This window comes from Fistularia commersonii, chromosome 23 (assembly GCF_037954325.1).
Source record: "Fistularia commersonii isolate RoL2024-O1a breed Wild chromosome 23, RoL_Fcom_v1.0, whole genome shotgun sequence".
NCBI lineage: Eukaryota > Metazoa > Chordata > Actinopteri > Syngnathiformes > Fistulariidae > Fistularia > Fistularia commersonii.
In genome coordinates, this window is record NC_141306.1 from 2,770,151 (window position 1) to 2,914,329 (window position 144,179).

Here is a 144,179-nt window from a genome sequence, read left to right on the forward strand (position 1 = left end):
TAGATCTACTTCTGCAAGTATTTAGGCAACTCATGTTTTTTGACGTCGAACACCTGCTATTTCAGTTACGACCAAGCCGTCAGATTGAAAATTTCCATCCAGTCCATGTCAACGGCGTTCATTTTGGCAGAACTATTCTCACGTCAAGAACTCGTCCAAACCACCAAATTACGTCACACAGGCTTTAAGCGCTTCCCCTAAAGACACAGATTACATTGGTTCAAGGGCTCGCCGAACCCTCTTGCTGACAGAAATGCATCATCCGAGGAGTGGACAATGTAAAGTTTGGCTATCTATTGTAAAAGGGAAATATCAATTCCAAAATTAGTTTTAAAAAGTTTGACCGGAATAAATGATTTGTGTTCCTAGAAGCAAAGAGAAATGGATGTAGGTATATATTTGAGGACTGTAATTTGAAACTCTAACATTAAAGAATGTTCATGTCATTATATGTATCGTCTAGAGGGTTGGATTTTTGTCTTTTTCGCTCTCGTATTGTTTGTAGCACAAATACCGTGAAAGATTTATCATGCTGTCCTCATATTTCTCAACAGTTCCTGCATAACTGAAAATTGTTTGGAAACAGAATTTCTGTGGAAACGTGTCTCTGACTTAGTGGGTGTTTGAGTTACACTGATGGGTGGACAGTTGACTTTCAAAAGGAAACAGTGCAAAAAAAAAATGTTTACCCCACAGCGTATCAGCAGTGTATGCCTAAGACCCGATCCAAGCAAGAGTCGAAGTCGTCTGCAGAGGCCGCGGTTCGTTTCTTGGCCGGCGTGACGGAGACGATCTTGCTGTTTTGCTTTGAAAAAAAAAAAAACAACAAAAGGATGAAACTCATTTAAGATCACCAACTCTTCACATCCACAGTCAAACATTAGTGTAGCAGTTTTTTTGTGTATTTAATGTAGCGAAGAAACCATCTTAACGCAAAATAACACAAACATGGGAAGACTTCCATTGACAAACACATGTAGATCTGTGTGAACCAACAAAATAAATTGCATATAAAAATGCTTTTCCGTTGAGGACTGTACTTTAGTACAATTGATGTAATTTATTTTTATTCTGCCATCTGTGCTCCAAGTATTGTATGACTTGAATAGAGTCAAAAACATGAAATGTCCTCAAGAAAAACGTATTTCTGCAATGACGGTATCCAAAGTGGTTTAATGTATTGATTTTGTTAAAAAGAAAAAAAAAAAATCTGTTGCCTTAGACTTGGAGTCTTGGACTTGACATGAAACAGTTTTGACTTTAACAAAGTCAAAAACTATATGTAGATGCGTCGAGGTTCACTGTCAACACTCATCTATTCACAAACATCTTTATTTTTAACAAACACAATCATCAGAGAGCAGAGACAGAGAGGAACAACAAGACAGCGAATAGACCAATAGAGCTTGCTCTATGCGCGAGCGTGTGTGTGCGTGTGTGTGTATGTGTGTGTGTGTGTGTGTGTGTGTGTGTGTGTGTGTGTGTGTGTGTGTGTGTGTGTGTTTTGAGGTGTGGGTGGAGGGGGTATTAGTCACCAGAAATGGCACAGAGCCTTTCTCTCTGTCAGTAAGTGGGTCACTCCATCTGGAGCAGAATATGGAAAAAACAGCAACACATTTTTCAGGCAGTTTAAAAAATATATTTTATTTTGTAAGTCTGAAGTTAGTACAAAGAAAAAACAAACTTGCCAAAGGTCTGCTAGAAACCTCTGTTTATTCCCGTGTCATTTTTAGATGCCATCGTAGACTTTGTACTTTTTTTTGATATTACTCTAAATCACTTTCTCAACTCTGATGTTCCTAAAAAGCTGATTCCGATGTTTTCTAATCAGAAAATGAGATAATCTATTCCGTGCATCCATCCATCCATTGTCTACCACTTATTTTACTCAGGGTCATAGGGGATGCTGGAGTCTATCCCAGCCGCCATCGGGCAAAAGCCGCGGTCCACCCTGGACTGGTTGCCAGTCAATCGCAGGGCGGGAGATTTATTGTCCTGCTATTTAATGCTGAAAGTATTTTTTTTTTTGAACATTTATTAGAACAGGTTCCTTAACAGAGTCATACACATTCTTACAAAACCTCATAACAAGATACACATTATACAATATTCTTTATAGGTCACTTATTTCCTCAATAGCAAGCGAAAAATAAAATAAAACTAAAAAAACAAAACAAAAAAAAAAAACACAAAAAAACATCTAACTCAGTCAAATAGAGATAATATCTTCAACTCTCCAAATATTTTTTAACGGGTGCCCATTTGTCAAGATATAGGTCTGTCTGAAATGCTTAAAGTATTTAAATAGAAATTGTTAGTTCACTCAGTCCTGTTCATATGAGAATTCGAAAAAAACTCAAGGGTTAATTTTGCTGTTTTGCTGTTAATTTTATGCTGTCATTGTAACACATTTTATTATCTACGTGTTTAATATCGGGCCGTCAAAGTCACAATGCGATCGCGTTATAGGATGCAATCTAATTAAAAGCTAATCTCATTAAAAGTTTGTTTTAATCTCATGCTTTTCTAAACACCCCTCACTTGACTCCATGGACACTGGTGGGATGTTTTCACATGATGATGGTGGATTCATAATCAACAGTGCAATTTTTTTTTTTTTTTTTTTTTTTCCCCACTGATTGCTTCCACTTTAAAAGATTCCCATAAGTCTACTTGACAAATCAAGGGAAAATGGCTCTTTTCATCAAACTAAATTTCACCGTCAGAGAACCAAGAGTCTCGGCCACCACCTTCGCACCAAACAAGGACAGCAGCTCGAGTTAATAAGTAATGTTGGAGATGTAACATTAAGACTGGGCAGCCGCCGAAAAACCTCCATGTCTTTTTAAAAATCCCCATTATATTGTAAAAATCTTTGGAAGTGTTTTTTTGCTCCCTGAGCCGGACAATGTGGCGGTTTGTACTCGGACGCTAAATCGTACTTTTTTTTTTTTTTTTCGCTTCATAAACCAATGAGAAGGCATCATGCAGCAAATACTGTATCCAGCTCTCATTGACACAAAGTCTCTCGGTTATCATCAGTGACTGGAAGAAAACCAAATGGTGAAAAGTGTTGATTTCTCACATTGCATCTCAAATTAGCTTTAAAAAAAGTAAACAGCATTACAATAAGTAAGCAATACGAGTGTAAATTGTATGTGTTTATTCAGTGGACACATGCATGGCTGGCTATATGAGACACATACAGAAAATAGATGATACTGCATTGTGATTCTTTCTAAATAAGGAACGCTACAATATAGAGTAATACTTTGTACATCCATGTGTCAGCTGATGTTTAGGAAAAAGAGATTCAGAGTTACATTTCTGGTTTGTTTTTGATTCCTAGAACCTGGACGTATGGGATTTATGGTTGATGCTACATAACAGGGTTGTCTGATTCATGAAATATGGTGCTTAAAAGTGCTACAGTAGGTGTGTTCTGTCAGGATGAGATAGCGAGGTGTATCTTCCTCTAAAAGCAGTCGGAGGTTTTCAGAAGCAACCTATGTGTTTGACTGATGACTGCCTGACACAGCTATCATTCAGGGATTTTCATAAACACTGTGATTCACGTTGGGTGACTCACTTTGCTTCTGTCCTCAACAACAACTCAGTCCTTTCACCTGTTAAATTAAAAAGCGCTCTCACAACGATCATTCAGATGCACGAGTTAATATATATAGAAATACTGTTGTAATTGGATTCATTTTCAGATGTCACTTAGATATAAAAATATTTATCAAAATCTGTTAATGGGTTCGAACCGTTCCCTATTCTCCCAATAGTCGTGGAGCTCTTTCCTGCAGCTGGAACGCCATGAAGATGAGGAGTTAAAACAACTGTGAGCTACGAAGTATGATCAGAATTTTGTAGTTAACATTCTTTTTTTTTTTGTGGAGAGACAGCCCATTCCTTGGGAAATATCACCCAATGTGTGATGCATTTATATTATATTGTTTTTTATTATTAGCGTTTGGCTAACGTCACGTCACAGGCGTTATTTGGGAATGTCAGTGGTGATCAGACAAGTACGCGGCGCAATTATTCTTAGCAAAACGTGTTTCTTGTCACTACCTGGATATTTGGAATGCAGATTTTTTTGCACTTCATTTTTATAGCAACACCTTTTGTTGCAAATTATGATTGGTAATGGTTAAAGCTACCTCTCATTTTAATGAATGCTAATTGTCAGAGGTAATATGTGCAGAAATAGTAGCTTTAAAAGAATTTAAATCCTCAATCAGAGCTTAACATCAGCTTTTCTGTGTGCGTCAAAAGTAATAGCATTTTCTCAGTGTGACCTTAAAATGACAATTCAGCAGAGGTACATGTTTGTTGTCGTGTATCATCTTAAAATACTCCATTAATTTAAAGTCTGAATATTGTCTGTGAAAGATGTCAAGCTGATGTGCAGGCCTGGGTTTCTGTCTCTATTGTGAAAATGAAACTAGAAAGCTTCCTAATCGGGCTCCTTCTTTGGGACGTTAAGAGGAACTGGATGACCTACTTTGTGATTACAATAATCGCTAAATGTCTCAACATAAAAAAAAAAACATGAATTCAAATCATGACAGTGGATTTAAATTTCGAAACACTCAGGATAGAATCCCGTCTAAGGAAGGCAATCAGTGGCTGTAACTTGCTGTCACGCCTTCCTCCCCACTGCACCACAGTGTTTTGACTATTTTAATTTAAAGGTTATTAGACCTATTTTACCCATGATTAAGACACAAATCAAGAAGGAATCAAGAGCGTTTACCTTACAGTTACCAGTTCTTTTATTTCTCTTAAAATAATCCTCACTATCTCTTGCCCAAGTCTGTAGCCCTGTATCTATTTTAGTTTTCTACGTCAATTAACTAATCTGTGCTAATTGCATTTCTGATCAAACTGTAACCTGTTGGCAGCCAACAGTTGACATAAATTTGCATAAATCTTTGCATCCAAATCAGCGAGAAATTAAGTTAAAAATCGTCAGCAAGAAACCCCAAGTTCCTGAATAAATTGCCCCAAAATCAACATATAAACATAAAAAGTAATATTAAATATATTATCATGAAACTACCTATAAATTGACTTAATTTAACTAAAAAAATCCAGCAATGATAACGAAATTTGAGATGAATTTTGATGGGGCCGTGCAACATGGCGTTCGGGCCGGAAAAATAAAAGCACCAGATAATAACCACTTCAACTGCGTGTTTTCATCACTAGTATATTTACACAAACATTTACACAGCATAACAGTGTGAAGCAAATAAAAACACGTTCGTAAACCAAAAGATATTTGTGATAAATAGAGACACGTGCCTAACAACTTGTATTCACACACACACACACACACACACACACGCGCGCACACACACACAAGCATACACCAGTTCAGTGTTAATTGCCATTTTTTTTTGTATACATTTATACAAAAATAGAATCATTAGAGGCATTAAAAAGCCCCTTCAAGTTCAAAAAAATAAATACTCGCTGGATGTTCATCAGCATTATTTTCCAAAGTCTCCCACTGACAGAAAACACAAAAACTGCAAAATTGACCACGTTTTCATTTTTTCCTGGTTCTCAAGTATAAATGAGTTTACTGTACGTTTAGCTTTTAGCATAATGCGGCTCACAACGGACAAGAGGCGTAACCGTTTCTGCTGCGACACATGAAGTGTTTCATGTTAAACACATGTTTCGACTGCGCGGCACATTTGTCCACATTCCACACTCGAGCGCAGCCGAACGGGACGACTTTTGTATTTTCCATGGACAATAAAAGCTCTCAATGGCAGAAATGAAAAAAAGGTCAAGTACATTAGCGATTCAACGTGCGTGATTGAAAAAGATTTTGTGGCGAAGTCATAGCTTATAAAATCTAAAACCTTTCTTTTCAATTGCAAAAGTTGACTTTCCGAGCGGAAAAACTTTTCACAAGCAAAACAAAACAAAAAAAAAAAAAAAACAATACATATGCAAAACATTTGCTTACAAATTGAAACGCGCACATATTTAGACATTTTATTCTGAAATTCCAAAGTTTGATTTTGAAATTCACCTTTTCCATTTCAATATGCCAAAAAAAAAAAATAAAAGTACTGTATCTGTTGGGCTGTACCTTAACCATATGGCTATGGCTGTTGCCCCAGTGATAAAAGTTATATAACCTGCAGCAAATAGTAATTAAATTCATAAAATATTGTTTTGTTTTTACTAAAATCCAGATATGATCTCTTGTTATTGTCAACGTTTATAGTAAATTATTACACCGTGGTCCCGCGACAAGTGCGCCGATATATGTTACGGCACGGCAGGAAGCTAGCCAAAACACAGAGAAGTGCAGATATTCAGCAGAGAACCTAGCAGAGGTCTCTCCTCCTTCTTAGGTCAGGATAAACAAGATCACATTCATAACAGAAGCCGCGCTGGCCGACACGCCGTTAAAAAACAGGTGTCACAGCATCAGGATACTGCGACCGCACAGCCGAACGTGGCGTGTCGTTGACGAGAATGCGGTGGCCGGACGGTTAAGTCGGTGCTGAACTCTGCAGAAATAGAAAATCTTACAAAGCATTATATAGTTACTCACAGATAATCGACAGTTTTTGTAACGTCTGCCTCATTTTTTTTGGTGCGAAGCGGCTTGAACACAACGTGTGATATAGTTTTTGACATTTGTATGCGATTTGTAATCATGACTATGCCGTAAGCTGTTGATTGCAAAATGCAGGGTTGGCAAAAAGCAATACGGTTTATTATGTAACAGCAGTGGAGTAATGGAGTAATCCAAACAACCTTTAAATTGTTAATGTGAAAACTCAATTATACCTGCCGAATTTTAACTTAACTTGCCCTGTAAAGTTAATTTTGAGCTGAAAACCACAGTACTATCGTACTAAACTACTGCAGTCCTGCATTAGTTGTATTAGTAAAGCTAATTCACAAATTAAAATGTTATTGAGATTAAAATTCAGTGCTAATTAAGACCCTTGTGTTCTGTAATAACTGGTATAAACATAATCATTTATTTTTTATTATTCTATTGTTAGAGCGATGTTACCAAATACAAATTTACATAGTAAGATATGATTACATTTTGGTTGCATTCATGTATGAAAATATAAATCCATGAAGTGACTTAAAGTTTCGTCTTCCTTTTTTTTAAGCAAACAGCTGCACTGAGATGTAATGGACTGAATTTGACCAAATCTAATCACCTAAATTCACACATGCAACTCAAGTTACAAAAAAAATGTGCAGTTATCAAACAATAACACACACTGGTCCGCTCAAACTATGAGCTGCATGTGGACCCTGAACAGATGGATTAGCAATCAACCTGTATTTTCACTCAAAGGTTATTTCCAATATCTACGGAGACCTTTTTTTTCCTCTGCATGCAGAGTTTTCGTTATTTTGTTGTCGCAACAGACACACAATCGTGCACCATTTATCCAAAGTGTGCAGCTCGCAGTTAGAAACAGGATCTTTTACATGTAGATCTCAGATTCAGCCTCCAAAGCTCTTTCCACAAAGGCTCATTGATCATTTATTCAAACTGTAAAATACATCTTGGTCAGCGGCTAAATTCGTGTGTGTGTGTGTGTGTGTGTGTGTGTGTGTGTGTGTGTGTGTGTCCTCTTCCCCTTCCAAGGTCATTTTTATATCACAATCAACAATTCTCAATTCTGCCAGGAAAAAAAAAAATCAATGTATAACAAAAATACTCACTGATTCTGAATGATATGATTGATTGCAAATTATTTACAGATATCAGAAAGGTTTTGTCGCCTTCCTCTGAGTATTTTTAACATTGCCGTGGCAGAAAGAAATCCTTTTGACTGACTTGCAAACAGAAAACATAGGTATTTTGTTCTTTTATAGTGCATTAAAAGTTTTGCAATAACAAAGTCAACTGCATTTCTATCATTATTATTACAAGAAGAAATGCTTCCACTTTTTTTTTTTTTTTTTTTATCCGAACAAAGATTTTTCAAGGGAATAAATGGGTTTAGAAATGCTTCAAGTCCACAATAATCTTTTTTATCGTTCTCTTTTACATTATTGCAGCCGCAGAGCTTGAACAAATTAGCCTGCTGATGAGCGGCAAATAAAATCTGAACCAGCATCAGTATTGTATTTAGTCCAAAGGTTTAAAAAAGTGAGATAAGAAGTGATTTTGCAAAGCAAGGACAGACATAATAAAGTTGCACACATTGGTTTCTAAACTGGATGCAGATGTCCTTGTTAGCAGATGTTCGGCCCCGACAGTCTGCGTTTCTGCAAAGATACAAATGGGAGACGTTTCCGTCGGCCTCCTCGCACTCGTTCAAAATCTATCTTGAAAGATTTCTGTAACTCCCAGCAGCAGAGAAGGAATTAAACACTGAGACGCGTTCGAAAAATCAACTTCGACCGTCGGCCGAGCGTTTCTCGACCGGAGCGAACCTGGATGCCGGTGTGAAAAGATCGCGGTAATCAGATTACACCGCTCAAATCGGAGAATGACCTCAAATAACTTCTGCAAAATGATTACATTGTCATCCAAGTGTTGGGAGATTTCTCTCAACTCCGGTCTGATGTATAAAAGTCCCCATGAAATGCGACAGTGACATTTTAAAACATGGTTTTTTTATCAATATAACTGAAAAAAAAAAAATGTTCCACTTTTTTTTTTTTTTTTTTTTCCCCCCCCAAATAAGTTAATCTGTGTGCCATCACTGTCAGTTTTAGGTCACAGTGACATCCGGGGTTTCCCACCCCTCCTGTCCTCGTCCTGCCCCCTCTGCTCGGACGACCCACGGCGATGAGCCGATACTGTCCGATAATCATCGTCCGGTTCGACGGAGGCGTTACTGACACTATTTCTCTGCTCACAGCAAGCAGGAGTTAAATCCCCCAAAACCGTAAAAGTATGCTGTGGTTCTTCGGCGAGCTCGTCTCCTCAGCAGCTGGACTCTTCGCTGCTCGGGCCGCCGACTCCTGCCGACTTGGCGCCCGAACCGACGGATATCTGGCATCCGTTGGTGACGTGGCTCATGACTTTCTGTTTGAGCTGCGCGACCTGCTCTCGTAGCATGGCGGCGGTGGAGGCCAGGTCCAGGTTCTGACTCTTCAGGACTTTCACCTTCTCCTCCAGACGGGAAATTCTCTCCAGCTTCCGCTTACGGCATTTGGACGCCGCGATGCGATTGCGAAGCTTCTTGCGCTCGGCTTTAATTCGCTCCTGCGTCTCGAGGTCGATCGGGGAGAGCGACGGCGGGGATGTGGGGTCTCCCTGGGGATGAGGCACCTCAGGGACGGTCTGAGGAGCATCCAAACCTCTGGGGTGGGACTGAGGGGCTCCGGCGTGGCCTGAGCTACCGCCGTATCCCATCTGACCCCCGGGGTATCCCATCTGGCCCGGGTTGTAGTTGCTGAGGTTGGTGTAGATGGGCATATCGCCGGTGGACATCAGGTTCCTCTGGTAGGATGCCTGCAGGGAGACATTGGAGGACGGGGACGGGGACATGGCGCCTCCTACCAGCTGGTTCTGCTTATGGAGGTCCGCGAGAGCTTTCACAAAACCGTCGGCGAATCCTTCTTGCTCATTGGTAGCCTGGCTGCGATACATGAAGGGGTTGTTGGCATTTGGCACAGGACTGGTGGTGACCAGCCCCTGGTTAGACTGGATGATCAGGTGTTCCAAATCCGGCGACGCCAGCTTCAGTAAGTTCATATCACCGGAAGGCTGCGCTGAGGATGCGGAAGTCATGAGAGAGCCGTTCCCGGCGAGTCCGAGGTTGTTGTGGTTCGTACCCCTCCCTCCCGCCGTGCCGCCGCCGCCGCCGGGGAAATGATGGCTACCCGCCATCGACATCGCCTTCTTACTCATCAGCATCTTGTTCCCCGCGTATCGCTCATATTCGGCAAACTGGTTGAAATGGGGGACGGCGGAGGAGTCGTCGTGGTAGAAAGGAGTGTCCATCCTGGCTGTCATTGATGAGGAGGCGTCCCAGAGGAAATCTTCATAATCAGATTAGCCTGAATATCAGCGGGGATTGAACGGTTCCACTGACGTCGGCGGCCGGAGGATGAAAGCGGAAGGACGAGTAGAAGAAGAGTCCTTGCAGGAAAGAAACACAAATCAGAGTGAAGAACAGAAAGGTTAGATTTGAGGAAACCGGTGCGACAGAAACACAGGTCGATGGAAAAGCAGTTCAAACCCGGCATCGATTTCCACTTTTCATCCCATAAATGTGCAAGTTTTCACCATCGTGTTTAAACTTTTGAGCACATCTGTGACTTTTTCCCACATATGTATTTGTTTAATCTCGGAAAATCACGAGATTCAGAGGCTGAAAAGGAAGGGGGTGCTTGAGGCGGACCGCAAGCGGCCATACCTCCTCCATATGTCGAGCCAAAGGAAAACACGCCGTCACCAAAATCCGAGCGACGGATTTCAAAAGGCGCGCGCTATCGGAGTTTGTGCGACGGTCCGTCCAGGAGACGGTTTGGCCGGTTGGAAAGTTGCATCTGCAGGAGCGTCTCTCTCCGCCGCTGCTGCGAAAGCCAGCCGGTTGCTCTGCGAGTGTTCGATTTAAACTTTTTGATTTTTGTTGCGACGCGAGCTATTTCGCTAGTTTGCATGTTGAAAGTAGCGTCCCTCTCTTCGACATAACAAACGACGAACGATGAATACATTTTTTATTTTTAATATCACGTCTCGTGTTTAAGGAAATTTCCCCCTCAACATATATGTGTCGCTTTCAAAATCAAACAAATCGAATGTAATAAGTAAATCAGGTGCCGCAGAAGGGCTGGACAATCCCCGGAGCTTTTTAATGTGCCGAGCGTCAGACTCCGAAACAGGACGCATGGATGAGAAAAGAGCGCCATGCCAGAGCTCCTGTCGGGAAATGACCATCCAAATTTAGGATTTTCCACAAAAAAAAATCACACAATGCTCAGCCAGGCCTCCCATCACCACATATTTATGTCTTCTGTCAGCTGCCCAGGTTGGAACCAAACTCTCCGCATTAATAAATTAATGTCGTAGAGGATTTTCAGAAAGCGGTCTGAATTACTACACAGAATCCTAATAAAGCAATACGATAGCGAAGCTATTAGTCCTAAAATGGGGTAATGGTGGTAAATTTCTCTTGAAAAAGTTGACGGAAACGTTCCTATAAGGTGGCACAGCGGTTTACGCTTCCGCCTCGCAGCAAGAAGGTCCCCGGTCTTATTCCGACCGTAGGACTTTCTGTTTGGCGTGATCTCAGTGATCTCAGTGATCTCAGTGATCTCCGGTTTCCTCCTCCGGTCCAAAAACATGCCTGGGGTTCATCGGACACCCCGAACCGCCTCGACAAGTGAACGAGATTGAACTGGTTGCGTGTTTCCATGTGTGGCTCTGTGATGGTCTGGCGACCTGTCCGAGGGAAAAGCTTCAGCTCCACCGCTTCCCTGACTGCTATGTTCCTATTACTCCTTCAAAGAATGTAGTTTTCTGAGGCCGGTCAAAACTTCACGACTGTTTGCCATCATTGCCTCACATGGAAACGCCGCCAAACAGCTGTAAGGTGCCTCGGGTTAAACATTCAGATTAATGCTTACTCTCCCAGCTGACCTTTGACCTGGTCACTGAGCTTGATATGTGTGACGTATATCAACACTCAGGCATGTCGACACAGCAAGGAGAGTGAAATGAAATGCCGAAAAACTGACCAAACTATCCAACTAACTTTTCTTTCTAAAATTGTTTAACATTGTGATGAGTTTCTACACAATAAGTGTAACTGCATGAATCAGTCATACGTGTTGAGGCATCCATTGATGTAACAGAACTCCAAGAGTTAGTGTCGGATCTGAGGGGGTCCGAAAACACTGATTTTTGTATCAAAAATATAGTTATTAGCGATGCATTGATGTATTTGGGTCGAGAAAACATTATTTGGTTGAAAGAACGAGTCACTGTCTGCAGCTATACATTGCAAAACTAAATGAATGTATAAATGAATAGACCTTCTGATTTGTAATTAAAAATGATCACATATGTATTTGTTTTAAACTACATACTAGTCACATTACTAACTAATTATCATTTATTTATTTAACCAGGTTGTCATTTTCAATGACGACCTGTGAGATCAACAAATGCAAGGCGTTCTGTGCTTAACTCATTGTTTCAGCTCATAAAAGTTTACTCTCAAAGCATCAGTTGCCATGGTGTTTTGTCCTGCGTTGTGATTTTGACAAACGTGGGTTGAACTTCCCTTAACTCACCATTCCAGTATCTGTGCTTTGTGACGCCGTACGCTGTAAGAGGGAACTTGTATTTTGGTTTCCCGGCACAGCAAACACATGATGCTGAAACGTCATTTTTTTTCCACTATTCTCTCAGATTTTCATTCTTAAAATAGCGTTTATGACCTTCTCGTTACAAAAGGCTTACCGCACTTTCCAGACTATTGAACGCATCTAAATATAAGCCGCACCGGCTAAAAATAACTATATAATTATATGTTTACATATATAGGCTGCAGGTGTCCACATCGTAACATGAGATATTTACACAGAAGCATTTTTTTTTTACTTTTAATTCAATATAACATCCACAAATATGTACTGGAAAATGCTTTTTTCCAAACAGTTCCGGCTGATGGAAAAAGATGGATAATAAATAACACGAGGAAAAGTCTATCCATTTTCCATCCTCGCTTTGTCCTATTCCAGCCAATCACCATCTTGGTCTTCCTCATGGGAGCAATAAAACCGTTAAAATCGTCTTCTTCGGTGTTTCACGGTCATTTCATTGGTCAGATGTGACGAGGCTAAATGTTTTGGCGGCGCTAAGCTAGTTAGCCCAAAAAAAATCCATAAATTAGCCGCAGCGTTGTTTAAGCCCAAGTGTTCAAGCCTGTGAAAAAAAGTAGCGGCTTCTAGTCCGGAAAAAACAATCTAATTCTAGTTAGTGTTGACTACCAGCCCATCCATCCACCAATCTATTGCTGATCACTTAACCGAGTTCAGGTTGTAGTGGTAAATATTGCTGTCGACCAAAGAGACCAGTTGGACCAGAGTATTCTTGTTAACCCTTACATTATGTTAAGGATCAATTTGACCCATTTCACCCACTGGGTCAAATTGACCCTTAACATAATATGAGGGTTAAGAGGCGTCAAACCATCCTGAGCCCATTTGACAAAAGAAGGACCATCCAAGTATCTCACCTTCTCTAAAACCAAACCCGTGAGATTTTAAAATTAAACAGACCAATTGATCCACAGCAATTTATTATGGGTACAGCATCAACAAGCGATTTAAGGAAAAAACAGGCGTTTTCGCTTAGAGTTCTTCCATTAATTGCACATAAAATGATCACAGTAAAATGGCTCAAACCCCACAAACCTACCCTGGACCAGCGGCGTCAGAGACTTAAGGATGGAAACTGCATGGAACGCATAACAGCAAACTTACGACTTCAGACAAACCTATATATTGACAAATGGGCACCCATTAAAAAATATTTGGAGAGTTGAAGATATTATCTCTATTTGACTGAGTTAGATGTTTTTTTGTGTTTTTTTTTTTTTTTTTGAATTTTATTTTTCGCTTGCTATTGGGGAAATAAGTAACCTATAAAGAATATTGTATAATGTGTATCTTGTTATGAGGTTTAGTAAGAATGTGTATGACTCTGTTAAGGAACCTGTTCTAATAAATGTTCAAAAAAAATAAAAATAAAACCAAACCCGGCCACCCTGTGGTAGAAACTCATTTTAGCCACATGCATCCCTTCGCTCATTCCTTCAGCAAGGAAACCCATCGCTCGTGAGAATTAGTGGAGCCTTTTCCTCCGGCTTCGTTCTGTCTTCACCATAAAAATATCCTTGCGGTACCTGCAACGCTGCTGCCGCTGATGATAAACCGACCCGTCAGTCAAGCTCACACTTCGTCCAAATTACTTGAGAACAAGACGGTTCCTTGAGCTCCTTCACTTGCGGGTTCGGGATTTCTGTCGGGGAACCGCGACCCCTGACTGGAAGGCGCCGTGTGTTTTCCCTATCGCTTCACACTCTGCCGCCCCGAGGCCTGCTGGAGAAAACGCTGTGACAAGGCTAACGGGACCGTGACGTCGGCAAACTTAACGTTAATTGAAGGTCATCACCGTTAGATCGGACCTTTTTCAAAAACGGGGAACCACGGCAGGGCCTGTTTAAATGAGCGCTTTTATATATTGTTAATATTGTTAATACCTGCAATGTGATTCAGAATGAAATATACGTGTAACCCCAATGGGGTTTTTTGGTTGGGGTTTTTTTCTATATATATATATTTTTTTTTTGTGTGTGTGTCTGTGTTTTGTCTTTGTCATGTGATGGATTTCATCACACTGCTGTCACACAACTGGAACACACACATTTCTTCATACTTTGTTATTGATTTGGCAGCCATGCTCCCGGATTATCAGCCAAACAGATGGTATCCCCGTTTCCTGGACCGAATCGGTCTTTCTGTTTTTTTTTTTTTTTTTTTTGCATCTCGCCGAAGCATGTTTCCCGTTTATAATAACGGCCCATTTTCTCGAGGTAATCCACAGAGGGTATTTATTAGTCAGCAGATTTACGTGAGCAACGCTGGTTTTCACACTCGTCCTCCCCCAGGTTACTACTTTCAGTCTTGACCCGTCCGTTCACTTTTTACTTTAAGATCCTAGCAGAAGCAGTCAGATGCTCAGCCTCCTTCCTCTCTTCCTCGGAGCTGGACGGTTACAGCAGGAAGTGAGCGAGAAATGTCTGATTTTTAAAGTAACAAAGTCCGACAGCTCATCGTCTTTTTTTTTTTTTTTTGTAAGAATCATCGGCGTCCAAACAGGAACGAACGTCTCACGTAGTCCACCGGTCCTTTCCAACACATCTTTACCACTGACAACGTGGAAAGTAGGGTTGCAGCTATTTATCGTTTTTTTTTTTAAATCGAGTAATCTACCGACTGTTCTGATGATTAATAGTGGAATCTGATTTAAAAAAAAAAAAGGGACAGTCCGCAGATGCTTCCTGTTGAGATGTTGCGACACGGAGGAGATGCTGTTGTGGAATGCTAATTCCATTTTACAATAAACACACTGTACTGTGTTTTTTTTTTTTTTTTTGTTCTCAGCTCCGCTTGTAACGGTCTTGACTTTTTATTCGTCTTGTCGTTTCCGTCGGGGTGAATCTTGCCTTTCCTCGCCGCTGCTTTTGTCTCTGTCGGCCGTCCTTCCAGTCTACGGTTATGTTCATAGCGTATGCTAACTTTAGTCGTGCAACAAAAATAACACTAAACCCTGTGAAATAGTAACACTGTATTTAATAATTCCTCGAGGCAGATGATTTGCCTTAATCAAATTATTGCAGGAATCGTTTAAATCCCAATGGAGGGCTTGTAATATTACTTTACTGGTATCTAAGAGCGTTATCTGGCGTTGAATACTAGTTTGGGGTGTTTCCAAATTTTAAACAAGTTGAGTAACTCTTGTGTTCCAGACCTGCTCTACGTGTTAAGTGTCATTAGATTCGGCGCCATATAAATCTATTCTGACTTTTCCAAGTGGACAGCTCCAGCTGCAAATAAAAGATCGTAGATGTCATATGTACGTTCCCGCATCTACCGAAAATTGGAGCACTTCCAAAATATTCTGCTCCTCCCAGCAATGACAAAAGCATCATTCATTCAGTCATAGTGTGTATCCGCATGGTAGCAGGGTTTAACCCGGTTACCAGTCCGGATCACCGGCCTACGTAATAAGGGGCGTACAACATTCTGTCATTCACACCGCCGGAAAAATCAGTCATTTCACCTGCTGCTTGTTTTTTTTTTTTTTTTTTTTTTTTTTTTTGTATATCGCACTCAAGCACCATGGAGACACGTGAAGTTCACATTTTGGTGTGAAGTCGCTTTAAGATATTAATACATACTTTGCAGATTCTACCGAAGAACAGGAGGCATTTGTTGATTGCTCTTATTTAAAACCTTGAAAGTTGAATTTAAGTCCTCTCTAAGCACCACAGAGGCATTTTTACCCTAAGTTTTTTGCTTTTCTACCGCGTCTGAAACACTGATTTAAGAACAACACCACCTTGCAGCACAAGAGAAGCGCTTGCACGTTTCACTGCCCACCTCTTACTGTCAGTGCACTCTAGTGGTCAAACTATGACAGACACTTCGAAACGACCCAACAATCCCTTGGTATTTCCTGTCACACAACTGTAAATAAAACACTTTTCTCTCCAGGACAGTTTCCTCGGTAGCCCATCTCGAGGTTTGCGAGTCCGAGGCGTTCAAAGTACCCGCAGGGGGGGTTTGTGTGAATCCCTTGCAAAAAAAAAAAAACAAAAAAAATTAAAAAAAAAACAAAAAACACACGTACCGGTGGGACAGCGGGTATGATAAGAGGATAAGAGAAATGTAAAGACAACATCTTTGCATTTCCATCCTCCGATCGCATTTATTTACTTTAAACGGCTCTTGGCGGGGATGCGCGGAGTAAACAAAGCAGAAGCCAATTATCACTTAAAAAATTATTTTTTTCCACACTACATTTCACTTCAAATGAAACATCATCATCCGAAAGCTTTAAATTTGTTTTCTGGTTTGTTTGTTTAAAAAAAAAAAAATTAGTATAGTATTACTCGTCGTGAACTCTACCGGGGTGCGACGGTCGGTTCCCCCCCGGACCTCCATCCAGCCTACCGGCACCTTAAAGTTCCCTGCGCGGCCGCGAACTCTCCCCCGGTCCGGGGAGGAGGAGGAGGAGGAGGAGGGTGGGCTGGAAGGGAGGACGGGGGGACGGGGGGTCGAACCGGACCGCGGGACGGCCGTGCGTCCCCTCCGGAGCCGCGGTGACGGTCGGTACTCACCGGGAGGACGGCGGAGCTGCTGCCGGAGCATCCGTGCGTCGGGAGAGTGAGTCAGACAGTCAGCCTGCGCGTACACGCACACATGCACTCTCTCTCTCTCTCTCTCTCTTTCTCTTTCTCTTTTTCTCTCTCTCTCTAATTATAAATGACTCAGTCTGACGTCCAGTTTAACCACGTTTATCCACATACAATAACTTTCCATAATGACGTTTAATCTGTTTTAATCACACTGGTTCAGCTGGTGAGATACTTGCAATAATGGAGTTTTCCTTTGTCCTCCTGTTACATTTAAAAAAAAAAAATTAAAAAAATATGTTTGCGTAATATAATGACACTTTTTGCCTCACTGGCTGTTTAGTGTTGTATTGTAATATATATGTTGTCGTATGCGACTCCGGAGGAATGGGACTGAGAATTTTTTTATCAGAATGATTATCTTAGTTTACGTCATCTTATGCATCAGTTGTTTAGTCATTCTTTTTTTTTTTAACATTTTTTTTACATTTTTTTTATCTATGCCGCTTATTCTGCCCTCCAAGCCGTGATGGGTGCTGGACGATAACAGTGTTTGTGTCGACCAACATGTCAATGCAACACATTTCTCCTTTTTCACGACATGCAGATCGACTAATATCGGTATATCAGATTATATTCTGGATTAAAGCGCCATAGAATATTTCTACTAGTCCCGGCGGCGTTCATTTATTCAACATGACATTTTTCAAACAGCGTGTAATTTGTGATAATAGGTTTACTAATGTGACATTTTAAACTGTGTGATATTGCTTGTTTTATATGTGTGTGTGCTAATTGTGGCAGTTTACATTATATTATCATATAAAGTGTATAATATGTACCGAACGCGCGTTTATGTGTGTTATGTAATGATGCTTATTTAGTATGTTTGTCTTTCTGGTTTGCAGCTAATTAAGTCATATATTAATGCTTTTATCGACATTTATAGGCGCAAGCTTAATGTACCACGCAGTTTAAGATAAGATAAATAACGATAGAGACCAACAACACCATGTTTAGATACATTTAACTTTATTCACGAAATGAAGTGTTATTTTTGTATTATTTCTCTCTTTCTGGGCAGCTCAGCCTGCTTTGTTAAAGGTCACTCGATAATTTTGAAAAAGAAATCAAACTATTTATGGAAACAACAAGGAGTTGCGTGTGTGCGTGCATGTGTGTGTGTTTGTGTGTGCATGTGTATAATGATAGATTAGTGTTTATTCTGGCAGAAAAAAAAGTAATAACAGTTCTTAGTGAAGGTGGAGCAGCTACCCTACCACTACACACACACACACACACACACACACACACACACACACATGAACATAGATGTTATTTACAATATTTTGGAGCTGAACTGAATCATACAACGACATACCTGGACATTTCACAGTGTTCAGAGTGTGTTTTAAATTTTTTTTTTTTTTTTATTGTTATTTAAGTCCACTATGCTTTGATGATTAGACCTGAAGATAAAACTCCCCATCCTCTTCTGCTTTCTCTCTCATGGCTTCCTCACTCTGCTGCGAGTTATCTTATCTCTGCAGGGTTTTTAGCTGGACGGTCTCTGCACACTGGTCACGTTGTTGAGTTTCAAGTCCTCAGACGCAGAGGGGCTGATATCCTCCAAACCGTGGTTTGGCTCCAGTCACTGGATTTCATTTAAAAGGCACTAATCACTGCAGTGACGTTTTTTTTCTAGCCTGAGAGTGTTTAAGGCTCTTTGCAGATGTTACATTCTTCCAGCTGTAGGACCTTTCTCGAGTTCCTTGTCAGTCTATTTATATTTAGTTGAAGGTGTCTCCCAAATACTGCAGTACATGAGCACATTGTCACATTATTTATTACTTAGGAGTCATTTATACACTTAATTTCAGTACTCGCTGTTAAAAAGCAGCTCGATAATCATCTACATTTAACAGTTAATGCACTTGGTCTGAGGGATAATCCTCGCGTTATTGCAAAAAATACTCCGAACAATATTGTGACGAGTAGTCATCGTAATTTAGCACGAGTTATCTTTGTTTAACCAAAAGTGCATGTATTCATTGTATTTCTCCCGAGGTTATTCCTACCTCACAACGTGAGAAGTCAGTATTCAAGTTAAAACACTGACCGTCTTTGAAATGTCGCGATATCGGCTATCAGCTTCTGCAATTGCATATTTACCTCTTGTGTTTACGGGCGCTGCGAGACACTCAGAAGAAGCACAAGTCATTCACTTTTTTCGATGGTAAAAAAAATAGGCGAGACACTCAGTTTATTTCCTGAGATTTTAGCAAATAAGCCAAACAAGCAGGTATTGGGGTTCAGAGGAAGCAAGAGGAAAAGAAATGTAGAAATGAATTGCTCAAATCCCAGCAGAGTGGAAGAGGCAGTTCCAGTGTAAAATACCACAGGCACACTGTCACGCCGTCTTCTATTTTTTCATCCGCAGCCAAACAGTCTTTGCCATTCGGTTATTTGGCTGTCGTCGCGGAGATTCCGTCGAAAGTAACGGAAATCTTTCCCAACATCTGAGAGTTATCATCCGCCATGACATCATCTGAACAAACAAGCCTGACGTACCGTGTCAGCGGGAGACCGAGGCTTTCCAAGAGTGAGGAAATACTCGATCTCGGCCCACCTGTAAAAAATTCAATGTGTACGTTCTCCGATTACAAAACACGACTAAAATATCACCCCATAGAAACAATCGTGAAACACCATCGACTGAAATTAGCCCAGTTTCTTCTTCTGTTTCACCCGCTCAACCATTTACCGAGAAGATTCAGCATCCGTTTGCAGTTCCGTTAGAGGCGGTCAAGGTTTTTTTTTTTCTCTGCAAACGTGGGAAAAACTGCCCTTAATTTCAAATGCAAGCGTGTCCTTTAAGTAGTCTATTCTCCGACCGAAGGTATGATTTATAAACCACGCATCGAGCCTGTTCGCTCCCTCCCTTGCCCAAATATCAAGACTGAGGCTTTTACTGTAATTACCGTCGTAACACCGCTCTCGAGGACGTCACTTACCGGGACTTTGAAAAAACCGTTTCCATCTTTAGCTTTCACAAAATACATAAAGTCGACCAACCCGTCATTAGCAGTTAGGTTGTTCTACAAGCTGAAAAATAAGAGGACACTTGCAGATTGGTCCAGTTGTTATAGTTATCATGACAATGCGAGGTTATTTCCTGTCGCTCCCTTGTCTGGTTGTGTCTTGGAACATGTTTTTCATCCACTTAGCTGATCCGTATGAGCTCATCTGTTGTCTTCTCCCCCCCCCCCCCTTAAAAAACTGAAGTCATCTTCAAGGGACCAAAATCGGATCCATAAAATCTTGTCGAGAAAAAGATTCCCGATGACCCCGGGGGCAACTGAGGGAATTTTGTGGACCTGAACCACCACCCACATACATACAACCGAAATACCGTCCCGCTATCTGGTAAGGACTTGCGCTCCTGCTATGATGTTGAAATTCCAGCGTGAAACTCACAGAGAAGATTCAGTGTCTGGCTGGTCTCAGCTTACTTTGACTTAAGCCCTTGGACACTCCAAAGGGCACTGGTTAGCAACAAATATCTTCCATTTCACATGGGCGGAGGCAAGTCTTTCCAGGTTCCTCCCGGGAGACTGTCTGGGAGATGTTGGATGTCCAGATGGCGCGTCCTATCCTAATACAATTTTATCAAATCCATTCCAATTCTATTTTTCAGGTATTTATCTCTAGCTTTGTCCCTACACCCTGCAAAGTCAGGGTGTGTTCTTGATGAATGTTTGTCGTCTTATTTTTCGCTCGCGTGTCCTTGTTTGTCATCACCGATATCAGGGGTCGGCAACCCGTAACACCCAAAGAGCCGTTTGGACTCGGTTTCCTCGGAAAAGAAAACACCGGGAGCCGCAATTACTTTTTGACGTCTAAAATAAAGGTACCGCTGTATATATTGCTTTTTATTACCTTTACACTTTGTATAAACAAGTGTGTAGTGTGTTGCTTCTGAAATTCACAAAGTATCACGGAGAAAATTACATTTTATTTATGTAATGAACTCATTTTGGGCTTTCAGAGCGTGTAGCGGAGCCTTGACCTGAATTTTAAAAATAAATCGGGAAAAAAATTACCGTGTCAGTAAACAACAAAAAATAAATATTTGCAAAATATCTTCATAAATATTTATTTTACCTGGTTTATGGGACTTCTGCGCGCAGCATCTGCAAATCGTGACTTTACCGGCTGGCGGGTGTGACGTTATTTTGAGCAGCGAAAAAATAATAAATATAATTTTATTTGATATTTCAAGATCACAATAATCTTCCAAATTAGAACTAGAAGTTAAAAAAAGGAATTAACACTAATAAAATACACTTCAATTAAATATTTGTAATTTATTTTCCCAAGCCGCTCGGAGCCGACCTCTGACCTATATCGTACCGGCGTCCTTTCCTATAAATCCCTCTCTCAGGTATTCTTTGTGTATCCGACATTTATTTTCCCCCCGTATGATTTGCTTCATCTTCGTCTCGTCGAGGGTAAATAATTGAGATGGAAAATGTGAGGTTCTAATTCTTTTGAGTCCAAACTATGTTGACTCATCACAGTTGGGTGCGTGTTGTAGTTAAATTTGCTAAGGAGTAGCATAAACATGGACATGTGACTTCCTGTGTTGGCCTCAAGTTCTCAACTTTTTGTCTTTCCATCTTTCACCATAATCTGGGTTGTATTCTGAGGATTGTATTTATAAGATAGCAAGAGTTCAGGTGACAAATGTTTGGAAAACAGGGCGATTGAAATCAATGTAAGTCCAACATTTCATCAGAAATAATGAACATTTAATTCTTAATGCCGGTTCAGAGAACTTCCATTGCATTTTTTTTGAGTGAAAAATGAAATAATGAAATGAACTTTTTAGTAAAGTCATGGTTTGGTGGTTTATTGGTTATGCAGTACAGGAAATGGTTCACTTTAATTAGGGCGTCAGAAAACCAGAAACCCACTCATTTGGTTTAGTTCAAGGGTTCAGGATTAGCTCTTCAAGACAAAGTATATATTTGGGGAAGAGTTCCGAGAAAACGTGCGTATGAATGAATATAAGTAATTGATGGGTCGAAAATAATAACATCCGCCTCCTGTGTTTGTTTTAATGATGTTTGTCTGGGAAGCCATTGTTTGGCAAAGGCTCCTCGACCTTCTCGGGGCCCAAAATCAGGCCGTTTCTTACCAGCGGTGAATTGAGGTGTTTGGAAAACATCTGTCAATATTTGCCAAACATTATTTCCAGCTCGTTGCTGTATCTTTTTGATTATTTAGGTATGCTCTCATTTTTAAAATTTTTCAAAAGGATTGAGATTTTAGAAAAATGTTGTGAAGTAATTATGGTGAGGTTCTCTTCTTTTGGTTTTTAAGAACACAGTTTGCTACCTTTTAGCTCAGCGTATCTCCTGCAGAGAGAAAGAGACGGCGCTCAAGACGAGGGAAAAGTTTATTTTTAAAACTTAAGTGGAAACGTGAGCCCTAACACTAACCTCTTACTTTTCCTTTTTTAATTTATTTGCACGTGTTTGTTTGTGTGTGTTTCTGTCAGCGCGCCTTGTGTTTACACCTGCTTCCTGTTGTATGATCCTCTCAAAGACAAATTGACAGGCATCATATTCCCATGTATGTTTTGTGCAATTTAATATCTTTCACACTAATAACATTGCGCGGTTCTGTGTTTCATTTATGCTTTATAAAAAGAAAAAAGTGACAGAGACTAACAATGGTCCAGTACTTAAAATCTGTATTATAAACATTCAGGTATGGAGTTCAGTTGTAAACCTTTGAATTAGAAAAGGCACTGGCTCCCCTTAGTGGCCGTCGCTAACAGCTAACAGCTAACAGCTAACAGTGAACAGGAACATTTATGCTACTTATATTACAAGCTGCCCTTTGCAGTGCCTCATGCAGGCATCAGCCAGAAAAAAACAAAGTAAATCCCATTGGAAATGTCCAGAAAATGTTCATGTCATGAAATATTTCACAGTGACTTTTATGCATTTCGGACTTTGATGGACCTGATTTACTAATATGCAAAGTAATATGCTACGTTGATCCATGAAAAGAGAATATTGGCTAGTTTTTTTCTTTTACTTCCATGTGGATATTTAGAAATCAGAATTACTCTGAACTGACAGCTATTCGCAATTTCCATCTTGCGTCAAAATTATAGGAAAAAGGCTCAATTATGCAAAAAATCGGAGGCCGAGATATAGAAAATATGACATTTTTACCCCCCTCCCTCCCCAGAGGAATCTGTTGAAGGTTTTTATATCATTCCAGCAATTATTAATAGATTCAGCAAGTGCAATGAGTATTTTTTCAGCAACAGATAAATGTAATTTAGCTTTACATGCCATTTCAAGATGTGCCTTTACATGTCCCAGAGTTTTTGTTCATTTCTACATCGATTCTTTGTGCGCATATGCAAGAGAAAAATCCAGTAAGTTAGTGATCTGTCGGAACAAATCACATCAGGCTGGATTTGTGTGAATGCCCTTTTTCTGAATGAGGCCACAAACTTAACATTTTTTAAGTTTATCTTAGCAATTAAGCTAACCTGAGATAGCCTCTGCACCTACTCTGGTGGTACATTTATTTGGACCGCTTTCTCAACATCAACTTAAAATGCAGCAACTGAGAAATCCCAAATTGAATTTGAGACTTGGTTTGGGCTCCTTTTGGCAGCAGAGAAAGTGACCCATGTTTCCTTTCTGCCTCCGTCTGCAATTCCAGATGATCAGATGAGCCTTGCACCTGTTATGAAAACCTTCGTCGGCTCATTTGGCCAATAGTGCGGCGAATATCGAAGAGCTTTGTTGGAATTACGGTTTAGTGTTAGAGTGATGTGAGCTGGACTCGCTGCTGAGCCATTTAATGATACGAAATTTATCTCGTAGGCCAGATGAGTTCGACGCAACACGATTATCGTTAAACCGTTGTTAAAATTTAGGCTTTGAGCGAGTTAGCTTGCCCATTTATCCAGGGATTATGTTGCACGCGCAGCAACTATTCCGAAGCATTTGGTAACACAATGTAGTTTGGATCGCAATATAAAGAGACCTTTGAACTTTCTTCTGCCTGCTTTAAAAGATTATGTAACGCACCTGAACTTTCCTCTGTACATTTTCCCTCCTGAAAGTCCTGAATCTCTGAGTTTGACTGCTCATCCCCAGTTATGAGTAAGTTGTATGTAGGATTATTCCATATGCAGTTTTCATCTTTGTACGATGGACAGTAATTGGTATAGGTGTGTGAGGCAAAGGTGTGTGTTGGGATTTGTACTGGAAAAACCAAAGGAATTTTCTCCGGAAGGATCTTGCCATTCTTCGGAGCTACTGAGATGTGACACTGCCCTGGAACGTCCTTGCCGTCCCCCTCCATGGAACTCGACTGCATAGTAAAAAGCTCTCGTTTTCTTTCTTCCTGGAAAACACACAAAATGAACTCGTGTTTGTAGCGTGCGAGGGGTTCCACCACAAATACGAAGTCGACGAGGCGACGGTTCGGAACCGAGCGCTTCAGACGCTCCTTTGTTCCCACGGCCATCAAACTATTTATATTTTCATTTAGTTCTGGTTGTGTATTTTTCACCCTTCCTGTTCCTTTATGTTGTCCATTATCATCCCCGATGTTTTTGTTGCTATCTTCTGTCTCTCTAATTATATTTATATTCATATTTATTTTACTTTTTTATGTTTTGATCCTATAACTGTTACGCTGCTGTGACAAAGGAATTCCCCCTATGGGGATCGATAAAGTTTATCTTATCGATTCTTACCATAATATTTATATCATCAGGTTAAAAAAAAACAACAAAAACAAAACAAAAAAAAAAAAAACAGGATTAACAAGAATTATTCATTATGAAGTTATTAGTGAAGTCTGCCTTATTGTCAAACAACAAAAACAGTAAGTTTAGTTTTAGATAATAATACAACTATATTAGATGCTTAACAAAATACCCCATATCTTGGGATGAGACAACAGAACTACCGTAATTTCCGGACAATAAGCCGCGACTTTTTTCACGTGAACAACGATGCGGCTAATATATGGACTTTTTTGGGTCGGGGGCGCCAACGAGCTTCACGCCGCTAAAACGTTTTGTCACATCGGACCGATGAAATGACCGGGAAATTCTGAGTCTGTTCAACTTCGACACCGAAGAAGACGACTTTGCCGGTTTTAGCGCGCGGGAGGAAGCCGAGATAGCGATCGGCTAGTTCGGGGGTCGGCAACCCGGAACACCCAAAGAGCCATTTGGACCCGGTTTCCTCGGAAAAGAAAACACCGGGAGCCGCAATTACTTTTTGATGTCTAAAACAAAGGTACCGCTGTATAAATTGCTTTTTATTACCTTCACACTTTGCATAAACAAGTGTGTCGTGTGTTGCTTCTGAAATTCACAAAGTATTACGGAGAAAATTTCATTTTATTTATGTAATGAACTCATTTTGGGCTTTCAGAGCATGTAGCGGAGCCTTGACCTGAATTTTAAAAATAAATCGGGAAAAAAATCACTGTGTCAGTAAACAATAAAAAATAAATATTTGCAAAATATCTTCATAGATATTTATTTTACCTGGTTTATGGGACTTCTGCCCCTGAACTTCTGCGCACGGCATCTGCAAATCGGGACTTTACCGGCCGCCGGGTATACTGGCGGTTATTTAGAGCGGCGAAAAAATAATAAATATAATTTCATCTAATATTCCAAGATCACAATAATCTTCCAACTTAGAACTAAAAGTAAAAAAAAAGGAAATAACACAAATGAAATAAACTTCCGTTAAATATTTATAATTTATTTTCCCAAGCCGCTCGGAGCCGCAGTGTAACGATGAAAAAGCCGCGGGTTGCCGACCCCTGATCTAACCGGCGCGGCTTATATTGAGGTGCGCTCAATAGTCCGATAAAAACGGTACTTAGTGAGTTTAGACGCCCAGCCTCTGGTCAAGAGCTCTTTAAACCGTTCAACCATTCATTGTGACTTGCAAACTGAAACGTGTGTGTTCCTTACCAGTGGGGGCGGCCACTTGCCGAGGATGACGGGTATTGGGATGGTCGGATAAACCTTCTCTTTGATACTGTTAAATACGGGAATACGTGAGTAGCAGGGAAACAGAGCTATGGCCGTGACAGCACGCTATTTATCTTTATAAAGAAAGCGGAAACTCCACTTACCATATCCAGTTTTTGACGAGAAGCAAAAAAATGACCGGAATGAGTCCGAGAGTCAGAGCAAAGAAAATGATGATGACGTTGACGAGGAACCCGGATGCTGATTCAGAACAAACAAAGCAGAATAGGGACGCGTCAGTTAATCGATCAAATTGATTTTTAAAAGATTTTTGAAAGGGAAAAGAAGCCGTACAGTCGTCTTTCATGGAGATCGTCATAAGCGTGTCTCCGCACTCTCCCACCGCCGTCCGTGCCGTCAACGTGAAGTCGTAGGTTCCCGCCGCAATCCCGCCGAGCTCCAGCTTGGTTTCGGTCGGGTCATCTGGACCGAGAATTTGATATTAGCGTGAAAAAAAAACCAAACAAAACAGTTTGAGGAAACAGAATGATCAAAGAGCTTCTCAACACGCTACTTCAAAATCATGGGATTAATGATAGATTTGGTTTGGGTGGTTGAGCTTATCTTGTTATCCGCCTGTTGCAGATCAGCGAAGTCAATAATATAGAAGTTAGTGCTCCTTATTCTCTACACCTGGTTGCTCGTGATGTTTGTTTTTTTGTTTTTCTTTTGACATTTGGAAGGGAAACCGTTTTGATGACACATAAGTAGTCAATTCGGGTGATGTGGAAAAAGCTGGGTTTTTCAGGAAGGGATGTGGATGAAAATGGTCGTCAAGAAGTAGGCACTTTAAAGAAATGATGTTTTCCGAAATATGTATTTTTAGTACGATTTTGGAAAACGTTGCCAAGCCGATTTTGACGTTCACCCGAAAGCTGAAGCAGAATCTGTAGGAATTCTGCAATAAGGCAACCCTGACACTAAAAACAGTCCTTTTAAATAATCTAGGCGAGTTCTTTTTTAACACGACAAGCCTCCATTTGTGTGTGGATAGAAGCAGGAGTTTGAGTTATCGCTCGTGTAGCTCCAGAAAATACCGAGGAGGAAAGAAAATACTGATGAAACATAAAGCCTTCTGTTTAAATTAGGGAGAAGGGTTTGTCATGATGGCACTGAATAAGCTGACTTTTCCATTATACATTGGCTTCATTCTTTATTCATGCGGTAGCCGGGGCTGTAAAACATCTGATACGCTTGATGATTAACCGATGAATAGCAATGAACTTAATAATAGCGTCAGGACAACGCAAACTGTATGGCATGGATACAAAGTCCCTTCGTGGTGTTCTGATATTTTTTTTTTTTTTTTTTTTTTTTGAGGTATCCAAACATTTGAGGTTTTGTTTTTTTTTTTTTTTTTTTGCCACTTTTCTTATTTTCACCATGAAAAGATCCTCAAAAGCGGCAGTCTTGCGCAGCCTTATGCAAAAAAATAAACCTACTAATACCTCCAGGCACGGGAAATGTCTGTTTGAATTAAAGCTCGTGCCGTGCATGGAGGCAGTTATTGCATCGTAGAATGCAAAAAGTAGACAAGATGCAACAGCTTTCATTTTTGCAGTGATGGTAAGCGATTTTTTTTAAAGAGTTTTCTGTTAAAAGCACGACAGAACAAGCGTTAAAATTTCACGATTGAAAATTTACCTTAGCATCTGTCGCTGCTTGTATACAATCTCGAGAATTTGAAACTGGAGTCTGAAAACTTTGGAGAGGGTCAGCCCCATTTTTCAAAGGTCTCAATTTTCTGATTCAAAGCTGCTCAAGTTCTATGGGGGCTACAAACAAGGTTTTCTAAATAAAAACATTTGTATGCATGTGCCTGATTTGGTTCTAAACAAAAATGTTGGGGTTCAGAATCACAATATAGAGCTTTTAACCCTCATATTATGTTAAGGGTTAATTTGACCCATTGGGTCAATGGGTGAAATGGGTCAAATTGACCCTTAACATAATATGAGGGTTAAACAACAAGGAGCAGACGTTTCCCAGCACTTCATCCTTTAGCTGATTTTTTATGTTCTGATTGAATGCACAAGAAAAGCTCCAAATGGTCAGAATTAGTATCTATCTTTAAAACATTTTTTTACAGAATCAAGAGTGTTCCTTTACCTGTCTGTGCAGTGATATTGAGTGCCAAACAAGTCAGCTTATAGCCTTGTATGAAAGCAGTCTGGCGACTTGGATCGATAGCCTCCCAAGTGACCAGGACTTTAGATTTGCTCTGATCCAATATGTTCGGGCGAAAAAGGTTCTCGTCCATTCCTGTAAAGCATGAAATCGTTAAAGACGTGGACACTGACACTGATAGATTTTGTCGTGAAAGAAAGTGACGGGATTGAATCTTACGCTTTTCTTTGACGTAGCCTTGCCTTCTGTCTATGAGTAACGGAGTTCCACCCGTGCAGGCATAAACCAATAAGCAGTATCTTGTTCCGGCAACATGTTTATTTTCTGCGATACGATACAATACAATACAGTTGAAGCCATGTTGTATGGGAAATTTCTCTGCTCATCCAGTTGCACTGGCTACCGGTAGCTGCCAGGATCAAGCACAAGGCCCTGACCCTGGCATTCAAAACCACCTCAGGAACAGGTCCAGCATATCTGACCGAAATGATAAGACCTTATGTTCCCGGCAGAGAGCTGCGTTCCTCTAATACAAACCTACTAGCAGTACCTTTTGCTCACTCTAAGCGATCTCAGGCAAAACTGTTCTCAGTTCTACTACCTCAGTGGTGGAACAAACTTCCGGAAGCAACAAGACTAGCATCATCTCTCTCAACCTTCAAAAAACAGGTAAAAAAGGTTTCTCTTTCAGGACTTTTTACTGCGCTGATGCCCCAGATCAGGTCGGCAGCAAGTTAGGCTATGCAGTGTGTGTGTGTGTGTGCACGTTTGTGTGTCTCTGTCCAAAAAAAAAATTAAAAAAAAACCCTCACTAACCCAAGCTTACTGTTCTGTATATTTCCTGTGCATCGTGTATTTGCAAGTGTATTTGCAGTCCCTATGTCCTCTATTGTAAGTCGCTTTGGATAAAAGCGTCTGCCAAATGTAATGTAATGTAAATTTCATATTACACATGTACAATAATACTCACTTGGTGATATAATGGCGGTAGTTTGACCGTTAGGCACTTTCAGCCAGTCAATTCCATTGTTCCTGTAAGGGGAATACCATTCTACGATGTAGCCACAGTCGGCTGCAGGATTGGCCGTCCAGGACAGGTTAAAAACATTTTTACTGCCCTTTATCCGGCTTGCATTTAAGCAGCAGTTCTCTGTAACAAACAAAGACTTGTCAGGAATGGAATGTGATGCTAAAATATAACCGCAGAACGGTTTGTAATTTGTCGATTGCCTGAGTTAGCAATCGTTTTTAGTGAATTTAGAAATGATTCACATGCGTGAATGCAGAATGTGTTGAAGCAAATGTGTAGTTCTTGTTTCCCTTCAGTCGTTGGTAGTTTATTTTGCTCCTAAACTCTCGAAAGAATGTTTTTTTAAGTCACAGAATCGTTAATTCCTCTTGAACTTCTACAGCACATCTTTTGTGACAAATATTCATTTGTATTTCGATATTCGTAAAAACAGTTTCTTTTTTCTTCATTGAAGATTTTCCCATTTATTCCTTTACTGTGAGTTGCGTGTCGTTTGTCTGCCGTGACATTTTGAATGTGCAAGAAGATATTCATACATGCTTGAAGTATTTTATGGAAATTAAAAAATAGGTAAGCATGCTAAATTGGGGGATCAAAATGTCTTTATTTAAAAAAAAAAAAGCGAATTTATCTGGCATACATGAGGTTTTTCCATCATTATTATACATTTGAAAGCAAAGTTCTCTTTTTGAGAGATTCCTTAACAATAAACAGAATTTCAAAACTTACCAGTGACGTTGTGCCCGAAGCAGTGACCTTAAGGAGAGCAAAGAGAAGGGTGCTGAAGTTCAGATGACGGGGCAAACAAATCACCAATAACTTTTTTTTCTCTTTTCTGCAAAACTGCAAAAAGAAAGACGACAGGGTGCAAGGATCTTCTAGCCAAATGCAGGGGCGTTTCCGCGTTCACATACCTTTTTCGGTGATAGGAATATTGATAAATGCGGGAGAGGAGCTTCCGTTTAGATTCCTTGCCGTCACACTGACGTTGTACTTTTTCTTGGGGTCCAGTTCGATCGTAAAATTTAAGTCTGAGTGTCGCACTAACTTTTGCTGTGGCTCCAGCGTCCCCACTTCTGCCCACATCACGCTATAACCAATGATGTATCCATTGGTTTGGTTGGACAATAATGGCTGAAGAAAAAACAAGCAAACAAACAAACTGGTTTTTCATTACCAAGCACTCTCATAAGTGGTATTTCCCAACCTTTTTGAGCCGCGGCACATATTTCATAATAGTAAAATCGCAAAGCACACCACCAAACAAAAAGGATATTCGTTGAAATAGTATAAAAATCTAGTCTCATTTACTCATTTATTTACTTACCTTTTTTATTTTCTTCTGACCACTACACTAAACTTTTTGACTTGAGGGCAACAAGGAGTGCAGTGTAGCTGTTATGAAAAGAACTGTGCAATATTTCATTTCATAACAGCTACACTATAATTTTTCCTTTTATCATACTATTGTGCACTCCTTACCTCACTTGTTACTAAGACACTTTTATTTCTAATTTTGCCTTTTTCTTTTTATTATTTATTACGGTTATATTTTCTGTAACTCTGGCACAACAATTTCCTTCGGGATTAATAAAGTTGTTCTTATCTTATCTTATCTTATCTTATCTTATCTTATCTTATCTTAACAATGACGTCTAAAATTTGACAGAAGGGGCCGGGCCAGGAACAAAGTATGAATACGCAAGGCTCATTGGACAAATAGTTTTCCAAATCTTATTAAATTAACAATTAATTTAACCCTTGTGTTGTCTTGCGGGTCAAAAGTGACCCACTACCGTGTTTAGCTGTAGAAAAAACACTTATTTTTTTCCAACTTGAAATTTTATGATTTTTCCTAACGAGACCTTATAATTAGAAAAAGTGATACTTCTTTTTTGTTTATGTTTCCATGTGGGCTGTTCACCACTAGGGTACAAAGATTGTCTTATAGGTCATTTTTGACCCGTCGGACAAGGGGAGTAAACACAATGTCAAGATCGCACGAGGGTTAATTATATTTTGTTTAAATTAATGAAAAACACGCCGATCTCCTCTTTCAGGTCCCGCACGCGTTGAAACATTTTGCCCCAAACTTAACTTGGTAAAGTAAGTCCTGATGATCCGCATCAGTTTCCTCCAGGAACGGGATAAACTGACAATACTGGAGTCCCGTTGCGCGGATAAAGTTCAAAAGTTTTACGACTGGATTCGAGACATGGTTAAGCTACAATCCAGACTTTCACGGATGATGCAATGAAGGAAAATAACATCATGCTCAGGGTTTTCCACTTTTACTGTCTCCTGGATTCTTTTCAGCAGCCCAACGTTTTTTCCTGTTAGATTTGGTAATCCATCCGTGGTGATATTGGCAAGTTTACTCCAAGTTAGTTTACGTTCCTTGTGGTATAAATCCTCCCCCTGCATGGGTTCCTTCAGGGATTCCATGCTCAAAAACTCTTCTGTTATTTTAAATCTGTCATTGATCCATCGGATCTTCGTTGCTTTCATCAAGCGCGAGCGAATATGTATAGTCACAGTCCTACGTGACGAACCGATCTTTTCAAATTTGCCTCGGCTTTCCGGACACAGAACACCCGCTGTCTCCAACATGCAATCTTTAAAAAAAAAAAAGGCTTGCTAGCTTTTGCTAATTTGAATGCCAGCAAAAAAACTCACCTTGTTAGTTGACTCTCAATTCATAGTTTGTCGGTGAAAAAAATTCTGTTTTTTCCAACTGCTTACTATCGTAATTCGTAGCAAAGTGACGGCTGATATTGTACTCCTTAAAAACTGCAACAGTTTCTTGGCATATCAAACATACAGCCTTTGTTCGGTGTCCAAATATTTCCGTGTCCATTCCGTATTAAAAAGTCGGCACTCACTATCCACTTTTCTTTTTTTTGACGCACTCATATTTACAGAAGATCTCTTTTGGAAGAGCTCAACCGAGAAGAAGATGGCACCAAAAGGGGAAATGTGGCCATTAAGAATAAGAAGAATAACAACAACTTTATTTATCCCGAAGGAAATTGTCGTGCCAGAGTTTCAAGTAAAACATAACAATAATAAATAATAGTAGGAAATTGTATAAACAGTGAAAAAAAGGGGGGGAGACTAAGAAATACAAATAAAACTATAAAGTGTCAACGTCAAGGCTATAAAGTGTTTTAAGGTCTTAAGTACAGTTACAGGGGAAAAGTAAATGAACGAGGTTTGCCGATATCGGTAATATAAATTTTGTATTTGAATAAAACTGGGATATGTTTGGCGGGCCGGTTTAAAATAACCAACGAGCCGGCTGTGGCCCGCGAGCCGCAGTTTGCCCTTTTGTTTGCTCGGGCCTTCGTCTGGCTCGGAATTTCCTCCAAGACCCAGGTCACATTAAATACTTCTTTTCAATTATTTAGCCAGCGCTATTAAGCAGCATGTACTATCAAATCTGGCATGATAGCGCCCTCTCGTGGAAGAGCGTGTGATTGTTCTGCCTGTCACGACACACCGCTTGCTAAGAGATCCAACCGGGTGACGTCGGATAATCTTCCACAACACACCTGCTGCCTTCTGACAGCACACACACACACACACATGTGCTGCTGCTGCTGCTGCTGCTGCTGCTGCTGCACAGTGATTGGGAAACACTGGTTTAAATAATGCTCTGAAAATAGAGTTAACACTGTTGTCACAGCTGGAAAGATATTTTTGATAGTCCAAGAGTCCAAGATTGCTGATCCCAGACAGACTAGTCATAGATAAGATCCATAAGTAGGGGATTCTGAGGTTAGTTGTTTATTCCCACATTTTTATTCAACCTGCTGCAAAGTCTGCCAAGATATCTGAGTCAGTACTTGTTCAGAGGGAGGAACATGAAGAGGGAATCCCTGTTTTCTAGAAACCAAGGCTCCGCAACGGCTATTTCAACAGTAGAATTTAGGTTGGCAAACTGAAGGAGGCCGGGTTGGAGGTAGTGTCGCACCACTGGGTGGTCGCTCTCCATTACCGAACAGACAACAACCTCTGAGTATCTCACATAATTTCCTTTAAACTGTTCCAAAGTAAACCTTTTCAAGGTGCCCCTCTTGAAAACCCTGATGTTATGCGTCAGGCTGCTGTTGGCTAATGTAGCTAAGTGGTGTCTGGTTGGTCGCTTGCTTGTTGTTTGGTGTACAGTGATCCCTCGCTATAACGCCGTTTACTTTTCACGGTTTCGCTACTTCACGGATTTGCATGGTGCATTGTGTTCTGCATTCTGATTGGCTAAAAAAGTCACTCCGCTTCTTCTCTACCTGTTCGTCAATAACGTTGCCGTTTAATATGTACACGTACGTAAAACAGCTTGCCAAATTTACATTACATGCAAATTCTTTTGCAATTTTGAGTTTCTCTAAAACCCATCATGTTGAAACGCTCTTGACCGACAAAAGGGCCCAAAAGGCAGCGGAAGATGCTATCTATCGCAGATAAAGTTAAACTTCTGGACATGCTAAGGGAAGGTAAAAGCTATGCGGCTGTAGGTCGGCATTACGGAATTAATGAATCTTCCGTTCGTTCCATAAAGAAGGAAGACAAAAACATAAGGACGACAGCAGCGATGTATAATAGAGTATTTAATTGTATAATAATTGTAAAAAAAAAAAAATAAAGGTTTCTACTTCACGGATTTTGCCTTTCACGGGCTCTTTTGGAACGTAACTCCCGTGAAAAACAAGGGTTTACTGTAGATCATTTACGGCCTGGATTGGGCTTCTAGATGTGTTTTACCAAAGATCTTGACACAAGGGACAATAATACCTCGTCTCAATGTTGAGCTCGCAACACAAAGGAGTGGTTGGTATCACTAATGCAAATTGGCAGCTGCGCGTACCACCCGAGTCCCTTTTTATGTTGTGGAAAGAATGTAAATAATGTTGTACCGACTGCGAAGCGGCCCAAATCCGCTTTTCTTATCTGAAGGTTTGCTCTGTCAGGAAAAGGATGCTTATCCAGGTGGGCCTGAGGTTTTATAGTGGAGGACATTGTGATTCATGGTCAGCACCCTAGAGGGAATAGTGTTGTTTTTGCAGGTATACAGTAAACCCTTGTTTTTCGCGGGGGTTACGTTCCAAAAAGAACCCGTGATAGGCGAAATCCGTGAAGTAGAAACCTTTATTTTTTTTTTTTCTACAATTATTTTACAATTAAATACTCTATTATACATTGCTGCTGTCGTCCTTATGTTTTTGTCTTCCTTCTTTATGGAACGAACGGAAGATTCATTAATTCCGTAATGCCGACCTACAGCCGCATAGCTTTTACCTTCCCTTAGCATGTCCAGAAGTTTAACTTTATCTGCGATAGATAGCATCTTCCGCTGTCGCAGGTGCTTTTGTTGCTCCAGAGCGTTTTGTCAACATTATGGGTTTTAGAGAAACTGGAAATTACAAGAGAATTTGCACGTACGTCATGTAAATTTGGCAAGCTGCTTCACGTATTAAATTGCAACATTATTGACGCACAGGTAGAGAAGAAGCGGAAATGACTTTTTAGCCAATCAGAATGCAGAACACAATGCACGATGCAAATCCGGGAAGAAGCGAAACCGTGAAAAGTAAACCGCGTTATAGCGAGGGATCACCGTACACGTGGAAGTCATTCATTTAAGGGATTCGGCCTCAGGAGGGGGCTAACTGCCCAGTATCTTTCTGAGCCGCTCCAAAGCCTGGATAAATGCAGGGGGTCGTTTCAGGGGATTAATCCGGCGTAAAGCTCGTGTCTGCACCCGATATGCAGACGGAACCCACGTGGGTTCGATTCGTGGGTGGAAGAAGGTGAGGAGGAAGGCGCGTTCAGAAGCAGAAAGAGAAGAGGAAAGGCAAGAGTCTAAGACTGAGAGGAGGGGCTTTTAAATAACGGGATGATGGGCGGAGAAATAGGGTTATCTTGAAGGTGGAGTTTGTAGAGTTAGGAGAAAAAAAGTAAGGGGTAATGTGTGATAAAATAGCCAAAAATGAAAGGAACAGTGTGCAAGACAGTGGCGACACCAACGATGCTATGGGGTTTAGTGATAGCAATAAAAGTCAACAACAAAACTCTGTAACAAAACCTAAGAGTCATATTTGCTAGCAAGTCTTCAGCCCTGATGTCAAGAGGCAGGCTGACCGCTACAATTGTCTTTTTTTTGTAATCTTAGGAAAGCACAAAAGGCTAGAACCATGAGAAAGGAATACATGTCCAGGTATATGGATAAAGATGGATGAAATGGTGCGACACCACCGATTATCTAATGTTTGAGGTGCAGCACCGGCACCTTGATGTCTTCTGTCCCCTGAACAAGAAGCCCGTGGAAAGTGGCCAGGAGTGTCCACACAGTGGAACACATTAAAATAAAATTTGAATCAAATGATTGGGTTGAATAATGTGATTTGTATTGTATTTTAATTTAATTCGGCGTATGTTTCCCCTCTTCATTTAAAAGCCCTTAAATACCACTTATTAAGCTACTGTACTACAAGAAGGTACTTGTTTACTTTGCTCTGGTTACTTACTTTCCAAAGGATCATGTATCCGTCATTCTGCCTCTGAATCCAAACATCCAGAACATCTGGCACTGTAGGGAAATTATATAATAAAAGTATATATATACCATAATTTCTGGACTATTGAGCGCGCCTCAATATAAGCCGCACCGGCTAGCCGATCGCTATCTCGGTCTTCCTCCTGCGCGCTAAAACCGTCAAAGTCGTCTTCTTCGGTGTCGGAGTTGAACGGACTCAGAATTTCCCGGTCATTTCATCGGTCCGATCTGACGAGGATAAATGTTTTAGCGGCGTGAAGCTCGTTAGCGTCCCCGAAAAAACTCCATATATTAGCCGTATCGTTGTTTACGTGAAAAAAGTCGCGGCTTATCGTCCGGAAATCACGGTATATAGACATATGTATGTATGTGTATATATGTGCAGGTGTATGTATATGTGTGTGTGTGTATATACATATATATATATATATATATATATATATACTGCTCAAAAAAATAAAGGGAACACTTGAACAACACAATGTAACTCCAAGTCAATCACACTTGTGTGAAATCATAGTGTCCACTCAGGAAGCAACACAGATTCATTTGGACTTGTTTTAAGGACATTACATCAAAGTTGGATCAGCCTGGAGTTTGTTTTTACACTTTAATTTTGAGTGTGATTCCTAATCCAGACCTCCACGGGTTGATACAATTGATTTCCATTGATCATTTTGGTGTGATTTTGTTGTCAGCACATTCAACTGTGTAAAGAGCAAAGTATTTCATGAGAATATCTCATTCATTTAGATCTAGGATGTGTTTTTTAAGTGTTCCCTTTATTTTTTTGAGCAGTGTATATATGCGTGTATGTGTATATATGTGCAGGAGTATGTATACGTGTGTGTATGTATATATATATATATTTAGGGTTATTTATTTGTTTTGTATTACTCACCATCCCCCTTTGTGTGGAACTCAAAACCGCTCCATTCACTCCATTTCCAGAAATGCTTTGCCGTTCCACACCGAAGCTTCCCTGTGTACGTCGTGTCCGGGATCAGCTCAGTCAGGACTGCATCCCTCAGGTGAATTCCAGACCTTTCAGTCTTGAGACACGACACAGGTAGGAACATTTTAAGAATGATTGCGGGGAAAGAAAAAGCAATTTTCCTTCAAGATGTTATTAATACTTCACCCCATATCAACTCACGATGGTATATCTGTGGCCGTCACTTATATTTAGCTGGCATGTTATATTGAGATATTTGTACTTCCGCGCTGTCCACTTCCATTTTAGGCTGGCATTTCTGGCATTTACTATGGGAGCATGCGGCTCCCCCGGTGGATACATACGGACTGGAGAAAAAAAAAAAAGGATCAACAATCGACCGAATTTGGTCGAACCGAGAAAGTCAGATACGCTTTTTAAGGCAGCTTTTTTCAAAACGCAGCACCTGTTTTAGCTAGGTCTACCCTTTGGCTGAGCTCAACTTGGCCCAATTGATTTACTGCTCTCAAAGTCCAGTTGTTTTCTCCGACAGTCTCTTCAGTCTTTTTAATGCAAGGTTCTTTTGGGCGGCAGGAGCTAAAACACAGAAATGACAAGATCACAGATCCGAGCGGCCGAAATGAGGGGATCCTGCATCGCACAATGGATGGATGTGATTCACACCCTCCATTTTGTGTCGGGGTTTTAATGTCCCATGAAATTGTCGGTCGTTAAATCAGCTTTTTCTGACTTTTTTAATCGCTTTCATACTCCAATCTACGGCAAAATCGAGTCATGTAGCATCTTTTTTTTTTTTAACCTCGGTTCAGAACTAAAGAAGCCTCTCAGATCAGGGCTGAAACATCTTCAAGTGAAGAAATTCAAGTCCAGTTGCCACGATTTTTGACAATATTACCCTGAAAAGATTTTTTTTACTTGTTATTCAGGAAGTAACTTGTGCGATCGGAATATGACTGGTCTCCGGGTTTCTCTTTCCACACGCATTCAACCGATTCCAAATCCTGGGTTTCACACCGTAGATCGCTAATATCAGGTGGATCTGAATCAAACAGGAGGGAATAAATTAGCACGCATGTATTTAAGAACACGACACATTTTCAACAGACCGATAAGTCATACTCACGGCTGATCACGGCGCAAGACCCATATTCAGAAGTCTCAGGCTTTTTCTCCGATTCACATACTATAGAAATACACGAGGACGTATACTCTGGTTTTTTTAGCTTGACGGTGAAGGCATGTATCCTATCGGTAACTTTCGTTATATTCCCGTTAACGTTCGGGATGGTATCCACATACATGTCCTTAAAAGAGTCATCCTCTGGGATGATGCAGTAAAAGGTGGCGGTGCTGCCATCCTCGAACATTCTGCTCAATGGACGCACCTGCGGGTTCTTTGAGTTTAAGGGCACTGCAAAAGATCAACGCAAGGACGACATTTAGCGTGGCTGTAGCGCTTATTTTATGTGAAATAACCGGAAAAATGCATTGATAATGACTGCAGATTCATTTGTAGTTCAAGAATTGTGCCGTGAATTCAGTTTCAACTTACATGTATAACATTCCTCCTTTGGGTTTATCCGGTTTTGGTGCGGCGTCTCCAGTTTGGTTGAAAGCATCGTACAATTCAGCGGTACGGCCAAGGTCACGTTCCAGACAGTAATTGATTGGATTCGATCGGGTTCGACGACAATATCATCCTGAAAAGATGACGGCGGACAAATTGGTCGAGAATCTGGATGAATTTTTGTGTTATCGGATGTTACGGTCGGCGGAAGTCGGCCCCTCACTTGATGAACTTCTTTACCATCAGCGAACAGTACTAGCTTGTAGGTCAAATGGTCTTGACCCCGAGAACAGGAGGAGTTGTCTCGCCATGTTAACAAGACACTTGATTTTTGGTCAGGTGACGTGAGCACGACATCCAGAGGCCCGCAAGGATAAATATCTGGAAAGTAAAAAAAAAAGGACCACATTATAATTAAATGGCGCTTCTTTATCCTGAGTGATGGAAGCGCTAGAAGCTCCAAACAGGATTCGTGCGTTAAAGCAACAAGAGGTTTAAAATTCATTAATACTCGCTCTTTCTGCATCGCTTTGGATGTCAAACACAACCCTGGCTGCAGTTTGACAGATATTATGATTATTATAGACTGTAAAAATCATTTAAACACACGCCGGCTACTTTATTACGTTCAAGTGCTCTTCTGTTCCTTTACACGATAAAAACAGTTAACAGCCAAATAATTTGAACGACCAGAAATTCTCACGCAACAGCGTCCCAAGGGCTTTGCTGAGAATGTTCCCAAAAACCAGGAAATAAGGGGTAATTACACTAACCGGTGGGTTTAAACCCTTAATTGACATTAAATGGTTGTGGTTTAAAGTTTACCGTCAGTGATTGCTTTGCGGGACTGTCTTGGAAAATTAGAATATTGTGATAAAGTTCTTTATCTTCTGTAATGCAATTACAAAAACAAAAATTGTCATACATTCTGGATTCATTAAAAATCAACTGAAATATTGCAAGTCTTTTGTTATTTTAATATTGCTGATTATGGCTTACCTCTAAAGAAAACTCAGAAATCCAATCTCAAAATAGTAAAATATCATGAAAAAGTTTTTTTTTTTGTTTTTTTTAAATTGCATTGCATAAGATAAAGAACTTTATCACAATATTCTAATTTTCTGAGACAGACATTACTGTACATTATGTCATAATCAAAAGAAAGAAGTCGAGTCTTTGACCCAACTAATATTAAAATAGTGGCGAGGAGGATCGGAGTTTCATTCATACGGTTTTCTTCGCGAAACTATTAATGCACCGATCGGACGTTCGATGTTTTAAAGACATTATGCCAGGTAAATCTCGGTCTCCTGTGTGCTGAAGCAGGAATGAGCGCGGAGTCGGTCAATAATTTTCACATGCGGTTCCTCTTAAATCCATGGGAGATACATCTGTCAGCATTTTAGCAAAAACCACAAACCAGAGCAATGTCTTCTCCATTTGCTTCAATTGCAATTATCTTCTCTCAGGTACAGATGCCTCTATTTTAAATTTTGTAACAATTTTTGTTTGGGCAGGATTAAGCTCTAACTTAAATCTCAAATTAAGTAAATTCTATATTTGTATGCACCGAACAGATTGGAGGCAATTCACTCACCGCTCTTTTTTCTGTGTCCGTTCCCGACGCAGAATAAAGATGCAATCAGCAGCCAAATGATCATTGTGCAAAAGCAGTCTGGAAGCACAATCTGTGCTTTTGAGTTTTAAAAAGAATTTGGCAACTTCCAATTTGCTAGAAGTCACTACTGAGCGCACAGAATGCTCCGAGAAAGACTTCCTGAAAATCTTTAACGGCCGGCGCTCTCGGTGTTTATATATAGTTGGAAGGGGTGCGGCAAAATCCAGTAAACTGGAGAGATTCTGAGGAAACAGAGCGGCCGTATTATTATTGTAGTAACTGTCTGAGAAGTGAGTCATTGGGAGATAAGCTTTCAGTTTTAAGACCGAAAATACCCAGTTGGATCTTTCCTCTGCAAAATATAAATGTGAAATAATCGCCTTATTTGAACTTTTAAAAATCCGATTTAAGATTCTGGAATGCGATGTTTTTAAACGTCCGTCCTTACACAGCTATTTTTTTTTTCCTCAACCACAGGTTGTCAAACGTCTGTCACAATCCGTCGTTTTTAAGTTTCGATTCCAATTCTTTGACGCGTATCCACTAAAATTCACATTGAGCCACTGGTACAGGCACTTCATTGTTAGTTGTCGCAGGGGTTTTCACAGCTCAAGAAAACTGGAGAAAAAAAAAAAAAAAGAAGTGTTTGGACAAAAAAAAAAAAAGCTTTTATTTTGACAGGAAATATTGAACATATAAATATCACAGTTTTATTAAAGTAAACTTCCCTGCTAGGCTCTCATTCCTCCAATTTCTGCAGCCAATATTTATATTTCAGTTGCTGGGAATCTGCAATGAGAAGTAAATCAAGACTTAAAGGTACCTTTTAGTGCAAATCAGGACTTGCACTCACTTTCACCTTCACCTAGTTTCCAGCCTGATTTTTATCAGATGTTTTTTTTTTTAAGGGATTGAAACATGCCAATGCTCTGAATAATGAATAAAAACTCATTCAAAAATAGTTCTTTTTTTTTTTTTTTTTTTAAATAACTTGAGTTAATGTCTTGACTTTATTCATAACTTCAAAAAAATACCTGATGTCTACGAATCACTTTTAATTCGATGTCTGAAAATCATCTGTGGATACCAATGTTTTTGAGTACCAAAACCAACAGCTGGGACACACCTGACACACCTGACCGAAATAATATAAACACATGCAGTCACATCTCACTGGAAAAGAAAAAAAAAAAAGACTGATTCATTCACTGCGGTTTCTCCTTCTCATGACGTCCATCCCTGGAATGCAGATTCAACTCGCTCCAGGTAAAGTGCTGCTTTGTTTTCAAGTTGGGACTTTTTTTTTTTTTTTGTCCAGAAAATGCAGTCCTGTGCACGAACCTCATAGCACCCTTGTTACATCATTATTCAGAAACGGCCTATTTGTTAGGACTTCTGTACAAAATGGATCCATATCCGACAATCCCATTTCCATTTGAGTCCTTTCTCATCTTGCAATTGATGGATGGTTACATGATGCAGTTCTCCTGATAATCTTGTTTAGATGTAAAATTGGTAATACAAATAAATGCTATAAGATTCGTGCACATTTTGAATCGATAAAAGCGTCACGATAGCCCTCAGTTCACTTTTCACTGAAAAGGGGGTGAAAAATATTCGGGTTCAGGGTCCGGGAGCATGAAATAATTGCATAGACGCCTCTTAATAATGAGAAATCTGCCTTTTTCTCTGTTTCAGAGCAAAAAAAAAAGTAAGGTGTTTACAAATTCTGATTGATTCTTTTATGGGAAATGATATTATCTGAAAAGCAACCTGATTTTTAAAAAAAACAAAACTATTTTAATTATATTACGTCGAGAATCAACCGCTAGTCAAGTGGCGGATCAGAGTTGATCTAAAAAGGCACAAAATATTCCATAGCAGGCATCTGGGAGGATTAAACTTTAAGATCCAAACAACAACAGGTCAAGACCAGCTGTTTGGATTGTCACTGAAACCTTGTATATTGTATATTACAGACTGGCACAAATGTGCCAATATCAGGTTTCATATCCTGAGTAGCCGTCATTTTCAAAAGATCATTTAAGTGCATGCGTGAAAGCCTTGAGTGCAGCTTTATAAATGTTTTTCTTCTCTCCGGGCGATGCGGACAGGCTGCACCGATGCCGCATTGCTTGCCATCTTACTCAGATTATATTAGTAAAACCGCAGTGGGAAAAAGCAGATGCTTTTTTTTTTTTTTTTTCCAATCAAAAACAGCTGTTAATGCCTGTTTTTAATTATTTTACTGACTAAACTCATACCCGGATGTTTGACACCCGTGATTCAGGCCCTCTGGAGAAGTAACGTGCTGAATACTTTGGCTCATTGATTGAAATGGAGGAACAGACGTCTGCGATTGAAGTCATCGGTGATCCAAAATAAGATTTCAGATTTTGAATTGCGTCACAGTATCGCTCATTCATACCGAAGTAAAAAGTCGCAGGAGTCGGCTACCGATTTTAGCCAGACGGATTTTCAAACGAATCCATGTGTGCATCATTTCACATATAAAGTAAACGTTCTCAGAATGAGGCGCTCAAATCGGTAAGCTTTCGCTGAAAGATCATTTGAGCCCGCGGTCGAATCACAGTTTTGCGGTTGGAATCCGTTCCAGCAGCGTCTTCATGTCCAGCAAAGCTCGCTCCGCCGCCTCGGCCAGACCGGCGGCGTCCGTTTCATCGCAGGCGTTGAAAGCCGACACGGCGAAGTTGATGTGGTCATCCATGGGGTTGTAACACACTCCGTAGCCATCGGGGACGACCGGACCGAAACACATGACGCAGTCGGTCTTAGACGGCACCTGCGATGAAAAAAGACAAAGTCCCGATACTGAAGCGGACATTAAGACATGTTTTAATGGTCCAAATGTAAAGCGGCCCAAGTTAGAAGACGATACACGACCCCTTTATAAATATATTTCTGCAAAACACTGTGCGAATGACTATATTTATTTACACTATCGCTTTTATTTGTAGATTACACAATAAGTGGTGCTGATTCTTTTGTTTTTAGCGACAGGTTGGTGACAGGTTGATAAAATCACGACTGTTCTATCTGCTTCCGAGCCAGGGGACTCTACCTCCTTCCTTTGAAAAAAACAATACCAAAAAAGAAAAAAAACGTCACGGAAAAAGGCAGCTGCCTTCCCGTCAGGCAATTTAGACATTTTGGATCGGAATTTAACTTTTATTTTCAAGGCTTTTTGTGCCATGAGAAACCTCTCATGAGGTTCTTCAAGCACATCAGTCTCGGGGCGGGGGGTGTTTTTTCAGGCTGCTGTTCAGTCTTGGTTATTTAAACTCACACACTGTCCACTCGGGAGTCACACGATGACTTATAACCATTATATTTATCAACGTTATGCACGATAACTTTAATGTAATTGCCGGTCAGTTTGTCCAGCTGCTCGTCTAAAACATCAGAATTGTGTGTGCGTTTTTCCACTCCTGATCACTTTAATATTGCTGGATTGACAAGATACCAGACGGGGTGATATTTTTTACCACGACTCTTGACCCCCTGTGATTGCAGGGGTAAATAAAATTGAAATAACTTTCAAAATACGAAACCATGATATTATCAGTCTTATTCAAAAGGGGGGAAAAGTTCAATACTCAGATAAGTGCTTTGCACCGTCACAGGCTGTTGTGCAAGCTTTACTTCACTGTAGTTACAGATCATTATGCTGGGTTGCAAATGAGATTATGGATAAGAATAACTTTATTTATCCTGAAGGAAATTGTTGTGCCAGAGTTTCACGTAAAACATAACAATAAATAATAGTAGGAAATGGTATAAACAGTATAAAAAAGGGGGGAGAATAAGAAATAAATAAAACTATAAAGTGTCAAAGTAACAAGTCAAGGCTATAAAGTGTCTTAAGGTCTTGAGCAAAGAGATTTTGAGATTCCCTGCGGCTGAAGGAGAGGAATTAAAAAGTGAACGAATGATGAACGTATACTTTCTTCCATTGAAAAGCAATGATTGTTATTCAATCCAGAGAACTTGACGACTGAAACCAATTTGTTGGCTGATATTTCACACTCTAGCAGTTGTGATTCGGGTCATACCTGGCTTGTAGACAGCTGGTAGTGTAAAGCTTTCCTGTAGGACGCATCCTTGAAGAGGTCAGGTATCGACAGTTTATTGTCAGCCGCCTGCATCTTCAGACCCAGGAGGTGCCGATCAATAGCCTGACCTTGGATCGCCTGATCGCATTAAAAAACACCCGTCCGTTAAGTCGCCGGTTTTCTTTTCGTCGTACTCGACGCGAGACCCGAGTCGGTGTGTTGACGTTTGAATACTCGCCATGTTTGTGTAGGACCTGTGCGCCGCCACGGCTTTCCTCATTAGTTCCAGCTTCTCTGTGTTCTGGGGAAAACAGCAAAACAACTGTAACCATAAAACTAAATAAGGTTTAGGTATATTTCAAAGTCGACACGAATATGTAGACAATAATTCACGTCAGAGGAAACAGGGCAAATCCATGACACTGGAACAGCGGTTCCTAGCCTGGGTTCGATCGATGGCCGTCGGCGGCTGCAGGGATATTGGGGCGCTCAGTCGTCAACGTGTGACTGTACATCGTGATTTCTTACGTAATATTTCAATCCCTTCATACGAATTAGGATCGAAAAAAAGAAAGTGGTCGGGCGAATACGTACGATATGGATTCACATGTAATATGCGATGGGCGCCGGCGTCCTAACTGCACGATTCGCGATGCCAACCAAGTTGAGCAATTGTAGTCTGGCACCGGTAAAACTCAGGAAACAGCTATCTACCCCTTCCTCTTCCTTAGTATTTTTTTTGTCTTTGAGTGAAAATTTGCTGATTTTGCTCTTTGAGCACAGTAACGTTGATGCACGGTTCATTTTGTGCACCAGTTAAACATATACCGATGTCTTGAATTTGGACAAAATCGTATTTTATTTTTCCAATAATAAAGAAGGGTTCAGTGAACCTCCACTAGAATGTCTCTCCGGCTTCACCTTTGTGTTGGCGTCGTTGAAGGCCTTGACGAAAGCGGCAGAGGCTGTCGAGGCCGATCGGATCGTGTCCGTGCGTCCGAGGCGGAACATTCGGAGGGAGGCGCTCTCGTAAGTGGCACAGCACTTCTGGTACATCCTGAACCGGAGACAAATCCACAGAGCTCAAGTTTCATTCGGCATCATCCGAAAAATTTTTTTTTAAAAAATGCGATGATGCAGTGATTCCGAAAATCCCCTGCTGTCTCATGTCACGTCTTGTGTTTTTCAACTACCGGCATCAAATTGTCATGACGGTAAAAGGGAATACATATTTTAGTATGACAGGGCTGACAGATGAGGTTAGACAGGAATCCCATGTGATCTGTAGTGAGAGCAGACAACAGGTAGAGGAACATCTAGAGAGGTGGAGGTATGCTCTGGAAAGGAGAGGAATGAAAGTTAGTCGCAGCAAGACAGAATATATGTGTGTGAATGAGAGGAACTCAGGTGGAACGGTGAGGCTACAGGGAGTGGAGATCAAGAAGCTGGAGGATTTCAGGTACTTGGAGTCAACCGTCCAGAGCAACGGAGTGTGGAAAAGAGGTGAAGAGACGGTCCAAGCAGGTTGGAATGGGTGGAGAAAAGTGTCAGGGGTACCAAGAGATAGAAGACTTTCAGCCAGAATAAAAGGAAAGGTGTACAAGACAGTGGTGAGACCAGCGGTGATGTTTGGACTAGAAACTGTTCCAATGACCAAAAGACAGCAGGCAGAACTAGAGGTTGCAGAGATGAAGATGTTGAGGTTCTCTTTGGGAGTGACCAGGATGGATAGGATCAGGAATGAGTCTATCAGAGGAACGGCACATGTGAGATGTTTTGGAGAGAAGGTCAGAGAAGCCAGACTGAGATGGTTGGGTCATGTACAGAGGAGGGATAGAGAATATATTGGTAGACGGATGCTGGAGTTGGAGCTGCCAGGCAAGAGGTCTGGAGGAAGACCAAAGAGAAGATTTATGGATGTAGTGAGAGAAGATATGAAGGTAGTTGGTGTTAGAGAGGAATATACAGAGAATAGGGTTAGATGGACAAAGTTGACTCGCTGTGGCGACCCCTGACGGGAAAAGCCGAAAGAAGAAGAAGTTGTTTATTACATTTATTGTAATTATTATGTCCTGGTGACCTTTGAAGGTCACACAGATGGGAAGCAGGGGTCACCTGTAATAGGCCAGCTGGAGGGCCATCTGTATGAAGGCGTCAGGGCTCATCTTGTGGGCCTTCGGGACGTTTTTCCCAAAGTGGCTGAAGACAAAAACCTTCACGTCCAGGTCCTCAGCCAGTCTGTTGGAAGGAATGTCAGGGTTTTGAAGGTTTGCTTCGCTGAAATTCAAGATCTAAGTGTAAATATTTGATCCACAGGTCATAAAGTGCTTGGACTAGGAACACGTGTTGCTCAATGTCGGTTGAATAACACGTGTTGCATCGATCCACTTCCCTTTATTTGGACATCTCTAGCCAGCGGCGCAGCCGGCTGCAACAACTACAACCACTTTGCTGTGTGTATTTTTTGTCTGTTTTCCTTCAAAATCACAGCCTAGAAATAGCAAGTGATACTGAAGAACGACATTCAACAAATTATCTTGCGTGCAGACGTATCTCTGCACCATTTAAACAGTTAAAGCCTGGATGTGAAGCGCAGCCAGCTTTGTCACCGTGTCGTCCTTTCTGAGGGAAGAACTAGAACTTCTGATTCAGTCCTGAGCAAGTCATCCTCACACGTCCATGCTCCGTCTGGCCTGCTCGATGCTCTCCTTGATCTCGGGCGTGATGTTAAAGTGGAGCTTCTGGGGCGTTGACAGAGGAACCACCGGAGACTGAGCCATCTCTGACTTCCTCCTGTTTCAGCACAACAGAGTTGACTAAGAGAACTAACAGTTTCCAATAATGCGGCAGAGTTATATTGTTACCAAAGCACTCGATATATTTCCAGATCCTTAAATTCTCTGGCCCAACTCACGTGTATTCAATGACGTGGTCAATTAGTGCAACAATTGGGGGTCCCTCGGCCGGGGCGTGCTCGTAGTTTGCGCCACAGGTGCCGTCTTCTCCGACGATAAACTGAAACGCATTTAAAAAAAAAATAAATGTAAAAATTATGCTCAACCTACAAATGTGTTTCATCACAACCCTTGGATGTGGAAATCCAAATTGTTGAACAATCTAACTACTAAGATCTAAAGATGCTGATGCTGCAAGTGGAAGTGACAAATTTAAAAAGACAAATTTATTTAGAAACGGTCAAGCTTCAACCTCTCAGTGGCTCTCCCAGTACTTAATATGCTGACGTTAGAGAAAAAAATAATATATATACATAAATATGTATATATATTGTAGCGTGTCATGAATGTTGGGGTTTATGAAGATGGTTGTTTTCTGTGTGATTCTGGGGTTGCTGGGAATTTTCTGGATGTGGTTTGGGGTGAAAGGGATTCTGTTTTTTTTTTTTTTTTACCTGGATTTAAGCGGGAACAGAGTTGTGTTGCAAGCTGGTGTGGCGTGGCTGTGGCCAACGACAAGTATTTGCTTATAAAACAGGCATTTTACCATCAACCAAGTGTTTTCTCCCCCTAAAATGTTACAATATATACCTATAAATAGACACACACACACACACACATATACATATATATATATATATATATATATATATATATACACTCTATTTTCCACAGTATAAGGCGCACTGGATTATAAGGCGCACCTTCAATGAATGGCCTCTTTTAAAACTCTTTTCATATATAAGGTGCACTGCATTATAAGGCGCGTAGAATAGAAGCTACAGTAGTGGCTGGGGTTGCGTTATGCATCCACTAGATGAAGCTGCGCTAAAGGGAATGTCAACAAAACAGTCAGATAAGTCAGTCGGTCAAACTTCATAAATAGAATACAAACCAACATTCTGACAACTCCGTTCACTCCCAAAACACATTAGTGCATTTACATTTGCGCCGCCTTTGCTGAAAACAATGTTTTTCCAACTAAACCCGTAGTTGCGAGACCTGTTGCGGCTCAATATTGATCCATTTACAGTATAAGGCGCACCTGATTATAAGGCGCACTGTCGGTTTTTGAGAATATTAAAGGTTTTTAGGTACGTCTTATAGTGCAAAAAACATGGTGTGTGTACATATATGTATATATATACGTGTTACACACACTCACACACCACACACACACACACACACACACACGTGTGTATCACGAAATAAGTTCTTGTATAAAAAGACCAAGAACAGACACGTATCTCAAGCTGATACCTGCAGCGTCTTGTCAAACCAGCGATTGCTGCTGTTCCACAGGCTTCCACCTCCGTGCAGCATCTGCACAGCCGCGCCGCTTCGGTTGGTTTCTTCGGACGCTTTCGGCATGGCCCCGTCCAGACACACTGTGAAGATGCTCCTCTGGATGGCCGAAACTGACTTTTTGTTGATGTTGTCTGAGCAAAGCGGAAAAAAAAAAAAAAAAAAAAAAGACTACGCTGTATAATTCATAATATACAGGCGTCTCCGGAGTGTTCACGCAGTTTTCTTACCTTCGATGAGTTTGAAATAGGCCTTTCCCCAGACGTCGCGATGCTGCGTGGTGAGGATGCCGACAGGCTCCGTGCAGGTCTGTGTGGAGGAGCTGCAAATCTTCTCCAGCTGAACAAAGAGCTGATCGGCCGCCAGGGTCGTCCCGTCACTGTTGTACACGTCCAACATAAAGAACTAATTTCAAAGGGAGGAAAGACCAAATAGTTGAGGCTCAGTCAGGCATGTTTTTATCGGCACCTGGTGGCAGCGTCTCGTATTTCACCTGGCGCTACCAACACAAGTAAACACAGGTAATAGACTTTACTTTCGTATACTTGATTTATTATGTTCTACCTGGAAATAAGGTGTTTTGAAAGCGAACCAGTCAGTCAGAAACTCGTAACAACATTCTATTCTGTGTTTGGATTGATGATAGACTCTCTGGGTCCTAATTTAGCCCTGATCTGTGACATATTGTAGCAGTGAAGTCGCGCCGCTCACCTGAGAGTTATGTGCTACGGTTATGTGTTTGGGCGGGTCGGAGCTCTTGGCATGGTTCACCACCGAGTCTCTCTTCAAACCAGGGATGCGGCAAGAGGACAGCACTTCATAATATTGATTCATACACAGAGGCTTTCCTCCGAGATGCTCCACTGGTAAGGTTTCACTGGAAGACACACAAAATGGATGGTTTGATTCACATGAAATTTAGGGGGAAGTCTGAATGAAATTTCGTGTTCATATTATTTTACATTACTGTAATTTCAGGACTATTGAGCTCACCTGAATATAAGCCGCACCGGTGAAAAATAAATGAATATGTGTGTACATATGCAGGTGATCACGTCATGACATGAGATATTTACACAGAAATATTTTTAAATTCACTCTCTTGGTCTTGCACCTGCGTACTAAAACCGTTAAAGTTGTCTTCTTTGGTGTCGGAATTGAACGGCCTCAGACTTTTACGGTAATTTCTTTGGTCCGATGCGACGAGCCGAAATGTTTTGGTGGCATGAAACTCGTTAGCCCCCGAAAAATCCATAAAATAGCCGCATCATTTTTTAGGACACAGTGTTCAAAGCGTGGGAAAAAAGTAGTGGCTTATAGTCTGGAATTTACGGTACTACTTCATCTTACAAGTTGCATCTCATGATGTTTTTGTACCCGATAGAACTTAATGTCAAACCTAAATCACATCATCTTTTTTTTCCATTGCATGTCGCTCCTGCTGTACTTGCTAACACGTACGTAGCTAGCTTAGCTGATTACTGGGGGTATCACTCTAAAGCTTGGTCACGATCTGTTTTTCCACTCGTAATTAATTTAATCCCTATTCATGTTGTCTGTTTAGCACCATAAACCAAAGCATATTCCCTGTAGTTGTTGTTAAACAACTTGGTGATTAAAGCAATTCTGAATCTGATTTTGTGTATTTATGTGTCTCAATTTTTAAGCACTGAATTGAAGACTTGTAGATGCCCTGTTTTCCAACTCTGACACCCTTCAGTCAAATTGTTAATATTTGCCAAAACAGCAACAAACAAAATAACCCAACTTATTTTCACCATTTATTCTTTATTAGAAACCTGTAAGTCCCAAATGAATTTTAAAATGTATGTTTTCAAATAAACATAATACAATTTAGAGGACACTATTTACTTTGCGGTTTTGTGTTTTTCAGCTGCAGAATGTATTTTTTGTTAACTTTAATGCCACAATCTACAACATCCTGTCTGGAAGACAGGATGTTGTTATTCCCAACAGGATGTTGGGAATAACAAAAAAAGGCTTCAGTACAGTTGACAAACACAATGCTTTTACTCACTTGTCGATCATTGTTTTAAAGTCCAGAACTCCTGCAATCAGCTTAGCAGCAAATCTAGGCAGAGAGTAAACAAAGAAAGCTGACATTTAAAAAAGGCCTGAGGAAGAAATGGTTTAGAAATAAAAGAGTGTGGGATCGTGCAATGCTATGAAGCAGACCAGACATCTGCAGCGGTTTGCAGCCCTACGTTTCTCCGAAGGTGAACATCAGTCAATGCTTTGGGAGAGGCAAACTTGCTATTAAAAGTTAATAGCCGGTCCGATATAAATCAAGCATGTCATGTGACCTGGTGTTGTCTCAAAGTTATCAATACTGGAGATTGATATGGTTTGGTCAGTGAAGAACATACTTCTCACTCAGCCGTAACCTCTAATATCTGCATCGCTGCACGGAAGTGTTGATATTTAGCTCCCAAGACTGTTAGGTTTCTCTGATTCTTTGAAAGTAGAGTTATTATTAAAGTTGTAGTGTCACGATGTTACAGCAGTTTGCTGCCTGGTATGAATGAATGAATCACATGACAGTTGTTTCAACTCCACTGTTTATAACTGTCTAGTTGTTTGTGTATTTTCTTGGAAGTCTTTCGGTTGTAAATGGTGTGTGTGTGTGTGTGTGAGAATCACCTTATTTGTCCCTGCTTGTCATTAAAGTTCATACGTGGTAAAACCAATCCAGGACTTGAATGCACTACCACCGGGAGCCGGTAATCCAGATAAGCCACCTGCACCCACCATTCTGACATCTACAAAAACAAAAAAGCCAAAGGTGTAGATGATGTCGGAATAACTCATTCATTCCAAATCATTTTTTTTATTTTTTTTTAACTTCCAACCGATTGTTTCACTTCTGAAGCGCTTTAGCGACTGAACTCACCCAGTTCTCAGTGCGACCTGCTCGACTCTCCAGTCCTCTCTGCAGTTTTTCTCCTATCCCTCCAGGTTTCTGAAACTCTCCCACCAGCTCTTTTGTGTGTCTCAGCTGCTCCACATCCACAATGGGTTCCAAGGCCCTGATGTAGCGCTCGCAGGTCTGCTGCAAGGGTGGGACAGGCAGTTGAGGCAGTCCTCTCTGATGGGTCAGGTACCTCCCGGCGACTCGGCTGGCTGATACAGGCTTCACCAAGTGACAAGGTTTAACCAAGCCAATGGGCTTCGCCATCCCCACCCTCCACTGCGAGACAAAAGAATTCACATTATTTATGTGTTTGTACAGATCAGGGTTCATCCGTTTTATGGATGTAACATCAGCTCGATCTCAATTGATAACACGGTTATTCTCCCAATGGTCAATTTTATAACAAATAAGATCAACTAAATATGGGGAAAATGTGAAACACCGCCAACGGACCTTCTCTTTACTCTCTTTACTTACTTACAACAGGCGCCGTGAAGCAGCCGTCATACTTTCATCAGATAAGAAAATGTCAAACAAATCATGTTGCAAATGACAAAAAGTGGCATGTGTAATGACAAATTGGACGTATTTTCAAAGCTTATTTTTGAACTCATCCGCTTTTATTGCAAAACCGTTTATATGCCATGCCTCAGCTAGAGGGCAGTCTTTACTCATTTTTAACGGGCCCAGAAAAACAGGCTGCAGACCAAAGTCAAAGGCACTAAGATGCAAAAGGCACTGAAGATATACTGCAAAATGTGGATTAATGTGTTAAGAAGCAAATAATGATTATTTAAATCGCGATCCAACACGACAATATCTTTTGAAGAACATTTTACGCTTCGATGGCAAATAACTGGCTTACTAATGATAACAGATAACAGTTATCAGTCTCTCACAGCAATGTTCTTTTTTTAGTTTGTTTATTTTCATTTTAATTCATCAACATGAATAATTTTACGTGGGTCATAAAACATGAATATTTGAAAAAAAAAAATCAGCTCACTTGTATTTCCATCTTAAACTGACGTCCCACAAAAATAATGGTACTGTTCACCTATCACCCTCTATATTTTAAATGGAATAAATTCAGTTAGCTATGCTAAAGCCCAGAGCTAGTAAACATGTTAGCTTAGCTGAGTGTCGAAACCAAACAGCATATGACCTCTGACCCAGATATCAGCTAGCCAAAATGCTAACGGCTAGCTTCACCAGCTACGTTAAATAATTCGTTATTAGCAGCTGCAGACCGGTAACCGTTAGTGGGATATAAGGGAGTAAAACGTCAGCGCGTCTCCAACCTCGGTAACAGCCGCAAAAAGTTGCATTTTTGTTTTATCCCGCCACGGAACGCCGGTATGCGGCGTACTCACCACAGTTCCGCTGCAAATGCCCCACATTCTGCCTTCGAGGCGACGCCCAGCGACCCCGGTCCGCCGGTGCTCGGGGGTCAGAATTTAAAGGGAAAAACTAAGAAAAAAAACACCAAAACAAAATGAAAACAACGTCTTTTCCCAGTTACAGCGCCGGGTCACCTCTGCACGTCTCCGCCGGCTGCAGCCAAACACCCGTCAGCTGCAGAAGCCAGGTGTTGTTTTTTTTTGAGACGTCCCGTGTATTTGTCACCTTTTATTTATGACATCGTCATCACTGCTGTCCAACTGCCACACACTCGGCGAAGGCTTATTTTTATTTTTATTTTTACTTTTCCTTTCAATGTCTCAGTTACAGTTATTATTATTTATTAATATTGTATTTAACAGTTCGGATTTGATCTGTTCATTCAGTCCAATTTATTAAATAGTGCAATGGAAAGTATTGCTTTCCTGTGTTATATGTGGCTTGGAAAAGGAAAAAATAAATATATCAGCGGGGAAAAAAAAGTCCAAAGCACCAATAAATAAGAACTATAAAACATAACATGCCAAAAAAAAACGAGATATTGATGGTTAAGAGGGAAAAAGTTTTCATTATTTATTATTGTAGCTTAACATGGTAAAAACCATATAACATTATCTTAATGCATAATTATTTAAAATTAGGATGAACCTTTTTTTGATTGTGTATTGCCGTTACAGAGCATGTTTTTTGTATTATTATTATTATTATTATTATTATTATTATTATTATTATTATTATTATTATTATTATTATGGCCGCTAGGGGGCAGTAGCGAGCCACACGTCTTGAAACTCCTCACAAAAGCCGCGAAGAAGAGCGCTAGCTTCGCCATGGCGGAAACGGAGCAGCAGTCAGGTAAACTCCTGTTTGTGCGTGTTGTGCGGGAGCTACGGGACGCTTCCGCCGCCGTGCGGGCATCAGCACGGTGCCGTGCGGCGGATGCGCGGCGGAACCGCCGGGCAGTCGAATCCACTGCCGGGGCGGGAAGCAAACCGTCACGTCGGCGCCGCGCAACCGCCAGAGCTACAATGTTTATGTCCCATCCATGGAAGTTGAAGGGGAGGATGCTAAGTCTCTTATCCGGCCGGGCCACCTTATGTTAACCCTCTCGGTTGTCTTTTAAAGGTTGTCCGACTGCCAAGAATAAGAGTGCAGTTTTTAGCGGTGTAAACTATTTTTACATAGATAATAACTAAGCCTCCACTTTCAGCCTTAGGTGTTTCAGTCGTCTGGTTCTGGTTTGTTGTCAGTCATTTCAAATGCATTCACGACCGGGTTGGCTGCTTTTTAAAGCATTAAAGTTCTTCTTCTGTGCTAAACTTTTTCTTCTTTGTGTTTCATATTATTGTTTGTCAGACTTATCAAAACCTGGAAGCGCCCCTCCATTAATACATGTTTTACTGATGTTTAAGGAATCTTTACTTTTGTTTTAACTCCAGATCAAAGAATCTCAGGAGTTGCAATCAAGACACACACACCCACACCCACACACACCCACACACACAATGCAATTCACTAGTTAGTCATGGGTTCAGAATATTATCCAAATGATACCACGATCCATATTTTCTCATTACATTGATTCTCTACCTTCCAGCTTCACCTCAGCCAATCATCTGCCTCCTCTGTTAGGACGCCATTGAGTCCCATTATGTCACTCCACCACTCACGTCACTTGTTACTAAGAAGTGTGTCCTTGTTTCAGCTTCCGCTCCTGAGGATGAGGCTGTCACGGGCAGCAGCGTCGCGTTTATGGTCCCAAAAAAAGAGATCAGCATGGTGTCCGACATGGGCAAGTGGAAGCGGTCACAGGTGCGCATGTTGAGGATGGAAGTGAATTTCCTTTTCTGCAAGCTGTCGTTATCTGTATTATCTATTCAAGACGCCACTGACGTTGCTCTGATTGCAGGCGTACGCCGACTACATGGGCTTCATTCTGACCCTCAACGAGGGAGTGAAGGGAAAGAAGTTGACCTGTGAATACAAAGTATCCGAGGTGTGTGTTTTTGTAGTCTGTTGCCTCTGAGCAGTGTATCTGGGATTAAAATTTCAGGTGAATGGATGTCCAGTTACACAATCAACTTATCAGAAGGTATATGAACTCAATGTTGATTGTTTTTGATTGGCCATCGTTTCATCGGGGCGTTTGTGTGTGTGTGTGTTAGATTGAGAGTGACTGAAAGAGTGAAACAACATTGTTTTGAGTGCAGCTAAAGCAGAAGAGCACTTGAAAACTTAACAAAACATCTGGCATCCCCACCAGCAGTGAGAGCAAATCCCCTCTTCACACCATCTGAAACCCGAGCCGACTTGATGCCTTTTGTTGTTCCGACAGACGGTGAAAAAGTTGCTTGATCTTTTGGAGACCTTGGACCGCTGGATCAACGAAACCCCTCCCGTCGACCAGCCGTCACGCTTTGGAAACAAAGCTTACCGAACCTGGTTCGCCAAGCTCGACCAGGTTGGCATTTTCCCGTCGGCCCCCACATTCCCTCTTTCGTACTACTCAACGTCGAGGCTTGTGCTGATTTAAATGCAGGAAGAACTCTGTGGTAAATATCCATCTATTGCCAAATGTCCATTTACTAATCACGTTAATTTCTTTAGTGAGCGGAATAAATTGGCAATTAATCACCTTTTTGCAAATCAGCACAACAGATAAATCCTAAAACAATTCAAAAATGACGTTAAATAGAGCGATCAATTTTCTAATTGTCACAACAGATTACCTGCATTTTGCCCAAAAGAATCGTCTTTCTGTCAACCAGACATGACGTATTGATTTCCAGAACATCACCTCATTTTAGTTTCACACAAATGAGCATTAACAGTAAAATGATCCGCACTATCGCAGGGATATTAAAAGAATTTAGAATTATCTGTGCTTATAAATGCATATTGTAAATTCTGGCATACAAGACTCGACTTTGCGGCTTTTACAACGATGCGGTCAATTTATGGATTTTTAAAATGAAACAGTTTCGGCCAACCCACTCGCATTCACAATAATTCCTCCGATCGGCCGTTTTGCGCTTTTTGCACACACACCGATCATTAAAAAGACACACAGAAAAGCATTTTAAGCGTCTTTCGAGTTGAAAGCGATCAGTCTGGCTGCGCGTAAGTTCAGCCATCCGTTCTGAAGAAAAGCATTTGCAACCGGTAGTTGTAAATGTTGCAATCATTTATTTTATCAAAAGTTTTCAAAGAATTCACATGTTTCATCCCTTATCTGTCTATTTTTATCCTTGTTGGTCTCAGCCCACTCTGTCCTGCGTATTTTTGTTTATTTTTGTTATTGCTATTGTCCCTTTGTTTATGTTCCTATCCTTGTTGTTGTTTCGGTTGTCTATTTTTACCCTTCGCTGTTTTTTGTTTTTTTTTCTCCATTCTGTTGTGACGATGTTGTTGTTGTTTACTCTGGTGTCTCTGTTTTTTATTGTATAATTTATATAATTATATAATTTAATTGTGGATGTTTTTTTAGCTATCTTCTAATTGTCTTCAAATTTTATATTCATATTTATTGATGCTATAACTGTTAAGCTGCTGTGAGAAAATAATTTATTTGGGGATCAATAAAATTTATCTCATGTTTCAACGGGGACACCTGCAGCTTATTTACGTATAATTTCTTTTTTCTTTCAAAAATAAGTAGATGCGGCCTATATACAGGTGCACTCTCTACTCCGGTATTGATGGTAAATGTATCTGCATACGGTTGCATCTTTTTAAATTCTAGGCCGAACAGCAACCGCCAATTGGCCGTAAATACGAATCAGTCGCTCCCAGCTGATTTCAGCAGTGTCCCTTAAATGTGTCGCGAGAGCCGATGCACCCTCCGGATCCGGCGCTCTCCGCCGAGCGTTGTGTCGACGTCACTCGGCGTCTCACCGGTCGCTCTGCTGTCTGTGCAGGAAGCCGAGGCCCTGGTTTCCACGGTGCTTCCCGACGACAAACAAGCGGCGGCGGCGGAGATCGCGGTGTATCTGAAAGAGTCCGTGGGCAATTCGACTAGGATAGACTACGGAACAGGTACCGGCCTTTTTTAAACTAAATATGTACATCTTTTCCCTGCAAATCGCTTCAAAAACAATCAAAATTACACAAGAATCTATCCAACTGATGACAGATTTAAGTTAGATCAGCAACGCCGTGTTATCGTATTACTGTCAGATCCAGATAAAGGCTCTTAACTGAGGAAATATACTGCTCAAAAAAATAAAGGGAACACTTGAACAACACAATGTAACTCCAAGTCAATCACACTTGTGTGAAATCATAGTGTCCACTCAGGAAGCAACACAGATTCATTTTGACTTGTTTTAAGGACATTACATCAAAGTTGGATCAGCCTGGAGTTTGTTTTTACACTTTAATTTTGAGTGTGATTCCTAATCCAGACCTCCATGGTTTGATACAATTGATTTCCATTGATCATTTTTGTGTGATTTTGTTGTCAGCACATTCAACTGTGTAAAGAGCAAAGTATTTCATAAAAATATTTCATTCATTTAGATCTAGGATGTGTTTTTTAAGTGTTCCCTTTATTTTTTTGAGCAGTGTAGTTTGCGTTCAGTGACACGACCGCCGGTGTTTCCAGGTCACGAAGCTGCGTTCGCCGCGTTCCTCTGCTGTCTTTGTAAAGTTGGAGCTCTGCGCGTCGACGACCAGCTGGCGATCGTGTTTCAAGTTTTTCACAGGTCAGTTTTTTTTTTTTTTTTTTAATAAAACACGGATTTGTTTATCATGAGAAAACGCTATTTTGTCCCGGGAGAAAAAGGAAGGCCCGGTACATCACGGGGAATTTTTCATCTTTTTTTTTATTTTAATGTGCGGAAGGCCCTTGATTTTGGCAAATGGCCGCTAATGAATAAATGTTTGAAGGATTAAAGTGTTTACCACTGATATCAAACCTCATCCACAAAAGGAGTCAACGACCATCCATCATCCATCGCGTAGTCTTTTTAAGAGTCATTTGAAAGTGGCGTTTTTCATCATTTTAACTGCATAACACTGCGGCGGCGGTGAAACGGAGCCATCACATTTGATTTAACTGACTTTTTTTTTTTTTTACCTTTTAAATCCGCGCAGTACAAAAATTCTTTCCTTCATCATTTTTGAAAGCTGTAAAGTCATTTATCAGAAGGGAGTATCTTTCAGAAGGGAAATCTTCTGGATTCGCTGTCGAGCCGCAGTCTCGTACCAAAGGCCATTAATAATATCTCGGTTGTTTTGAAGCCAAAAAATGCAGAACTTCACAACTTCTCACCTTATCACTTCTCGCCGCCCTCCGACCCCGACGACACGCCTCTTTATCTCACCCAAGTCGACGACAGTTTCGCCGTTTATCCCGTCATCACGAGCTCTCACCCGCCTTCAGCGGGAACTTTTTTCGTCTAACGGCGTCCCAACTCACCACGTCCGATGTACCCGAGCCCGACGAGGTTCACGAAAGAGAAGGGCCTCTTCCTTATCTACGTATTTACCCGAAAAACCCCTCGCGAAATGTTATCTGTAGCTGCAAAACCTTACCCATGATAATCCCTTTGGAATTCACGCGAAAAAGGAGTTATCCTCGCATGGCTCCGAGGCCCGTCATGGCGTTTTTCGAACGCCGAGCTCTATATTTTGTCGCGTTTTGGTCGGCAGGTATCTGTCTGTGATGCGAAAGCTCCAGAGGACCTACAGAATGGAGCCGGCCGGCAGCCAAGGCGTGTGGGGACTGGACGATTTCCAGTTTCTGCCCTTTATTTGGGGAAGCTCCCAGTTCATAGGTGAGACCGCCGCCCCCTCACACACACACACACACACACACACACACACACACAGACAGACACCAGGCTGCACATCGATGTGGTTGAACGCAGCTGGAGCCAAAGGGTGTGTGTGTGTGTGTGTGTCCCAGTGCGGGACCGCGCCTTTGTGAAAATACAGTAAACCAGCATTTCCTTTGCTTTCAAAGACAAGACTCAAAAAATGAAGTCTTCCTGTTTTAAAAAAAAAAAGAAAAAAGGGCGAAAGATGATCGATTACGTTGAAATAACGGGAATCGCCGTCGCCGACGGACGTAAACGTGAGGGAGAAAGTACGTACGAAAGGGTTTTCTCTCATGCTGGTGGCGCGTGGTGTTCGGGGAAGTGCTCAAATTTCACAAATCTTCATAATCAGACCGTTGCTTCCAGATGTTTGAGTGCTACCCCATCTGTGCAAAAAAAAAAAAAAAAAAATGTTGCATAAGATTCAGTGTCCACAATGCTTGTTGATCACAGACCAGCGCTCTGTGTGTGTGTGTGTGTGTGTGTGTGTGTGACCAGTGAGCGAGATCAGGCCCATCACAGATCCTGGTTCTTTAACTTCTACGCCCGAAGCTCCGCCATAAACATTCACCTTTCTGTGCTTTTCTGAAATTTCCAGAGATTTTAAACTCTTAAGCCCCGAGCGGCGACACAAATGAGGTTAAACCCCCCAGAAAAAGAAAAAACGCTGACCGCGGCACTTTTCGTGCCGTCGGCTCCTCCCGTAATTGGCTTTGCGTCGGCAGACTCGGCCGACGAAATGACGCGGTCTGAGTCGGCGCGGGGGGGGGGGGAAGAAATCCAACTCATCCGCCGTTTCGTCGAAGTTTCTCACCCGAAACGAGCGGTTTCGGATCTACTTTCTCGAATCGCGTCCGTTTTCCGAGAAACACGGGAGTCTGAAAAATGTTCACCAACAAACAGGGCGCCGCTGAATGACTCCTCGTCGTCTAGTTTCCATCCCGTCCCGACGGAGGCGTTCCAGTCGTTCGTCATCCACGAGTAGAAACGTCCGAGTAGAAAAAGGCGAACGAAGCCCGGTTGAAGATCGGCGTCTCTGTTTAAAAACACACACACACACACACACACGAGAGAGAGACGGGAGCGGCGTACTGATCGCAGGCCTCGTGTCGGGATAACATGATGTCATCGCGACAGTGATAAATGATACATCCCTGCGGCCGGAGGAGAGGAATGACAACGGGTTGGTTAACAGTGACATCTAGTGGTGAACGGGTGAACTTACACTCCCGTCTCCTCCTCAGACCACCCGACCCTGGAGCCCCGGCACTTCCTGGATGAGAGGGTGGTGAATGAGCATCATCAAGACTACATGTTCCTGGAGTGCATCAAGTTCATCAACGAGGTGGGAAACCAAACGTGTGTTTTTTTTTTTTTAGACGTGTTTTTTTTTTCCGCCCAACGCCGTTCTTTCGGAAAGAGGCGACCGGTCGCGGCGGTGACCCGTGGATCGACGTCCTTCGACGTAAACGAAGCGGTGACTTTATATTAAATGGATAAACACAATGTGACATCCAGACACGGCGACAAATATTGTTTTTTTTGGATAATTTTTACCCCCCTTCTCCTCCTCCTCCTGCATTTTCATGTTGATTGTTGTCAAATTTGTGGAAAAAATGCTTTGGGTAAATCATAAATCATCTTAAAAGACAGTAACCCCCAAGAACGTCACACAAAAAAAAAGGGACGAAAAATAAAGACAAGGAAAGTAGCGAGTTGTTTCCAGACATAAAATAATAGTTATCCTGTGTAATTTAAACGTCATATCAGGTGGGACGTTTCTATTTAAGATTTAAACGACACTGTTTATTTCCACGCCACTTTTTTTTTCCTCCAGTCAGAGGGTTTTTCCTGATGGTTTCTTTTAAGAACTATTTCCCTTCCGTCCGTCCGTGACCTTTTTCAGTCTGAAAGCTTTTTCAGTGAGACAACAGGGATTTACATGGGCTTAAAAAGACTAAATTGATACAACAAACCAATAACAAGACTCAGAGGAGAGACCGATCCACGTGTTATTAAATCCTAAACGACGAATAAACAATTAGAAACATGTTTCCGACACAACAAGACTTCCTTTTCTTTATCGGCGATCCCATATTATCAATATTTCCTTCCGAGCCGCGCGGAAGACGCGCCGTCACAATGCGATCCTCTAACTTTATTTGAAATTATATTTCATCTTTTGTGAGTTATGTTTCGCTTGCAGATAACTTTACGCGCTTAAGGGAAGGGAAGGGAAAGGAGGGTCGTTTTATCCACATACGTATCGATATAAATCGGTCCTGTGTACGTGAAGGCACATTGGACTGATTTAGCCGTTGGAAAGAAATTGTAGTTCTGCAGCTGAATGTGGTTTTGTTCAGGGGGGGAAAAAAAAGACGAGGGGGGCGGCGGGCGGGCGGCGAGCGGGCGGGCGGGGGGGGAGCAGATGGATTCTGTTGGTCGGCTGCCAGAGCAGGAACTGTGCGCTTTGTTTTTGGTTTGTGGAGGAAAAGGAGGGGAGGGAAGTAGGGGAGGGTGTTGGTTGAGCGAGCTACATCCTTTTCCTCCTTCCCACTCAGACACGCCGCCTCCTTCCCTCCTTCCTCCCTCCTTCCTCCCTCCTTCCTCCCCCCCGCGTGACCTCTCCCTCCTCGCCACGCTCATGAAAGGATGCTGCTGTTGTGTCAAGAGGGGCCTCCGGGTTTCTCCTCATCCGTTACTCCCACTTTTCAGTTTTTTTTTTTTTCTCCCCCGTTATAATTTTTCGAGGGGAACATTTTTGTGGAATTTCTTAAAATTGGCTCCGAAGTCCACTTGGACTCGTAGGTGGCCTGATTAGAAACGGGAGGTCAGAGGTCGCTCTTACTCACAAAAACTCTTGTTTTGCCATAACATGCTTTCGACGTGACTTCATACACTGATCGCGATGAACGTCTAATCGGATTAAAAAAACGTAAAAACATCAACTTTAATTAAACATTGTGTTTAAAAAAAAAAAAAAAAAAAAAAAAAACTTGTGATCTTGACCAATTCGAACACAGAATTGCCGGGAAATCTTAGCAAAATCATTTCGGTTTTGACCCCCAAAACACAAGGGGGCGCTTTAGAAAAACGTGTTATCATTACATTACATTACATTGCATTTGGCAGACGCTTTTATCCAAAGCGACGTACAATAGAGGACATAGGGACTGCAAATACACTTGCAAATACACGATGCACAGGAAATATACAGAACAGTAAGCTTGGGGTTAGTGAGTTGTTTTTTTTTTTTTTTATCATACCAGAAAGTTTTTTTTTTGTTTTTCAAAGCTCTCAAAAAAGAATAACAGTCTTGAATTTCAGTGAACCTTCATTTTATCGTACAAAATGTAGAATTTGTCTCAAATGGTGGCTCGTATCCACGTCATCAGCATAGATTTGGAGTTATCGCTTTCTTCTCTTTCACTTTTTCCCTTCTTCCGGCGAAACCGTACGAACCAAAGGACGAAAACGGAGAGCCCTTCTCTGGAAGCGACCGAACGGCAGCTCAAGATGTTTGACGAAACGTTAAGCGCATAAAAACAGGCTCGCCTCAGGTATTTATCGGGCCACGACTCCCGAGTTTGGGTGAAACGGCGAGATACTTTTCGCTATCTTATCTCTCGCTAAATCTCCTGACTGCTTCACACGATGTTCTTTTCAAGCTAACTAGCCCTCCCCCCGCCTGGCGCGGGGCAGGTAGCGCTCCGCGTTTCACCCCGAGCCTTCGCGACGTTCGGAAAATAACGACGTAGCGATCGTCCGAGGTCACCGAACCGATCGCCGGTAACAAGTGGATCCTAAGAAACGACGCTAAGCTCGGAGAACATCCTCCTGCTTTTCAGCTGCCGAGGCGGTAAAATCAGCACCTCGCCGTCGCTTCAAAACATCGCTCAATTATTAAACCTGCTGTTGTTGCCTCTGATATTCCCCGTCATAAATGCTGCATTTGACCTTAAGTGGTTTCACATTTTTTAGTCCGATCCGATCTAATATTAATGGCGTGTTTGAGGATGATAGCCGTTTCTTCGATCGTACGGCCGCCGTTCCTTTTCCAGCTCTCGATCGCCGCGTTTTACAGCTCAGCGGAGAGATTTTCAGGGTCCGATCCGAGCGGGTGTTTTCTTATTGTTGTCATTCCGCAGGGACGACATTAGCGAGGCAATTAACAATAAACAGATGAAGACGCGTAATTCCAAGGGAAACCATGTGAGATCTGCTGTCGCTGGTGAAATGTTTTCATACTGGCTTCAACCGCCGCCTTCCCAGATGGTTCTTTGTAACAAACAATCTTCCACGTCCAGAATAATCCGCCCGCTATCATCCTGATAAAAGATCTAGACTTCTTTTTTTTTTTTTTTTCCCGTGAAGCCGGCTAACCGAGTAAGCCCGGCTTTTGCCCGAAAGAAAGCCGAAACCTCAAATCTACAACACGGAAAGCCATAAAAGGGACGGTTCCAGGCTCACTCTATTACTAAGTCTCATGGAATCATTTTTTTTTTTTTTTTTTTTCAGTCCATAAAATTCTCCCGGAGTTTTAACAAGGAAACAGCGATGGAGCTCGATCTCAAACATCCAAAGTGAACAGCTAATGCTTATTCAACGCAATAAAACTAGGAGGGCACGAAAGCATTGTGTATGTTCACGTAAACCAGGGTTGGGCAAACTACGGCCCGCGGGCCACATCCGGCCCGTCGGGTCTTTTTAATCCGGCCCGCAAAGATCGGTGCAGAATCCATACTTGATGTGAATGATTGAATGATTGGATCAATGAATGTGGCAGCTCAAACTGGAGATTATTTAGTTTTTGGAGCTACTTGAGTATTTTCCTGAGCTGAATGACACAGATTGGTTTTGTGATTTAGCCTTTAGCATCAGAGCCTTCAAAACCAAGCTGGTTAAAGCAAATGCAAGATCAGTCCCAAATGTACTGTTAACAAATGCGTTTTTTTTTTTTTTTTTTCTTTTTTTAAATGTATCTTATCTTGTGCTGACCCGGCCCGCCTAAAAGTCAATGCCAAAAAGAAGATCGCCGGATCTGAAGGTGGACATTTCAGCCAAAAACATGGTGTTGCTTGTTCATTTCGTTAAACACCGGTCTTTTTTAAACCTGGATTATAGAAGAGCCGACGGAGACCCTAAGCGGTTGAATGGCGGTACCGATGTTTGGGCGGAACCTGCAGGAAAGCTCCTTTGTGAGACTTTTGAGCGTTTCGCGAACTCGAGGTTACCTGAACTTGTGTCTGCAAAGTCCGACTAACTTCTCACCGCCTTTTTACTTTTTTGGGCCCGAAATTATTCCTCAAACATTGTGAACGTTTGCCTCGGACCTTCAATCTCAGAAATCCAGGCTTCCCCTTTAGGAAGAATAAAAACAAAAATACTCTGAATGTGTGTGTGTGTGTGTGTGTGTGTGTGGGGGGGGTTGGTCTTCAGTCATCAAATGTTAACACACCGCCACGAAAGCCATATTGAAATCATTTCGTGAGACTTCCTCTCTCCAAGCATATCATTATCTCCCGATTTCCGTTGCCAATAAACCCCCAGAAATCCAGCGATCAATCAAAGCGAACGGAGACCCGGGAGCTCAACAAGTTTTCTTCTGTACCCTTGTTACCTCGGCGCTGGCCGCCTAGATTTGTAGCCTTTAACTGCGAACGTGATCTCTCCCAATAGCTCGGTCTGTAAATTTTTAATCGAGCCAATTACCGCAGAACAAACGGGATTAAAAGGAGAATCGGGCAACGTGTCGTTTGAGTTCCCCGTTTATGGGAACATTCCTCCTCCGGTTGCTTTTTTTTCCCCCCTCTCGTCATTCTCACTCCCAAGTAGGTTGGCAGGTTGTTGCCCACGTAACTATACTGCTCAAAAAAATAAAGGGAACACTTGAACAACACAATGTAACTCCAAGTCAATCACACTTGTGTGAAATCATAGTGTCAACACAGATTCATTTTGACTTGTTTTAAGGACATTACATCAAAGTTGGATCAGCCTGGAGTTTGTTTTTACACTTTAATGTTGAGTGTGATTCCTAATCCAGACCTGCATGGGTTGATACAATTGATTTCCATTGATCATTTTTGTGTGATTTTGTTGTCAGCACATTCAACTGTGTAAAGATCAAAGTATTTCATAAGAATATTTCATTCATTTAGATCTAGGATGTGTTTTTTAAGTGTTCCCTTTATATTTTTTGAGCAGTGTATTTACTCACTACGTTTTGTAATAGTCACGGATGCAGATGCGGATTTACACGCTCGGACCGCCGGGTTCGCCAGGCGGTAACGTTTGGAATAAGAACGGCCGATAACCTTTGTACAGACTTGGTTCACAACATTTGAACCCTGCGTCCGTGCTTTATTTTCAAAAGAAACCCGTCGGATGGAAATTATCGGATCCGGTTGGCTTGAAAGTTCTCATCGTTAACTGTTTTGTCTCTGAAAAATACCTTTATTTGCATTATTTCTGTCGTTTCATATCTTCGAAGGCTCGATCCGCTTTTCAGTAACCCGTGTATGGTATGGAAGCAAATATTTTTATTACTCTCTAAAAAGTTGGCTGACATGTTTTTCGCCCGATTTTTATGAAGGCTAAAATTCCTTCATTCATTATTTAACATCTCAAGGGTTCTCCTGAAGCACACGTTTGTGGAGAACATAAAGAAGACCTTGATTTCAGTGCAATGGCAAGGAATTATTCCACCAATAACATCCCGTGTTTACCTCTGACATCATACCACGCAGCCGGCAAATAGATGTTCCTGGTAAATATTAAATGTGTAACTTTACAACTCCCAAGTCACCGAGAATCATTGTTTTTATTCGAAATCCTGATGAGGATGTTAACGGAACCGCTATTCACTTCCAGACACTCACAGAAGGGGTTGTCATCTCATTAGTATTGTGCATTTAATGATTAAACATTATTTTCTTTTAGTCTGATGCGGTTATCCGTAGGGAAAAAGATCTCGGTGAATATTATGACAAAAACGCAACAAAGCAGTTTGGCTGGTTTCCCCGCAGGTCGGTGTGTGCAGTTGGCACGCCGAATTTATTCATCCCGTTATCTTTTTTTAAGCCTCCCACCAACGTGAGACGGCGTTCAAAAACGAGACGGGAGTTTTTAAAAGTCGAGTTCAGCGGGTCGGGATCGGGAACCGGGGTAGGCGGTGTTGAAATCCTCCCCCCGGCAGAAACATTACATTACATTGCATTTGGCAGACGCTTTTATCCAAAGCGACTTACAATAGAGGACATAAGGACTGTAAATAACACTTGCAAATACAGGATGCACAGGAAATATACAGAACAGTAAGTTGGGTTAGTGAGTTTTGTTTTGCTTTTTTTTGTTTTTTTGACAAAGACGTACACAAACGTACACATACTGTATAGAAACGCAGTCAAATGTGGATGTGGACGTTGTCGAGACGCAACTTAGGCCTCGCCGCAAAGCAGCCAAACCCCTGGTTTAAACCGATAATTAAAATACTTCCCGACGTCTCCGATTTAATTGTAAAAGCTGAAAAAACACGACGGATCCCCGGTGGCTTCTCGGTCCCTCAAACTAAAAAAAAAAAAAAAAAATTTTTAAATCGCGTTCTCAAGTTTTGTTTGTCATCCCGGACGGACACCCCGCCACATATGCACCTGAGTATATTCCCTTTTATTCACACACATGTGGACAAACCCCTGCTCTTATTTTTTAATTTCACACACAAGGCTCCAGTGTGCTTGCTTGCTTGCTTGCGTGCGTGTATGCATGCATGTGTGTGTGTGTGTGTGTGTGTGTGTGCCGTCCTAAACATGAGTCACTTCCTTCCCCACATGCTGCTGTGAATCACTCCTTCCTCCAGGGAATACGGGCTGTCTCCACCCCCCTTTCCTCCCTCTTCCATGCCCTTCCCCCATGTGTTCGCATGCGAGGCCCTGGAAAGTGTCTCGAGCAGTGGGGGTGGGATGGAAAAAAAGAAGGGGGGGGGTTTTTTTGCTAGATTGATGCCCCGGGGTCTGGGTTTGGGTTCATTTGCCTCTGGGGTGGGAAAACTGTATAAAGTCTGGGATTCATTCATAAATTCATCTATTTAATCTTTTCGATTCCAAACTATATATCGTGCGTAAGTCGGCGCACATCCAGGCTGATTCTGGTTTTTTTTTTTTTTTTTTTTTAGTTCATAGCCGCTATAACAATCGGCCTTTTGTTCTGAACATTGTTCTCAATACTCCCCGTACACCTTTCATTCATTATAATCAATCGATATAGTTGCGATTAGTAATTTTACCGTCAGGATAGTTTCGGGGCGCGGTTGTTGTCCGTTTTTTTTTTTTTTTTCGTGTTTCTTCCCTTACATAAGAGTAAACCGAAACGTCACGTTGGAGCCGTAATTAAACGGCGAATATCACATGTATCGGAAAAGACGTTATCACAAGGCGGGGGGTGGGGGGGGTAAGCACAGCTGATGCACGCCTCAAAGGGTAAATACAGTGTCAAATTTTGCCCGCCCTCTCCCTCCCAGTGTATTTTAAAAATGCAACAGAGGAGCCAGGGACAACAATAGGCACCGCATATGTGACGCAGGAGTCTGGGGACGTGGTGTGACCCTCGCAGGGACGCAACCAGACCCGGCCGTCTGAGTCAGCCAGACGCCGGCGAAGCTTCGGCATTCATCGGACGCGCGTGTAAAACCCAATGTTAAACCAGTAACCCCCGGATACACGCCGATTTCTGCTCAATTTAGAAAAATACAAAAAAAAAACAAACAAAAAAAAACACCCATTCACCAGTTTTGATAGCGAACTCATATTAACAATGATAATAATCCTTTCAGGAAAAAGGGGATGAAAAAGACAAATTGAACCAATGACAAAGACGCGTATCTGTTAAATGCTATATTTTCCATTTTAGACGTCATTAAAAGATTTTGCACTTTAACCCGTATCTGACGTTTGCTAAAGAAAAAAAAAGTGTAAACTTTTTGTTTTTTTTTTCCTCCACAGGATAAAAACGTACACGTTTCTTTGTTATGTTTTGCCAATAAACTACGACTATAGGGGACTAAAAGATTTTGCACTATAACCCGTATCTGACGTTTGCTAAAGAAAAAAAAAAAGCGTAAACTTTTTGTGTTTTTTTTTTCCTCCACAGGAAAAAAACGTAAACGTTTCTGTGTTATGTTTTGCTAATAAACTATGACTAAAGGAAGCTACGCTAGTAACAAAAGGTGGAGGTTAGCATTTTTGATATTCATGTACATTCTGTCTATTTTAGTATCAAATACAACAGTTTTGTGCATTTTATTCATTTAAAGGAATTTGACTACATTTTTTTTTTGCGAGGCGAAGAGTTTGCACGCGTCAGAAGTTGTGAATATTTTTGTTTTGGTCTACCAGCAGGTGGCACTGAAGCTCCGCTTTGCATCGCAGCTCCAGCGCTCTTCTTGGCTACTTCTGTTGCTTTACACGCTCATTGCTACTCCTGTTTTCTCATTTTTTATTTTTATTTTTAAATGGGTACGATAACAAACATCACACAACATGACTGTTTTGAATCAAACATTTTTTTACAATTCGAAAAGGAGCAACAGATTGCTCTCAAAACAAAAGGAATTGTGCATATTCCAGCGTATTTAAAGGTCACATTGATTATTTTCATCTCAGGTGGTTTTATCTTTAGAAATAATTAGCCACCAAAATGGCCTCTTTTTACAATTTAGAATTTAGACCTCTTTTTCAGATCATTTCTTGCAATTCATCCGTGGCATTTTCCCTTGTTTTTGGAAACCAGAGATTTTTCTGAGGGGCAAATATGTTAGCAATTTAGTAACAATCGGGACAATTGCGAATAAATTGAGAAGTTGAATCTAGAAAAAAAAAAATCCAGACCCTCAAGAAAATAAAAAATTATTCAATTAGTGTTTTTTTTTTTTTTTTTGTCACAATTAACAATTAAGAAGTGAGTTCTCTGCAATTTTATTTAAAAAAAATATCTCCCGTACGGGAACCCCTGATCTGAGTAACCTCGAAAACGTTTCCGTTCTGCGTCGGCGTGCGACTTCTGTTCTCCAAAGCTCTCGGACTCCGTGAAGATCCGAGGCTGCCGCTCTCCATAAATGACGAGACTCCGCATTTACAACCCGTATCACTTCGACAACCGCCGATCTGATTAATTAAAAGTCGGACGGAGCTTCTCGGTTTGAGTCCGGACTCGTCCTCGGCCGTTCTCCGCCGTCGTTTTTATTACGGTTCGGATGCTGCGCCGCAGACGCTTGTCATTTCTCCCCTTCTCTCTGGTCTGTTGTGTAGATGAAGACCGGTCCGTTTGCAGAGCACTCCAACCAGCTGTGGAACATCAGCGCCGTTCCTTCTTGGTCCAAAGTCAACCAGGGCCTGATCAGAATGTACAAAGCTGAGGTACGCCTTCCTCCTTCGCTCCGTCTCCCTCGGCAGTCCCAATTATTCCTCGACTCAGCCGTCTGATAAACTGCCGTGTGGAAAATTAAGTTCTCGACGGTTTTTCGGCGTCGTTTCTGACCGGGGAAAAAAAAAAAAAAGAAAAGGTAACGAAAAAAAACAAACATCGGGAATTTTCTCTTTCAAAAAAAAAAAAAACAACTTAAAAGTTCGCGAAGGCGATGCTGTGCTTTTACTTGTTAAGCAAACAAACGCGCTTCTCTTTGCACGCGATGCCACATTTAATAAATTCCGGAGAAAGCGCCGGTGCCATCCTCATGTCTGATGCATGTCGCTCGTGCTCCGGTTCGAGCAGCCGGGCTGTTCTTTATTAAAATGAATTCTTTGTCACAGATCACTGCAAATTCGGTTTTTGACCAGAGTTGGAATAACTTATTAAACTCCGCAAAATTTTGTGAATTGTGCCCTTTCGTTGAACAGTCACCTGAACAGACTAATTGGTTCCCCATACAGAAATGAAGAGCATTAATAGTGTTTGTTGAGAACATTTGCGTTAAAGCAGAAAGTTACGTCAATAATGAAACCGCTATTTACTATTCAGCAGTTTACTTCCCCTCTGAGGGGAAAAATAACCGTTCCAAAATACGGCTTGCGTAGCTGTCAGTTTTTTTTGATCGATGCGGTTTTAACGGTGATATTTTTAAACGGGATCGTTGAATGTTTTTGCGTTAGAATTCTATTGTGCAATGACACGTGTCGGCGATGCCCCTCCATCAACGTATAAGCTAATTCCCAAGCTAATCGGTGCACGGCCGTTCCGGCAGCTAATCATATCAATGTTTTTATTCCCCTTATTTTCCAAGAGTAAGTGTCACTTTATTATTATCACCACGCCAACAAGCTGAATTTGTTTTCATTATGCCCACTATATTGCATTTAGCGCCTCAGAGCTTAGCTTGCTATTCAGCCTGTTGTCTCAGTGAGCTCGCTAGCATGCTGTAGCTCAATGAAATGCTAGAACACATCAATGTAATGCTAATGTTAGCATAATTAGATGTACATCTGCATGTTTGGTGTTTTGCTAACTCTTTAGCCAAAAGCTCATTTGACTTAATCTTGATTTTCTCTGCCTCAGACTGTCTACATAGAAATTCTTTTATTTGTTTCCCCGCCAGCATTCACGCGTCAGATCTGTAACCGCTCGTGTCAGTGAGCCATGTCTGCTCAGAGTTAAACATTTAGGTGATTTGCGGTGACTCGCAGCAAATTAAGACGTTATCAGCAGATAGAAAAGACTGATAAGGTAGAAAATATAGAGAACTGCTAATTTTTGCCTGAAAATGGGAGAAAAGGCTCCTGTGGAGGTTTGACCTTTTTATGGCCCATAGCAGTCATTATTACATGAACGGCACTACGATCTTTATTTTGAGTAATTTGTGTAATCTGATAATATTACTAAAACTAACATATTTATGATTGTAAGACATTTGGTTGTTCCTGATAGAGATTGCTAAGCTCTCAACATAAATGAGTCATTTCAGTTCTTTCCAGTTTGCAATAACCTCAATTTAAAAGGAAATGTCGGAGTTATGAGGCTGATGCGATGAGGCTATCGGGTCATGGATTAATATTTTTTTGTCAAAAACAAAAAGTTGAACAAAAAGTTGGGTTATTCATTAAACCACCACCCAAGAAAGGCAGATATCCGAGGATTTAATAAGCACCGACAGCTTTTAGTGCGATAGCTCTCTTAGCGGTAGGATTCAACACAATAAAAACACTACATTTATTTTATAAACATGCATTATCAACATGAATAATGCACATTTATTAACTATATATATTAGCTTGAAAGGAGCCTTCTTTAAAGACGCGACCATGTTAAGCTAAAAGCTAATGTTAGCTTTTAGCTGTTAGCTAATGTTAGCAGAAAGGATGCGTGAAGGCAATGCGTCTCTTTAGCATTAAATGATCCCAGCAGGGGCATTTCTGGGATTCTCTGTGACTCGAACCCCTTTTCACCATTTCCCTCCCATTTCTGATCACGCGATCGAAGAAATCATCGCCGCCCTCGAGCCGCGGTCTAAAAATCGACGTCGGTGACCTCAGCCATTTCGATAGCAGCCATTGCACTGCGGACAGGGCTGGCGTGTTTTTTTTTTTTTTTTTTTTTAAGAAATAATGCCTTGTTCTTATTATCTTTATGCTTATTAGCTTTTTGCACAAAGAGGAGTTGCAATCGTGTGACACACTGCATATTTGCGTGCATCGTGTTTGCCTATTCAGGAAACAATGACGCCCTCCAGCATTAATTTGAATTAATAGCTGAAATAAATGCTCGCGTAAAACATCCATATATCATAATGTCGACTTTTTTGTTTTAAACCCCCTGTTTTCGATTAAATGAACTGTATTTAGATGTTTTTTAGATGTCGTGATTGAGTGATCAAATTGATACGTTTGCTTTTTTTTTTTTTTTTGTAGTTTATTAGTTTTGTAGTTTATTGTAAAGCAATGAATCCTTTGATAAGCTGTCCAGACAGACAGACAGGCAGACAGGCAGGCACACACACACACGCACACACACACACACACACACACACACAGGCATACACAGACAGACCCGCTAAAGTCAGACGAAGCAGTGCGATGAACATTTTTAGCTGCACTGGGCCGATTTCTCGCCCTGTGAAACCCCAGCCCTCACTCTTGCCTTTATGTAACAGTTTTTACAAAAACCCCTTTTTAGCCCGTATATATTAATGGCCGTAGCTTTTGAAAAAAAATCCAAATGAATCGCTGAAATCCACCCGGAAATGTGTGTTTATTATATTTTTCCTTATAAAGAAAGATTGCCCGGCTTTAACAATTGGACAAGCGGCATTCCCTGGTACGCTCGGTTTACACTCATATATGCCGGCTTTTTTATTTATTTATTGTCTTCAATTCTCAAATTCAGCTAAAGTTGAGTAACACTTACAGGAAAACAACTCTCTCCGGCCGGAATCTTGACTTTCTGAACTAGATTTTCTCTCAAAGCCTCAGCCAGATTAAGAAAACAATGTTGTCTTGTTGACATGACATTTAAGAAATGATGCAATGCCAAAAAAAAAAAAAAAAAAAAAGAAAAACCACGGCAACCATCTTTTTGTTGTTGTTTGTTTTTAGAAGCGTAATAGTTAAAAAAGATTTCAAAAAAAAAAAAAAAAGTTAAAAAAAAAAAACAACCAGTCCTTTGCATGAGAGAGGAGCGAGGCAGGAAAGGGTTAAGAGTGGAATGGAGAGAATGGAATTGTGTGTGTGCGTGCTTGTGTGTGTGTGTGTGTGTGTGTGTGTGTGTGTGGCGGTTGGGGGTGGGGTTGGGGGGGGGGGGGGGGGATGTCTAAGCCCGTTCTCCCCGCCTGCATGCCCACATCCTGTGTTTTCCAGAGCAGCCTGCAAGTCTTCCCAAAGAGCTGAGGGGCCAAGCTGTCTGCCTCCCCCTCCCCCCTCCTTCTCCTCCGCCGTTCCCTTCATTAAATCCTCCCCTCCCTCTGTCCCGACCTTCCTCCAAGCCTGGAGCAACCATCAGCAGACTCGCATTCCTTGCTCCCTTTTCCTGGCCCCACACAAGGTTTCGGGTAGAGCCGCGCGAGGCCTAGAAAGAGAAGCAGGCCGGCGGAGAAGCGTCCCGATACGAAGCAGGCCGAAGCAGGCGCTGTGTTTTTACTCCTCCCCGGCTCGTATCTGTTCATCCCAACGGCCCCCGCCGGTGTTGTTTTACATATTTTAACCAATTTACTACAAGTTGTGGAAGTGTTTTTTTTTTTTTTTTTTTTTTTTTCATTGCCCCCCCCCCCCCCTTTTCCTCTTTAGTGTGTCATAGGGTTTTTTAAAAAAAAAAAAAAAAAAACGTGAGCGGACTTGAAATTTTGCTGTAAAAGAAATTCATCCCAGCGAACGTCATGTCTGGTTTAATACCTATCCAACCCGGTTTTTCTAGGTTATGTGAAAAAGCGGACGGTGTTTTTAGGGGGTTTTATTCTGTATTTTTCTTTCCCGTTTATTTCACCCGGCCAAAAACTCATTGCATTGGATTGATTTTTTTTGTTTTTAAAGATTTTCAGCTAGAAATCTAGTTTGGTTTCTCCAAACACTCCCACCAAGTTTAAGCCAACTTGACATTGCTCTGTATTTCTGTCGCCGTACCCGATGTCCTGTGTTCAGATAAACTTTATCATTCACATAATACTTATTTTTTAACATTCAGTGTTACGACTGAAGAATCATTGGCATTTTTTTTTTTTTTTCTTTCTGGCCTCCTGGAGAAACTCCTCTGATACAGACTCAAAGTCCGGTTGGGTGTTGTAGTTTCTTGCGTGTGTGTGTGTGTGTGTGTGTGTGTGTGTGCTGATCTCGTACTGCGTAAGTTTATCAGCCTTTGATGCTGCTTTCTCCCAGTCAGCTCTGCTACGTTTAACCTACTTCCAAGAAATCAATTCCTCCGCCAGGAGCCGAAGCCGACACGTAGATTCTCAGTTCGGCGAACAGTAAAGTTGAAAAATCAAAAAATCCGAGCAAACGTCGGAAGAATTTGTCCTTGTTTATCTTGTGATTTTAGCCCCTCATCTGCGATAACGCCATTTATTAGGCCGGTTTTAACCCTTTCAGATAACGGCCGTTTGACCTGTCAAGGTCTTTGACTGTTTAATGATCCCCGGTTGATCGGACGCGTTCGCGTCGATGTCGTACATCTTCACACAAAGGTTTTTCGAGGCGTGTTGTTCCAGCCCAGTTCTGCCCCGATGATCATGACTGACATTGTCACCGTCTCAGCGCAAGAATTTCAATTCCTCGCATCCCAAAGCAAAGACTTTGCATCCCCGCCCCCGAGGAGACGTGACCATGTCGGTTTGCAACAAAGACCCTCTCCTGAACCGATCCGGATCTTTTTTTTTTTTTTTTTTTTTTCTCTATGAAACGCAGCGAGTTTGCCAAATTCTCCGGACTTGAACGTATAGGGTCTCGCCCCATAGAACCATCCCACCGGAGTAAATGCTGATTTTCATGCACCTCCCCCCCCGAAATGCACTCGCGTGACGACCCGGACCCGATACGAAAAGCAACATCTGCTCATTTCTAATGTACACACTTTATTTCCATGCTATCTTTTCCTCCGGTCTGAACTCTTGACAATGTCGATGTATTTTATCGGTTGCAGCCGACCCAAGTTTAAAGATGGTGGAGCCCTAAAAGTGTGGGAGCCCCAACAAAATGGGGCTCCGTCAATGTAGCTTAAATTTGCTTAAAAATGCTTAAATTTGGGGCAAAATCTGACTTGAGAAACGCTCTTCTTTTGAGCAATAATCCAATGGTGTTTGGATCAGATGTGCAGAAATTGGCCTCCATGTGGGTCTTGTTTTTGTTGTTGTCGAAACTCTGAGATCAATCTGGATGTGATGATTATGTGATTTGTGCCGGTAGTTTGTAGAAGGACTAATAGCTCAAGTGTTAGCCGCACCCGTGGGTCCTTATTGATCCCCTGCAGACGCTGAAAATGAAGCTGAAGTAAACAGTGGAAATACTTGAGCCAAAATCTTTAAAAAAAAACACGCTAATGTTAACATCGTAAGCCGTTTCCATCCGTAGCTGGTTACCACCGAAAACAAACGGATTCTTTTTGCAACGGTTGTGACTTACATTTGAAGCGCAACGGTGCAATGTTAATGGTTCTTAGCATGTATATTTAGCTATAGCCAGCTAGGTTAGCATGACTTATGTTGCTTTGCCGTTTATTTAAAAAAAAAAAAAATTGGTTATTTTGGCGGCGTCTTCTGCAGGCTCTCCTCAAAACAACACGCTGACAGTCAACGGATTTTCTTTCAGATACACGAAAAAACCCTCTGTTACTATTCCAGTCGATTGCACAACAGCTTTGGCACTACAGCCTTTTATTTGCGTGTTCGCCGTCTTCGAGCCGATCGGATTATTGCCATTTGCTTGTCTGTGTAACTACAGCGGCTTCCAACCTGTCACCTCAAGCTGTTTTTAGCGCCATGTCAGTGCATATATTTGGATTCAAAGTGCTTGTTTTTTATTTTTCTTCATTGTTTTCATTTTTGTAATTTCAGTCCCTCTCTGTTTTGTGCTACCATTTTTCAGTGTCTGGAGAAGTTCCCCGTTATCCAGCACTTCAAATTCGGTAGCCTGCTGTCCATCCAGCCAACCAAGCCTTGACACTCACAAAGGAATGCCACCGACACGATGGAAAAACCAAAATCCCAACACCTCAAACCAACAGTTTTCCCTTCCTTCTGGCAACCTCGTGCACAATTACTGCAGCTTACAAAAAAAAAAAAACAACAAAAAAAACCAGCCACAAATGCATACTCACATGTGCAAGCATGTTCGTGAAAACCCGGGAGGCTCTGTTCAGACCCGGCGTTAGCGTGCGTTAGCGTGCGTTAGCGTCTTGAGGGACGACCGATTAGCATCCGTCACATCCGCCTCTAGCTTTCCGCATCGCTCTCATCCGAACTGTTTCCGTTTTGTCTTCTAGAATCGTAAATTTTACAGCCGTCGAAATCCGCGTCACGATTGTTATGGCTTCAGCATCCGACTTTCAGTCAAATCCCCGCAGAACCAAAGTGTCCCAGGTGGAGGTTTTGGAACGGGCCGTGAGGAAGGCCTCGCCGCGTCCGGACATGGATGATTTCAGTTTAACAATAGTAATTCGATCGCCCCCCCCCCGGCCCCGAAGGCGGGAAAAACACATCGATCTTTTTCCCGCCGAAAGTCGGCGGCGCGATTATCTATCATCAGATTGACCACTTTGTGTACCAATGAAAATATTACGTAAAAGAGAGACATCATTCATAAACAATTGACTGTGTAGCTCCAGTCAAGAGGACATCTGTTTGGAAGATGTTGTTCTGCGGATTCAGACGCCGTTACTCAGACCCGCGCCGGTCTACGAGTTCCCGAACACAAAAAAAAGGCCCGATTAGGAACCAGCGGGAACCCGTCCGGACTCAAATCTGGGCTCGGCCCAGTTCGGCGACCCGACCTGCGTTCGTAGCCCCTCGGCTTCCGCCCGTTTGGAAGTGTTTTGCCTGGACTCTCACAGCTGATTGTTATTAACGCATTCACGTTGACGCACAAAACAAAACTTTTTGTTCTGACAAACATCGCCTCGGTAAAACCTTCTCGCTTCCCGGCTACCGCACGTAATCAGAGTAGAGTTCGGCCAAACACTTCCACCAGGTGTTTGTTTGTAAAGAAGCACGGTTAATCGATTCCTGTCCAACTGTCGTCATGGTGACGGATGACGGTTTAGCTAATGTAATCTGGTTTAATAAAATAAAAACATCAAATGTCAGTTACTTTAAAGTAACAACCATTGGTTTCCGCTCGTTTTTTTTTGGTTTTTTTTCAATACATAGACATGAAGCGATCGATGACAGGAGCTGACCTTTGACCTCCTGCGCAGTCTTATAACAGTCAAATCTTCTCCATCCATTCGGGTTTATAATCGCATCAATTGATCGGCGGTATCGTGATCAGCATTGATCGGGCGACCGCGTCGAACGTGGATCTGGGTCAGGTGGTCCCACGCAGACTCCTCCTCAGGACGGACGCTAACGCCGCTTCTGAGCAGGCTTCCGCAGCTCCTCGTGGGCGGTTGCGAAGAAATTCCAGAGCATCGTTATATTTTTTGACGGTTTTATTTATATCGTAGAATTTTTTGGATGATCTCAGCCCCGTTTTGCAGGATGAGCGTTTTTGAGTTTTTCCCCTTCAAGGTTTGGATCCTCGTGAGCGTGAAGCTAATTCGGAGCGAGCGTGCACTCCCTCCTGCATCGCTTTTGGACTGCTTTCAATTCTTCTAACACATTTTGTCAGTTTTGAGATTTTTTTTTTTTCCAGATGTAAAAAAAAAAAAAAAAAAAAAAAAAAAAAAAATTTATTACATATTTCATGCCAATTTGTTTGTTAAATTGATAATTTGCTGAGAAATGCCTGGGCTTGAGTTTTCTTTCTCCCTCAATGTGTTTTTGCTATTTTTTTTTTTTTGTGTGTGTGTCTCGCACCGAGGATATGGCATTCAGACCCTTCGTAGCAGCTAATCCAGACCGGAAAAGTCGAAAATGTTTGACATTTTATCCTTTCGGTCTGTCCCTTGTAAAAGTCTGTGTTCTCCCTACTTTGATCACTTAACTTACTGTGATTATTGTAAATTGGCAGATACTTGAATAAATTGAACTGGGTTGTGCCGTGCAGCCTCTCCTCGAAATCCCAGGTTTGATGTCAGTTTTTATATCCTTGTGCATTGATTAATAATAATTGAAAAAGAAAAAAAGAAAAAATTAAAACAATAAAATAAAATAAAATAAAATAAAATAAAAGAGTCAACTTTGGGTGGAGCAATAATTGGTTGCAATGAATGACCAATGAATGGATTTGATTTTTGAAGAATTGCAGCCGCGAGGAACATTCATATTTTGTGTTTTTACAGCTTCTGGCCGAGACGAACGGGTTTGTGCGGGGGGGGGGTTGGTTCTTAAAGGTCAACGCGTGAGTGTTTGTTTTAATATTTTATGTCACTACACTGACCTGCCAAATCTGATTTCATCATCATTTCCTCTCTTTTCTCTTATGTATTATATAGTACTGAAATCAGTGTGATTAAAAAAAAAATTGAATGCCCTCCAGTGGTTAACATGATAAAATCAAAGCTGTTTATTGAAAATAATAATCTAAAAGTCAAGTTTCACCAATGGAATAGGAGTTACTTTGTAATAATTTCGCTGCATATGTGTGTGTCTCCACTCACACACACACACACACACAGAATATCTATGAAGATGAAGCTCACTAAACTGTTCGAATCACAAACAATATTAAGATGTTAAGGCTCGCAAAAAATGCACGACAAAAGGGGAAAAAAAACATGCATAAATTTGCAACATATCATCTAGAAATTTGCATTTAGAGGGGAAAAATCAAAGGATATAATATAATAATGAATAAAATGTTTTTAATGAATGGAAAACTAGCAAAATAAATGAAGAGAGCATCAAAAAATAAATACGCAAGAAACAAAGGGGTTAAATGGTTACCTTAATATAATTTGAATACAGTTAAAACTTGAAAAAAAAGTTTACTTGAAAAGATTAAAAAAAATAACAAATGAACATATTTTCATTTTTTTATTTTAAGAGTAGTTTCCCCACATGCACTTGCATTCATATCCCTCCACACCGCACAAGTGTTTCCTTGACGACGCATAAACAATCACACCATAATGTTGACCGACTGCCAGCGTGACGTCCTGTGAACGCAGGCGGCGGCGGCGGCGCCGGCGCCCGTCAGACATGTTTTGCCGTGTTTTTTTTTTTTCCTCCCCACCAAACTGGGAGGATGTTCTCCGCATTTACGCAGCAGCATGACTCTCTGCAGGCTCTGACGTTGTCAACAAGTGATTTCATTGGTCAGGCTTATCTTTTCCGCCGGCAGAATTTGCAGAAATCGAGGTTAATCCAACAATTATACCCCCCCCCACCCACCCACCCCGCACAAATGTCCTGCAGCTGTGTGCTTGCATTTAGAACAGGCTGCATCGGTTTGTTGTTGTTGTTTTTTTTTTTTTTTTTTCTTTGCAATATCCCCGCTGTAGATTTTTCCCGCTGAAATTCTACACCTGTTCGGCGGCGATCGAGAAATCAACATGCGTCCTGACGTACGTCCGAGACGCTCGCTCTCGCATTTCAGGCCGGGTTTCGTCCGCATTCGGCGTCGCAAATTCGCGGAAAGAAAAAAAAAGTACGAGATGCGGAGTATTATCAAGTGTCTGGATTATTTATCAGATAAATCTTTGGAAAACAGAGCGTGATGTTTAATTGATAGTCGCTCGTGACCCAGAAGTGAACCCCAGAAGTAGTGAGGCTGTTGGACGCTCAGTTGACAGGGAAGAGTGAATATTGCATGATGGTGGATAATTAATACGCCTCCTTGTCTTTAACTCAGAGTTAGGGGAACTCCGGTTCATGTAAGATTTACAGAATAACGGCAGCTTTCTCTCTCTCTCTCTTTTTTTTTTTTTTTTTTTTCCCCCCCCCTCGCTTTTGTAACTACGAGCCCTCGCAAGGCTGGACTCGGAATTCCCCGTCCATCCAGAGCGCCGGCGACGCGGCGGCCCGGAGGTGACCGAGGGGACCCCGTGTAAATGTTGTCGGAGCAGCAGCTGCGTCTGCTTTCAGACACAGCAGGAAGCGGGCCGTGAAGGTGTGTCCTTCACCGGGCCCGAGGCTCCACACACCATTTGCTCCACAGATGAATCAACACGGTATCACGAGACCTCCCTGATTCACTGCGACAAAACGCAGCGGTGCGTTCGGGCTCCTCCGCGCTCAAACCGCCACGCTCTCGTGAACGCGGGGGTTTTCGCTCGACGCCCGATTCGGCGTCTCGGCACATCCACGCGGCTCCGCATTCCACCTTAGGGTTGTTCGATTTACCGTAATTTCCGGACTATTGGGCGCACCTCGATATAAGCCGCACCGGCTCGCCAGGGGTCGGCAACCCGTAACACCCAAAGAGCCATTTGGACTCGGTTTCCTAGGAAAAGAAAACACCGGGAGCCGCAATTACTTTTTGACGTCTAAAATAAAGGTACCGCTGTATAAAATGCTTTTTATTACCCTTACACTTTGTATAAACAAGTGCGTAGTGTGTTGCTTCTGAAATTCACAAAGTATTACAGAGAAAATTTAATTTTATTCATGTAATGAACTCATTTTGAGCTTTCAGAGCGTGTAGCGGAGCCTTGACCCGAATTTTAAAAATAAATCGGGAAAAAATCACCGTGTAAGTAAACAATAACAAATAAATATTTGTAAAATATCTTCATAAATATCTATTTTACCTGGTTTATGGGACTTCTGCTCCTGAACTTCTGCGCGCGGCATCTGCAAATCGGGACTTTACCGACCGGCGGGTATACCGGCTTCCGCGAGCGTGACGTTTATTTTGAGCGCCGAAAAAATAATAAATATAATTTTATTTAATATTTCAAGATCACAATAATCTTCCAACTTAGAACTTAAAGTTAAAAAAAGGAATTAACACAAATGAAATACACTTCAATTAAATATTTAGCATTTATTTTCCCAAGCCGCTCGGAGCCGCAGTGTAAAGATGAAAGAGCCGCGGGTTGCCGACCCCTGAACTAGCCGATCGCTATCTCGGTCGTCCTCCCGCGCACTAAAAAGTCGTCTTCTTCGGTGTCGGAGTTGAACGGACTCAGAATTTCCCGGTCATTTCATCGGTCCGATGCGACGAGGATAAATGTTTTAGCGGCGTGAAGCTCGTTAGCGTCCATATATTAGCCGCATCGTTGTTTACGTGAAAAAAGTCTCGGCTTATCGTCCGGGAATTACGGTACGTTATCGAGGCTCCGGGGGCTGGTAAACCCAACGCCGTCTGTTCGAGATGTTTAACGTTAAAGCTGAAAAATCGTCCTAAATTCCCGAATTAACCCAATATATATGAAATAAAAGAAGCCGATCGGGACAAATATTCCATCACTTGTTCATTTTCTACCTGTTTGCGTCTCCGCACGCAAACAAAGGGTAGTTTCGCCGCTTCTCATTGGCTGTTCGTCCGCAGCTAGCGACCGATTGCCGAACGGGACGGGTCATGTAAAAGATTTTTAACTGAACTCGCTTTTTTTTTTTTTTTTTTCTTTTTTAAGGGGGGGAAGGGGGGGAAGCACGGATCCCAGCAAAAGAGAGAAGAATGCTTTTGCCTCATCGGGAGGAATGTTAGGAATGGGACAGCTGCGTCAACTTGTTCTGACGCGCCCGGTCTTGAAATGCAGACCTCGACCGAGGCGTGGTTTCTGAAAAAAAAAAAAAACACGGGACGCCACATCGGGCCGAGGACGGCGACGGCAGCGGCTCCACGTTTATCTCCGAATTCGGGAACTCGGAAAGACGGAATCTGACAACCCGCGCGATCGGAGTGAAGACTCCCTGCCGATCTTTGCTGGTTAACCGGTTAGCTTGCTAACCCTCGGTAGGAGGACGTTGTGCTGCTTTGTTTCTCGCGCGGATTAATTCACCGTCCGATCGCTTTCGGCCTCCGATCTATACTGCTCAAAAAAATAAAGGGAACACTTGAACAACACAATGTAACTCCAAGTCAATCACACTTGTGTGAAATCATAGTGTCCACTCAGGAAGCAACACAGATTCATTTGGACTTGTTTTAAGGACATTACATCAAAGCTGGATCAGCCTGGAGTTTGTTTTTACACTTTAATTTGGAGTGTGATTCCTAATCCAGACCTCCATGGGTTGATACAATTGATTTCCATTGATCATTTTTGTGTGATTTTGTTGTCAGCACATTCAACTGTGTAAAGAGCAAAGTATTTCATAAGAATATTTCATTCATTTAGATCTAGGATGTGTTTTTTAAGTGTTCCCTTTATTTTTTTGAGCAGTGTACTTTCGGAAATACATTAGAAGTCGAATGTTATTTTCCACGAAACTTTATCCAACGGGCGAAAAGAGAGCGTCAACGTGAACCGAACCCCTCAAATCTCTCTGATCGCCATGACGACCGCCTGGTCGACGTCGCCGCGGTACCTTCGGATACTTTGGGGTATCAAAGCACCAGGGGTTCAGCTCAGCCAATCATCTGCCTCCGTCTAACCTTCTCCTCTCCCACTTCCTGTCCTCCCTGGTCCTGGTCTGAGCCACGAATGAGTATTTTATTTATACTTTACTTGTCGAAGCTTCTCGCTCAGATTCCGGCCACACGCTGAGAAACATCTCTTTTCGAACGCTGGAGCGCCGTGGCGGTCGGGAGGCTCTAGACGTGAGAAGGTCCCGGGTCGGAGTCACCGCAGGTGGTCTTTCTGCGTGGAGTCTCCACGTCTGGTTGGGTTCCTCCGAGTTCCTCACGCAGTCCAGAAACATGCAGTGGATTCGTTGGATGCTTTTAACCCCATCCAGTCTTCCGCAACAGGATGAGAAACACCCTCGCTGCTTTGCAGATTTTTTTTTTTTGTAATTTACTTCTTGTGATTTAGCGTTCTTTAGCATTTTTTGCAGCATTTGAATATTTGGTTTTTGTTTTTTTTTTAGCCATACTCTAGACCAGGGGTGGGCGATTATTTTTCCAGTGGGTCAAATTTCTTATTTTATGCACGGGCCAACAAGGTGTCGTGCAAACTGAACAAAATGAAAAAGGCAATTTAAACATTTACATTTTTTATTTCAACTTTAAAATCATTAATGATCATAGAAATGGTCCCATATTATTTTGTATGTAATCATCCATACAAAGTTAAACAAAAGGAAAAAATAAGGAATTTCTAAATTCAATAATGATTAGAAATACTTATCAAAAATTAATAAATTATAAATTAAATAATCATATAATTAATAATATAATTAAAAAATAAATAATATACTATAAAAATAACGATAAAGATAATAATAATAATCAACAATATTAATAATAATATAATGATTTTTATTATTAATAATAATAATAATAAATAATAAATTTAAAAAAATCATTTGTATTTCTTATTCTCCCCCCCCTTTTTTTTTTACTGTTTATACAATTTCCTACTATTATTTATTATTGTTTTGTTTTACTTGAAACTTTGGCACAACAATTTCCTTCAGGATAAATAAAGTTGTTCTCATTCTTATTCTTATTCTTATTCTTATTCTGAAAAAATTGAAAAAGGAAAGAGTTTGGCGGGCTGGATAAAAAAAGGCAGAAAGGGCTGGCCGTAAAACGCCCAGGTCTGCTCTAGTCTAAGAACAAAAAAGTGAAATCCGGTCGATGGCGGGTTGATAAGAGTGAGGTTCATCGGGGGTCAATAAATCTGTAAATTCCATCGAAATTCGCTTTTAAAAGCGAATTTAAAAAAAGTGACGTCCCACTGTTTACATTTTTTGAGATCGGCTAGAGGAAATCTCCCTTTTTAAAAGCTTTAGATTGGGGAAACAAAAAAAAAAAAAAAAAGATTTACGTCCTCGCCCGTCTCAAAGCGGGTCTGTGTGTCGGCCGCCGCGCGTCATGTGACCGACCGCTCATATGGTTTGACCGTTTCGTCACATCGGCTTCAAAAGCGTGGCGTCTGCCTGGGGGGGCTCGTCGTCCGAGACAAAGCTTCTCAAATGTGGGGGGCCGCGGGGGGTCGGGGTCACCAGACATGCAAGAAGGTCACGAGAGTTTCGGAGCTCAACTATGTTTCCGGATTTCCAGCGGCGGAAAGAATCAGGAAGTTCCCCGAGCGTCGGGATCCACGCGGTCGACAACAAAAACACACTCGGGGGGGGAAAAAAATGAGGAAATGGAAAAGGACCGGAAGCAAATGGAAAAAATGTATAAAATGCGCCGGAATTGATCGGAGGGAAGAGAAAGTTTTTGCTTTATCATCAAAAAATCCGATTTTACCTCTGTAAGACTAGCATTCATTCATTCATTCATTCATTGTCTGCTATCCCTGCTGTGATTGGTTCGTCGTCACTCACGGCGACCCTTTCGACCAATCGCAGAGACCTGCAACCGTTCATCCTGTCATTCATTCGTCCGCCGCTGATTTTTCATTTCTGGAAAACGACACAATGAAAATGTTGAAAAATTAATTCTCTTCCCCCTGCAAAGTTATTTCCCGGCCTTCTTTGTGTTTTTTTGTTTTTTTTACTCTCTGTACCACTGAGCCAATGACCTAATTGTGTTGCCGATTTTATGCAAATGAGCGGCGGCGTATTCAGTTAGACGTGTAAATGAGCCGTGACCCAGTTGGCGCGTCGCGGGCGTGGCCTGTCACGTCGTTTGTTTAATATGCGAGGGAGGCGGGGTCTTCTGCGGACCTCTCGTGCAAAGAGGAGTCTGTGTGTGTGTGTGTGTGTGTGTGTGTGTGTGTCATCCTTGCACGCGGATGAGTCCTCGCTCAATGGCTGCCGATGTGCGTTCATATTTAATTTATACACGTAAGGGTGTGGCCTACATATTTTGCATGCAAATCGTATGCAAAATCAGGAAGTCCGGTCGGTTCGATGCAAATGAGGACCGGCTGGAAAAAGGGTGTGGCCAGTTTGTCAAATAAGGATAATTCTACTTTATTTTCCCTTTTATGAAATAAAGATGCGACCACACTGTGGTGCCTTATTTCACTTTGCTAAATTTAAATGTCGATGTAAAAAAAGAAAAAAAATTCTGAAGATAAATTCATTTATTATTTTGATTATTTTGATGTTTTTTTTTTGTTAATTATTATCATTAATTTCTTCCAGGGACTTGATCTCCTTGTTATATATAAGTCACCTTGCTGTAACAATAATGTTGAAAAAAAAATTGTTTTTATTAAAACCCACTGCTGGTTTTAAATTGTGTGTAAATATATATATAATATAATAGTTTCTAGTTTTAGATATATCTTTTAAAAAAATCTTATTAAATGTATAATATATATAATATATATATGTATATTTATATATAATATATAATATTGACAGACATAACTGACAAAATCTAGTTTTGAAATAATTGCATCAACTATTATAAGAAATCAGCTTGTCAGGCGTTAAGAAATTGAAACAAATTTTGCAAGAAGTCAAAATGAATATTGAAATAATAAGGAAAGTAAAAGAAAAATATTTATAAGTACATAAATCTATGGGTGCTGCTGCTCTGGTGGAAACCACTGACACATCTTTCTAGGTTTTAGACAATAATGTTATTTTAGTTTGAACCATAACGCGATAAAACTCAACTCTATGCATTTCTTAATCAAAATAAACGGAGCTGCGTTTATTTACACCCACCAACGTTTTGTTGTGGGAAAAAAAGCAAAAATACATCCTCTGTGTTTATTTCTACTAAATTTCTTTCGCCTTATTAGACCAAACAACATTTAATGTCACCCATTTCTTGATAATTGTGCATTTGCTTATCAGCTGATTTTGCCATTTGCAGTAAAGTCAATAAATTCCTTTTTAGACATTTATCATGAAACGCTTCTCTTGAAAGTCCTTTCATTAAAAGCCTGATAAAAATGTGGAGTCGTAAAAAATAAAAAAAAAAAAACACCCGCTCTCGTCTCACGGTGACTCATCAACATTAGGAATAATAACGTTTAACCAACAACTAATAATGTTATTACCCAAGAACTGAACTGGTTTTGGCATTCATAAATTACTATCAGAAATACTTTATTTTATTTCTCCATACAGAAAGAGATCAAATAAATAAAAAGGAATTAGCTTTTGTTATTGTTGCTCTTCTCGCTGCCGCCGCTATTGTTTTCCTTTTCCTTCTATTGTCTATTTTTATCCTTGTTGTTGTTGTTGTTCACGTTGCTGTCTTTTGCTATCTTTGAATTTACTCTCTTTTTTATATTCTGACTCAAATTTCGCCTATGGGCGTTCAAGAAATTCTTATCTTGAGAAAATATATTTAATCTGGATCAAACAGCGAGATAATGAGAAAAATAAGAATAAAAAAAAAAAAAAACATTCGTGATGAAACCTCAACCAGGGGGTGCTTATATAAACCTGGGTGCTCAGATGTGACAACCCGACACCCGGACCTGGTCTGCATCAGGACCCCCCTCCTCCTCCGACCCCCCCGACCCCCCCAAACCCTCCGACCCCCCCGACCTCCTCCGACCCCCCCGACCTCCCCTCCCCCCCGCAGACCTTCCACCAACCTGGCTGACCTGCGTGATCCCGGCCTCCCCCAACACCTATTCCCTGCAGTCCCCCCTCCCCCTCCACTGCTGTCACATGTGGGCTCTGCAACCCCCCAGCACACACACACACACACACACACACACACACACATGTGCTCCCTCTCTTATCAACCGCCACTTGGTATTGTTCTTCTGATCAGAGGAGTGTGTGTGTGTGTGTGTGATGGGGAAGAGGGAACGCTCAAATGTTTTAATTGTTTCCCCCCTGTTTTGTTTACAAGTTAGCCGGTTAGCTGGTTAGTTAGTCGGTTGTTTGTCTTATCTGCGCTCTTTGTTCCGTGAAACAAAGATGTTTTATAGTCGGCGCCGTTTTTTTTTCTTTTTTTGGAAGGAAAAATATTATCGGAATGATTTGAATCGTCATTTTATTCTATTTAATTGATTTTTGAGTGGAAAACACACAGTTTGATGAGGAGATTGAACGGGTTTGTGAGGGACGCCGTAACCCGGAATAATCACTTTTTTTTTTAAATTTTTTATATGTAAAATCTGTCCGATAACTGGAGATGATTGCACTTGTAAAACACTCTTATATTTATATATATATATATATATATATATGTGTGCAAATAATACAAGAAAAAAAAGGGAGAAAAAGGAAGTGGGGGGCCATAGCTGCTGATTGTGTGTGTGTGTGCGTGTGTGTGTGTGTGTGTGTGTGTGCGTGTGTGTGTGCCCCACGGTGGGTGTGAGTCTCCTCTGATCCAGATGGAGGAGCTGTGTTTTCACCAGCGGACGAACCCATTGTCCGCAGTGTTTGTCGGGACGGGGGAAGCGAGCCGGCCGCGGCTCTCGCCCCTGTTGTTTGAAACATTTTACTGCAGCTGGTCGACGCTCCGGGGAAAAGAAGAAAAAGGAAAAAAAAAAAAAAAAAAAAATTCACAGTTAACACTTCACGCTGCAGCCCTTTGTAATAAACACATCCGACCGCCCTGCTAAACCTTTATAACACACTTATTCATGATATCCTGTTAGAATAAAAGAACTTCTTGGGATTTAGATCGACCTATAATCCACCGTTTATCACTTTTCTTACGGATCCCGCGATCATTCGATCCATGGATCTTTATCCGATGCTTCATACACTCGATTATTTGTGTTTATCAAAAGCTTCGTGTGTGTGTGTTTCATGGACACGAAGCATTATTTTGTAACAGCTTGTCAAGGCGAACTATCCCCCGTCTTAAGTTTATATTTTGATCCGTATCTATATTTTTTTTATGATGTTGCGATTGTCTTTAGCCGTTCAGGACGGCGGATCCAAAACTAGTAGCTTTATTTATTGTGTTTACAAATGCTTTATAAGCATCCCGGGTTTATTTTGAATCAGTTTATTTAAGACGAGTGTGAAACGGCAAGACGGTCGAGGCAAAAGTTATTACCTTTTGGTTTTTTTTTTTTGTTTTTTTTGATCGATACTAACTACCAATGAGCTTCGCCCTCATAAGAACCTTATCAGGATCTTATTTCCAATCATTGTTGATCACAAGCCATCGTCATAGAAACCGTCATCCAGTCAGACTCGATATCCTCCCGCTTCTTGGATCTCCAACATCACACACACACACACAAACACACACAGTGAGACTGCTTCATCGCCTCCATGATCACCCACCTTCTGCCGGTGATTATTGTGCGGCGGCGGCGGCGGCGGCGGCGGCGATGGATGTGTGGGAGAAAAGCAATGCTTCACTCCGAGGCAGGAATAGCAGGAGGAGGAGGGCGGGGGTGTCGGAGGGGCTGTTGAGCAGAGCGTTTGGGAGGTGTGTGTGTGTGTCGGGGAAAGGGGGTGGGGGCTGGGTGTGTGTGTGTGTGTGTCGGGGAGGGGGGTCAGCCCGAGGTGGCTCGGCGCCGCATGCACACCCTGGCTGATATCTTCATTCATTGATTTTAAAGAACACCACCAAGTGGCACACAGCAGAGATAACAGGACTTTTTTTTCCAGGAGGGGAGATTCCAGGCCCCGAGGAGAAGTTAGAGCGACTCGGCGCCGGCGTTTGCCCTCCCGCTGGGTCGCCGGCCCGTTTCCGCCGCTTACACACACACACACACACACTCAAAACAAAGGCACATTGTTCCACCTCGTGTCACTGCAGAAGTTTCAACAGGTACAGCAGGGGTGTCAAACTCATTTGGGTCCGCGGGACACATAATTTGATGCGGACGGGGTCGAATCGGGGAAATTATTACCTTGTAGTAACACTAAGTCCAAATTTTTCCTTTGTTTTAGTGTAAAGGAGGTAAACGGGTAAATTTTAAAAATTTTTTTGTGTAATTAACTGTTCCTCTAAAAAAAATACATGATGAATTAATGTTAAAAATGAATATTAAAAAAGAAATTACAGCCTAAAAATATTGTTGAGTTGGAAGAGAAAATTTTGTCGCTGTGGAAAAATTTGCCGCTAGAATTTAAAAAAAAAATGTTTGTAGCTACATGCTACAAGGCTATTCTGGTTATTAAATCAATCTTTTTGATTTTGGCTGTTTTTTTTTTGGTTTTTTTTTGCTATTGTTTTTGTGGTTTCTATAGAAATAAGACAAGAAAAGATTGTTTTAACGCTAGATGTCACTAGATGTTTTTTCATCCAAAAAATCATTTTGTTTGCAAATTTTGAACCCAAAAAAATACATTGCAAAGTTACTTTGTCATTTTTTCCTTGCCCTTTTTTTTTTTTTTTTTTTGGAAACCCACTGTATTAAACCCCCAGATGCGTTTAAGAAAAACGCGCGGGACGCAAGAAAACAAAGATTCGATTTCAGGCGGGGGGGGGGGGGCACAAAAAATACATAATAAAGGTGTTGCTGAGCTTCCTGTGCAGAGAAAAGTAGTGAATATAATTTAACAAGCTAATAAGAGTCCTAATTATCCACAATTTTTGTGTTCTCGCTGATTTTCATTGATTCCTTTAAATCTTTTTTTTTTTTTGTTTCTCAACGCAAATCAGTTCCTCCTGGCTTTTAATCTTCATTGTCCGTTTTTATTCACCGCAAAGTCATTTTTTGGTTACAACAGTGAAATTTTTTATGTTTTTTTTCCCCCAATTATTCTCGGAAAATCTCATGGATTCTAATGTAGCCGGTGGAAACAATCGAGGGAAATTTGCTGATGAAAATGGAAGAAAACAAGGTGGCGCTGCGGTTGGATTTAAACCTCCAGGTTCCCGGTTGGATTCAAAGGGAGGCCTTTCTGGTTGGAGTTTCCTTGTTCTCCCCGTTGGGTTCCTCCGGGTTCTTCCGGTTCCTCCCGCCGTCCGAAAAACAAGCAGGAAGTTGATCGGAGACCCTAAATTGTCCAGAAGTGTGAATGAGCGGGTGAACGGTCGGACGTCCCGGGTCGACTCCGGATGAAATCTAGTGATTTCGTTTGTTAATCGCTCAACATTCATTGTTATTCACATAACGCAGACATTGGCCCTCTCGTTCACAACTGACCGCTATAAAAAGATGGTTAATAATCTTAAAAAAATGGTCAAAAACCATAAAAAAAACCAACAGAAAATTAGCAAAAAGCTAACCATGTAGTTCAATCTCTCGTCCATCATTTTGTAGAAATTGTGACAGAAATGTTTTGAATCTGTGTCAGTGTAATTGCATATTTAATGTTTTAAAACAATGACGCAGCCACACTTGAGGGGGTACAGACACACACACACACACACACACACACACACCGTGTATTCAGTGTTTTTTTTTTTTACACAAAATGAAATTACACAAAGCATAATTTTGCTGGACCGGAAAAACAAATTATCAGCGCAATCTCATCCAACAGCTGTCGTGTGTGTGTGTGTCTATGTATGTGTGTGTGTGTGTGTGTGTGTGTGTGTCGAGCCCAGCGTTCTTCCGTCTGAGGTCTAAAGAGGAAACCCCCAGCTCTTCTCCACATCTCGTGTGAGTGTAGTGGATCTCGTTCCAGCTGAGCTCTCCAGTCGTGGGCGAGGTTTTGGAATAAACCCAGAGCGTGAAGAAGCCCGGGAGCTCGGCCTTCTGGACACTCGGGGCCAGAAAAACCCCCGCGAGATGGTTGCGAGGCAAATGCGTACATAGTCGTATCGATATCCGTGAAAAAAAAAAAAAAAAGTGAAACAACTGGTGCGGCGGTTAGCGCTTCCGCCTCACAGCGAGAAAATCCCTGGTTGGATTCCCAGCGGGGGGTCTTTCTGGGTGGAGACCCCACGTTCTCCTTGTTCCTCAGGGTTCAATGAGGCCGGGAATGAGTGCAGAGTTGTAGAAGACGAATGAGTGAATGAATGAATGAGTGGCGGTTGTGATGTCACACGCGTTGGCGTTAGCGCCCTGAGCTTTTGTGCCGATCAAATTGTCTCGGATCTTCACGTTCAGCCCTTATTGTGTGTCCGTCTTCGTCGGCCGGAGGTACAACATCTGCGCGGTGACACCAAACACGAGGAGGTTTGAGTCGATGGGTGTGTTCCCCATGTTTGAATTCGGACCTTTAGCTTCGGTAGCCTCGTCGGGAGCTGCACCTTCGACGACAGGTTTAAATACCGGCTGGCGCCGCATTATTTGGGCCTCTTCGCTCGATCGATATCGTATTGGTCTCCTGGCCTCCGATTCATTCAAAGATCTTATAAATAAAGTCCTTTCTGCCGACAACTGAGCTGCTGGCGGTTCGATTCCCGGCCCGAGACGCCGAACCCCCGGTCGCTCCCGGTTAGCGCCCTGGATGGCGGCTCTGGGTGAACGCTAGCTTGTGTAAAGCGCTTCCGAACATCGACGGGTGGTGGTTCGTGCAACATCGGCTACTTCCTTTATTTATTTGTCTCCTCTGAATGGCATCTTTCGTTGGATTGGTCATCGCAGCTCCGGCGCTGCGGGATATCGATAGCATAGCATATGGTATAGCTATATCACCATGCCACCAATGCTACTGCTTATAATAATAAGAATGGCTAGTTGAAATTATGATTCTTTTCACTGCAAAAACGGATTCAATGTACAACTCCGGAATAAATGTATTTCAGTAAATACATTTTTTTGTTGTTTTTCAAAATACCCCAAATTTGGGTTAGAAGTGTCCATTTTTTTTAAATAAAGCCACCATTCAGGCATGAAAGACTCCATTCATAACAAAAAGGTCTCGTAGATTAAAATATTCATTTTTTTATTCAGGATATAATTTTTTTATTATTATTTTTTTCCTCTTTTTTTTTTTTTTTTTTTTTTTTTTTTTACAAATTTCTCCTGCAACAGTTTTTTTTACCAGGCAATATACAATTTATTAAGCACAAAAATACAAGAATAACAACAAAATAAGTAGAGAATGGCTGAATACTCTCTTTATTTTGGTACACATAGTGCTCGTAAAGCTAATGCATGAATTTTTTTTTTTTTTTCAGGTTATGGCTAAAATCACGTGTTTGCCTTTTTAAAACAAAAGGACTCTTCTTTTATAAAACAATCAAAAAACAAAACAAAATAAAAACTCACAAAACCAAGACATGTTGGAATCATGAATTACTGTGAAGGCTTTGAGCAACAAACATGATTAATAGAAGACGTCGGAGTCCTAAAATATCCCGGGCTGTTTCGCGGTCGGTGACAGGATTGTTGGTGCTCTGCTGAGCGACGAAATCGGAGTCCGTGTACCTGGAAAGTGTCTCAAACATGACGTTCCACGTGATAATGAAACTCTGAATGTGCAAGGTCCGTTTAAAAAGTGGAGATGCGGGCTTCTTTTTTTTTTTTTTTTTTTTTCATGTTTTTTGTCGTTGTTGTTGTTTTTGTTGTTTTTTTTTTTTTCCGGGCCGGGGCTGGAGAGAAAAGCAGACATTCAGTCACTCTCAATGAACTTTACATTTATGACGATAGCTAGCAGTAGTGTGCGTCGGTTTTAAGGCAACGGAAGTCAACGGAGAATCTCCCACCCTGAACAGCCTGCACGTTCTGTATGGCACAAACTCCCCCTGTCCAAAACCACTGTCCCTCCATTTCTCAGTGTTTTTAAATAGCTTCTCTTTGTCCTGCAAAAATAAAAGTCTATCCCGTCTAAACCTTGCAGGGCGGCGCGGGGTGGGGGGGAAGGTGGGGGGGGGGGGTCATTTCGGATGTATCCTCGTGAATCGCGACTCCATTTGTATGATTCGTCGCTCTTTGTTTGGGGATTTTGCGAAAAGGGCTAGCCGGTGTGAACCCGTGCACGCCGATCGGAGGACGGCGCCGCGTTTTCCTATTTAGCCAAATGAGGGAACGGCTAATGTGATGCTACATGTGTGCTAGGGAATTCAACTGCAAACCCCGATGACCGCTGACGAACTGTGATGCTAAATGGAATCCAGAGCTAGTCGGTTTTAGCAACGCGGAGAGTGACGCTAGCGGCGCGTCGATACACTTCTCACTCCCGCGCCGTGTCGTTTGCCGTTAGCGCGTCGCTAGCGGGCTCGTTCACGTAGTGCAGTTTGAACGTCAGAGGTTTTCACAATGGATGCGGTAAAGAATTTCAGATTTACATACATATATAGATTATGTATCAATTTGTCTTCTTAAATTTGTGGGGATCATTCCGATGAAATATTATTTAGCGCTCCGAATTTTTGCGTGTATTTCTGGTCACGGCCAGTAGGGGAGCTGCCGAAATTGGGCGTGTCCGGCGTAACACTTTAGAAAAACGACGAATCTCCCGTGAGAGGAGCGTTTCGGTCAGTTCTTCGAAATATTTTCGATCGCGGCTGGCTAGGTATTATCGTTATATCGCATTGCTGTTGACTCGGTAATTTAAAACCGAATTCGTAACAACGCTAGAACCGATCGCCAGCACCGGGGCCCCCTAGTGACGGAGCGCGGCGTTGCACGGGATTGTAAAGTAGCCGATTTTTTAAAAAAAGGGGTTCGAGAAAAGATGGAAATCGGGAATAAATAACAAAATGATGCCACATGTCGCATTTTTTTGTGAACCTCAAAGGGTAAAGTTCAAGCGGCCCCTGCGAGAAGGAGGGAAATGTTCCTCTGCTGGTTGGAATACTTTTGGGGAGGACATGTCATAGCTGCCCCCCCACCCACCCACCCCATCCCGGTTCCCCCATCCGGTCCCCCCCAGTTCTGGGCTCAGAAAGCCACGATGGCCCGGGTCCATGCCCCCAGACTGGCCAGCGCCTGTTTGCTACAGATCTGCTCCAAGTCCGCCTGCCGGCTCAGCAGCCCCGAGAACCCCGAGCCGAAGATGGAGATCAGGTTGGAGATGTTGGAAGGGTCCGTGTAGTCCGGGCAGGAGAAGGAGCAGTCCTCGCGTTTGGCCCGTTTGCGCGCCGCGGGAAAATCCGACACCTCCTCCGCGTCGCAAGTGCAACAGCCGAACTCGACCTTGCGCTTCCTGGCCGCGGATTGCGCGCCGTGCGCCGCGTCGCAGCAGCAGTCCTGGTGCAGGAAGCCGTTCTCCACCGTGGTCACCACATGCGTGTCCAAGTCCAGCACCGTGGTCTTGTTGCAGTGCGCGTTACCGGCGGGGAACTGCTCGCAGTGCGGCGCCTCCATGCAGCAGCTCCGGTAGTAGGAGGCGGAAGGCTCCGGGTCTTTGCAGCCGTCCTCCAGGGGGGCGCAGCCCGGCGGCCGGCCGTGCGCCTCGTCGCCGCCGCCGCAGCACGCAGCCCTCGGCGGCGGCGGCGGCGGCGGCTCGTCTCCCTCCGCGTCCTCCGCGTCCGCCTCCAGCGGGTTGAGCTCCTGGATCTCGTTGCACACCGCCATCACCTCCTCGTACTGCTGCATCCGGTAGATCTCCGCGTACTTCTCCTTGATGTAGACCTGCCGGGCGTTCCTCAGCACGTAGGACACCAGCAGGTTCTTGTGCAGCTTGATCCCCCCGCGTTGCGTCCGCGAGTTGTGGATCTTCATGAGGGATATGGAGATCAGGCTCTGCGCGTCCACGGCGCACTCCATGGTGCTGATCATCGCGGTGCGGCTCCTTCCGTCCCCGCGGGAGGAGCGGGAGAAGGAGGCCGGGTTGCGGGGGGGGGGGACGGGGGGACGGGGGTGAGGGGACGGGGAGGTGGGAGGGGACGGGGAGGCGAGAAGGGGACACACCTTCTCTCGGCTATCTCAGGAGGACCGTGCGCGTCGGAGGAGAAAAGCTCAAGTCAGCTCTGTGGAGACACATCGGACGCGCCGAGTCGCCTCCCGCTCCGAGCCACAGATCATTTGCAGATGCTCCGGCAGCGGCCGGCTTATATAGCCCCGGCGCAAGTCCCGCCCCCTTCTCCCGGAGAGCCAATCAGATGCCGAGCGACACGGCGGCGCTCTGGAAATATGCCTCCGCCAGCCAATGAGCGTCCGGCGGTTCCTCTGTTCTATTCAAATTCCAGCCAGGCCGCCGAGCAGGAATGTCCTCATTTCAGGCGCCCAGAGCTGAAACTTCCAGCGCTCACTTCCTCATCGCTGGGGATGCGGAGAACCGGGCGCACCGGTGTCACAAGGCCGCCTGTTGAGAAATTCTTCTTATTTTCTTATTTTGTCCCATCTAGGCCGGCGTCGACTTTGTCCCAATGGAAACTCGCAGTTCGAAAAATGCATCTCTAGAGGAGGAAAAACAAAGACAATTGAGAAAAGTTGATCGATTCGTTATTTGAGTCGCTGGAGCCTCACCTGGTTGGATTCCGGGTTGGTCTCCATGTTCTCCCCGTGTCTGCGTCGGGTTCCTGCAGGTTCTCCGGGTTCCTCAAACACTCCGGTTTCACCCTTCATCGTCCAGACGTGACCGAGGCGCCGGCGAAAAGCAAGTCTGACATCCCCCTTTTTACAAAATTGAAGCGTTTTAGTCACATTTACACCCGGGTGACGGTAAAACGTATGTTTAATGAGCAATAAATGTTGTCGGCACATGAGCTTGCAGTACAACTAACTGTTCCTGCTCAATTCCAGGTAAAACCCCTCAGAATCCCTCACACCCCAAACATTCCCAGCAAACAGAAAACAAGCATCAACATGAACCCCAACATCCGTGGGTAATTTTTTTTCTTTGGCTCGGCTATGACTTTTAGAAGAAATTAAATCCATCAGCGGTTAATTTTCCAGCTCCGGTGCAGGTTGCGCTGCAGGCGAGCACGATTCAGAAGATAAAAATTAATATTTAGGATCGCGGAACGGGTCGTCTGCGCCGGTAGATCCTCGCCGAAATGCTCCCGGCGTTCTTCTCGACCCGACGCTTGCAGTACACACATTCGGCCACTAGGGGAGCTTGAATCCACGTGCTTGCAGAAACAACCGGGGAGCGAGGGAGCGAGGGAGATTAACTCCACATTTTAGGACGCACGAACAAATAAACCACTTATTTTTTTTTATTTTTTTTTACCTTTCTAACGAGCTCGCCTGCCTGCATGCGTGTCTCTCGGCCGTTCGTAGCCCGTCGACAAAATCATCGTCTCGAAATCGCGTATTTATTTATTTAAGCGCCCGATATCCCGCTCGGAAATCTCATTTGGACTTTTTCGGCGAAACCTCCGTCTCGATTTGTCATTCATTAATCGTAAAGTGTATGTATTTCACCACCGCAGGGCCCCGACAAAGCCGAGCGAGGCGCCGGCTATTCGCCGTAATTATATCTGGCCTATTTTCTGTTATTAACATATGAAAGGTTATTATGTCTGTATTTGCAGGCGGGCAAAGCCGGCTATTGTTACTATGACTAGTTTGTCAGTCTCGGGGTTTTGCATCTGTTTTTTGTTTGTTTGTTTGTTTGTTTTTTACTCCGTGCAAATTTTCATACCGAGATATACGTGTGTGTGTGTGTGTGTGTGTGTGTGAGCGGAGGTGGGGAAGGTGCCGTTTTAATGTTTTGTAACTGAACTAAAACTCGATAGCTAGCAGATACTCGTAGATAGTCAGATACAGCCGGTGTGTAGCAAACGTTACCTCACGTCAACATTAGATGGATTAGTTGTGCTAACTTGGTTATCAGATGATAACAAACGGGGTTTCAAAGTGTTGAAGGAGATGCTTCCTGACGTGGCGGCCGCTATGACATCACCGAGAAGAAGGCAAACTTCCCTTCCGTGGTTCGTCATGGGATGGAAAAAAAACCCTTGTAAGGTTGCGTGATGGGCCGGGTGAATGAATGAAGACAGTGATAATCTCCTCGTGGAGCCATTTCAGATTATTACGTGTGTGTGTGTGTGTGTGTGTGTGTGTGTGTAATCGGATTGGAGAGAATAATAATGCCAGATGCTAACGTTGCCCCCGTCCTCCCTTTTCTTTTCTTTCCTTTTTTTTGAACAGAAATTACAGAGGGTTTTTTAAAAATCAACAGATTTTTTTTTTTTTTTTGACAGGAAATGCAATGTTCAAATCTTTAAAATGATCAAGAATTAAAAAGAGGTGGGAAAGAATTAATATGGAGCTACTATGAAAGAACCGTCAATTTAGAACATTGCAAGCTGTTGACATTTAATCAGAAAAAAAATGCAAAAGTAAACAAATGATGTACAACCATTCACCCTCTCATTCACACAGTACTTGCAGACCGTTCACTCTTTCATTCCCATCCTATAGACACACACACACACACACACACACACACACACCAGGTTACCTGTAATACCACGAAATGTTACTGTTTGATTAGCATTAACATTTTCCATGTGTTGCATTTACTTACAGAGATTTTGTGAAAATCAGATAAAATCATTTGAAATCTGAAATCCCCAAACTTTTGGATAAACATTAGAATTATCAGTAATTTACATGAAAAGTGTCTTTTTTTTTCTTTTTTTTTAAGAATTACCCACTGTATATTAGCATTTAAACATAGAAGTTGGCTACATTGAAATGGAAGAAAACGCTATATATATGTATGTATATGTTTATATATATATATATATATATGTATGTATACAGTACTGTCTCAGAAAATTAGAATATTGTGATAATGTTCTTTATTGTCTGTAATGCCATTAAAAAAACAATAATGGCTTTTTCATGATATTCTAATATTTTGAGATAGCATTTTTGAGTTTTCTCAAGATGTAAGCCATAATCAACAATATTAAAATAATAAAAGGCTTGCAATATTTGAGTTGATTTGTAATGAATCCAGAATGTATGACATTTTTGTTTTTGCAATTGCATTACAGAAGATAAAGAACTTTATCACAATATTCTAATTTTCTGAGACAGTCCTGTAAATGCATATGTGTACATATAAATATATATGCATATATATGTGTATATATAAGCATACATGTGTATATGTGTATAAATATATATGCATATATATGTGTATATATATGCATACATGTATATATATGCATACATGTATATATATATATATATATATACACATACATACATACATATATATATATATATATATATATGCTGCCAATCCTGCAGTCAGGATTGCAAGGGATGCTAGAGCCTACAAATAATATATATATATAGATTGTAATAAAAAATAAAAAATAAGAAAAAAATTATATATATATATAAATATATATATATATATGCTAAATGCTAAAAAACAGGTTTTAAATGTCTCTCTATATATATATTTATATTTAGACATTTAAAACCTGTTTTTTTGAGTCTGGTCGAATTTAAATGCCAGTTTTATGTGAAAAAAATAAAAATAAAGTGTTATATTTACCTCTGTGTAAAAGGATCTCTCGATAGCAACGTGGCTAGCATCAGTGCTGCAAGCGTCCCACGTTGCACGCCCTCGCAGGAAGTAATAGATTTTCCATTGGATATGATGCATAGCCTACATTGTCCCCGGCCTCCCATGACTGGAATTGAATGTGATGAAAATAACAGACGTGAAACTTTAACGTTGTGTTTGAAACCCACAAAAAATGCATCGTGCAACGAGTGAAGGTCGTCTTGAGGATCGCAAAAGTAGAACACCCAAAGAAGTCGTCGTCGTCCCGGTGAGGTCTTTTGTTAGAACCTTTCTTCAGTCCAGAAGCAACGCCTTCACATGCCGGTTCACTGTCGGTTTGCCAAAAGTCTCAATTTCAGGACAAATTCCGATCCTGAGTCTTTTAGCCGACGAACTCGGCTACTGTCACCACACTGAAACCTAAAATCGCTTGCTAGGTGTTGTCATGTTCGTACCTTAGCATGTGAAGATAACCAAATAATAACAATGATAATAATAAGCATGGCAGCAAGTTCAGTCCCCTGGCCACAAAATAAGGGAAAAAAATGATACAAGATTATACACACACACACACGCACACACACACACACACTCATATATAGATGTATATATATACATACAGTAGTCCCTTGCCATATTGCAGTTCACCTTACGCAGTCTCACTGTATCAGGGATACAGTTTTATATCCTTTTTTTTTTTTTTGCTATACCATGGATTTTAGCAGTATAAACATATTTTTTGGCTATGTTATACAAATATATTATTATTATTATATTATTATTTCTAATAATGCAATATATTATTTATTATTACTTATTTATATATCATTTTAATGGTAAAATAAGCAGGGTGGTGACCATCCAGAACGTGGTGCTCCGTATCCTTGGCATCATTCTCTTCATCTCCTGCGCAGAACACACATTCAGCGTCTTGCTTCGAGTCGGGATCCACGCGAGATTTATTTCAACCCCTATTATGAAGCCCAAACCTTCTGCACTTTGTCAGGTATCCGGCGCAGCAGAGCAATATGCTACCCATCGGGGAAAAAGCGCGACTTCCCGACATGTTAAAGCATTGCCGCTGTACGGCGCCATCACGATATCGATAAATAAAATTAAAAATATAAATGAATAAATAATAAAATAAAAATATGGTCGCTACTTCACCGATTTTTGTTGGTTCTGGAACGAAACCCCTGCAATAAACAAGGGACTAATATCTACTTAATATACTATTTTCTTTACATAGTTGGATATGCTGACGACGAAATCACCCAAAAATATCGATGGATATCAAATGTTTTAACTCACGGAGGTCTGGATTTGGAGTCCCACTCCAAATGAAAGTGGAAAAACACACGACGGGCTGGTCCAACTTGGATTTAATGTCCTTAAAACAAGTCAAAATGAATCAGTGTTGCTTCCTAAGTGGACAGTTTGATTTCACACAAGTGCGATTGAACTGGGAGTCACATTGTGTTGTTCAAGTGCTCCCTTTATTTTTTGGAGCATGTATATATATATATATATATATGTATTTATTTACATAGACACCTACATACATACATATATATATATTTATATACATTCACACACGTACATATGTATTTATATATGCATATATGTATATATACACACATGCACAGATGTATATATAAATACATATATACACGTGTGTATATATATATATATATATATATATACGGTTACCAGGATCGAGAATCCGGCCCATATAGAGGTTCATAGAGGGACTTTCTTGCAGTGAAGCGCACGTGCTCACCGCTGCACGTCTATATTTATATATATATATATATATATATATATATATATATACATACTATGTATGCAAATAGCAATAACTCCCCCCTGTGTGGTTGCTGCCGGGCTGCATGAACTTGTAATGTGATTTATCGATCAGAACGGTTCAAATCTCGGGGGCAGCTCGAGGGGGATTTTCCGAGGGCCGGAGATTCGGCGACGGGAAGCCGTCCGGTCACACTTGTTTTTATTTCTCCAACTCTGGTTGCATCTGCTTCGACTCAGCGGCGGTGGGTTTTATGTGTTGAGCTCACAAAAGTGATGTTTGTGCGGAGGAAAACCCCCCAGATGCATTATATCTTTCTCCCCAGTCACTCCCTGAATGCATCCCACTGCGAACCGGCTCCTTGCTTTGCGCTCATGGAAGTCGTTTTGCCATTTCTATTTTATTTTTTTTGGTTTAGAATAATTGTTTTTTTTTGGGGGGGGGATTTACTTGCCATTTCTCAGATCACTTTTCCTGCAGATAACATTAAGATCTTTCACAGTGTTTGTTTATTCATTTAGTAATTGATGCTTTCTCTTATTGCCTTGCTGACACAGTTGGGAGGAGATGCGCTAAAGTTGTCATTTTGTAGTTTTAAGCAAAAGGGGGGAAGTTTTTTTTTCCTTTTTTTTGTGCAGTGGTCGACTGTCGCTATGTGACCGCTTTGTTCACGGAGGCGGGAAAGGTTTAAAAAAAGAACGTCGCGGGCAGAGAAGGCTGTTGAGCGCCATGAATAACCACTAGATTTCTCAGAAAATAAATACATCGACAAATAAATGATAATAGAAAAAAATATATATAAAAAAAAGAAAAATACATTTAAAAAAAAAAAAAAGACAAAAAAAATTCAATAAAATTAAACAAGCATATACAAGCATGAAAAATAAATAGATAAACTGACGGCGCCCCTGTTTTGTCACTGTGACGACGGTCGACCGACTTTAAAAGAAACCAAAAAAAAAAAAAAAAACAATAGTGTAGGTCCATAATATTGATCATCTGCAATAGATCCTGAAAGAATGTGAAACGGTGAAACATCCTGAAAGGTCACCGTGGAAACAAGCAATGTCCTTGGAGCAAACAGACGACCTGCAACAAGGCAGCCGGCCGGTAACCAGGCAGATTATCTCCTTCCAAAACACTACTATCTTGTCCGCACAAGATAAATGTTAGTGCTCACAAGATAAATTAATATTAGCTAGATGGATTTGGGGGTAATTGACTCCTACATTTTTGGAAAAGTTGTAGAAAACTTAACATCTGCATGCAATGTGGAGCTAATTGAACAACCAGCTGGGTGAAAAAATATGATTTGTACATCATTTTAATGTAAACAATTGTGCTGCATATATTATGCCTCCATCTTTCCCAGGGCTCCGAGAGGCATTTTTGTGGTGTCAGTGTTTGAACATGAGACCGGCGGTTCCACGGATCATCTTACAGCGAAGACGAAGACAAGAGGAAGGAGTCAGCAGCCAGAAAAGGCTGAATCTATGAAGTCGGAGATGATCGTTCTGGTTTTAGATTCCACCCTTGTGTGTATCTGCGCTCGTCGCTAGCCACAGTTAGCGATTTAGCTGTAGAAAAAATACAAAAACAGCAGAGTGGGTTCTTAGATCTGATTTAAAAATTTTTTTTTTTTACTTACTTCAGTTTTATAAAGAAACTCAGGTTGATTCATTCATTATCTCCACAGCTAATCCTACGCAGGGTTGTAAAGGGGGCCGGAGCCGATCCAAGCTGTGATTGGTTGAGAGGCGGGGTTCACCCTGGACCAATCACACGGCCACAATACTTATCGAGACACGCAACCATTCTCTGTCTTATATCCATGTCATATAGAGACTGGCAAACATTCACTTTTCATTCAATTTTGGGTCTCCGGCGAACCCCCTGCATGATTCTGGACTTCGTGAGGCGCACGAAGAACCCGGGACTTTCGACGCGCAATATCGTTATAAATGACGCCACTTTCGCTTGCTAATGCTAAGCAGACATAGCTTCCGCCACTAGAGTTTGGAGGGTGGATTTGCGCCGCTGTCGGTTTCCTGACCGGACTTTTGCATTTCTTGACGCTTGCAACGCGACCACGTCCGTGAAGGTGGACGGGACTTTTCAGCCGATCGGTATCGGGAACGCAAACCCTGTTAAACCTGTTCTCTGCGAAAGATCGCCGCTTGGCAAAACGGTTCTTGTTCAGGCACGCAAAGCTGATTTCTTGCTAATTTCAATAACATTTGTAAAATGTTCTCCACACAGTCCCAACCGAACCGACCGACCACCTCACGGCTCTTTACGGGGAGGAGAGCGGATGTGACGGTCTCATCCGGCAGAAGAAAAACCGAACTGATTTCGAAATAACATCACGATTAATTTGCCATCCTGCCATTTTGCATCCGTCCCCTCCAAATAACTGTATAATACAATAACGTGATCGCTAACGCAAACTGACTGACACGTCGAATCCATCACCTGGAGAGGATTAATGCCTGTAGAGTGTGTGGACACACACACACATTCGCACACATGCAAGCGCGAGAACTGCGCCCCGCACGCGAATGTGTGTGTGCGTGTGTGTGTGTGTGTGTGAGCCACACAGTCACACAGTGCCGGGAAGCAGCACTGCAGTGGCCCTCGCAGATAAATCACAGGTTCAAATGTTTGCCAAGTGAGTGCAATAACCTGCGTTGAACCTGTAGAGGCCAGTACAGCACCAGTTTTCTGCCCGGTGTGATTAGTATTTTGTTACTGTTCCCAAATTCTCTCTCTGAAGTGGGAGAGCGAGTCCGGAGCCCGTTGAGATTTCCATGCAGGACGGAGTTAGAAGCAGAGGCGAGGAATCGGAGGGGCGGAGGGGGGGTGGGGAGGTAGAGACCGGCGGGCTGAGCGGAGGGGCAGATGATGGTGATGTTCTCCGAGGATGATGGATGTTCGATGCAGAGCAGGACACGGACTCAGGAGGTAGCTGTTTGCAAAGACGAGGGTCCGTAACCCCCCCGATGAAACGGGCTGACTCCAATTTAATGTCCGAATATCCAGACGGAGGCTGGAGGGAGGAAGAAAGTGCCGGCGCCGGGATTTAGCCGTTAACGGAAACGCGCACACGAGGCAATTTTTGTACAGATTTTCAAGTCATTCCGATCAAAAAAAAGTGTTTTCTCTCATCCTCTTTTTTTTTTTTCTCCCCTAATGTGTAGATATTTTCACACAATGTATGGAAAATGTTCAAGGTTTTGTTCCTCACACAGTTACACAATCGGTCGTCCAATCCAATAGAGCGCTCTTTCAACCAGGACTTGGGAAGGTTCTCCAGAGGCGAGATTCAGCATGCAGAGAATGAAGAACACACACACACACACTCACACACTGATACACACATCCATGCTATATTCATTATGTGAGCGAGGCATTCAAGGGTAGTTTGGAACAAAAGCATTAAGGCCGGGTCCGTGAGGGAAACCAAGGAAATGTGACACACGATGCGCTCGATGCACGCGAATGCTAATCTGTTTACATGTTTTGCTACGTTCTGGTAAGAAATATTCTCTGAGATGGGGGTTCGGGACCCCAGAAGGGCCCCAACTTGATTTTCAGACGAAACAAATAATGTCAATAAAATGGGGAAAATGTAGTTTTATTTTGCTGTATTTTTTTTTTTTTTAACTTTAATTGAATTAGCATTTTAAAAATAATAATAGCAGCTTTTTTCTTAGTTAGCGTTTCCACCTCACAGCAAGACCGCGCTCGGTTCGATTCCAGCCTTTCTGGTGTGGAGGCTCCACGGTCTCGCCGTGCCTTTGCAGGTTCCTGCAGGTTCTCCAAGTTCCTCCCGCAGTCCAAAAAACCTGCAGGAGCTTCATTGGAGATCCTGAAACGCCCAGATGCTTGAATGTGAGGGTGAATTTGTGTTTTCTGTTTATGTTGGATCCAAGGGTATCCTGGATGCAGGACGAGCTGGAGAGATGTCGGATGTTTATAGGTCACCAAAAATAATTTCGCGTTATCACCAATGGTTAAGTAGGGATCTGTGCAAAGCAGCCAAAATAAAAATACGTATAATTTACATCCAGATTTTCCACTCAATGAACCCCTCCCCGGTGTCCTTCTCATCTCCTGGACCTTGGAATCGTATGAACAACTTTAATAAAAACTGTATTTCAGGAATAGCCTGTTTCCAGCGTAAATTTTTTCTTTTTTTTTTTTATACCCGACACTTCCTGGCAGCTCAGTGTTCCATACTGGCTCCATACATGAAGTCAAGAAGCCATTAGAAGCCCGTGGAGTTTCCATCTGGAAGCTATTAGGTTGCTTTGCAGCTGTAAGGCCAGTTAGCCGCAGATTCCTCCGCTCCGAGTCTGGGCTGAGTTTTGCGATATAACGAATCGTTTCTGAAAACGTTCTCGATAGCATCTCCCCGACCGTCTTCTGGAACCCGCCGACCCTCGACGCCCCCTCACACCGGGACGCGTTCTGACCGCATAGCTAGCGGTTTGCTCATGGCAAAGCTCGTTTATAGCAGCTAGTGAATATTTTCTGTGCAATAAACACAAAATGAGTAACGGGACGGGTTTGATTACTGGAATATGGACGACCGGACCGGACCATGGTTTTCTGGGACGGGTGGGAGCGACGCGAGGGGGAGCGGGAGGACTTACGTAAGGTATCCACCAGGGGTGGTCGCGTATGAGAAGATACTTTGTGCCTCAGCACAGCAAAAGCGGGGTAAATAAAATCGTTTTTGGCCGTCCTGGAATGTTCATCGCACCACGTGTGCCGATGATTCTGCAAAGAAACTGCTGTTTTCCCCTCGAGAAGGTTGTTGTTGTTGTTGAAAGCGTGGAGGTAGAAGTCCGGTGACCGTCAGTTAGGGGTTTTTCTATTTTTACAGAGGCAAATTTGAGCTAAATGAAATCTGCAGCCGAGCTCCGAGCTCAACCTCATTGGTCTCCTTGACAACAGAGGCAGGCTTTAACCGTTCGGAGGTTGGACTCTGCTAGATGTTTCAGTCCGACAAAGTCTGTCGGACCTCTTGGTCTTTTTGGAGTTGACAAATTGAGGGATTTATCTCCAAAAGAAATCCCAACTTTGTGTTAATAATGTATTTTTAAGAAGCCTCCAGGAGGTCGTAAAGGTGTTGCCGGGTTGAGAAAGTTGACTTTTGGAGGTCACGTTAATTGTTACCTCCAAGGTAGGTGGGTTTTCCATAGTTACAGTTATATTTCCTGACTTTTGAGTGTATTTAGAAGCCGTGTAAGAACTTGAAGGACATCTGGAATAAGAAGCACGTGATCGTCAGCATATAGCGAAATAAAGCGTTATGAGTCGTGGTTCATGGCTTCTGATTGGAGGACGGTTTTGGCTGCAGGTTCCAACTTTGTTCTCCTTCATTTGTCACCATAGCGGTCATTTTTTTCAGCAATAGTTGTTTTATTTTAACTATTATTCAGATGGAACCATTAAAAAGTAGCTTTGTAAAAACCCAAGCTTCAGCTTTTTGTGTGTTTGTGTCGGAACGCGCGATTCGAACTCCCCTCCCACAAATCTCCAAACGTCCAAATATTTCGTGATATTTTGTGTTCTGCTATGTTATATTTTTGCGCTTTTCTACTTGTGGTGGAATTCGCTGGAAGGGGAACGAGCCAATCCCGTTTTGACATTCGTGGCATCTGTATGACCGCATATTTACACACAAATTTACTATTTATACATTGAACCCTTCTGTCAATGCTGTAGATTTAAGCCGCCATCAAGTGTATTTATATTTATCCAGTGTTATTCCATTCCCATGTTTCCCTTCCTCTCGCCGTATCCATCCATTATAAGGAGGCCCCTTTCTATTTTCAGCCTCCCACCATTGTGTCTGCCCCCCATCTCTTCCATTTATGTTCATCTTTTCAGCCTCACTGCTCAGTCCAACACTCCTCTTTCTCTTATTTCCACCCCCCCCCTCCCAAGAATGTTTGTTCCTGTGTGTGTGTGTGTGTGTGTGTGTGTGTTTGCAGGACGGTTGTGAGCGTCAGCAAAAGTACATGTTGTTTTTCTTCCCGCATCTTCTGCTTTGCGTGCACGCGCGTTCATGCTGTGCGTGTGCGGCATCCGCCACGCGCCCGAGAAATTTGTTTAATTTCAAAAAGCAAAAATGCGATGAAAACAAACATTCATTTCCATGTGAATTTAAATATTCAACACAAAATCAGCGTGAAACCTCCAAACATTGACATGAAATTAAATATAACAATTAACATTAAATGTAAAATAAAATTAATTAATTAAAATAAATTATATTATGATAAATTATATATTAAATTATAATAAATTATATTGTAAAAATTATGCTATAATAAATTATATTATAATAAATTATAATAAATTAATTATAAAAAATTTAAATTAAATATAACAAAATATCAGCAGTATTTCTGAAAATGAGAGTGACTCATATCAGTGAAAATTAACAGTTAAAGAATGCATTTTTAAATAAGAATAAGAATAAATAAATGATAGAATCCTTCAATTATGGCCCAAAAAATGGCAAATTCTAAGCATGGTGAGAAAGTATGTTAAAAAAAGAGAGCAATAGTGTGTATTGAGAGTGAATGTCTGTATGCAGCCCTGTGATTGGCTGGCTGGAGCCCCGCCTCCTGCCCAATGACGGCTCGGTTAGCCTCCAGCCTCCCTGCAGTTCTTAGTCCAGGATAAAGCGTTACAGACAATGAACACATTAATCAAATGACATAATTTTTCAACAAAAATCCTTAAGATAATTTGCATTATTTGCAAATTGAATTGTTCTATCCTGCTCAGGTTTTGTAGAATGGCAAGGTAAACCTACATTAGCCTCCGAGCAGAGCGTCCGAATACCCAAACAGAGCCGGAATGACGAATACGGTCATTGATCGATGAAGACTCGACTCGCATTGTCGCTTCAGATATCCAGTACGTCACCGCGCGCCGCAGACTCGAGTTTAATGAAGCTCCGGGCGGCGACACGAACTGAGCGTGGCCTAAAAAGAGAAAATAATGTCTCATCGACTGAGGATGTGCAGCAAATACAATCAAAAACAGATTTGGCAAAGCGCGCATTGTTTTCTTTTACTGCTTTGCCACTAGATGAGGCCTGACATGTTTATTGCTTGCTATTCTAAGGGAGCGACTGCCAGGAGATTCAAAAATAAATAAAATTGGATGCTTAAAAAGCTGGTTCATGCAGAGACACACACTTATGCTGCCCATACGTTGGAAAAGACTGGTGGAAAACTATCATCTCACACCCTAAACTCAACTCACATCTAAAGACGAGCTGGGAATCTTACAGGGTAACTATTTAAAAAGATGCAACTGCATTTTGTCTTCCGGGTTTCCTGTTTCCGGTTTTGTCGGAGCTCGTTTATTGATTGTGTAAAGATTGAAAGACTTGCGATTTATCAAACATGTTTGGTTTTGTTGTAAAACCCAAGACTAGGAAAAGACTGCTCGGATTAACACCTTAACCATCGAGATGATGGGAGCGCGTCGTCACCCTGTTAAAACTCCTAAAATTTTCCAACTTTCAGTTTTTCGTCCGTGACCGTGAAAATCCTTGGGTGTCAGCCCGGCATTCGCCGCACACACACACACACACCTCCTGTTATTTTGCCAATGTAGCCGTTTCTGAAAGACATTTTCATTATTTCTGCATGTAAAAATAGCATGCTCATATCTCAGTCAAGGAGGTTAAATGGTTCTTCTTCATCTTTTCCTTCGGGCTTTTCTCCACAGCGAATCAACCTACGTCCATCAATCTCCTCTTCGGTCTTCCTCTAGACGTCCAATTCCAGCATCCGTCTACCAATATATTCACTATCATGATCCAACCATCTCAGTCTGGCTTCTCTGACCTTCTTGCCAAAACATCCAACATGATGGACTCATTCCTGATACCATCCATCCTGGTTGCTCCCAAAGAGAACCTCAGCATCTTCATCTCCGCGACCTCCATTTCTGCCTCTTTTGGTCATTGTAACTGTTTCTAGTCCATACAGCATCGCTGGTCTCACCACTGACTTGTACACCTTTCCTTTCACTCTGGCTGATAGTCTTGTACCTCTTGGTACCTCTGACACTTTTCTCCAACCTGCTTCAACCCGTCTCTTCACCTCCTCCACGCCGGACTGTTGAACCTAAGAACTTGAAGTCCTCCAACTTCTTGATCTCCACTCCATGTAGCCTCCGTTCCTCAAACCTCCACCTCCCTAGATTTTCCTCAACCTGTTCCCTGCTCTCACTACAGATCACAATGTCATCTGCAAACAAAGGAGGTTAAATCATTCGCTTGGTTTTATTTTTTATGAAATATGTTAAAATCTTTGTACTTCACACCTTAAGACACTTTATACCCTTGACTTCTTACTTTGACACTTTATAGTTTTATTTGTATTTCTTATTCTCCCCCCCCTTTTTTTATACTGTTTATACAATTTCCTACCGTTATTTATTGTAGTTTTATTTGTATTTCTTATTCTCCCCCCCCTTTTTATACTGTTTATACAGTTTCCTACTGTTATTTATTGTAGTTTTATTTGTATTTCTTATTCTCCCCCTTTTTTTATACTGTTTATACAATTTCCTACTATTATTTATTATAGTTTTATTTATATTTCTTATTCTCCCCCCCCTTTTTTATGCTGTTTATACAGTTTCCTACTGTTATTTATTGTAGTTTTATTTGTATTTCTTATTCTCCCCCCTCCCTTTTTTATACTGTTTATACAGTTTCCTACTGTTATTTATTGTAGTTTTATTTGTATTTCTTATTCTCCCCCCCTCCTTTTTTTATACTGTTTATACAGTTTCCTACTGTTATTTATTGTAGTTTTATTTGTATTTCTTATTCTCCCCCTTTTTTTATACTGTTTATACAATTTCCTACGATTATTTATGATCGTTTTATTTGTATTTCTTATTCTCCCCCCCTTTTTTTATACTGTTTACACAATTTCCTACTATTATTTATTGTTGTTCTGTTTTACTTGAAACTCTTGAAACTCTGAATTTCTTTCGGGATAAATAAAGTTGTTCTTATTCTCACATATTGGTAGACGGATGCTGGAATCGGAGGTCTGGAGGAAGACCGAAGAGAAGATACATGGACGTAGTGAGAAAGGATATGAAGTTAGTTGGTGTGATAGAGGAGGAAACCGTGAGTAGAAATGGAGACGGTCGATTTGCGCGACGACCCCTGAAGGGAAAAGCCGAAAGCAGAGGAAGAAGAAGTTAGAAGTTACCCTTCCTTTGCTTCCACCCTCTTTCTCTGCAACCCTTCAGCGCCGGAAAGAACCCGAACCTCCGCACATACGGGGAGTTTTGGCGCTGAGCGGGAGGCGAGCAGCGATTATCCGGCTGCAGCTCGGGGGCAGCGTGGGAGGCGGCGGCGCGTAGAGATGCTAAAAAGACTCTGCGGGGAAACTTGATTTGTCGCGAGCGGTGACTCTGGTTGTTACCTGGCGGTGCAAACACGAGCGCCGCTGTAATCCTGCCGTGGTTTCGGAAAAAGCGGGGTAACGTTGGACTTTATAAGCTGCATTTCCTGCGCGCAATCCCTGTGAAGCGCCGGGGAATACAGGGGGGATTTGTAACGGTACGAATTAGGGTCCGTTGTCTTTGACTCAGCGTGGCCATTTATGCAATTTCGAGCGAATCTAATGAGTTTGGGGATCGCGTTTTGCGAGCCCGCTCAAGGAAAAGTACGATTTCCAGGCTGTTAAATGAATTAAAGCGTGCGCGTGGCCTCACGGAGCCTCTTCTTCAAATTTTAAAGAGGCCGCTTTCACTAAATATTGCACCGCGTGTTCGTCAGTAGCTTATTATAGCTCCCGTCACCGTCTGGAGATGCGCTTGTTTCCAAATGTCACGATCGCGGACGTATTTGCAGATTCCACTCTCCGTTGTTGATTTTTTTAAATTTTAAACTCGATACAACCGACTTTGTAGAAACAGATACGGCTCAAGGTAGCTGGCAAAGCTACATGCAGTGTTGTAGGTTGATTTAGAAGAATTTAATTGATTTAAGTGTCAATATCTCTGGATTTTTTTTTTTTTTTTTGAATGCAATTCGATCCAAAATGTTGGAAGAAAAAAAAAAAATGGTGTGTTTTATAAAAAAATAAACGTCCCTGCGCTCAAAAGAAGAGGGAGAGATTCTTTTATGTGCACATTTTTCTTAAAGCTTCGGATTTGATTGATAAGCCCGACATATTTCAGTGGCACGGAGAGGACGGAGTCGATACCCCATCGCCACGAGACAGGTACATAATGTCGCCCATAACTCCGCTCCGGATAGTAAGTCACCGACCTTTCAATTAAAAATTCCACACCAAATACTTTATATTCGGGGGGAGCTGAAACATGTCAACGGGAACGTGATGCATTTCTCTTATTTTTGTCCACATTTGGATGTCTGTTTTAAAAAGCGGCAGTTAACACAACAAGGATTAACACAACAAGGATTCAACCGTGATCCTTCGTATATTCATTTATTCATTATTTATACCGCTCGTCCGTTACGGCTGGGATTGCGCGAGAGGCGGCTTCACCCTCTAGAGTATTCACTCTTTCATTCACGCATCATATAGAAACATACAATCACTCACCCTCTCATTCGAATACATACGTGTGCGATCATTTACACGTCATAGACATGCAGTCATTCACTCTCATTCACACATCACACGGAGGTACAACTATTCACCCTGTCATTCAAATGTCATAGAGATGAGCAACTATTCACTCTTTCATTCATGCATCATATATAGACATGCAGTCGTTCACCCTCATTCTGATATATAGACAATAAACATTCACAAACACGCAAACATTCACTCATTCATCCGCACCTCGTACATACACATGAAATCATTCACACTCTAATTTACGCGCCATAAAAATACACAACCATTCACTCTTTCATACAGACATGAAACCATTCACCTCTTATTCAAATGTCAGAGACATACAACTATTCACCCTCTCATTCAAACACATACGCGTGCGATCATTTACACGTCATAGACATGCAGTCATTCACTCTCATTCACACATCATACGAAGATACAACTATTCACCCTGTCATTTAAATGTCATAGAGATGAACGACTATTCACTCTTTCATTCCATGCATCATATATAGACATATAACCATTCACCCTCTCATTCTAATATATAGACAACCAACATCCATAAACACGCAAACATTCACTCGTTCATCTGCACCTCGTACATACACATGAAATCATTCACCCTCTAATTCACGCATCATAAAAATATACAACCATTCACTCTTTCATACAGACATGAAACCATTCACCTCTCATTGACACGTCAGAGACACAAACAACTATTCACTCTTTCATTCATGCATCATATATAGACATACAATCATTCACCCTCTCATTCTAATATATAGACAACCAACATTCACAAACACGCAACATTCACCCGTTCATCCGCACCTCGCAGAAACACATGCAATCATTCACCCTCTAATTTACACGTGATAAAAACATACAACCATTCACTCTTTCATCCGCACCTCATACACACACATGAAACCATTCACGTCTTATGGAAATGTCATGGGAAACATTCACCCTCTCATTCACATGAGCTTTTAAAAAATACAACCATTCACTCGTTCATTAGCATCTACATACTCATTCACACGTCAGACATGCAACCATTCACCCTGTCATTTGAATGTCAGATACATACAACTGTTTACCTCTCATTCACACGTTCATATAAAAACATGCAACCATCCACCCTCTCATTCATGCATTATATAGAATTACAACCATTCATTCTCTCATTCATATGTAATATAGAAACATGCAACCATTCACCCTTTCATTCAGGCTATATAGAGTTACAACATGTCACCCCTTCATTTACATATAGAAACGTACAACCATTCATTCCCTCATTCACATGTCATTTAGAGATGTAGTTCATCTTCTCATTAACTTACAATATAAAAACATTATAACCATTCACCCTCATTAAAAATGTCATATAGACGTGCAAGCATTCACCCATCACACATCTGGATAATCCAGATGCACCGTATTTATTCTAAAAAGTCCTTTTTCTGTCTGCAGGTCAATCAAATGTGGTATTAGATGCCGCCACTCTTCCCCCGAGATCTTTTTTTTTTTTTTTTTTTCTGTTGACTATTAATTGAAAGTAATCAGGGTTGAATTGAATGAGTCTATTAATCATCCGCCGTCTGGAAAGCTTCCAGAGGAAACCATCGTTGCAGTAACTCTGGCGATGCAGCCAAAGACCGCGACTCTCCAGAGCAGGAGAATGAAAGAGTGCTATCCATCATCTCCTCCCGACGGTGACGGTGTTTAACGTCTCCCGTTGTTCTCCGCGTGTTGCTCTTGATTTTTAGCTAACTCGACAACGCGTGGCGTTCGGACGCGTCCTATTTAAAGACCCGAAGCGTGCGGGTTCGAGATAAATCTCCAGAATCTGAAGCGAGTCGCAGCAAGAAGGTCCCTGGTTCACTCCTGCAGGACAACATGAATGAGAGGACGAATGGTTGCATGTAGATATGACACGTGAACGGTTGTATGTTTCTGGAAGTGAGAGGACGACTGAAAGGTGAAAGGTTGTATTCAGAATCTGAAACTTTATTGATCCTCGAGGGAGAGATTGATTTTTGTTGAAAGCAGCTGCTGCTCACGGCGTAAAAACGGAGAAGAAAAAAAGGAAAAAAGACAGAATAAAATAGTGCATGATTAAAATAAAATAAAATAAAATTAAATTAAATTAAATTAAATTAAATTAAATTAAATTAAATTAAATTAAATTAAATTAAATTAAAATGTAAATGGTAAAGATCAGAAGAGACAAATCAAAATAAAGGTATGTAAAGATATATGGAACGTATATACATGTGTATTGATAAAGACGTGTATATGATAATATGTAGTATTTATGTGTATACATAGGGCTTATTGTACAGGAATGGACGTCACACTGTGGACAGTTTTTCTATGTTACATGTGAATGAGAGGGTGAATGGTTGTACGTTTCTACATTATATGTTCATTAGATGATGAACTCCATCTCCACATGTTTATATATGTAAATGAAGGGGTGACATGTTGTAACTTTATATGACGTGAATGAAAGGGTGAATAGTCACATGTTTCTACATTATAAGTAAATGAGAGGATGAATGGGTTGTTAGTCTATATAATGCATGAATGAGAGGGTGGATGGTCGTATTTTTCTAAATTATATGTAAATGAGAGGGTGAAATGTCATATCTATATGACGTATGAATGAGATGGTGAATGTTTCTATGCATGAATGAATGTATGACATGTTGTAACTATGTGATAAACTATACGTGAACGAAAGGTTGTATTTTTCTATATTATTTTATATATACATATATCATTGTATGTAAATGAGAGGATGAAATGTATTTCTGGATGACGTGTAAATGAGTAAGTAAATGGTTGCATCTCCTCCCCCATTCATTGTGTTTTAAACTGCCAACACTGTCCATATTTATAATAATGTTTACACTATCATCACTTCTTACCAATGCATATCTAAATGCACTGCGGGCAGCAAAGTAAGAACACAACCTTGAATCTTCTATACGGTCCAGGATGAACCCCACCTCTAGAAGAGAAATAAACAAACGAAATCACATTTCATATATTTTTCCATGCAGACTTTAAAAAAAAAAAAAAAAATCAGTCTAAATTAATAAGCGCTCCTCCAGCGGGGTCCCAACAATAGTGCAAATGTGTGTCTCCTTTTCCATGTCAAACATATTGTACACAGACACAGTCATATCAGCGTAATTACTTCCAGGCTTAGTTATGCACAACGTGCGCGCCGAATTAACCTTGTTCCATTTTTCCTCTCCCCTCCGTTATCTGCCATAAACACGGCACGATATATATTCATTATCCGAAGAAGCCGGCGTTATTTCGCTTCTCCGAGAGACGCCGCCCGACCGTTCGTGACTCGGCGCGCGCGTTTGTACGGAGAATCGATGCGGCGATGGGCCTTGAGCGGCGGGAGAGCCGACGCTTGACGCAACGTCGGATTTCTCCGGCCATCGTTTCATCAGTTCGCAGTCAGAACCCTGTTCTCGTCCCGAAACCCGGCTCCCAAGCAGGGGATGATGATGATGATGATGATGATGAAATGTCGAGGGGGGAATCTGAAAACATGCACACTTTTAGCGATTTTCAAGGTAAAATAGGTCAGTATCGCGCCAGACTTCGATACCTTGGGTTTGATCTTTGGCCGTTTTCGGGTAACAAATGAATTTACGGCGAAGCAAATAAGCTTCGAACGCCCAAAGGGGCTCGTCGGGTTTTTTGCGGAAATACTTTAATTTTCGGGAATTTAGAAGAAAACTAGCGTAGAGATTCGCCATCCGTCCAAATGTGTTAATTCACTGTTTTGCTCATTTCAGAATGTAATTATTCTTTACCGCCCGGGAAATAGCGGAACTATATTTCCGGTGACATTTAATGAACGTCTCCTCATCAGTAACCCCGCGACCTCCCGGACCAAACTCTCCCCTCCCTCCATTTCTTTGTGTCCCGCTCTCATCCTCAATTCTTTTCCCCCCCGCCGACGTCGTTATCATCTACTCCATCCCTCGTTTTTTTTTTACTCGCGTACCTTTTTTTTTTTTTTTTTTTTTTTTTTTTGGGGAGATTGAGTTCTGTTTATTATGTAAAAACATAAAAGGTTCTCTCTCCTGCTGCCAGGGGAGAGAAAATCTGTCATCTTTTCCTCCCCCGTCTGGGTCTGCACTGCTTTGCTCTGCTGCTCGCCCTCCCTCTTTCTGCTTTTGCTGGCTCTGCTTTCATTCCGACCCCCTCCTCTTCCTCCTCCACATCCCTCCCCCTCCCTCAGCTTCTTCCCTCTGGAGAATAGGGGTCATTGCACAAATGATTACTCAGACCCCGGTCGCCATGGCAATGCTGCTGTGTAACAGGCGACAGGCATGCATCGAGCACAGCAACGACGCCGATTAGTAAGCTGGCGACGGAGAAAGCAAACGCCGCCTTTGTGTAGCTTCGTTTTGCCTCCCTTTTTTTTTTTTTTTTCCCCCCCTCTCTCTCAAACAGGCTGTGTTTTTCTGTGTGTCTCCAGCAAACTGGGGTGGAGGGAAGGAAGGGCAGGTGGGGAGTTGTTGGGGAGGGCGGAACAGAAAGAAACCCGGCAAACATTCTGCTCACAGCCCTTCCAGCTTTGTCTCCGAGTGCTGCTCGCCTTCTGTGTCTGAAAGACGGCGCCGCTGTTGGTTTGTTTCGACGCAGCCCGTTAGAAAACGGCTCCAACGGTTTTTTTTTTGTTTTTTTTTTTTCCTCGGTTCGCGTTTCTCGAATCCATCGCCGTCAATTAGCCGGACTCTACGGTTAGTAGCCGCACAAAAGGGCAACGGCTAAATGGGAGGTTTTTGTAACGATGACAACAAACAGAATCATCTCTACTTTCCGGCTGCTCTTCCGTCGCTCTTCGACTAATTAATAAAAAACAACAATCATATTATCTCCGGCGGTTTCACACTCGAGAGACCTTTTGTGAACGCGTCAATCGTTGCCGGATTTGCGGTAATTATCGTAGCTCGACGCTAATTTTTTTTTGTCCTGTCCAGCAAACTTCATCATCGTTTTGGTTTCACAAAAGGACCACGCCCTTCCAGGCGTCGTAGACCGCCACCGTTGTTTTTTTTTTTCCCCTTAAAATTTTCCATTTTATGCAACTTTTTTTTTTGTTAATTTAGTTTGATATGCGTACAATGATGTGAATGCAAAGATAATGATAATTCCACTTCCGGACCTTTATCCCTGACCCGTTTATGATGGTTCACCAAAACAAAAAAACAGATTGATTTTTACGCCATTAACCGCATAATCGTCTCCGCGTTTATTTTATCCGATTTCTTCTGGTTTCTCCGCGCTATTCGGGACCGCGTTTGAGAAAGTGGCGTAGCATTCCCGAGTCCGATTGTCATGGAATCCACGAGTTGCAGTTTCCGATGGAGGGTATGAACATGACATCAGCGCAGTTGTGCCGGGCGGCAGGGAAACAGGTGGCGGCGCCGGAGTCCAGCTTGCATGTGGTGTTAATATGTAAACAAAAAAGAAATATTCGATCGTGGGGAAGAGTCGTACCGGGCTGTATTATGGCGACGAGTGGAAGTGGAGGTCAAATTTTTTAATCTGACTCTGCAGCATGCACAATGGTAACAACACTTACATCGAGTACTTGTGTTTGACCCGACTGCTATCCGGCATTGTGTTTGGATTTAAGTGGATAAAAGCTATCCGGAGAACATTGTTCAATTTTCCACCACAGAGGTCTAACAAAAAAAGATCCATAAATATATCTGTAATAGATTTCCCAGCTACTGTCAAACTTGCCCAAAACAGGGACTTTGGCGTGGATTGACATGAGCTCTCTGAAATAATTCTGAATTTTTTTTTTTAAATCTAAGTTAGATGCAACTCCGCTAGTTTTCCGTTACCTTTTTTGAGATCACGTCTGTCGTGGTATTCATATTCTGATAGCTGTATTGTGTATTGCTTAAAATGACCAGAGGGACAGAAGATTAGCAGTGGTCCCAGCATAGAGCCTTGTGGAACTCCAAGATTTGGATTTTGGTCCTCGTGAATGAATCATTGTGAACAAATAAAAAGTGAAATACCGAAATAAACTTCCCCTGGCCGTGTGTACATTTTACGTCACTTGATCGTTTGTGAATTAGCAACTCTTGTGACAAGGACAAAACACAGACAGGAAAATTTGGATTATTTGTTAATAACACTTGCTTTTAAGTTACATCGTCTTCACTTTGCCCATGTCTAACTTTGTCATTTTGGGCTGAATTGTGAGAAAATAGAACTAACTTGAAGTTTGAAAGTTCGGTCGTGTCAGCATTTTTTGTTAATTAGCAACTCTTATGACAAGGGACAAAACACAGAATGGAGAATTTGGATATTTGTCAACAACAGTCGCTTATAAGTTACATCGTCTTCCCTTTGCCCATGTCTGACTTTGCAATTTTGGGTTAAATAGTGAGAAAGTTTGGTAGTATCACCATATAAACAAGAACACGCATGTTAGCATTTGTTAGCTTACTTGTGCAGGAAAAAGGGATCCAACTACTTCTCTAAGCATTTTGATGTCACAGCCGTTGGCGAAGCGTTCCGAAATGTAAACAGTCATAAAAATACGATTGTCGTGAAAAGGAAAAAAAGAAATTTAAGCACAGAAATGTAACAAGGTCAGTATTAGCATTTTTCTTACAGCGTGCAGCTGTTTTTGTTTTGTGTATCACCGCTGCTATTCTTACTGTATCCAGATGTGTGCAAGGCTGAGGAATGTGTGAGCATGTGCTCTGTTCCAGTAAGTGTGTGCATGTGCGTGCATGTGTGTGTGTGTGTGTGTGTGTGTGTGTTGCAACTTGTGCAAGAAATGTATCAGATTACATCTGAAACTGCCTGAAGGTGTAAAACACTCCCATACCAAGTCAAGACAGTCACTGTTATGTCTGGAAAGCTATGAGTGCAGGACTTTTGTTTGAAATGCTAGACCTTCGCCAAAAAAGCAACTCTTATTTCAACTGAATTGTTCAAACAACGTTGCGCATAAAACCATAGCGTAACATTTTTCGGTACTTTTTCACAAAGAGAAATGTGAATTCATCAACTCACTGTTTTTCTACCTTCCGAATGCATCCACGGACGCGGCAGTCGAATTGTGCGACGGCTCGTACGGATTTACGCCGCGTCTTTTGGCGGGACGTTCACGTTCTCGGTTTCCTCACGTCATTTTATCGACTCAACCCTAATTATCTTTTTCGGTCGGTCTGCGGTTTCCGCCGCCAAACACCGGCTCGTTCTAGTTCATAGTTCCCTGCATATTGAAGCGGAGAACCGTGAACCGTAAGAATATCATCATCGAAACTTTGAGTTAATATTGTCTGAGTTAATATTCATTTATTCATTATCTATACCGCATGTGCTGAACTCGGGGTCACGGGGGAAATGCTGGAGCCTAGCTCAGCTGTGATTGGTCAGGGAGGCGGGGTTCACGCCTGTCAATCAAAGTGACACATATAGAGACATACTCGCATTCACTCTCTCATTTACAATTCATAAAGAATAGAATAAAATAAAACAGAATTGAATATCCTTCAATTATCCATCCATATCCTTGATATTGTTGGTGTTCTCCCCGCTGTCTATTTATTTGTTGATGCTTTTCGTTATCTTCAAATTGTCTCTATTTATATCTATATTCATATTTATTAACATGATAACCGTTATGCTGCTGTGACAAAAGAGTTTCCCCCTATGAGGATCGATAAAGTTTATCGTATCTTATCTAAATTTCAAGTCACAGCATAAATTGGACAGCGCAAGAAAAGTTATCAAAAATAGAAGAACTAAAAATAAACAATAAACAGTGTCAACAATATAAATAAACCGGTTGGACTTGTTCTCATGTTCTCCCCCGTGTCTGCGTGGGTTCCCTCCGGGTTTCTCTGCTTCCCTCCCACAGTCCAAAACATGCAGCAGGTTCATTGGAAGAAAATTGGGAAAATTGCCCCGAATGAGTGAGTTTGTCTATAAATGTATCCCGCCTCTCACCTGATGGTAGCTGGGACCGGCTTCAGCATCCATCACCGCCCTGAGTGCAGGAGAAGCAGCAGATGATGGATGGATGGATGGATGGATGGATGGATGGATGGATGGATGGATGGATGGATGGATGGATCAATTGATCAATTGATCGATGGATCGATCGATGGACCGATGGATCGAATGATGGATGGCAGTAGCTAGCTTGCTTGTTATTTAGCTTGATAGCTAGCTAGCTAGCAAGTGGCCAGGGAGAGGGAAGTCAGGGCCTCCCTGCTTAAGTTGCTGTTGGATGGATGGATGGATGGATGGATGGATGGATGGATGGATGGATGGATGGATGGATGGATGGATGGATGGATGGATCAATCGATCGATCCATCGATCGATGGACCGATGGATCGAATGATGGATGGCAGTAGCTAGCTTGCTTGTTATTTAGATTGATAGCTAGCTAGCTAGCTAGAAAGTGGTGAGGGAGAGGGAAGTCTTTATTTGACTCCCACTTCTATTTGAAGCAGTATTTCATCTATCTATCTATCTATCTATCTATCTATCTATCTATCTATCTATCTATCTATCTATCTATCTATCTATCTATCTATCTATCTATCTATCTATCTATCTATCTATCTATCCAACTAGCTAGCTTAGGACTGGAAAGAGGGAAGTCTGGGCCTTTCTGCTTTAGCTGGATGGATGGATGGATGGATGGATGGATGGATGGATGGATGGATGGATGGATGGATGGATGGATGGATAAAGGACTCGTTCAAAAAGTTGTACCTAAACAACATGATAATATATAAACAGTGTAAACATGTGCAAAAGTTGCAACTAGCAGCAAACAACAGCAGTGCTTGCAGTTGTTAACACCCGTGGTGTCCGAGTGAGTGGATGTGTGGGAGAGTGAATGAATGAAAGTATATAGAGACACACAACCATTCACCCCCTCATTCACACGTCATATAGAAACACACAAGCGTCACTCTTATATTCGAGACGTGCATCCTTCTTTCTGTGTGGCGGAAGCGCACACGGCTATGATGCTAGCTGCCTCAATATCAAATCTTCAAACTTAATCTTTAGCAAAATAACTGTTTATATTTTGTACACTTCCACAACACAATTATGACATTTAGCCAGTGACGCGCGGTGAGATTCATGGCTGGTGAGGCACTGACGTCGTCACAGTCGGATTTATAAACATATGAACCCTACAGAGTAGCTTATTCACCATTTTATTGGCAGCAGTTGACGTGTTTGTTTAAAATGTCATATCAGCATTCTTTACATATACAAACTGTAGCATAGAAAAAAAGCACATGTAAAAAAAAACTTCTTATCTCTTAATTTTACTTATAAATGAAGTTCATGCGCCGCTCCTTCTGAGGCATCGATAACTTGTTTGTAGAAGTTTTTCTTAACTTTCTCCAGTTTTAAAAGTCTCTCAATGGAAATCACCGCCAGTGAAGACAGTCGTCCTCGATCGGTCCTGATCCGACTGTATGTTTTGATTCTTTTCGGTGCCTAGAATGAGCGCTCTGCCAATGCTGTCGTAGCCAGAACAGTGACCACCGGCCGGAGCAACTTTGTTGCCTCAGGAACAGTTTGAATGAGATCCTTCTGAGCCAAAAAATTGAGAAGCTGCCCAGGAGATTTACATTCATCCCTCATCGTTTGTGAGCGATGGACCCCGATGAGATCGACGAAAAAATAGCTGGATGGCTGCACGTGACTTGCTAACAGTTTATTGTAGCTTGCTATTGCTAATTCTATTATTCTGTAGCCGAGTAGTAAGAAGGCTCCCTGGGATCAGCGGTGCCCCCTACCATGAGGCACCGACACTGCGTGCCTCACCTAATGTCTCTTCACACTCGTTTTCTGATTACGAGAAACATGTTACAGTTTTTGACGAAAAACATTATAACATCAGCTAAACTATGGAAATTTAGTTCATATATTAAAAGTGTTTTTTTTGATAGTGACATCCACAGAGACAGCACTATGGTCTCAGTGCATAGCATGCTAGCACAGTTAGCAGAAACATTGCGCAATCCATAGTGGGCTCAGCTGGTTGCCGCGTCACCGCACGTCACAACGGTAAATGTGAATTTTTTTTAGAAATTTTGAAAAACAAAACAACTAAAAATGGTGTAGCTACTTGGAAAATAACTCAACAGTACAAATCACTGAATAAATATAACCATTTAATTAATTTTTTTATTTTGCATTTTTTTTCTTTCCATGATGACAGGTGAGGCCCGGCCTCCCCTGCCTCGACTGACTGCACGTCAATGCATTTAGCTTATTATTGTTTTTGCTGACGATTTGAGTAATCAATCGCATATTTATGCATTCAAACAAAGGGTGACATTAGCATTTATTTGGATTGTGTCGCTCTATTGGTGAGTGGAATGTCCCGCTGTTTGCAGTGGCTCCTGTTTCAGCATTCAGGCTCCAGAAACTGACATTCTTGCTCAAAACATATCACTTTCTACACCGAAATGAGAGGATGGACGGAATAAAATCTCTCTTGTGGCCTTTTGGGAAGTTTTTTCAGACGTTTCAAATGGAAAGTATCAAAAAGCAACCCCACTGACATACGCATATTTAAGATAAGATAAGATAAGATAAGGTGAACTTTGTTGATCCCAAGATGGGGACATTTTAATAGTCAGAGCAGCATTACAGGGTAGAAAAGAGTGCAAATAATATTAATAGAAAGAAAATACAAATAAAGGGTTGATTCAAATAGACCAATGTCAAAATATACAAGAGAATACAAAACCATAAAAATATAAAAAGAAAAGGAATTTTTGTCGATTAATAAATAATAAAACTCCTCAAAACAGAAGCCAAATTCCTCTAAGAGTGTGTGTTTGTGTGTGTGTGTGTGTGTGTGTGTGTGTGTGTGTGTGTGTGTGTGTGTGTGGCTTTCGGAGAATCTCCTAAACTCAGCCCAAGCTCAGTCTTGACTTACTTTAGATAAGCTAGTTTATTTGGATTTTAAAGAAAACCTCCCCCGAGATACTCGGCCGTCGGACCTTGGAACTTTTCGGGGAGAAACCCAGTCATCCACAGATTAAGACCGGAGCCAATGAGGCATGAAAATGCCGTAACCCCGCCTTCAGCAGCTCCCAATATTTAGTTGACTTTGACTGTTGTGTTCCCTGGTGATCTGCTCTTAACTCAACACAAGCCTGATTTTTAGCGCCAGATCGCGAGGGAACACCTCATGGACTTGTATGCTTCCTCGCCATACCACCTAGAAGTGCATTTCTCATCAAGAAGCACCAATGGGTGAAAAAATCTCTGTGCACTTTTTGTCAGTTCATAAATGGTCTCCTCAGAGTTGCAGTCTCTGCCCACAATATTGAATTGACAGCGGGTTGTTTCTCTCCAGACGAGTCCCGGAGGGACTCGGCATTTTGTTTTGTTTTTTTTCAGAGGTTGTGTAATAACAACACACGGTTCAGAATGGGAATAACTTCTTTAGCGTTAGCAAATTGAGAGGCTTCTGCTACATTTGGCCGCATCCGAACACAAACCTGGCTACCAGGTGCAGAGTCGTGCAACGTGCACGGAGGATGCGGCGCTAAAATAAAATGTCCATCCAGGGCGATGCAATTAGCTCGCTATATTTGGATCTTCGGCTCCCCTCAGGGGTCGCCGTAGCGAATCATCTTCCTTCATCTAACCCTCCCCTCTTCTGGAGGAGCTAACTTCTACCTTCCTCCAGATCTTCTGTCTGGCAGTTCCAACCTCAGCATCCTCCCACCCGAATCTTCACCATCCCTCCTCCGTCCGCTTCCGAACCATCTCAGTCTGACTTTATCTTCTGAACATGTGCCGTCTCTCCGATGGACTCCTTCCCGATCCTCTCCTACCTTCTCACGACCAGAGAGAATCTCCACATCTTCATCTCTGCTGCCTCAGCATCTAAACCAGACAGTATGTCTAGTTTTCCACCTTTCCTTTTATTCTTACTGATACTCTTTTCTCACCCGTGACCTCCTCTCCACACTCTCCATTCCTCTGGATTGTTGACCCTAAGCACTCAAGATCCTCCACCTTCTTCATCTCCACCCCCCCTGTAGCCTCACCCTTCCACTTGGGTCGCTCTCATTCAGGCATCTATTCTTCCTTGCCGCAGCTAACCTTCATTCCTGGCCTCCAGGACATATCTCCACCGCTCTGGATTTGCCCTCCACCTGCATCCCTGCTCTCACTTCAGATCACAATGTCATCTGCAAACATCACGCTCCATGGAGATTCCTGTCTGACCTCATCTGTCATCCTGTTCATCACCATGACAAACAAGAAGGGGCTCGGAGTCGGAGACGATCCCAGATGTAGTCAGCTCGCTATATTCAGATGAAATTATATATCTATGCTAATGCTAATGCTAATGCTAATGCTAACGCTAATGCTAATTACATGCTGTTATCCTGGCGACTGTTTATCTCGGCAAACAAAGATGGCCAAACCGCACAGGACCTCGGGTCTTTTTTATCACGGTGCAATTTGTTGAAAGTTTGACGGCGTCGGCAACTATAATTTATCAACCCAGATCAAAACAATCAAAGTATCACAAGATATTATTGTGAAATTAGAAACACGTTGTCATGCGTTGAGCTTCATGCTATGTTCCAAGAAACCTTAACAGCTCGTATTTTTCTTAAAATATGTCACTTTTATTTTCATTCATGCTTGTTTATGACCAATTCGTTACTTTTATTGTTTTTATTTTTATAGTTCTTTGCAATCTGTATTTTGTGTATATGTATAAGTCCGTACTGTGTCCTTGAGTGTAGAGTAGTAAAATATATCATCATTATTATTATCATTATTTTTAAATTGGAAAGAGAAAGTCAGTGCCTGGAAAAATATCATTATAAATTTAATACATATGGATATTTACTGTACAATGTGTGTATGTAGTCCAGTAAGCATGTGTGTGTGTGTGTGTGATGGATTTGTGGCAGCTCCGGAAGACATAACTTAAGGGAAACATTTTTTTTTTTATTTTGTGTGGCATCATGAGTGTGTGTGTGTGTGTGTGTGTGTGTGTGAGGGGGGGGGGGTGCAATGAGCCCTGTAGGATACAGAAAATGTGCCATTACGATTCAATTACCCAGAAAGGTCAGCGAGAGAACAGTGTGTTTGCCACAGTGTGTGAGCCTGTCCTGCCAATCAAGAGTTTAGGTCATCAGCAACACTCCGGATCGAAATACTGAGCAGCCAGCAATGCGGGGAGAAAATATTGACTATTTTTCCTCTTGTTTTTTGACCGTCGCATTAGAGGCTGTCACAGATCGCGGCTTTTCGGACCTGAAAACGTAGCGTCTTGTTTGAAAAGACCGGAGTCGGACACATCCAGAGGATTTTTAAAAGCAAATAACCCTGCTCGCGTTCACGCACGTGTCAGAGCACAAACCAAACATGTGCTTCAAGTCGCGGCGGTGCTCGCAGGCGTCGCCGCTGTCTGGCGGCGCCGCATTCCAACCCGCCTGTTGATCCCTTTTCGACGTAAAACCTGGAAATTACCTGGTCGTTTTCGACCCGGAAGTTCCTTTACTTTCGTGCAAAGTAGGCGATGTGTGTTTGGAGATAAATGAAAAGCAATCGCGGTTGAAGAGATGCTGTTCGTTGAAACGAAGAGACTCGTGGACTGTGGATGTGGTTGCCGCGAAAAATAAAGTGTTGTGCAACTTCTGCAGCCCAAACACAAAAAACTCCCCGAGCGAGGGTGACACGGATCCTATACGGGCCTGAGATTATGTAACGCAGCAGATTACGTCATCACCGGTTGTCACGGTGACGGATAACAAACCAAACCGGTTTGAATTCTGCATTGCAGTTTTTGTTTCCGAACACAGTGCTTTTCATTCGGTTGCCGAATTTTTGAAACAACGTCCTAGCTGTCCTGTGTAAAGCCCCTCATCATGCGTTCATTTGTTCATTCATTCAATATTTGCATCACTTGAGGAGAAGCGGAGCGGAACCCGGCCGCCATCGGGCCAGAGGCGTGATTCAGCTTTCACTGGTCGCCAGAAAAACACAAGGCAACAAATAGAGACACAATCATATTGACACACTCAACCATCCAACCCCCGGGGCGCGGACCGCTACCGGTCCGTGGGTTGTTTGCTCCTGGGCCTCACAGAAAGAGTAAATAATTTGCATTACAGTGATCCCTCGCTATAACGCGGTTTACTTTTTACGGTTTCGCTACTTCACGGATTTGCATCGTGCATTGTGTTCTGCATTCTGATTGGCTAAAAAGTCACTCCGCTTCTTCTCTACCTGCGCGTCAATAACGTTGCAGTTTAATATGTACGCATACGTAAAACAGCTTGCCAAATTTACATTACGTACGTGCAAATTCTCTTGCAATTTCGAGTTTCTCTAAAACCCATAATGTTGACAAAACGCTCTGGACCGACCAAAGGGCCCAAAAGGCAGCGGAAGATGCTATCTATCACGGATAAAGTTAAACTTCTGGACATGCTAAGGGAAGGTGAAAGCTATGAGGCTGTAGGTCGGCATTACGGAATTAATGAATCTTCTGTTCGTTCCGTAAAGAAGGAAGAAAAAAAAACATAAGGACGACAGCAGCAATGTATAAAAGAGCATTTAATTGTATAATAATTGTAAAAGAAAATAAGGGTTTCTACTTCACGGATTTTGCCTATCATGGGTTCTTTTTGGAACGTAACCCCCGCAAAAAACAAGGGTTTACTGTATTTATTTATTTGATTTTATTTTATTTTTTTTTTTCCCATTCTGTTTTCCCTTCTTATCCTCAATGTTGTTTTTGTTGTTTATTTATTTATTTGTCAGTGTCTTTTGTCATCTTCTAATTGTCTCGATTTATATTGATATTCATATTTATTGATACTATAACTGTTACGCTGCTGTGACAAAAGAATCTCCCCTATGGGGGTTCAATAAACTTTATCTTATCTTATTTGTAAAAATGGCCAAATTCTCGGCCATGTGATACATTAACGCTAATAGTAAACCCACAAACTAGCAAAATTAGAAAAAAAAACGGCCGTCATGGCCGTTCATGTACTTTATATTAGTTTCGTGATGTATCATGTTTTGAAGGCATGTTTAAGCGTTACCATAGCGACCAGAGAGCATTAGCAGGCAGAGGCTGGTACTCTTGTAATGTTGTTAGCGCATGTCAGGAGGACGCTGCTAAAAAAGTTACATTCACAGTACATTTGCGTTTATTATTTTTTACTTACAAAATATCACCGTTTTTGCGTTGGTCGAATCATTTTATTTTATTTTGTTGGATTGCATGTCAATCGCATTTGTGTGAAATCAAAAGTGTCCACTTAGGAAGCGACACTGATTCATTTTGTCTTGTTTTAAGGATATTAAATCCAAGTTGGATCGGCCTGTCGTGTGTTTTTCCATTTCCATTTTGAGCCTGGCTCCAAATCCAGACCTCCATGGGTGCAGACATTTGATTTCCATTGTGTTTTTGTTGTCAGCACATTCAATAATGTAAAGTATTTAATAAGAATATTTTATTCAATCAGATCTAGGATGTGTTATTTTAGTGTTCCCTTTATTTTTTTTTTCACCCTCTCATTCATACATCATAGATGTAGAGGCATCTTCGGTTCTACTGACCTGCGGGGAGTTTCATAGGCTCAGGAATGAGTCCATCATGTTAGATGTTTTGGAGAGAAGGTCAGAGAAGCCAGACTGAGATGGTTGGGTCATGATAGTGAATATATTGGTAGACGGATGCTGGAATTGGATGTCTAGAGGAAGACAAAAGAGAAGATTTATGGACGTAGTGAGAGAAGATATGAAGGTAGTTGGTGTGACAGAGGAGGATCCAGAGAATAGGGTTGGATGGGGAAGGTGGATTCACATTGGAAACCCCTGAAGGGAAAAGCCTAAAGGAGAGGAAGAAGTTGTTGTTGTTGTTACTGTCGTGGATGTCTTGCTATCTTCTATCTCTCTATTTATATTCATATTAATTTTACATTTTTTTATTTGTTGACATAACTATTACGCTGCTGTGACAAAGGAATTTCCCCAATGGGGATAAATAAAGCTTATCTCATGTTATGTTATGTTATGTTATGCTATGCTATGCTATGCTATGCTATGCTATGCTATGCTATGTTATGTTATGTTATGTTATGTTATGTTATGTTATGTTATGTTATGTTATGTTAGGTTATGCTATGTTATGCTATGCTATGCTATGCTATGCTATGTTATGTTATGTTATGTTATGTCATGTCATGTCATGTCATGTCATGTCATGTCAGGTTAGGTTAGGTTAGGTTAGGTTAGGTTATGCTATGCTATGCTATGCTATGCTATGCTATGTTATCTTATCTTATCTTATCTTATCTTGTCTTATCTTATCTTATATGAATGGAAGAGGATCCCCACAGGTCATTAGAAGGGAAGAAGCCTCTCAGATGATGTCTGAAACGTCTTCAAGTGAAGACATTCAAGTCCGGTTACCACGACAAGAAGATTTTTCACAAGAGAGCGACACAACCGTTCACTCTGTCATTCGCACATCGTAGAGAAACGCAACTATTCACCCTCTCATCCGCATCTCTGGAGAGTTCAGGGTCTCCAGTGAACCTGCTGCATGTGTTTGGACGACGTGAGGAACCCGCAGGAACCTCACGTAGATACGGGGAGAACATGGAGACTCTCGCAGCGCGGTGGAGGCGCTAACCGCCGCGCCGCACGTCTTACCCGATATTCACCTGAGTTGAGAAGCATCATGGGAAATGTAGGCTCCGTATCAGAACCATATCCTTCCCTTCGCTCTCAGATTTGTAATCTGTTACCAACAAAGACTCCATTTCATTAACAAAAAAAAAAAACAAAACACCAACTCGCCGCTTCCGGTGGACAATTTAAATGATTCCGGCCTCCGGAAACCCGAGACCTTCCCGTAATGAGCGGGACGGAGCGAGGAAAGCGTGGAGACGACGCTCCCTGCAAGAATCCAAATGCGCGGCGCTATTCAGTGCAGCCTGGTTGTGTTTGTGTGTGGTTCTGTCAGCTTTGTCCCTCAAGGAGAACCCACCCCTCTTCCTCCTCCTCTTCCTCTCCTTCATGCCATGCTTTTTTTTTTTCCTAGAGAGAAAGACGGGGGACGGAGGAGAAGGAGGAGGGAGGGATGGGTGGAGGTGGAGGGGGGGGACTGGAGCCAGCAGTCTGGAACAAGCATGACAGAATTTGAATTATAGAAGCAGCACAGCAAAGAGAAGAGGGGGAGGGAAAGGGGCTGCTCTCTCTCTTTCTCCCTCTCTTCCGCTCTTTCCCTCTCCCAATGTGTGTGTGTGTGTGTGTGTGTGTGTGTGTGTGTGTGTGTGTGTTGGGGGGGTGCAAAACTGGGAAAAAAAAAAAAAGTCGTCTCAGTAGGGGAGGCTGTTATTTTGCAGACATCGTGCGAATCTTTGTGAAAACTGTTTCAGAGCTAATGTTTTCATTTCGGACGCGGTTCTCCGGCGGGGATATTTGTGCACGATACGACTCGAACGATTGAGTTAAAAAGTAGAAAAGAGGAAAAAAAAAAAACAACCGAAATATCATGTGCGATTTATAAATCCTAAGCAGGTAGCCTGCTAGCATAATCAATTATTTTGTAACGTCACCCAATTTAATTTGAAGGGATTTAATGCTAATAAATACATGTTTGACATCGTAGGTATCTATTAATGACACTGTAAGAAAAAAATTAAAATAACATCAGACTTCGAAATGCAGCATTTTGAAGGCAGAAAAAAACCAATTTAAAGCACGAATGTCAATGACGCCAATAGCGTTACAAAATGTCAACGCTAACAGCGGCAGCTTAAGTTTGGTCGATGACCAGAATAGTTGGCCAAACAAGCTAATACCGATAATATTCCAGCTGCTTCACATTCTCTTCTACACGGCGGTTCGCGCCTCCGTCTCACAGCGAGGAGACCCACGCTTGAATTCCTGCAAGCTTCCTCCCTGCATGGAGCCTCCACGTTCTCCCCGTGTCTTTCTCTGGATATTCCGGATATTCCGCTTTCCTCCCACCGGCCTAAAAACATGCAGGGGGTTCATTGCCGCGTGAATAGTTGCATGTCTATAACAGAAATTTTACGGCCCGCGGGCCACGTTCGACCTGCCAAACTATTATCTTTGAATATTTTAACAAATATTTTCTACTCTTCATTTTTTCCCTTTTGGTTAATTTTGTATGGCTGATTACATACAAAATAATACTGGCAAATTTATATGATCATTTAAGTTGAAATAAAATGCCCCAATTTTTTTTTAAATATTTAAATTGCAATTTTTAAATATTTAAATTGCAATTTTTGCAATTAATTGCAATAAAAATTAAAGAAGAAATGTGGCCTGACAGACAAAATTATTGCCCAACTCTGGTTTATAACGTGTCGTATTTGTCCCTGAATGATTTGAATAGAATATTCTTTATTCTTTTTTTTATTCTTCTATTTTATTCTTTAAATAGAATAAAATTTGAATAAAAGAATTAATGTTTCTTTTGCTATATGAGGTTTAAATGAGAGGATGAATGGTTGAATCTTTCTATACCACACCAACTACACACATCTCCTGTAAGCATCTGAGGAGGAACCTCTTTTGCACGAAACGTCATGCGTGCACGGATACATTTTTTTGCGTTATACGTAAAATAGATCATCTTTCTTTTTGGAATACTTTAAGTGTGTGGATTTTTTCAAACTCTACTGTATCTTTCTATATGGATGTATGTTTCTAGATGTCATAGGAATTGCATTTTGCGTTGTTCTATGTCAATATTATCATTTGAATAAGAGGATAAATGGTTTTAATTCTATCGGAGGCGTGAATGAGTAAAAAACAGATGTGTTTGGAAAGGTTCTTTGCAAAGGGGAAAAGGCCCAGAGTGGAGACAGAAGAAGAGCCTATGACAACTAAGAAAAAAGAAAGCTGCATTTAACAGGCAATACCAGGAGACCTATTTAAAATGTGGATTTATCGCGACAGGTGATTCCCACGCACCGAGCCCGCTCTGCATAATATGCTGCGACCGGCTCTCCGATGAGGCAATGAAGCCTTGAAACCGCTTCACCATGTGGAGCACCCTGCATTAAAAATCAAGCATTTGGAGTATTTTGAAAGAAAAAAAAGAGGGAATGTTTATATTTTAATATTACCTTAAAGTCCAGATTATAAGGCGCTACTTTTTTCACACGCTTTGAACACTTAAGCAACGATACGGTTAATAGCGATAGCTATCAGCTAAAATAGATAGCGATAGCGAGCAGGGAGAGAAAATGAATGGATGGACGGACTTTTCCTTGTTATTTATTATTAATCTTTTTCATCAACCGTGTTACAGGGACTGTTCGAAAAAATGCATTTCCAGTACGTATTTGTGGATGTCACGGGTATGTGTTTAATTAAAAGTGAAACCTTTTTTTCTCTTTCATCTCGTGCAACAATGTGGACAGCTGGAGTTTATAGACAAGTACACATATGTTTATTTTGTTATTTTTAGCCGGTGGGGCTTGTATTCAGTTGCGCTCAATAGTCCGGAAATTATGGTAATACGTATTTATCCGCTGCACCTTTAAGGCCGGTCAGTAAAAATATTGTCAGACATGAAATCGGTCCGTGTCGCAAATAAGGTTGGGTTGGGGTTCGGCTGCAAAATGCTGTATCTTCCGCACTATAAGGCGCAACTAAAAGCCTTTAATTTCCTCAAAAACGACAGTGCGTCTTATAGTCGGATGCGCCTTATACATGGATCAATATCGGTTGAGTATGGCTACCGTAGTCAGAGGGCGTTGCCAAAGTAGCAGCGGTAAAAACAGTAAAAACAGTTGGTGCTTTCATTTTATGACAACCTCTGAGCCGTGACAAATGGAGTTGGAAAAACATTGTTTTCAACGAAGGCGGCGCAAATACCTGTAAGAGACACTGGTACGTACGGTACCGTATTGTGAATGCACTAACTTGTTTTGGGAGTGAACGGAGTCGTCAGAACGTTGGTTCGTATTCTATGAATGAAGTTTGACTTATCTGACTGTTTTGTTGACATTCCCTTTTGCGCAGCTTCATCTAGTGCAGCAGTCGGGAACTGATGGTTCGTGAGCCATATATGGCTTTTCCGGTGACGGCATTTGGCTCCCAGACCATTTTGAGCTGAAAAAAGTTGAAAATAATTGTGATATTTCTTCATAATACCGTGTCAGTAAACAGAAATTAAAGTGAACTGAAATTAGATTTGAAGATAAATGTCGCTGGTCACCTATCGGTCGGGTTTAGAGCCAATGGCTTCCGCTTGTCATTGTTAAGGTGAAAAAATCACTTTTATCAGATGGCCAACTAGTTTATCCTTGTAACAGAAAAGATGGCGAAAAGAAAAAAAAGATAATGTTTATCGTGCATTCCAGACTGCGTGGATAGAGGAATTTGCATTTGGATCTGCGGTATGTCTTATATGCAATGATAAAATTATATTGATGAAATGGTCAAATATAAAGCTGCACTTCGAACAAAACCATGAAGCACAAGAGGTCACATTAAAAGTAAGACATATTTAATTTATTGTACATGAAAAATTCTGTAAGGCTCTCAATGAAATGTACAGGACTGTCTCCGAAAATTAGAATATTGTGATAAAGTTCTTTATCTTCTGTAATGCAATTGCAAAAAACAAAAAAATGTCATACATTCTGGATTCATTACAAATCAACTGAAATATTGCAAGCCTTTTATTATTTAATATTGCTGATAATGGCTAACATCTTAAGAAAACTCAAAAATCCTATCTCAAAATATTAGAATATCGTGAAATAGTATTTTCTGTTTTTTTAATTGCATTACATAAGATAAAGACCTTTATCACAATATTGTTATTTTCCAAACAGTCCTGTATTTAGAAATATTTGGCTTTTTAAAAAAGGTTCCTGTGGATGCATAACGCATCCCCAGCCACTTCTGTGGCTTCTATACTACGCGTCTTATAATGAGGTGCGCCTTATATATGAAAACAGCTTTAAAACTGGCCATTCATTGAAGGCGCGCCTTATAATCCAACGCGCCTTATAGTGCAGAAAATACGGTAACTGACAACAGAAGCTATGAAGAAGCCTCGCCTTGCCATGACACTTGTTCCAAACCGCCGAAGAGATCTCTTGGTAATCGACGTTGAACATTTTGCAGAAGAATGAAAGCTGACCCCTGGGTGGCTACAGGCATCTGCAAAACTCTGATGAAACTCTGAACGCTTTATTTGAAAGGGATAGATTACGGTCTTCTTAAGTGAGTACAAAACTGCAGCTACAAATCCACATGCAGCTGCAAAGATGAAGGCATCGCAAGTTTCACACACACACACACACACACACACACACACTTTTTAAAATAAAACTACAAGCTCACTTTTTTTCTTTTGATGTATTCTATGATCATATATTTATAGTCCGGGGCTGTCAGGGAGGCTGGCATCATTTTAAAAAGGCCAACAGGGAAAGAGTTAATGGCTGTGACAGAGAACATCATTTGGCCCAAATAAACAACAAAGCTATGACCCACATTTGAAAGTGAATGATGGGTCTTTGCCGCCGGAGCGTCACACTGTGAGCTCCCGGCAAACTTTTCAGTCGATTCTAAGGCCGTCCCGCGCCCGGATGAAAACATGTACTCAATCACGTCATACAGTTCAGGTTAATAAAGCGTTATCGGGTCGTGGGTCTCGGACGCTGGTGGAGCCGGACTGGAAGGCGACTGAGAAGGGATGTTGCGACGTTGATCTTTTTTTGCGGATAAACATCTGGAGTAGATCTGGTGTGGATGAGAGGGTGAATTATCGATCTAAATGTCATGTCAATGAGAGAAAGTGAATTTAGTGTCTTTATATTATGTGAGGAGAGGGGGATCGATTGTCTATCTCGATACGTGGCCCTTTGATATGAATGACCAGAGGATACATTTATATTTAAATCAGGGGTGGGCAATTATTTTGGCTTGTAATGAAATAAAAATTTAATTTTTATGGGCCAACTAGGTATCATGTAACTGAGTAAATTTAAACATTTATTTATTTAAATGTAAATTTAAATTTTTTGGCATTTTATCATTAATGTTCATATAAATGTAGCGACATTATTTTGTATGTAACCGTCCATACAGAATTAAAAAAAAAAAAAAAAAAAAAATTCTGATTCAATATTGATTGAAAATACTTAAATTAAAATATTCAAGGAAAATAGTTTGGTGGGCTGGATAAAAAAGAAAAATGGGCCGGATGTGGCCCGCGGATCGTAAAATACCCAGGTCTGATTTAGATATATATACGTGTGTCTGTATGACTATATAGTGAGATCTATACATATATATATATCATATATATAGTGGGGTACATTTATATAAATTTAAATATATATTTATTCCACTATATATAGTATATTTATATTTATATAATATATATATCATATATATGCATACTTGTATTATATGTGTGTGTATATATATGTATTCTCTCTTCACTCATTCTTTCTTTAGCTACACTTGCCAAAGCTTCATATCACATATAGGTAGAGATAATTATTCACCCATATATTTATATGCATTCATATATGGATAAATGAATGCATATATAGATATAAATACATATATAATGGACTCAGATGAAGAGATGGGGGTATATATTTATATGTATGTATCTATGTATACATAGATACCTACATGCATATACATATATATGTATACCTATATACACATATACAGTATTTATTATGTATTTTATACATACATATACGTATATACATACACACATATATACATACATATATATATATGTATATATATGTGTATATATATATATATATTATATGTATATGTGTATATATATATATATATATATATATATGGCCCCATCCCACATCCCACAATCTCTGTCCGTTCCAGATCCTCCTTCGTGTTTTATTTCGAGCAGCGACAGAATCTAAGACTTAATCAGTGTTTTCCACATAGCCAGTGATTTTTTTTAATGTTCTGCAACAACACGTTAGCGCATTCTCGAATGCACCGCGCCGATGAAGCCACGACAAGTTTGTTGCCCGTCACCGTGGGCCGAGTCGGAGCACCGGCCGAAAGCAAGAAGCCAGAGTAGGTCAGACAGGAAATCAAACGGTCTTTAACCAGCGGGGCTTTGGAGGCACGTTGGAGGCAATTCTGCACGTTGACAGATTGACTTTCGTGCATGCAACCGAACGCGTGAAAGAGATGGCGTTTTCACGAGAGAGACGTCCAGCAAAAAGCGATATAACCGGGTTCTTTCACCTCACATCCTCCGCCTGGATGTAAAAAGCACGTCCGATGCTAGCATTGGAAACAGCGTCGAACCCAAACAAACGTCTGTTTTGTTTGTGGAGGCCGAGCTGCATGAAAGCTTGATCACGGCGTGCACGCTGAACGCACAGCGGTTGGAAAACGATGCCATTCACGTTAAAACGATCCACCTGAAATCTTGATTTCGATTGATTTTTTTTTTTTGTTTTGTTTTTCACCTGCCGATCAAAAAGTAGCCACGTCCAAAGGGTATCTCCGGCTTCCACTCTAAATGATTGTAAAAAAAAAAAATAATAATAAGCTGCAGGACATAGATCTATGGATGTGTGAACAATGTTCATTAAGCAGTTGCTGTGCAAATATTTTTCCATCTGCAGTCTGATAGCGAGAGGCTGCGCTCGGTTTCCGCGGTCGCTCCGTCTCCTGTCAAAGCGCCGATCGAAGGGTGTTAATTAGCAGCGGCGGTTTTGCCGCGAGAATCCTGACCAGACTTCGCTTTTCTCCGCGCGGGCCAAAAGACCCAAAACCTCGATCGTGAAAAGGTGTTTTCATCGATCGGAGAAGGGGGGCTTTTTTAAAAAAAAACCTAAAGCGGCGTCCTCCAGCAGAAATCAAGTCCTCGGTGATGCTTGAAGTTTTATCTCTTGTGAAAATCCTGCGGTCAAGGTTGCGGCGCGGTTCACCAGTCGATCACAAGGCCACGTATCGAGACGTACAACCATTCACAAAAATCAAAGAAATCACATTTCATTTTCGTCCCGTGTACATTTCATTCTTCCTTACATGCTCAAAATTGAGAAGTTTACACCTTTTTTTTTTTATTGCGGGGGAGTTGTGATCTAGAATCACCGGCGATGAAGAAAAATCCACGACCTACCGATCATATTTTATTTTGATTCATATATATATATATATATATATATATATATATATATATTAGAGCTTTATGACCTTCTCTACATTCTTATTAACCTTTAACACAATCTTATAACATTTCCTTTACTTTTAAAAAACAAGTAGCAAGCACATCAATGTGAGGAGATGCGGAGGCTGTTCCTAAGGTTGCTGAGCCAATCAGAGCCCAGGATACTGAAACACCATGATCTGATTGGCCATTCTAGAAAATGATTATTTGAGTATAAAAATAATCAAAATAATAAAATGTGTAGAAATACATTTATGCCGCAACGAACGTGTTGTAATGAAAAATCCATAATATATATATTTTGTATATTTTACATATTTAATTGCAATTATTTAAATTTAATATATAATTTTAATATGTGATATAATTGCATTTAAAATTGTATTGTAAATTCTACATAAAATATATGTATGTAATAAAATATAATATCAATTTATAAATAAAATATAATAAAATATATAGTAACATATATAAATTATAGATTGTATATAAAATTGCATTGTGGATTAAAAATCTGGATTTTTTTTTTTTTTTATCCGTGATACCATTTCACATTGTGGATTTTTCGCTCTGTCACCTGTTTTTGCAATTTCAAATCACAGATTTTTTAATCCGTGATAAAGTGAGCGCAACCAAACTGCATGACTCCTCTTTTTCACGATCCACATTTCCGTACATTCTGCACCTTCACGCTGTGAGGCGAACGTGCAAGCCGACGCGCCGCTCCAATGTATGTTTCAATCCAGTGGAATTACTTCCGATGGCCATTAAAAGGCTGCAAAGCGCCTTTTTTTTTTACACATTCCAAGGTCTCTTTTGCCCTCGTTTGCCCGAACTAAGTGCGGAGGCCTACCAACAAGATTGGATTTATATTCATTTATTTGTTTCCATGCTGAGAAATCCCTTCACCCCATTCCAAGTATTGACGCCTGCAGGAATTTGCTCAGTTTTCAGGGAAACACCTGTTATTTTATTTTCGCTTTCTCCTCCTGGTATCTCAGCAGGCACAACGCCCCCCTAAGACAGAATTGTTGCGAAATCAAAAGCGGGTTGTATTTTAAGATTGTTTCTCGGTCGGGATGTTGGGATTCGCGCAAACACAAATAGTTCTCCATCGGCGGTTTAAGCTGATGAAGGCGGGGGGGAACGTCCCTTCCCCGCCGTGTTGTCCCGCGGGACGTCCACCTGCAGACGTTGGCGTTATTCGCCGCCTGACGTGCAGAGAGATGTTAAACAGGGGTAGAGCGGGGATCAAACAGCTGATCCTGCAGTTACGTGAGTTGCATGTTAATCAGACGCCGTCCATCCCTTCGCCCGTCGCACAAGCGTGACGTCACACTCGCCGTCTCCTTTGTTTAGAATTAACCAAATACTCCCGTGACGTCAGATTTGGTTTACCGTGTCAGAAGGACTCAGATCGGTCCATCTTTCCAATTTTTTTTTTTTTTTGTGAGTGTGGGTCTGCTGCTTTTCTGGAAGCGATGACCTCATTTAAGCCATTTCCTCCTTCTGAAGAAGATATTTCCCCGGCCAAGACATCCATTACCTTACCATTAGCGCAGCGGTGACGGCATATGGCTCCCAGACGATTTTGAGTTGGAAAAAAAAACAACAAAAAAAAATTAGTTTGGAACTGATTTTCAAATACTTGTGATATTTCTTCATAATACTGTGTCAATTTTAAAGTGAACAGAAATTAGTCGCCCGTTGCTTCCAATGGCTTCCGGGTCAATGTAAAGGTGAAGAAATCAATTTTATCAGATAGTTAATTAGTTTATCCGCTTCAATCCTTGCGACGGAAAAGATGGTGAAAAGAAAAAAAAGACGATGATTAATATGCAGTGATGAAACCGCGTCGATGAAACGGTCAAATATAAAGCGGCACTTCGAACAAAACCATGCAGCACCAGAGATCGCATTAAAAGTAAGACATATTTAATTTAATACTATATGGCTCTTAATGAAATATATTTAGAAATAGTCGGGTTTTATGGCTTTCCCAGTCAAAAAAGTTCCTGACCACCTACAAAGCGCTTACAAGAAGCCCCGGTATAAGCATTTAAATAAAGCTGCGCTATAACTTTGAGCTCGAACTTTGATTTACTTCTTATTTCCTTCTTATTTCCCCTAAGAATGACCGTCGCTTCCACCGTATCCCTGGACTCAATCTATCGTTTCCGAAACACGAAAAAAACCTCACGGTCGGCGCCGCTGTCGCACCTCTAGCGCCGATTCCCAATTCCGATCAAAACGGGGAGAATTTCCGAGCGGGGAAAAGCGTTTTTGGCCTGTTGTTGAACGCAACCCTGGAATAAACAGCTAAAACATCCCCACAGAGGAAAAAGACTAGTTTACCAACCCGCAAAGTGTTTGCGGATGGATACCGGATATCATAAATCGGATTTATCGCTCATCTACAAAACCTGCAACGTTCTGATGAATGCCGTCGGAAAAACAAAAAGCGCCTCGGGGACGAAGAGGAAGAATCGTCCAGGTCGGTTTCTGCAAATAAATGTGACGCTATCGTACGTCGGCGCTGGCGGGTGTAGATTTTTTTTTTTTTCGTTGTAAACCAATGAGTTGTTGGCGAATACCGCGACGCAAACCTGCGGCCTCATGTCGTCCAAAAAGGCAGATGACGTAGCTTTGAAAGTTTATTCGGTCCGAACGTCCGAGCGTCTCGAAAAACGTCTCCGAGCCGATGCCTTTGCTACACCCGTGATTTCCTTGTACTCTCGCCTCTCCGGCGCTGTCCGGCGAGACGGATGTGGATAAAGAAGCCCAGAACAGAGGTAAACAACCGCCTCTCCCCCTCCTCCGGTCTTTCCACATCACGGTTTAACTCGCCGTCCGTCCACGCTCGGACCGAGTCGTTTTCTCCGGCGCGGAAGTAACGCAGAGACGACGGGAAAATAAACGGAGAGACGGCGAGGAAGGTGTGCACGTCGAGGGAGGGGTCAATTCCGGAGAAAAAGAGTAAAAAAAAGGGAGGGACGGACATTATTGTAATGACTGCATGCAACTCGATACTCCTGCATACTGAATATTCCCCCAGGAGGCTTTTTCCATCAACCCAGAACGGTGGAGTCGTTTAGCTGATCCAGCCCAGCTTTTCCCCTCTTTTCTGTTTTCACTCGCTCCCTCTTTGCCAGTTTTTCACAGACACATTGTGCAAATGTAACCTTTCGCGAGCCCCCGCCGCCGCCGCCGCCGCTCCCCTCCTCCCTTTCCCCATCCCTAGGAAGTTTGCTAGCCACTTTGCTGCCAAGAAATATGAAAAACTGGCAGGCTGCCCGTTTCATCTGCAAACACACAGCGAAACAGGAGGGGAGGATGGAAGCAGCGGGAGATGGAGGGGAGGCGGCGGGGGTGTGGCGGAGGGAGGGGGTTGGTGGAGGTGACACAGAGGAGAGGGAAATTCTGCTGCTGTGCTTTGCCACGAGGAAGAAAAAGAATCAAAAAGCAGAGCCGGGCGGGGAGAAAGAGAGCTGCGGAGAGATAAGCATGAATTCCGCTTGCATGAAAAGAAGCCACATTACAGGGCTGGAGATAACTCATATGAGGACATTTTCTTAGCAGCGGTAGCAGAAAACCTCACACAGCGCGCGAGCCGAGAGCCGGTCTGTCACATGTGTGTGTGTGTGTGTGTTTGTGTTTGTGTTTGTGCATCCACATAACGCACTCTGTTTGTAAATCGTAACATCTTCAGCGGTAAATGCATGGAGATCTCTTGAAATGGAAGCATCTGCTTTGGAAAAAATACCTCTGAAAAGCACATTTGGGGAAATGTTGATGTCCCATCCTGTGTTCCAAGTCCACGTTGTCCAAATGTATATCTTTTAAAGTGGTTTTATTTCATGTTTATGTCCATCGCTAACATGCTATGAGCTAGCCTTTCCTGCTTACACTTGAGTAAAGGCATACACTCCGCGAATGGTAAACCCACGACACGGCGACCATATTTGTAGTTTATTATTAATACATATTTTGAAGTTCTCATACTCTTATAAACATCTTATGAACAAGCTGCAATCGCTACATGCTACGGTCGCTGAGCCAATCAGAGCCCACGATACAGAAACACCACACGCCATCTGAGAAAATGATTATTTGACCATAAAAATAATTGAAATAATAGAATATGTAAAAGTACATTTATGCCGCAAAAAACATAGTATTGTGAAAAATCTGCAATATATAATATATAATATATATGATATATTTAACAGATAATTGCAATTATATATATATATGTGTGAAATATTTTAATCTGCAATACAATTGTGTATCAAATTGTATCGTGTATTAAAAATAAAACATGAATTTAATACAATATGAAATAAATATCTAAATAAAATATATTAGTATACATAATAAAAATCTATAAATATAGAAATTATAGATTGTATATCAAATTGCATTCAGGCCCGAGGATACAGAAACACCCTGCTCTGGTTACTTATTTTTAACATAAAAATAATTGAAATAATAAATATATAAAAATACATTCATATCGCAAAAACCCGTGGTAGGGCGGAAAGTCCACAGTATAAAATTAGATATGTAAAAGTTCAAAATCCACAATACAGTGAGACAGTGAAAAATTAACCACAATATGGTGAGAGATTCCTGTCATTTTTTTATTTTGTGATGAAATACCCAGCAAAATGTTATTAAAATTAGTTCCTGGACTTTTTGTATTTCATTCATTCATTTATCGACGATGTTATTGCATGAGAGTCGGGGTTCACCAAGACATGTCTGCACTCTATATTTTTGGCGAAAAAAAAAACTCAGAAAGGATTATTATTACTGTATTTTTGTTCTTCTTTCTCTTCTTGAACACACCGGCCAGTTCAAGCGCAAAATCATCGTGCAAAAGTAAAGCCTTCTCGCATTTGAGACCCTCATTAACGCTAACGCTATCTCAGCTAGCTGTCTTTCATTCATTCAAACCAACATAGCTTTGCATCGGTAACATAGCCGTCCCTTTAGCCACATCCGCTGTTTAGCACGACTTTGTCCTTCAGGATTGTACAGACGGTTGACTTAGCCGTGTTGTAGTGCTTATCGAGATCCGTGAGCTATTATTTCCTTCTTCAGATCGACTGAAATTCCTAACGTCTTCTTAACACCGCTAGCAACTGCAACGCAACCCTTTTTGGGAGCCATAATGTCGCTATCTTACTGAAAAAAGCACAAAAAAGCATTAATATAACAGGATAGCACGACATTGTAAACAACGTAGAGTTGCATGCTACGCTACAACTGTGTTTGTGTTCTCGCACCGAGGCTTGTCCGCAGGTCTAGTCTAGATTTGATCGAAAACTGTTCGTTGGTCGATTTGTTCGAAATGACTTCATAAGCCGAGGTTCTTCTATAAAACAATTCGCTCCTTCATTTTTAGATCACATTGAGACATGCAACCGTTCACACACCCTGTAGAGGCACGTCGCCGTTCCGGACAATTTTAGGGTCTCCGATGAACCTCCTGCATGTTTTTGGACGTTTTTGGAAATACAAAAAGGTCCTTTTTGTACAAAATATATACAAAAAGGTCCTTTTTGTATTTTCCACAAAACAATTTCAACTTTTTGAAGACTCTTCCTGTGGTTGAGGCGCATTGGAAAGATTGAATTTATTTTAAATGGGGAAAATTCATTCAAGATATTAAAAAAAAATCAACATACAAACCCACTTCTGGAACAAAATAAATTCATATCATAAGGGACCACTATGTATATTAGTATAATGCAATATCATATATATATATAGTGTATATACATGCAGTATATACACTATATATACTATACACTATCTTGGCATATATATATGTATAAATTTGTACATATAATACATATAATATAAATATATATATATACCCTGACACAAATATATATATATATATATATATGCCAAGAAAAAAAAATATATATACACAAGGATATAAGGATATTCTTTGCATATATATGTATATATGTATATATACACACAAGTACATATATATGCAGAGAATATATATATATGAATTTATATATATATATCTATACATATATATGAATTTATATATACATACATATATATGTATATATATCTAAATTTATATATATACGTTTATATACATATATACACTGTGTACAGGAATCTATCTATATATATATATATTTATAAATATATATGTATATATATATATACATATATATATATATATATATATATATATATATATATATATATATATATATATATATATATATATATATATATATATTACATCAAATCAGTCACGTTCAAGAGACAAACACGACCCGAACGCTTTTCTCCAGAGAAGCCGTGGTTTTGTTTGCAGAAGCTGGACCTGCATCTCGTCGCCTCTCCAGTCAGATCATCTGGCCGTCTTTTGCTCCGCTCTGCTGGCGTCTGTCGCTGTGACTCACGTTTCTCTGGCGGCGGTGGATATTTGTGTTTTGCGCGAGCGGCGAATAAACTCATCAACACCCTCGCTCCTTTGCGAATCCACTGGAGAACAATCTGCTGCGTCACGCACGGTCTCATTCTGCCACGACGGGAACTTTGTGGGAGGGAGCTGCTCGTCTGAAGACCATTAAATGTCTGATCTGACTGATTCCAAAGTTTCTCTCGCAACCCCATCCGGGTAAAAGCCCGAATGATTTGGGCTTCACAGTGCGTGCATGAAAGGGGCTTATACCAAAAAAAAAAAAAAAAAAACGCTTTGCGGATTCTACATCATCCCAATTTCCCATCCGCTGGTGGGTGACCGGCAGTGAATCACCCCAGGGTGGCGTGTTTGCACCGGAACAAGCTTCTTCACCCTCCAGTGTCTGCTCTCTCTGGTCCAGGACCTCGTGGAGAAACATCAAGATCTTTGACGCTGCTGCCTGGGTGTGAAGGGGTGAACGCAACCTGGTGTGAAGCGCCTCTGAAACCACCCGAAATCATTTACCCTCATTTTGGGATTGAATAATCTTTAAATTACGAATGGTAAAGCCGCCGCTTCAACCCAAACTTAATATGACGCCATCTTGATTCCACGCAAATCCTGATCGCAAACATCAAGCTGCAGAACGCCGTTCCAACCATGGTGTTACTTAGTTTCGCTTGTAATGTTATTTAATGCATTGACACACGTGTGAGAAAGTGATATTTGTTTCATTTTCCCCGCCATAGCGATGCAAGCTCCGCCCCAAAAGTCCCCTAGGTTCATTTTCAATGGGAAAGAGTACATTTTCGATCTAATGTAGAACTTTACCACAGCTTGAGCTACTTCAGAGTGGCCTTCAGTAGCAATCCATAAGGATTTGATTATTATCTGTGGTACACTTTGGGAATAATAATAATAATAATAATAATAATGATAAAAAAACATCAACAACAACCACAATATAATAATAATAAAAACAATAATATAAGAAAGCAACAGCAACAACAACAACAACAATAGTAATAATAATAATAATAATAATAATAATCATAATAATAATAATAATAATAATAATAATAATAATAATATAAAAGCAACAAAAATAATATAAAAACAACAGCAACAACAACAACAATAATAATGATAATGATGCTAATAATGTAAAAACAATCATAATAACAATAACAATAATATAAAAAACAATAATAATAATAATAATAACTATAATGGTGATGATTATTATAATATAAAGAAGCTATACAATGTAAAATAAATGAATAAAAAATAAAACATACACAAATAAATAAAATTAAATGAATAAATAAATAAATAAATAAATAAATAAATAAATAAATAAATAAATAAATAAATAAATAAAAAAGAACATTTAAAGAGCTGAGGGGAAAAAAAAGCCAGGGTGAATAGGTGGGTTTTGAGCTGTGATTCGACTGTAAAGAGTCGCAGTTCTTGATGTGTGGTTGACAGGCATTCCTGTGGTCGGGGCCCAGCAGCAGCAAAAGGCTCAGCCCTCCCGCGGTTCTAGAGATGGAGGCGGTAGATCGGAGACGGCGGGAGGCCGAACGGCATCGGAGACGAGACGCTCCACTCAAGATGGATATCATGAATGATAACCTTTCCACTCGTCGGTGTGGTATTATCCAATAACGGTCAGTTAAGTGAGGCTACAGGTTAAGCGACAGAGATGAGAGTGGAAATAGTGAAGTACAGTTGCAGTAGTTCGATTTGGGGGTTTTACTCGACCCCTGCTTCAACTTTGAGCCTCCGTTCTTCTCCCCCATTTCCTCATCGTACTTATCCCTATGTTTTTTTATCATTTATTTGCATAAATCCTCAGAGGCGAGTGCGAGCACTGCACACGCAAAGAAAGGAAAACAACCTCGCCGGCATTTTTGTAGACGCGGGGTTTCTCTGCACGCTCCCACGTTCTCCCGAACGTCTCCCCCGGACCTCGTCGCAGAGCCCGGGCGTTTTCGGAAAAAGAGAGAAACGACGGACTCCGGATCTTTCACGGAACATCTGGTGGAGGGGGCGAGTTCTTCCCGCGGTTCGACGCGGCGACGTGATGCCCTCCCCGTCTGTTGCCTGGCAACAGAAATGGGGAAAAATAGATGAGGTGATGAGTGAAGGTGAACCAGAGGGAGATAGGAGGAGAAGAAGCAGAGGAGTAGATGAGGGGGAGTAACGGCTGGTTATTGCAGGCTGGAGCAGATTCTTCTATTTCTACTCGGAACGACCGTTCGCTGAGTCCACGGTCAGAGTTTGTCAAAAAGATGTCTCAATTACTGTCCCGTCACTTGCGTGATGTGTGAAACGCAATATCTGATCGGTATATTGATCTGGGATATCTAACATCACGGGAGATCTCATTCAAGTCATTTTACTTCAGTGTAAGTTCTTACCAAGCTTCCATTAATTACAGACTCCAGAGCAGCCCATTTAATTTTGCAATATTTACACCGACACGGCTTCAAACCGGGTTATTCCTTTGCTTTTACCATCTAAAATACTTTAAATATGTTGGGGTTTTTTTCTTTTTTTTGACTCATACGATACTTTGTGTCATTCGGGCCACATGGGAATTCGATGTTAGTATTATAATTTTTCAAATAGCTATCTAATCCATCCAAATATTAAAAAAAACCACTCAAAATGGGAGTGCAAGGCTGCGGCCTTTGCAGCCGCCCGCAGAGACGATTGCTTCCCCCATGCAACCCTCGCTTTGATTCCACCACTTCTACGCTAATATAACTCTTCAGGCTCAAATGTATTCGTGCGAAGTACATTTGTCCGTTTCGAACGTCACCACCTGCATGCTTCCCGTTTGTGGTCGCGAAGCAATACATCCACAAAAGCAGGGGTCCCCAACCCCCGGTCCTTGGACCAGTACCAGTCCTCAAAGAAAATCTTTCTTTTCACAAATGATCCTTTTTTTAATTTCACCTTCCGGATCTTATTTTGAAAAATGACTGTATCTTACTGCTGTACTTAACTCTGTTGTGTCTCTTCACATGCTAGCTCTTGAAAAAATATTAGCCGGAAACAAAAGTCACAAATGATCTGCAGAAGCAGATCTGCAGAAACGCGTTTAAAAGAAAATATCAAGCTTCTTAGCGAAGTTACGGATTCATTGCAGCAGGTGATACACAAACTACGCGCCAGCTATGCGTTATTTGCGTTAAACGGCTAGCTAATGAAGCTACGAAACCCTCAAAAGTGTAACTGCTGTATTCAGAAGTTACAAAAGTTTTTATTATTAGAACCCGCGCGCCTCTATCTGGTCCGTGGAAACATTTTTACGCATAAAACAGGTTCCTGGTACAAAAAAAAGGTTATTGACCGCTGCACTAGAGGGCAGCGCAGAGTTTCACGTTCACTTATAAACAATAACAAACATGGCGACGGCGTAGGAGGTGATAATAATGTACATGCCGAAGAAAGAGATGGCGCATCGGACAGCGGCGGCCTTCAAATAAATGGCGCCGTGTCGTCGTCTTAAGCATCCTGCGCGGCGCTGCCCCCTAATGGTTTCTGGCGGTACTGCATGGTTTGTTGCGTTCGGCTCCGCGTCCTCCAGCTTCCTGGAGAACGTACAGGATCACGCAGGAAATGAATGCAAAGCACAGAAGGACGTCTCCGCATACGAATCCTTGATGGACCACCATAATGAATCCGGATGTGAAAAGGCAACTCATGTCAACATATGCTATAGTCTATGTTTTCCATTTATCAGAATTGCCCGGTGATTCATTTCCCTCGCATGGAGCCATTTGTAATATATTAAATGGTCACATCAGTCAAACGTCCCGCCCGGCAGCGCTCAGGACGTAGCGGTGGCATCGATTCATCCTTTCTCCGGTATCGTCGTATCTCTCGCCGTGTCC

At 41.5% G+C, this 144,179-nt stretch overlaps 5 protein-coding genes across 7 annotated transcripts; 1 reads left to right on the plus strand and 4 right to left on the minus strand.

The window, feature by feature from the left end:
* Positions 1-8,795: 8,795 nt before the first annotated feature.
* On the minus strand, positions 8,796-16,975 carry june (JunE proto-oncogene, AP-1 transcription factor subunit). Its single transcript, XM_086170493.1, has 2 exons — positions 16,878-16,975; positions 8,796-10,102 (listed from the first exon to the last, which is right to left on the minus strand). The coding sequence occupies exon 2, from the start codon at positions 9,974-9,976 to the stop codon at positions 8,942-8,944; it is 1,035 nt and encodes a 344-aa protein (XP_086026619.1). The 5' UTR covers positions 9,977-10,102; positions 16,878-16,975; the 3' UTR covers positions 8,796-8,941.
* Positions 16,976-22,635: 5,660 nt separating this feature from the next.
* On the minus strand, positions 22,636-40,740 carry LOC147220624 (leukemia inhibitory factor receptor-like). The gene is made up of 18 exons (XM_086170840.1): positions 39,816-40,740; positions 38,442-38,599; positions 38,204-38,351; positions 37,775-38,062; positions 37,567-37,690; positions 37,097-37,227; positions 36,853-36,998; positions 36,598-36,748; positions 35,668-35,729; positions 30,061-30,280; positions 29,876-29,902; positions 29,087-29,266; positions 28,336-28,440; positions 28,099-28,251; positions 26,284-26,412; positions 26,094-26,190; positions 25,930-25,996; positions 22,636-24,332 (listed from the first exon to the last, which is right to left on the minus strand). The coding sequence occupies exons 1-18, from the start codon at positions 39,877-39,879 to the stop codon at positions 23,916-23,918; spliced, it is 2,667 nt and encodes an 888-aa protein (XP_086026966.1). The 5' UTR covers positions 39,880-40,740; the 3' UTR covers positions 22,636-23,915.
* Positions 40,741-40,879: 139 nt separating this feature from the next.
* Positions 40,880-52,680, minus strand: crata (carnitine O-acetyltransferase a). The gene is made up of 14 exons (XM_086170841.1): positions 52,474-52,680; positions 51,080-51,376; positions 50,830-50,948; positions 50,207-50,260; positions 48,880-49,045; positions 48,399-48,573; positions 48,124-48,302; positions 46,824-46,924; positions 46,583-46,702; positions 46,025-46,147; positions 44,831-44,966; positions 44,148-44,210; positions 43,910-44,047; positions 40,880-42,639 (listed from the first exon to the last, which is right to left on the minus strand). Exons 1-14 carry the CDS (start codon positions 52,498-52,500, stop codon positions 42,424-42,426), a joined length of 1,914 nt encoding a protein of 637 aa, XP_086026967.1. The 5' UTR covers positions 52,501-52,680; the 3' UTR covers positions 40,880-42,423.
* A 616-nt stretch (positions 52,681-53,296) lies between these two features.
* Positions 53,297-75,453, plus strand: ptpa (protein phosphatase 2 phosphatase activator). 3 transcript variants are annotated; one of them, XM_086170842.1, is made up of 10 exons: positions 53,297-53,356; positions 54,207-54,313; positions 54,411-54,497; positions 54,837-54,962; positions 56,419-56,536; positions 57,105-57,204; positions 58,154-58,278; positions 59,565-59,665; positions 68,625-68,732; positions 74,874-75,453. In XM_086170842.1, exons 1-10 carry the CDS (start codon positions 53,332-53,334, stop codon positions 74,946-74,948), a joined length of 972 nt encoding a protein of 323 aa, XP_086026968.1. In that variant the 5' UTR covers positions 53,297-53,331; the 3' UTR covers positions 74,949-75,453. The 3 variants fall into 3 exon arrangements, with proteins under 3 accessions (XP_086026968.1, XP_086026969.1, XP_086026970.1); XM_086170843.1 differs by lacking the exon at positions 68,625-68,732; XM_086170844.1 differs by lacking the exon at positions 54,837-54,962.
* Positions 75,454-91,226: 15,773 nt separating this feature from the next.
* On the minus strand, positions 91,227-93,622 carry ier5l (immediate early response 5-like). Its single transcript, XM_086170813.1, has one exon. It carries the CDS (start codon positions 93,391-93,393, stop codon positions 92,554-92,556), a length of 840 nt encoding a protein of 279 aa, XP_086026939.1. The 5' UTR covers positions 93,394-93,622; the 3' UTR covers positions 91,227-92,553.
* Between the last annotated feature and the right edge of the window lie 50,557 nt (positions 93,623-144,179).

Bases quoted from the DNA above. Each gene is read 5' to 3' on its own strand.
- june (XM_086170493.1), bottom strand. From the start codon at position 9,976: ATGACAGCCAGGATGGACACTCCTTTCTACCACGACGACTCCTCCGCC.
- LOC147220624 (XM_086170840.1), bottom strand. From the start codon at position 39,879: ATGATCATTTGGCTGCTGATTGCATCTTTATTCTGCGTCGGGAACGGA. The intron at 36,749-36,852 runs GTGAGTTGATAT...TCGTGTCTCAAG, and splicing joins ACGGCCACAGATATACCATC to ACTGAAAGGTCTGGAATTCA. The intron at 28,441-29,086 runs GTGAGTATTATT...ATCGTATCGCAG, and splicing joins TACCGCCATTATATCACCAA to AAAATAAACATGTTGCCGGA.
- crata (XM_086170841.1), bottom strand. From the start codon at position 52,500: ATGTGGGGCATTTGCAGCGGAACTGTG. The intron at 50,261-50,829 runs GTGATTCTCACA...CTCTCTGCCTAG, and splicing joins GACAAGCAGGGACAAATAAG to ATTTGCTGCTAAGCTGATTG. The intron at 46,148-46,582 runs GTGAGGATGACT...TCCTTCCAACAG, and splicing joins GCCAGACGGAGCATGGACGT to ACTGGCTGAGGACCTGGACG.
- ptpa (XM_086170842.1), top strand. From the start codon at position 53,332: ATGGCGGAAACGGAGCAGCAGTCAG. The intron at 54,963-56,418 runs GTTGGCATTTTC...CTGTCTGTGCAG, and splicing joins GGTTCGCCAAGCTCGACCAG to GAAGCCGAGGCCCTGGTTTC. The intron at 68,733-74,873 runs GTACGCCTTCCT...ACCATTTTTCAG, and splicing joins TCAGAATGTACAAAGCTGAG to TGTCTGGAGAAGTTCCCCGT.
- ier5l (XM_086170813.1), bottom strand. From the start codon at position 93,393: ATGATCAGCACCATGGAGTGCGCCGTGGACGCGCAGAGCCTGATCTCC.